General features: G+C 42.5%; 1 long non-coding RNA gene across 1 annotated transcript; it reads right to left on the bottom strand.

The window, feature by feature from the left end:
* Window positions 1-10,847: 10,847 nt before the first annotated feature.
* Window positions 10,848-11,396, bottom strand: LOC139574645 (uncharacterized). The gene is made up of 3 exons (XR_011674808.1): window positions 11,237-11,396; window positions 11,018-11,120; window positions 10,848-10,917 (listed from the first exon to the last, which is right to left on the bottom strand). It is a non-coding gene; the product is annotated as an uncharacterized lncRNA (long non-coding RNA).
* Window positions 11,397-144,179: the final 132,783 nt, after the last annotated feature.

The raw sequence follows: 144,179 nt of genomic DNA, 5'->3' as shown, positions 1-144,179 counted from the left end.
GATTGTTCCTGTTCGTGCATTCATGTGTTTTATGTTCTCTAGTTCAGGACTGTAGCTTCGTTGGTTTTCGTTTGTTTATTGTTTTGCTCGTATTGAAGAAGTATTCTAATAAATATGGATACATACCACGCTGCACTTTGGTCCTCCTCTCCTTCTACCGACGAAAGTCGTTACATGTTGATTATGTTGACCCTACCTTACATAGAAATAGGGAGTGTCAGGTTCTGACCATAGTTCTTGTGTGTTTTGCTTGTTTTAGTGTTGGTCAGGACGTGAGCTGGGTGGGCATTCTATGTTGTGTGTCTAGTTTGTCTGTTTCTATGTTTGGCCTAATATGGTTCTCAATCAGAGGCAGATGTTTTGTGTTGTCTCTGATTGGGAATCATATATAGGTGGCTTGTTTTGTGTTGGGGTTTGTGGGTGGTTGTTTCCTGTCTCTGTGTTTTCTCTGCACCAGATAGGGCTGTTTCGGTTTGCCACGTTTGTTATTTTGTTAGTTGTAAGTGTTCACAGTTTCGTCTTGTTTATTAAAGTCGTGTTGAACACGAGCTACGCTGCGTCTTGGTCCGATCCCTGCTACACCTCTTCAGACGAAGAGGAGGAAGGCTGCCGTTACAGGGAGAGATCTCCATCTCTGAACATCAGATTCAATATTATCTATTAAAGGAAAATAATTGATTTTATACGCCTCCTCCAGATTTCAAGATATCAGTACACCGAGATTTTTAATGTGTCTTTGTTCACTTCCACTTAAATTTACTTTCCATAGAAATTTAAGCTCAATTGACTTTGAATCCTGCTACAGCACCATATGTGTCCAACAGTAGTAAAAATAAGTGACAGAGAATGTTCTGGTTCCGATAAATAAATTAAAATGTCATCTGAATACAATATCAAATGTTGATCTCCACCAAGCTCTATGCCTCGGATTGAGCCATGAGTTATAATTATTGATGCTAGGGTCATCCCTGTCTTGTCCCTTTTGAAAACTTAAATTATTCAGAGATCTGTCCATTGTTCATATAGATGCTTCAGGGGATGTGTATAATAGCTCAATACAGGAAATAAATACTGGACCAAAACCAAACTTTTTTAAGACGGCCACCAAACATGCCCATTTTACCCTATCGAATGCTTTTTCAGCATCTGTTGATACTGCCACTTTGGGAGCGTTCTAGTTCTATGTATGATGGATTATATTGAAAAAACTGAGGAGATTGTCTGTCCTGTTCCGTATAAACCCTGTTTGATCTGAGTGAATCGACTTTTGTATTACTGTTTCTATGCGAAATCTTTGTTTTTAAGTAGGCTGATTATAGCCAAACATAGTGACTGGGGAAGTTCATTTTTCTATAGAGCTGCTGTGAGCATAAGTAACATAGGCTTTAGTAATATTGGGGAAAAAGTGTCTATAAAATTCCGCTGGGAATCCATCATTACCAGGAGATTTCCCATTTTGTAGATTATTGATGGCTTCCAACAATTCACCTGGGGTAATGTTTCTATCCATATTCATTTTCTCTGGTTCACTTCTAAATGGTAAAATGGCCCTACTAATGCTGCAATATGTAACTTTTTAGGTGACCTGACCAAATTCACATGGAAATAGATCTGTCATTCTCATTGAAAGAAAGTTTAAGAATTGGTAGATTTGCTCTATGTGCGCTATTTCCAGTGGCGACCCCTCATTCATGTCAGGTGGGGCAGAGCCCATATAGTACCAGTCAGAAGTTTGAACACGCCTACTCATTCCAGGGTTTTTCTACATTTTTACTATTTTCTACATTGTAGAATAATTGTGAACACATCAAAACTATGAATGAACACATATGGAATCATGTAGTAACTAAAAAAGTGATATAAAATATATTTTCATTTGTTTATTTGAGATTCTTCAAAGTAGTCCCCCTTTGCATTGATGACAACATTGCACACTATTGGCATTCTCTCAACCAGCTTCACCTGGAATGGTTTTCCAACATTCTTGAAGGAGTTCCCACATATGCTGAGCACTTGTTGGCTGCTTTTCCCTCACTCATTCACATGCAACACCATGGGTCAGAAAAGATTGAATACATTTGCCATGTTGTCAAGCCAGCATGATTTCTGCCGCGTTCAAAACTACTGGAAACTTGGAACTGGGAAATCTCAGACTTCAGTGAATTCAAGACAACTTGGAACTAACAAAAAAATAGCTCTGACTGGGAAAATACACTTTGAATGGTCATCCAACTCGGAATTGCAAGTCGGGAATTCAGGCCTATTTCTAGAGCTCCGACCTGAAGATCACTGACGTCATGATCCAACCTTGTTTTTTTGATTTCCCACTTGTCTTGAAAGCACCACAAATCCAGAGAATGCCAGACCTTGATGACAACGTTTCATGACAACATTTCCCGACAAGAAGGACCCTAGCGCCAACTTACTGTTCAAGCGAGCACAGGACAGCTGTGAGTCCAAAACATCTTGTATGCTGTTGCATAGATGATGTAATATGCCAGGGAGATATGTATACTGTAGCTAAGAAAGTAATGCTAAGTGTATGTTGTGTAGTAAGCTGTTAGTAGCCCATGTTCCTCACCCTAATATTTTGGTCCCTATCCACCTCATAACTTAGTCTACTGTTCTGACTTGGTGGTGTACATGTAGCCTATAACCTGTTTTAGAGAAATGTCATCATCAAATATTGTAAGAGCTTTCATTTTCTGCTTATATGCCCCGTTTATTTATCCAACAGTTCCGACTTGGTGTACAGGGAGAATATTGTTAGAACGGCCCATGTTCTAAATTCTACAGCTGTACATTTGAAAAGTGCTGAACAAATAGTTATATTGACTACGTTCGTCTTAGCTCGCTGATTAATGTCTTAATCAAAATTATGGATTGCCTCTTCTCCGCTTATCGTTCCCTTATACCATAGTTTGTACATCTCAATTGTCAGTAGAAACCACATATGTTTAAGCAAGTCAGCCATATCAGCTATGTTTTTTAAAAAGGCAGTAAATGAGGATGAATTATTTTTTTTGCTGCCAGACAAAACTCCATAGCCAGATGTAGCAGTGGTAAGGATTCACTCCATGGTGCTGAAAAGAAAGCTCTGCTGTTGGGACAGCTTTATGTACTCCCTAACAGTTTGTGGACACCGTTTGTCACTGTTAAATGTATTTGACCTTTCTTTAAATAGGCAAGTCAGTTAAGAACAAATTCTTATTTATAATGACAGACTACACCAGGCAAATCCAGACAACACTGGGCCAATTGTGCAGCACCCTATGGGACTCCCATCACAGCCAGGTATGATACAGCCTGGATTCGAACCAGGGTGTCTGTAGTGATACTTCTAGCACTGAGATGCAGTGCCTTAGACCGCTGAGTCACTTGGGAGCCAAATGTATTGTTTAGTGTTTTGTTATGTAGTGGCTTTGCTGGAATGCATCTAAAACAAGTTGGGGGAGTTTGCCCCACCAAGATTTACATGCTAAAATTGCCACTGGCTATTTCTATGCTCCCCGATCTTAAATTTGTTTTTTTTCATCTTTTACTTTCGATTTTGTACACCAGCTTTAACCTCTTGTGGCTGAAGGGGCAGTATTGAGTAGCTTGGATGAAAGGTGCCCAGAGTAAACGGCCTGCTCCTCAATCATAGTTGCTAATATATGCATAGTATTATTCGTATTGGATAGAAAACACTCTGAAGTTTCTAAAACTGTTTGAATTATGTCTGTGAGTATAACAGAACTCATATGGCAGGCAAAAACCTGAGAAAAAATCCAAACAGGAAGTGGAAATTCTGAGGCTGGTCGAGTTTCAACCAAGATCCTATTGAAATCACAGCGAGATATGGATGAGTTTGCACTTCCTGCGGCTTCCACTAGATGTCAACAGTCTGTAGAACTTTGTCTGATGACTCTACTGTGAAGGGGGGCCGAAGGAGACAGGAATGAGTCACCACTGCCATGAGGTGACCATTCTTTGACCATGCGCGTTCACATGAGAGGGAGCTCTGTTCCATCGCTCATCTGAAGTCAATGTAATTCTCCGGTTGGAACGTTATTCAAGATTTATGTTAACAGCATTCTAAAGATTGATTCAATACATCGTTTGACATGTTTCTACTTTCAGGTTTTAGTGAACGCGCTTCGTGACTTTGGAATTGTTTACCAAATGCGCTAACCAAAGTAGCTAATTGGACATAAATAACGGACATTATCGAACAAATCAAGCATTTCTTGTGGACCTGGGATTCCTGGGAGTGCATTCTGATGAAGATCATCAAAGGTAAGGGAATATTTATCATGTCATTTCTGGTTTCTGTTGACTCCAACATGGAGGCTAATTTGACTATTGTTCTGAGCGCCGTCTCAGATTATTGCATGGTTTGCTTTTTCCGTAAAGTTTTATGGAAATCTGACACAGCGGTTGCATTAAGGAGAGGTATATCTATAATTCCATGTGTATAACTTGTATTATCATCTACATTTATGATGAGTATTTCTGTTGAAACGATGTGGCTATGCAAAATCACTGGATGTTTTTGGAACTAGTGAATGTAACGCGCCAATGTAAACTCAGATTTTTTTATATAAATATGAACTTTATCAAACAAAACATACATGTATTGTGTAACATAAAGTCCTATGAGTGTCATCTGATGAAGATTATCAAAGGTTAGTGCTTTCGCTGAAAAGCATATTTGAAATCGGACACTTTGGTGGGATTAACAACAAGATTACCTTTAAAATGGTATAAAACACATGTATGTCTGAGGAATTTTAATGATGAGATTTCTGTTTTTTGAATTTGGCGCCCTGCACTTTCACTGGCTGTTGTCATATCAATCCCGTTAGCGGGATTGCAGCCATAAGAAGTTTTAAACAGCTGAAATACAATATTTTTGGTAATTCCAGAGTAAACGGAACCTTCCGGGTGGCGCAGTGGTCTAGGGCACTGCATCGCAGTGCTAGCTGCGCCACCAGAGCCTCTGGGTTTGCGCCCAGGCTGGGCTGGGTTCGCGCCCAGGCTCTGTCGCAGCCGGCCGCAACCGGGAGGTCCGTGGGGCGACGCACAATTGGCATAGCGTCGTCCGGGTTAGGGAGGGTTTGGCCGGTAGGTATATCCTTGTCTCAGTATGTAAAAATGTATGCACTCTACTGTAAGTCGCTCTGGATAAGAGCAATGACTAAAATGTAAAAATTTAAATGTTAAAGAATGATTTTTAATGGGATATGGTAGTATAGGGTAGTAGGTGCCAGGCGCACCGGTTTATGTCAAAAACTACAACACTGCTGGGTTTTTCACGCTCAACAGTTTCCCATGTGTATCAAGAATGAGTGGTCCACCACCAAAAGGACATTCAGCCAATTTGACATGCTCTATCAACTGAGTCATACAGCTTTAGTAGTGGCATTTCATCTAATATTTGAACCAGTTATAGGCCCAGTTGATAGGCCAAATTTATGGATGGTGTTGGGTTCTAGCTTGAAATATTTGCTATACTAGAAGTTAATGATTGCATGTATAAGGAATGTATATGGTAGGGTCAGTGGAGGTTATCTTCATTTGCTGTACGATTTTTTCCAAAGTGAAAACAGCTCCCCCCTATTGACAATAGGGGGGGCGCTGTTTTCACTTTGGAAAACATCGTGCCCAAATGAAACGGCCTCGTACTCTTTTCTAGATCATACAATATGCATATTATTATTACTATTGGATAGAAAACACTCTCAAGTTTCTAACACTGTTTGAATTATATCTGTGAGTAAAACAGAACTCATTTTGCAGCAAACTTCCATACAGGAAGTGAAAAATCTGAAAACTAGGCTCTGTTTCAGGGCCTGCCTATTCAACTGGCTTTTATTTATCGATATGCATGCACTACATACGCCTTCCACTAGATGTCAACAGGCAGTGGAAGGTGGAATGGGGTGTCTAGCTTGATCTGAGGCCGAACAAGAGCTTTTGGAGTGACAGGTCCGGAATTTTCTTTGTCTTCTCAGGCGTGCGGTGGAGCTCGACATTGTGTTCTGAAAAGCGTTCGGTTTACACGGCGAATATCTCCGGCTCTGATTTTATTTGATACATATGATAATAACATCATAAAGTAGGTTTTTTCAACCGAGTTTTATCAGTTTATTCAACGTTTATTGGGACTTTTAGAGTTTTCCGTTCTTTGCGTCAAGAGAGGATGGGAATGTTAGCAACCTTGGCTAGCATTGTGGCGCGAATTCGACAGAAGAAATGGACATTCTAAAACCAAACAACGATTTATTCTGGACCAAGGACTCCTTGTACAACATTCTGATGGAAAAACATCAAAAGTAAGAAAACATTTATGATGTTATTTCGTATTTCTGTGTAAAATGTTGAGCCCTATTCTCCGCCGTTTTGGTGAGCGCTGTCTCGCAATAACGCAAGCTGTATGTTATGGTAAAGTTATTTTTTTAAAATCTAACACAGCGGTTGCATTAAGAACCAGTGTATCTTTCATTTGCCATACAACAAGTATTTTTATGTGAAGTTTATGATGAGTTCTTTGGTCAGATTAGGTGAGTGTCCAAAATATCTCCGGAGATTCTGGTGAATCGATGCTACGTATTCACAATGTATAATCAGGATTTGTAGCTCTAAATATGCACATTTTCGAACAAAACATAATTGTATTGTATAAGATGATGTTATAAGACTGACTCATCCATATGCTGTTGCTGCTGTTTACTATCTTTCACTTTATTCCTAGTTATATGTACATATCTACCTCAATGACCTTATACCCCTGCACTTCAACTCGGTACTGGTACCCTGTGTATAGCCAAATTATTATTAGTCATTGTGTATTTATTATTACTTTGTTATTACGTGTTATTCATTTTATATTATTTCTCTATTTCGTTTTCTCTCTGCATTGTTGGGAAGGGCCCGTAAGTAAGCATTTCACAGTTGGTCTACACCTGTTATTTAGGAAGCATGTGACACATAGAATGTTATTTGATTTTAACTGGGTTGTTCCACGAAATGTGTGCCCTTTGCATCCCTTTGATATTTCAGTAGAAATTCTGCACAAATATTTAATTTGAAAAGCTTGTTATATGAAATGAAGTGCCATTAAATATACACCATATGGAAAAATAAATACATCAAATTTTTTATATAAATAAAGATTTTCTAAAGTGCTACAAGTCAGAATTTTGACATGTCCCTCTATGCATCATCTGTGACTTCTAGAAAGTTGTTCAGTTGTTCAGTTGTTATCACTTAACGCCAAAGTTTTCACCATCATTGTAAAGCCTTATTTACAGTGCATTCGGAAAGTATTCAGACTGCTTGACTTTTAGCAAATTTTGTTACGTTACAGCCTTATACCAAAATGTATTGAAATGTTTTTTGTTACCTCATCAATCTAAAAACAATACCCCATAATCACAAAGCAAAAACAAAACAACAACAAAAATACACCAAACGGAAATATACCATTGCATAAGTATTCAGACCCTTTACTCAGTACTTTGTTGAATCACCTTAGGCAGCGATTACAGCTTCGAGTCTTCTTGGGTATGACGCATCAAACTTGGCACACCTGTATTTGGGGAGTTTCTCCCATTCTCTGCAGATCATCTCAAGCTCTGTCAGGTTAGATGGGGAGTGTCGCTGCACAGCTATTTTCAGGTCTCTCCAGAGATGTTCGATCAGGTTCAGGTCCGGGCTCTGGCTGTGCCACTCAAGGACATTCAGAGACTTGTCCCGAAGCCACTCCTGCGCTGTCTTGGCTGTGTGCTTAAGGTCGTTGTCCTGTTGGAAGGTGAACCTTCACCCCAGTCTGAGATCCTGAGTGCTCTGGAGCAGGTATTCATCAAGGATCTCTATGTACTTTGCTCCGTCCATCTTTCCGTTGATCCTGACTACTCTCCTAGTCCCTGTCGCTGAAAAACATCCCCACAGCATGCTTCTACCACCACCATGCTTCACTGTAGGGACGCTTGGCAATCAGGCCAAAGAGTTCAATCTTGGTTTCATCAGGCCAGAGAATCTTGTTTCTCATGGTCTGAGAGTCCTTTAGGTGCCTTTTGGCAAACTCCAAGCGGGCTGTCATGTGCCTTTTACTGAGGAGTGGCTTCCATCTGGCCACTCTACCATAATGGCCTGATTGGTGGAGTTCTGCAGAGATGGATGTCTTTCTGGAAGGTTCTCCCATCTCCACAGAGTAACTCTAGAGCTCTGTCAGAGTGACCATCGGGTTCTTGGTCACCTCCCTGACCAAAGCCCTTCTCCCCAGATTGCTCTTGGTCTTGGTGGTTCCAAACTTCTTCCATTTAAGAATGATGGAGGCCACTGTGTTCTTGGGGACCTTCAATTCTGCAGACATTTTTTGGTACCCTTCCCCAGATCTGTGCCTCGACACAATCATGTCTCGGAGCTCTATGGACAATTCCTTCAACCTCATGGCTTGGTTTTTGCTCTGACATGCACTGTCAGCTGTGGGACCTTATATAGACAGGTGTGTGCCTTTCCAAATCATGTCCAATCAATTGAATTTACCACCGGTAGACTCCAATCAAGTTGGAGGAACATCTGAAGGATGATCAATGGAAACAGGACGCACCTGAGCTCAATTTCTAGTCTAATAGCAAAGGGTCTGAATACTTATGTAAATAAGGCACATCTGTTGTTTTTTTGTTTTTGGAAAAATGTCAAAATAACTGTTTTTGCTTTGTCATTATGGGGTATTGTGTGTCGATTGATGAGGATTTTTTTATATATCCATTTTCGAATAAGGCTATAACATAACAAAATGGGGAAAATGTCCAGGGGTAATTTCTGAAGAGTATTATTTATTTAATGTTATTGGTGATTAATTTTAATGGGGGAAAAAAGCCTGTCTCTCATTTTAAGATCAACCCTGTTACGTGATCTGAACTGTCTTTTAAGATGGTGGAATTATTCCTTTTTAAATTTTGCACTATTCCTTTTTAAATATTGCACATCTAATAGTCAAATTAAAGTGTAAAGCAGGTGAGCTGGTTCTACTCTTTTTGGACATTTTCTGGTGTTTTGTTGTCACCAAGTCAAACTTCTCAAAAGCTTTGGTTTTCAGTAGAAACTGGAACCATTTTGCATACAGTGTAAGCTCGTGGTAAGCTTGTGGACTTGTTATATCAAACAAACCCTTGTTTAGTATGACAGATTTAGGAGAAATAAGCGTTTTGATTTAAGTTCATTATAACTCAAGAACCAGTGAAATCAATGTTTTGTACAGCAGAAGACACACAGTATTTTACCACAGTTTAGTTGTTCGTTTTCTGTTGTTTTCCAATGTATATTTTCAAGCAATTAAACAGCTACACATGATCTTACATACTGTAAATTCAATCTTGAATTGCAACACATGTTGGCTGAAATCCAGTCAATGACTTATTCTTCACTAGCCGAACTTCACTGCCATCACGTGGTTATAGAATGAACTGAATCTAATCTCAAGAGGGACCTATAACTGAAGCCTTGACAGACATCAAAACAATCATGTTGGCCCCCTTCAAAGACTGATATGGACTGAAATTAATTCAAACCCTCACTCTGTGTTCTTCCATCTATTCGGAATCGTATAGTTACTTTGAGCACAGTGAGGGTATGATTAGAGGCTAGATAAATATTTTGTCATTTCTTCTGAGATCAATGGACACTAATCAACTAATTAAAATAGTACGATTGGTCCAAAATCCCAAGTAATGTATGCTTGTCATCTAACTACTTAATGTTGAAAAACAATACAGGAGACAGTTATTCAGGTGGCAAATTAGTCATTTTATTTTAAACAGGAGACAGTTATTTAGGTGGCAAGTGAATAATTTTATTTTAAAGAGCCACTTCATATCAATCATCTTAATTAGCCAGCAACAATATCGCCCCCATAGTGCACTGGCCATCCCTGTTCACAAGCAATGACAAGATTCCTGGTGGACGGAGGAGAACCCCTGTATCTACAGTGGGGATGACGATCCCCACCTATGTGGTTACATATGATTACAGGGAAGCTATTGGTGCTATCAACCAGACCTCCGCCCCTAGGTGTGCCACCACCAGTACAAATGGCCCTCAACTCATTTGAACCGGCTTTAATGAAGGTGTTTGTCTCTTTGCAGGTTCTGCCATCAGGCTCGGTCAATCTCAAGTAGCCCATCTGACTCTGACAATTTTGGGTTGTCATATCCCCCTTGACGTGCTGTCTGAGGAATTGTTGATAACGAATCCTAATGTCGGCCGGTTGACCGTGTACCATCACTGTGACACACATCAACACCAGGAACAGGAAAGCCCTCAGGAAACCCATGGCATCAACTAAATGGAGAAACAGGAGGGATGAGTCAGACAATTACTAGTATATTACTATTACTATACAGTATATTACTATATCTTTCACTAAATGAAACAACAGGAGAGCTAAATCAGACTGTTATTAGTATATTACTACTGCTCTACAGTATATTACTATATCTTTCACTAATTGGAGAAACAGGAGGGGTAAATCAGACTATTACTAGTATATTACTATTAATGACTTTACAATATAATACTGTAATTACCATCTTTCACTAAATGCAGTATGGGGAAGATAACACTGCTGTGTGTTTCAAATAATCTATTGATTAATATACCAGAAACAAGACAGGATATTAACATCTTTATATGTCAAAGCTTGTCAAATGTCTGAAAAAAACGTTAGAAAGTAGGGTAGAGTAAGTAGAGTCATCATACTCCAAATAATATAGAAGTTCACAAACATAAACTGCATTACATTATTGAAATCATATTATGGTTATGAAAAATGTGCAATATTTTACTTGAGAGAGAAAACACTTACCTCTGGCAATTGATTTCAATGGCCTTCGATGTGACTGATAAGTTGTTTTCTGTCCTCTCAGATATCTACAGATACAATACAGCATTAACCAGAAACAACAATCTTCAGATACAGAACTATTCCTTAATGCTCTAGTACTGTAATGCTGAGGCAATTACATCTTACCTGTTTGTGTCTCCACTGTGAAGTGAGCAACTCTAACCTGATCCTCAACTTACATATATAAATATATACGCTTCATGAACTTTGATTTGGTGACCCCTGGCACCTGTGTTGCAACATTGTAGTGGGATGAAAGGGTTTGAATTAGCTAACTATTAACAGTCAAATCTATTCAAAATAACTGTCAATCAGGAGAGATCTCACATCAAGTGTGATGCCAACCTTAGCAGTCCTTTTGCAAGTTATATTAATGTTATGGCAGTAGTTACGGGACCCAGTGTATGTGAATTCGGTTGTTGTGATTGAGATTGTAAGTGTGAGTTGAATTTAAGGCCAATATTCATTCATTTTCAGGTATTGGCGTTCCAGACAGCACTGTGTTGGATGGAGAGAGTTGACTGTTCATTTATAAAGTGACAGTTCTGTGGTGTGACTCATGACCCATTCAGCTGTGGTGGCCAACACGCCACCTGATTTAAAACTTCTAAATCAAATGTCAACTCCCTCTGTTGGGGCAGCAGGTAGCCTTGTGGTTAGAGCTTTGGGCCAGTAACCGAAAGGTTGCTGGACTGAATCCCTGAGCTGACAAGATAAAAATCTATCGTTCTGCCCCTGAACAAGGCAGTTAACCCACTGTTCCCCGGTAAGCCGTCATTGTAAATAAGAATTTGTTCTTAACTGACTTGCATGGTTAATTAATAATAATTAAAGACAAGCTGCTGTACCAATCAAACTCAGTTATGAAAATACTATTCAGAAATACTGATATCCATAGTTAATTGAATTCAAGTATTCTCTTCATAAGCCTGCTCTTTGCTTCTAATTTGCCTTAGACAGAGAACTGTGAAACCAAGTAAACCTGGAGATAAACACTAGTTGATGCCAACAGCTGTTGGGAAGTCCAGGATTTCCAAATACATTTTTGGACTTTGGACTTGTTTTTTGGATCCTACAAGCTGATTGATTGATAGCAGGGAGTCATTCACCACAATCCCCTGAGCAATGCCTTTTAACAGCATTATCAATGCACTGTCCCACATCCCAGCCAGGGAATTCATAAATCTCCCCCCCCCCCTTGGAAAAAAGCAGCTAGACATTATTTCCCCATAGTTCTAACCAAGCATTTTGATTGCAACACTTGGTGTTTGTCTATACTTTGCTGCCGCCTTTCCGACCTATCCAACAATGTTGATTGTGTTTTGCGATCTCTGCAGTGCCATAGAGAATGAACGTTTCCGGACAAGACTGACAGCTTCTCTGAGCCAGACAAATTCATTTATCAGGATCATTATAATGGATATATCCAAATAAATGGCAATAGAAACATTTTTTAAACATATGAAAATCTTTTCAGCTACTTGATGTAATTGTGTGTTAGCTAGCAAAGGGGAAGTAGCTAGCCTCCATAGCAACCTTTTTTTGCGTAGAACGAACGTTCAGTCCACTTGGGTGGCAACCATACCAATAGAATCTGTCGATGTGCCCTTGAGCAAGGCACTTAACCCTAATTTAGTCCTGGAAAAATATTGGTCTAGTGATACACATCATAAATATCCCCTGGCAACAATGTTCCTATTCAGCCATATTGACCTGAGAGTTAGAATACTAGAGATGATGTTCCTATTCAGCCATATTGACCTGAGAGTTAGAAAACTAGAGAGGATCCTCCCATTCAGCCATATTGACAAGAGTGTTAGAATACTAGAGAGGATGTTCCTATTAAAATCAAATCAAATCATCAAATCAAATTTTATTTGTCACATACACATGGTTAGCAGATGTTAATGCGAGTGTAGCGAAATGCTTGTGCTTCTAGTTCCGACGATGCAGTAATAACCAACGAGTAATCTAACCTAACAATTCCACAACTACTACCTTATACACACAAGTGTAAAGGGATAAAGAATATGTACATAAAGATATGAATGAGTGATGGTACAGAACGGCATAGGCAAGATGCAGTAGATGGTGTAGAGTACAGTATATACATATGAGATGAGTTATGTAGGGTATATAAACATAAAGTGGCATAGTTTAAAGTGGCTAGTGATACATGTATTACATAAAGATGGCAAGATGCAGTAGATGTTATAGAGTACAGAATATACATATACTGTACATATGAGATGAGTAATGTAGGGTATGTAAACATTATTTTAAGTGGCATTGTTTAAAGTGGCTAGTGATATATTTTTACACAAATTTCCATCAATTCCCATTATTAAAGTGGCTGGAGTTGAGTCAGTATGTTGGCAGCAGCCACTAAATGTTAGTGGTGGCTCTTTAACAGTCTGATGGCCTTGAGATAGAAGCTGTTTTTCAGTCTCTCGGTCCCTGCTTTGATGCACCTGTACTGACCTCGCCTTCTGGATGATAGCGGGGTGAACAGGCAGTGGCTCGGGTGGTTGTTGTCCTTGATGATCTTTATGGCCTTCCTGTGACATCGGGTGGTGTAGGTGTCCTGGAGGGCAGGTCGTTTGCCCCCGGTGATGCGTTGTGCAGACCTCACTACCCTCTGGAGAGCCTTACGGTTGTGGGCGGAGCAGTTGCCGTACCAGGCGGTGATACAGCCCGACAGGATGTTCTTGATTGTGCATCTGTAGAAGTTTGTGAGTGCTTTTGGTGACAAGCCAAATTTCTTCAGCCTCCTGAGGTTGAAGAGGAGCTGCTGCGCTTTCTTCACAACGCTGTCTGTGTGGGTGGACCAATTCAGTTTGTCCATGATGTGTACGCCGAGGAACTTAAAACTTACTACCCTCTCCACTACTGTCCCATCGATGTGGATAGGGGGGTGCTCCCTCTGCTGTTTCCTGAAGTCCACAATCATCTCCTTTGTTTTTTTGACGTTGAGTGTGAGGTTATTTTTCTGACACCACACTCCGAGGGCCCTCACCTCCTCCCTGTAGGCTGTCTCGTCGTTGTTGGTAATCAAGCCTACCACTGTAGTGTCGTCCGCAAACTTGATGATTGAGGCGTGCATGGCCACGCAGTCGTGGGTGAACAGGGAGTACAGGAGCGGGCTCAGAACGCACCCTTGTAGGGCCCCAGTGTTGAGTATCAGCGGGGTGGAGATGTTGTTACCTACCCTCACCACCTGAGGGCGGCCCGTCAGGAATTCCAGTACCCAGTTGCACAGGGCGGGGTCGAGACCCAGGGTCTCAAGCTTGATGACGAGTTTGGAGGGTACTATGGTGTTAAATGCTGAGCTGTAGTCGATGAACAGCATTCTCACATAGGTATTCCTCTTGTCCAGATGGGTTAGGGCAGTGTGGTTGTGATTGCGTCGTCTGTGGACCTATTGGGTTGGTAACCAAATTGGAGTGGGTCTAGGGTGTCAGGTAGGGTGGAGGTGATATGGTCCTTGACTAGTCTCTCAAAGCACTTCATGATGACGGAAGTGAGTGCTACGGGGCGGTAGTCGTTTAGCTCAGTTACCTTAGCTTTCTTGGGAACAGGAACAATGGTGGCCCTCTTGAAGCATGTGGGAACAGCAGACTGGGATAAGGATTGATTGAATATGTCCGTAAACACACCAGCCAGCTGGTCTGCGCATGCTCTGAGGACGCGGCTGTGAATGCCGTCTGGGCCTGCAGCCTTGCGAGGGTTAACACGTTTAAATGTTTTACTCACCTCGGCTGCAGTGAAGGAGAGCCTGCAGGTTTTGGTAGCGGGCCATGTCAGTGGCACTGTATTGTCCTCAAAACGAGCAAAAAAGTTATTTAGTCTGTCTGGGAGCAAGACATCCTGGTCCGCGACGGGGCTGGTTTTCTTTTTGTAATCCGTGATTGACTGTAGACCCTGCCACATACCTCTTGTGTCTGAGCTGTTGAATTGCGACTCTACTTTGTCTCTATACTGGCACTTAGCTTGTTTGATTGCCTTGCGGAGGGAATAGCTACACCGTTTGTATTCGGTCATGTTTCCGGTCACCTTGCCCTGGTTAAAAGCAGTGTTTTGCGCTTTTAGTTTTGCGCGAATGCTGCCATCAATCCACGGTTTCTGGTTTGGGAATGTTTTAATCTTTGCTGTGGGTATTACGTCACTGATGCACTTTCTAATGAACTCGCTCACCGAATCAGCGTATTCGTCAATGTTGTTGTTGGACGCAATGCGGAACATATCCCAATCCACGTGATCGAAGCAGTCTTGAAGAATGGAATCAGATTGGTCGGACCAGCGTTGAACAGACCTTAGCGCGGGAACTTCTTGTTTTAGTTTCTGTTTGTAGGCTGGAAGCAACAAAATGGAGTCGTGGTCAGCTTTTCCGAAAGGAGGGCGGGGGAGGGCCTTATATGTGTCGCGGAAGTTGGAATAACAATGATCTAGGGTTTTACCAGCCCTGGTAGCACAATCGATATGCTGATAGAATTTAGGGAGTTTTGTTTTCAGATTAGCCTTGTTAAAATCCCCAGCTACGATGAATGCATCCTCAGGGTGTGTGGTTTCTAGTTTACATAGAGTCAGATATAGTTTGTTCAGGGCCATCGATGTGTCTGCTTGGAGGGGAATATATACGGCTGTGATTATAATCGAAGAGAATTCCCTTGGTAGATAATGCGGTCGACATTTGATTGTGAGGAATTCTAAGTCAGGTGAACAGAATGACTTGAGTTCCTGTATGTTATTATGATCACACCACGTCTCGTTAATCATAAGGCATACCCCCCGCCCCCCTTCTTACCAGAAATATGTTTGTTTCTGAAAGCGCAATACGTGAAGAAACCAGCTGGCTGCACCGACTCCGTTAGCGTCTCTCGAGTGAGCCATGTTTCCGTGAAGCAAAGAACGTTAGTCTCTGATGTCTCTCTGGAATGCTACCCTTGCTCGGATTTCATCAACCTTGTTGTCAAGAGACTGGACATTGGCGAGTAGTATGCTAGGGAGTGGAGCGCGGTGTGCCCTTCTCCGGAGCCTGACCAGAAGACCGCTTCGTTTGGCCCTTTTACGGCGTCGTTGTTTAGGGTCGCCGGCTGGGATCCGATCCATTGTACTGGGTGGAAGGCAAAACACAGGATCCGCTTCGAGAGAGTCATATTCCTGGTCGTAATGATAGTGAGTTGACGTTGCTCTTATATTCAGTAGTTCCTCCCGACTGTATGTAATGAAACCTAAGATTACCTGGGGTACCAATGTAACAAATAACACGTAAAAAAAACAAAATACTGCATAGTTTCCTAGGAACGCGAAGCGAGGCGGCCATCTCTGCCGGCGCCGGAAGTAGCCATATTGACCTGAGAGTTAGAATACTAGAGATGATGTTCCTGTTCAGCCATATTGACCTGAGAGTTAGAATACTAGAGATGATGTTCCTATTCAGCCATATTGACCTGAGAGTTAGAATACTAGAGAGGATCCTCCTATTCAGCCATATTGACCAGAGAGTTAGAATACTAGAGAGGATGTTCCTATTCAGCCATATTGACCTGAGAGTTAGAATACTAGAGATGATGTTCCTATTCAACCATATTGACCTGAGAGTTAGAATACTAGAGAGGATCCTCCTATTCAGCCAAATTGACCAGAGTTAGAATACTAGACAGGATCCTCCCATTCAGCCATATTGACCAGAGAGTTAGAATACTAGACAGGATCCTCCCATTCAGCCGTATCGACCTGAGAGTTAGAATACTATAGAGGATGTCCCTGTTCAGCCATATTGACCAGAGAGGTAGAACACTAGAGAGTATGTTTCCATTCAGTCAAATTGACCAGAGTTAGAATACTAGAGAGGATGTTCGCATTCAGCCATATTGACCAGAGAGAGAATCCTAGAGGATTGTCCCATTCAGACATATTGAGTGGACCAGTGAGTGTTCAGTTATATGGCTGTGGTCTATAGGGCTTTGTCCCCTGATAGCAATCTTGCTCACTGGTCAACGATTATACAGCTTCATGTAGCAAGAGAAGTTAGGAAGTTATACTGTCATAAATCCAAATGCTGTCAATATTTATCATTATTTTCAAATAAACAACACATCTGTCCATATGCACATCCTCTGAAGACATTTAGTTGTGTATTTTCAAAGCTCAAATTTGTATGATTTATTTTGACCAGGAAGGAGCTTGCCCATACCACTTCTATTATAATTAGATGAGTCAGCTTGGAAAAATCTAAATGACCAATATATAGACTACAGTTCAAAAACAGTTTGGACTACAAGTCCATGCTTTGATTACGAAGCAATTATCTTGTTAGATATAGAAGGATAACACATCTTATTTGTTTCTTCTCAAGTTTTTGTAATTCCAATAATATATTAGAACTGTCAGGACCCGGTTACGAACTCGGGTTTCCGGTGTGAGAATCAGTCACTTAACAAACTGAGCCACTAATAGTCGGCAGAACCCAGAAGATGAGGCAGACACAGCAGTACTTGAGACGGTGTTTTAATAAAGTAAAAAGGAAAGTTCTTCAGTCAAAAATATAAATCCACAACGTCAAAAGTAATTCCAAGAGAAAAAGGTAATCCTCCAAGTCAAAAGGTAAATCCACAAGGTGGTAGGTATAGCAGGGAAAAGCCTCAAAAGATAATCAAAAATAAATAAATGAGAACAAAAACAGAGTACCACAAGAGAGTCCAACTGGAGCAACAAATGTTCACAGCGTCGCTAGGGCTGGGTGCTAACATTCAAACACAGAGCAAAGAACTGAGGAAAACTAAGGGTTTCAATACATTCAAGGGAAACGAGGCACAGGTGCAAATAATAACTGGAAACAAGGTAAAACAAAAGGGTCAAAAAAGCACAATGGGGGCATCTAGTGGCCAAAACCGAAACAATCCTGGCCAAATCCTGACAAGAACACTTACAAATGGAAATGTAATATAATATTTCCAGATGGAGACATTGGGTTGTAGTTTCAAGTTTTATTAGTTGTATGGGACACGCATGGTATACATCGTCCAATGAAATGCTTACTTGCAGGTTCCTTCTGGAACCTGCAACAACAAAAATAAATAATAAAAGATAAGAATATGAACATAAAGTAAATGGCTCAGTAAAATAGAATAAACATTTTAGCATAAGTATAATACATGGGGCAAGTGTTTCAATTGTGCAGTATTTAGCAATCATAATAAGAGTCTGGTAGCAGCATGTGTGTGTGTGTAGCATGAATGTGTGTGTGTGTCTGTGTGTGTGTGTGTAGTAGAAATTTGTGATGCATTTGGAAATTGGTTATGTATATATGTATGTAAAATTGAAAAGTACATTTCCAGCAGGGGTCACGAAGAGATGTAACCTCAATATGTAATAATATCTAGAATGCACATATGTATCTACTATGTAAAGTGCACTGTAAGCTTTATCGCAAATGAGATACTAGTTGAGCTCACATTTACTGGCTAGATGCCAACCAGGAGGAAATGTCAATGTTTGATTCCAAATGGTTCCAGTTAGTCGCACTGATAAAACAAAGAATTGGATGGGTTCATCGGCTTAGATGGCATGTTTGGTTTGCGCCAACCTACGGTATTAATGGCTGGTAAATACCCATGAATCACGCAGTTTTTGTCGACGGTGATTTCTAATACATGAAGGGAAGTAACAACAAAGACAGCACAGACTGGGACTACACTTCCATGCCAATCCATTTTGTTTTTCTCTCCACAGAAGATGTGATTACACACCACTCTGATGTGGTTAATGGATATCCAAGGGTCACATCCAATGGGGTTCATTTCATCCCTGTTCATCCCTCAAAGAACAATTTTTATTTTTCTTTCACACCACTGCAGGATTTATATCTTTTCATGTTTGCGGTTTAGAAATTCTTACACACATAAATCTATAAAAAAGACAAAAAGAAAACAAGACCAATATCTCAGTGTACGGCGGTTAAAAAACAAATTGCATGAATATCTTAAAAGGGGTTTCTATCATGGTGAACTCGAGGTCTCATTAAAACCTTCCTCTATGAAAGGTTTTCAGAGAGAGTGATAGAGAGAGAAAAAAGGAACTCTTTTAAAATGGCATCCATCACCAACCTTGCAGGACTGCAAAAGTCAGTATTATCCCATAGGAGAACTGTCAAGACAGCTCTGTCCGCCCTAATTGCAGAAACCATTAGCGTTCTTGCATTTTCCCATTATGACAACACCACCAGTAATAGCTACATATATGAATTGTACCTTCTTGTGTTCCTGTCTTTGTGGATCTTCTGCCTTGCAGTAGACAGGTAGATAGTGAATTGTAGGCAACATAACAAAGGCTAAGGACAAAGACAGAGATGCAAAAAGATTGGGAGTGAAAGAAGCATAATAAGATACATAATAATAATGTTTTTTATCATTTTGGGTTTAGGCCTTGCACACCATCCCCAGAGGGAGATTGTCATTTCACATTTTAGCTCTAGATGGTGAGCTTCAAAGATTGGATCACATCCTGACATGTTGTTTGCCTTAACTGAATCCATATAATAGTTTCCTTAGGGACCGCCAAGAGAGAGCCAGTCAGAGCAACCTGACGTAGGGTACAGTATGGGGAATATATTTGGGCCCTATTCCTTGTGTCTCCATCAGAATGATCTAACCCACACCAACATTAAGCCAGTTCATTCTTGTGGCAATAGGCCCCACTATAGTATATGCATTGGTTGAAGCTCAATGTTAAATTCTACCATTATATCTAAGGCAATATGAAACCAATATCCATGAAAATTCGCAAATCAGATTTTTATGTCATTCTATCATCAGTAATAACTTTTTAGACGACAACTGATCTGACATCATATTCTTTAAGTACCAACGGATACTTTCAACTGGTTGGATTACCCAAAGATTGTTGTTTTCCCCACACTTTTGATGTTACAATACTCTCCCTATGTTAACAAAAGGGCTTTCCAAGAGTCCAATCTGTAGAGTAGAGAGGGAAAAGGGGGAAGGTATTTTTGGGTGTCATAAACCTCACCAACAGGGCAACGTCATGACAGTGACAATTAGACTTGTTTCAGAGGGAAGCACACCATACCAAAGTGAACCTTGGTGCCCTCTTTTGGACTTGTAAAAGGGGGTCTTTATTATGCAAAACTGTTCCGGCTAGCTGAGCTACAGCTAATACTAGTTTCCAGAGAATGTGCTGTTCATGTATTCCTTGAGACAGGGATAATAGGTTGAGAATCACTAACCTGTATTGACAGAACATAGCCCATTCCTCTGTAGAGACTCTAGTGACATTATTGCAGTACACACACTGACATGAATTATTATTGATTGCCCTTTTCATCCTAAATTAGGTGAGTGCAGCAAAAACAACATAATGTTGGTGGTGACCAGTGAGAAGGGGAGTGAAGATGAGGCTTTAATGAGCTAGCATGAATGAAACTGTCAGCAGAATCTTCTGTAAGTCATCTCTCTGGTGAGGGTTTTTGATGGATAGGGGGTGAGAAAAAGTAGGTATGGGGAGCAAGGGCTTGTGCCAAGTGTAGGATTGGTGTATGCAGACCCTATCTATTCTCCATCACCCCTTGATTCAGAATAAATAATTGTCATCAGTTAGTGAAGCTAATTGAGTTTGTGAATATTCATGAGCATTGCTCAGGCTCATTAGCTGAGTTAGCAAATCAGCTGTGTACTTGTCATGAATAATTATGACGTCAGTGTCAAACGCACACCATTGAGTATTTGTCTACAATAAGCTAGTACTATCATATATGATAAAAGACAACAAATATGATCATCTGTTTTATTATCATCAATAACAACCGTATTATTGTCATGTCACTGTCATTGTGGTTGTTGAGTTGCAGTAATCTTCTCCATATGGAGGAAAACATGCTTCAAGACATTGTTCTTTGTGCTGTGGGAGAGAATTGAACTTCGGGCACACACACGCACCCGCGTCCCCATCTACACACACACAAACGTGGGCGCACAAACATGCGCACACGCACACACAAGCACGCACACACACAAGTAGAGAGGAATCCCTATGCTGCAGGGGACCAGATCCTTTGGGTATTCTTAAGGGGTTTAAGCTCTTTAAGAGGCCAATCCTTTAAATATGCTACCTATCAGTGAAGGGGATGATCCTTCCTCGAGCATAGAAGGCACCCCCCCCCCCCCCCCCCGATTTCTGTAGCCAGTATTCTGGCTAGGTGCAAACTGCCAAGTAGAGTGAACACAATTAGCAGTACAACACTGGTGTACCCCCCCCCCCCCCCTGGAATTAACCCCCATAGAATTATGAATATCAGAATGGACATGAACCTTCTTATGACGGGATAAATGTCAGCCATTTTGGTCAGGGAGTTGGTCCACCATTGTTTGTAAAATAATGAATTTGAAGATTTTATCTGCACTGTATGTTTGTTAGTGTCACGTTCGTCATAGTGAGGAGACCAAGGCGCAGCGTGATAAGAATATATTCTTCTTTAACCAGCATGGCTACCACAGTATTCTGCAGCGATGCGCCATCCCATCTGGTTTGCGTTTAGTTGGACTATCATTTGTTTTTCAACAGGACAATGACCCAACACACATCCAGGCTGTGTAAGGGCTATTTGATCAAGAAGGAGAGTGATGGAGTGCTGCATCAGAAGACCTGGCCTCCACAATCACCTGACATCAATCCAATTGAGATGGTTGGGGATGAGAGGAACTGCAGAGTGAAGGATAAGCAGCCAACAAGTGCTCAGCATATATGGGAACTCCTTCAAGACTGTTGGAAAAGCCTTCCAGGTGAAGCTGGTTGAGAGAATGCCAAGAGTGTGCAAAGCTATCGTCAAGGCAGAAGGTGGCTACTTTTAGGAATCTAAAATTCAAATATTTTTTTATTTGTTTAACACTTGTTTGGGTTACTACATGATTCCATATGTGTTATTTCATAGTTTTGATGTCTTCACTATTATTCTACAATGTAGAAAATCGTAAAAAATATAGAAAAATCATTGAATGATTACGTGTGTCCAAACTTTTGACTGAAACTGTATGTAAATAATGTATTTCTGTTTTTAATAAAACCGTTTTTTGCTTTGTCATTATGGGTTATTGTGTATACATTGAGGATTTTTTTGGTATTTTGTCCATTTTAGAATAAGGCTGTGACGTAACAAAATGTGTAACAATGTAAGGGGTGTAACGGCTGTCGTAGTTGTTCTCCTCCTCAGACGAGGAGGAGCATGGATCGGACCAAGATGCGGATTGGTAAGTATTCATATTTTAATGGGAAAACAACACTACAAAATACAACAACCAACAAACGTGACTAACCTGAAACAGTCCTGTGTGGCCCAAACACTGACACAGGAACAAACACCCACAAAACACAGGTGAAACCCAGGCTGCCTAAGTATGATTCTCAATCAGGGACAACGATTGACAGCTGTCTCTGATTGAGAATCATACCAGGCCGAACACAAAATCCCAACATAGAAAATCAAACCTAGACCAACCCACCCAACTAAAACAAATACAAAACAAAGAAAAACAGGTCAGGAACGTGACAAGGGGTCTCAATATTTTCCAAATGCACTGTATATCACATTTCTTAGTTTTATTTTCCTGCATAAGTAAAATCTGGATTATGCATTTACTGCCATTCATTCTAATTAGTTTGGTTTGGATTTCTCCCTGGCTGCCATTTTTACCCCAATCTGGAACTTCAAGGGATAATCGCAAAGCCCCTCTAGTAATTTAATAGGATCTCTATCGTCATCAAATGTATAGAATTGTATGAAGATTGCGTTACTCCTCAAATCATTTAACTTTTGTAGCACAGAAGTTGTTCCTAATGCTTAGGCTGTAGCTAAACCCTCGCTAATCTGAGATGACTAATTTAACAGTAAATGAACAAATAAAATGTGACCAAGTAGTGAAAAAAGAGGATAAAAACCTAATAAGAACACAAATGTAGCAGAGAACATTGCTGCCCCAACCGGCACTACACATCCACACCTGAGCATGTGCATGTGGGGCATTAGTTCTGCTTGTCAAATGCTGGAAGAGATTGGGTGAATCCCATATTTAGAGAAATGAGCATATTTGCATGTTCTTGATGGCTGCCTTGAAATATCAAAGTGGGATTGAATACTAAGTAGTGGAAAACTACTAGTGGCTGCAGTCTAATCCCCCTTTTTCCATGTCCTGTTGCCCCCTTGACAAATTAAATTGTGCCACTGTGTTGGGTGAGGTTGCTATTGGTATGTCTCATTTAATCAGTGGCTAAAACTGACAGGATGTTGTAATTTCACCAGTATCCTCTGTTGCCCTCTCCTAAACCCCTTCCTCCCAACCATTGTCTGGTAAAACAGATGACCAGAGGTTGATAGTTTGATGCAGCAAAAGCTGGATAACAAGACAGCTGGACAACAAGACAGCTGGACAACAAGACAGCTGGATAACAAGACAGCTGGACAAACAAGACAGCATAGAGTGAATAATGGTGAATGCAGATGTCTGTCACTCCATGCTATGCTCCATTCCTTTTCCACATCACCTATAAGTGTCCAGAAAGGGTTAAATAAATTACATTTCCAATTGTGAAATTTTCTGTAAACTAGTTTCTTGGGGGTGGGGACATTACCAGTATTTCCTTCCGATGCTTAATGCAGAAATGTACCTATCTAAACATCATCCATTGCCTCCAGATTGTGCTAATACACTGTTGTATTAAGAGAATGCATGCGGGATATAATTTATAATTAAACATGACCAGGAGCTTTCACACCGTTTTGTGTCTTACCAACTGTCACCTTTTCACTTCCCAGTTTTTAAAATATTTTAACATCTTTAAGTTATTGCGGTTGAGAGTGTGGTCCCCCGGTAGGATCCGATCAGAGTGAATTGGTCTCGGTCTTGGAGTGGAGGAGAGAAGAGGTTGGCTCCTCTCACTCTTTCTCTTTCTGTCAGCTCACCGTGTGGCGGTAATCAGGATATCGTTTCACCATGCTGTGCCGAGACGGTGACAGGAACGCTCGCCAAGAGTGCGCTCTGGATTTGTAAACTACAGGAGGACACCTAAGTTCCTGTCATTTAAGTTGTTTATGAGGATTGTTGTAAATACGCAGGCTTAATCATGGTAAAGGAGGTGGCGGCATATAATGGATGCCATAACATTCACCATTGAGTATTAGTTGTGCACTCTTTAATAAAAAGAGCTATACCCACACTGTCAGGGTTTTGTGCTGGTATTTGTCTATGAAAGATATGAATAAATACATATTTAAAATAATTTGAGAGGTTATACGCCAAACACAATTGTATGGGTCAGTGGGCTACATTCCCAAATCCTGCAAATAATAACAGGATTGACGATCCACACGGCATCATCTTTCCGTTTATTTAACTTCATAACCAGAACCAGAACAACAACATTCCATGAGGACTATTTGCATGAATAAGTACATGTTTTAGTTTGCAGATAGGTGGCGAACTTTCCTTCAAAATAGGTTCCACTGGGCCACTTATTAAGTTTATTAAGGCTAGCTGTAAAAAGCTACAGTTTTTTTTGTAATATTATGTGAAACCATGGCAACTATTGGGAATGTTGGGCTTGCAGGGCATCTGGCTTTCCTGCATAAGGTTGAACATTGAATACATTTTCAGTACACTCTTAGAAAAAAAGGTACTCTCATAGGAGCAAGGAGGAAGAGGTTTGATGGTGTGGGGGTGCTTTGCTGGTGACACTGTCAGTGATTTATTTAGAATTCAAAGTACACTTAACCAGCATGGCTACCACAGCATTCTGCAGATATACGCCATCCCATCTGGTTTGGGCTTAGTGGGACTATCATTTGTTTTCGAACAGGACAATGACCCAACACACCTCCAGGCTGTGTAAGGGCTATTTTACCAAGAAGGAGAGTGATGGAGTGCTGCATCAGATGACCTGGCCTCCACAATCCCTCGGCCTCAACCAAATTGCGATGGTTTGGCATGAGTCGGACCTCAGAATGAAGGAAAAGCAGCCAACAAGTGCTCAGCACATGAAGAATCTCAAATATTACATATTTTTTGGTTACTATATGATTCCATATCTGTTATTTCATAGTTTTGATGTCTTCACTATTATTCTATAATGTAGAAAATTGTAAAAATAAAGAAAAACCCTTGAATGAGCAGGTGTTCTAATGATTTTGACAGGTAAAAAAATGTAAAATAATAAAATAAGAATATGCTTCTGGATTGTGTCCTGACCGTGTCAGTTTCACTGTAGTACCTATGCAACTAAATGTAACAATATACATTAGGAGTTGTTGAATTACTAGACCACCAATATAAACCATGGAAATGTGGACACACCTTTGACACACTCTCTCTACAGTAGGCCTACATCCGAATCCTCAGAGAAGTCTAATGGTGATCCTTTTGGAGGAAAAAGTAAGAGATAGGTCTCTGCACTGAGCCTCACTCCCAAGCCTCTCCTATTGCTTTCCCCTTAACAAGAAATTCCCTCAGCTGAGCGCAGTAGAGCTGTGCAGATCGATTTGGACGGCGCACCTGGTTCATTCAGTGGTGTCACTGCCCCCAATTCATCTGCATAAGGACTTCTGGCTGGGCATCAGCCCGGCTCACTTAGACATGCAGTGGAGCTCTCCGCCTCTGGTGCCCATGGGCCACCCTGTTGGATAATGGCATAGAATAAATCTCATAGGAGGGCACCTCTCTCTCTCTCTCTCTCTCCCTCTCTCTCTCTCTCTCTGACCTGCTTAATAAGGAGACCTCCAATAAAATATGCAATAAAAATGGCATACTGAAATAAAATGAATAAAAGTATTCACGGCTCATTTGCACTTTGTCTCATTTAGTAATTGAGGTACATGGTAATGAAGCTGTCGGGAAGATTTTGTACTGTAGCTAACAGAACCAACTTGATATGCATGTTATCGCCTGTGCAAGGAAATCTGATTTTAAGACAAGTGGTCTTACAATCTCGCCTGCGACTTGTTCCACGTTGTGCTAATAATTGCCATAATATTGCTATTGCTAATTTACTGAAACAGATTTATTAACATTTCCTAAATTTCAGCCAAACTTCAGTCGTGTTGAAGTGCGAACGCTTTTGAGTGCTCCATGATCTCTGTGCTCGTTACACTGTTGCTGCTGTCTGTTGTTGTGACAGGCTATAATAGTAATTGCTTTGTTATTGCATAGTAACAGAGTTAAGTATTGTTGCAAGTGGAATAAGGAACAGACCCTACTCCTTACTGTGACGGTATCTTAGCCTCCACAAGACTCACTCTGCGGCAATCTCAGTCATATCTACATCAACTCATCTTTGCAATGGAGTATGGGTCATGAACATCTTTAATATGATTAGAAAACTGGCAGAATTCACTCTGCTTAATCCTTTCTAATGGGTATCAGTTGCAACTGTCTCCAGCAGCCAGTGTTAGACACAGACCAATGGCCCAACAGAAAGTGTGGTTTATTGGTTTAATCCCAAACTTTCTATCGCAATTCATTATACAGCTCAGTCCTGAAGGGCCAAGGGTTAACATTTCTGTATAGACAACCAATTAGATATTTTGTCGTAAAGTGCTTTCAAAATGTTGTACAGCAAAGAGCACTTGATAAATTTGTTTGAAAGGAGGGCACTGTTTACTACAGGTAGGAGGTTGTGTCTCATGGTTATTGTATTGGAGCATGAAGCTGTAAGTGCATGTGGATTAGGTTTTAAATTGCCTGCCAATTTCAATTCCCGTTTCCCTTTGGCTATTCCCATATCAATTATTTGAAAGTGCACTATGTCACCTAAAATGTCTTGCAGAAGAGGTCAACACTGGTTAGTTGAAATCAGCGAAGACCTGTTCTACTTATCTGTCAGATGAATTCATATAGCATATTTCCTGATGCCCACATCATCCAATGTTTTCAGAGAAATCACATTGCGAGATTGGTAACATGAGTCTTTTAATGCTCCAAAATGTTGCTATCATTTGTATTTTGTGTAAAATGATGAACTGGTTGAAACCTGGTTGAACACAGTGTACAGGAGCGTAATTGGGCCTTTTAAGCTTTCCACAACAGTCCACGGCAGATACATTTCAGAGGCTCTGAGTGACTTGGCAGAAACATAAAAACAAATAATTCATAAGCTAATGTGCTGCATCCCTTCAACAGAGAAGTTCCACATTAACATCACAACAGGAAATGACAGCGAGAAACCAGAGACCATGTGGTGTAGTGGACAACTCTCACCTCTCTTTCAATACTACTGTAGGTGATTTACTGGCACAAGCGATCATAGCGATGAACAAAGGAAAGACATGTTTGACCATGATCAAACAGATTTGAAAAAGTCCTGCCATATACACCTATATGCACCCCTGCATATAGGTGTACCGGAGTGAAAATATTAGCACGTGAAAGATATAATACCCCTTGAAGATGACTTATATTCACGGTGCATTCATATGCACAGCATTAATACTTTAGCTATAGACATAAAAAATACCACAGCTCTTCAGTTAAAAATAAAGTTGTCTGATGATGGTGGTGGGTGGGTAGTGGGAAAAATACTACTTTGAAAGAATCATAATATGTTGATCTGTTACCAAGCCTCAAGCTTGCTCATGGAAGATAATGTTTTTGCAACGTTTAATTTAGTTGATCATTTAATTTCAAGTTGATAAAAACAAGCTTTTTAACACTTACGAAACATGGAATTCTAAAAGAGCAATTCGTAAAGAGAATATAAATCACTGACACAATATTCTAACCCTTTCCCCAGTATTATTCACAAGGGATCTTCTGTATTGTTCGTGTATTTGCACAGCCCACACATACTAGGGAAACATGATTCATTATGCTTGTGGTGTACTGGTTAGCTTTTACACTCAATGTAAAACTTTAGTATGTCTTAATCGGAGTGGTTCCAATAATCTCCATGTCTCTTAAAACACATTAATTTCTCCATAAACTACAATATGTAAGTCAGATCATGTCTGATGTATGTTTTTATCAGAATTATCAAGACAATTGGTCACCCCTCGATCGGATATGACATGAGTTTTGGTAATTACGATGTGTTCAGTAAACTTGGTAAAACAAAGGTAAAGTATTAAATGAACACATTGAATATTGTCCCCTTACCAGTCGGAAGCAGCAGTGTGCTACATGAAATGTCCCATCCTCCCATTTTTGTTGTGATGCCAATTGAACCCCATTTCTTGGAATCACATGATTAAATTACATGTGTTGTTTGTAGCTGCAGCCACAGTTGCACATTTTAATATACCTCCTACTCTCAGGGACAGTCTACCCAGTCCATGATGCCTTGACCAGGGCCTGGCCTTCTGTTCTACAAGCCTTGAGATGGCTGTGGAGGGTATAAGGGCAAGCTCAGGACTGTTAACACCAAGCGCTGCAGTGTCCCGGCCATTCAAACTCGTTGGTTAATAAATACCTCTAGAGATCACTTGCCAAACTGACTGTCTCTCTGAGCACATGGATAACCTTTAAAGGGCACATCAGATCTGTGCCTTTAAGGTAAGAATGCCCAGGGAGAAGACTTGGAGTGGATATGCCAAGCATGAACTACTGTAAGGCCCACTGAGCTGGTCTGTATTCTTGGCACGCCTCCCAAGCTCTCTCTCTCTCAGCTCGCCTTATTCCCATTCATTTAATGCTGGATGAGGACAAGGACACTGTGTTTCTAGCAGTAACTGATACATTTCAAATGCCTGTCAGTCAAACTACATATGGTAAATGATGATAATTCAGTTCAGGACTGAGTGTTTTTAAATCTCCTCCGTACTGGAAGTTTGGAAGTGCTCTCTTAGGGATTTTTTTTCTCTAAAAGAGTGGGCACCGTCCCACTTCTTGCATTTGTTTTTGTTTTTATTGAACATGTAGGACAGTGGAGGAAATATCGGAGAAGTTTGAATACAGAGGGCAGTAGGCCGAATTCCAAACCCATGCAGCATGCGTGCACGGCATGTGTGTGGCATGGTCAGCAGCACTAACCACTGGACGACACAGGTCACTGATCTTTTGAGGATTCTAATAGATATACTAGTTCAGCTCAACACTCAGAACAACAGAGCAACCAACTTGTTTCGGTTGCTTTGCTAACATTCTGATGTTAGGAATCATTTTGACTGTAGCATACTCACCTGTGTCACATGCTTAGTTAGAGATACTACCTCATTGCTTTTTGTTAAACAGTAAGCAATAATATGGTGTCCATTTTAGGACATTCCTCAGATCCCTCTGCCTCCTCCTATACGTATATCCTGTGTCTCAGACAACGAGTCAGAGTGGGCACCTCACAGCGAATGGCAGAGAGTTTATTATAACTGTAGAGGACAAAACAAAACAAATATCTGTTTTCTTACCCATTATAATCCTTCCATTATAACCGTAGAGGAGAAAACAAAAAAAAAATCTGTTTTCTTAGCCATTATAATCCTTCCATTACACCTTGTCATAATTGTTGAGCTGAGAAAATACAAATTTTCCCTCTTTATCTTCTACCCCAGACCTCACATTTGATTTTCCTTGTTCACTTAAAAGCATTTGTGAATGTAACCCTGTGGTCTGCCAGTTATGTCACCCTGATGAGTCCTGTTTGATCCCAGCTCGGTGCTGTGATGAGGAGTGGCAGCGGTGGGATTTGGACCCGGTGAAACGGTAACGCAGATGGATTGAGACCCATAACACCGAATCCACAGAAGCACACTCAGAGGGGCAGAGATGGAATTCAATCCTGCCTGCTTTCCTTGTTGCCAGCTTGTCCTTCACATTGAATGACATACAGTATGTACATTCAGGGAAAAGACACACTTTGCTTTTCGCTCGTGCACCTCGCAATATCAGAGCTCCTTGATGTGAGAGAAACATCTGTTCCTGCAGATCAACAAAGAAAGAGATTATTTTAGCCCTCATTAATTGACTCTATAGGGACAAACAGGGTATAAAGACCACCCGTTAGCCGTGTTTTACTCACAATATACCACAGCTTCTTATGCCTTACTGCATGACATATTTAACATACACCTTTTGTATCTGGCCTCATGGCTCATATTTAGGCTTTACCCCGGGCGTGGTCCAGAGAGACGAAATGTGAATTGGGTATATTGCCTTGACATCCATATCAGAGTTATATATTTTTTTCAAGACAACTGCAGGCGAAATTAGACAACTATTTCACAACAAATGCTCACATTGTCCGAATTCCAACAGGCTTAGCAACTCTCATATGATTTGAATAACAAAATTTCACTGGCAATTTTAGCATGTAAATCTTGTTGGGGATAAAAAATAATAATGTGGGATACATTAATGAGTGTGCCAGGATAGACGTAGCTAATATAACCATTTTTTCAGCACTTTTGAAATGTACAGCGACAGAATTCAGAACATGGGCCGTTCTTACAGTGTTCTCCCTGTACACCAAGTCAGAAGCATAGGATAAATACAGGGAGCAGACAATGAAAGCTCTTACAATATTTGATGATTACATTTCTCAAAAACAGGTTATAGGCTACATGTGCACCACCAAGTCAGAACAGTAGGCACAATTAAGAGTTGGAAGTAGACCAAATTATTAGTGTGAGGCACATGGGCTATTATCAGCTTACGACACAACATACACTTACTATTACTTTCTTAGCTACAGTACACATATGTCCCTGGCATATTACATAATTTATGCAGCAGCATACAAAACATTTTTGGACTCACCTTGTTGTGCTGTGCTCACTTGAACAGGAAGGTGGCTCGGCCGTCCATCATGGGCAAATTTTGTCATCAAACGTTGTTCGCAAAGTCTTGCATTCTCTGGATTTATGGTTCTTTCTTGACAACTGGGAACTTGAACAAAAAAGGTTGAATCATGGTGACGTCAGTAATCTTCAGGTCGTAGTTCAAAACGCATTTTCCCCGTTGTAGCTCATTTTTCCGAGTTCCCAGATGTCTTGAAATCACTAAAGTCAGATTTTGCAATTCTGAGTTAACAGTTATTTTGAGAGCGACACAAATCATGCTTCATTGTCAGCATGGCCAATGTTTAATGTTTATAGTTTTAAACTAGGAAAAGTGTCCCTTAATCTTAGACTCGGGACCACACAATCACTCCACTGAATTGCAGGCTAACGATTGCTTTGCAATACATGCAGTTAGCCACTGATTCCTTCCAAATCACTAATTGTTGAATTTGCGAATCCAAATGGTTGTGTAATGTTTATGTCCAATGGCCGATGAGCACTGATACGTTTTATCTATAATATCTCTTCATTATTTCTCTCCATATGACAAGGATTAAAAAGGATTTGCCAGTAGATTGTCGAATTGATTCATGACGATGACTACAAGCTAAGATTTTGAAAGTATGATGTTGTATGATGTCCAATTAAAGCTACTGTTGATATAACATGATTTGACGTCCTTTTATCTGTGGCCAATGACCTTGAGCCTTCTTGGATGGGTAATTCTAATGTAACACTATGGCAGCACCCAAGGGGCTAGAATTTTAGAGCTCTACTCTTAGACTTGGTAGTGACGTAGTGTCCCCATTAGTGACAGAACAGTGAGCCAATCACTGCGCAATGCTCCGTATTTTCTGCTGGCTTGCCACACCACCACAGAAAGCACTGAGCTAGGCTGAAACACCTGGATTTTGGAGCTGCCTTATTCAAGAAAACCAAAAAGAGACCATTTTTGTTTGCGGCTTTATTAACTCAATGATATATATTTAACAAATTACATTGTTTGCAAACTGATATGTGACACGTATTAAAACCTTTCTAGGACACACGTTCCGCTAGCGGAACCCCCCCACAACATTCCGCTGAAAAGGCAGCGCGGGAAATTAAAAAATATTTTTGGGAAATATGTAGCTTTCACACATTAACAAGTCCAATACAGCAAATGAAAGATAAACATCTTGTTAATCTACCCATCGTGTCCGATTAAAAAATGCTTTACAGCGAAAACACAACATATGATTATGTTAGATCACCACCAAGTTCAAAAAACACAGTCATTTTCCCAGCCAAAGATAGGAGTCACAAAAACAGAAATAGAGATAAAATTAATCACTAACCTTTGATGATCTTCATCAGATGACACTCATAGGACATCATGTTACACAATAGATGTATTTTTTGTTCGATAATGTGCATATTTATATCCAGAAATCTTAGTTCACATTGGCGCCATGTTCAGAAATGCCTCCAAAATATCCGGAGAAATTGCAGAGAGCCACATCTAATAACAGAAATACTCATCATACACTTTGATGAAAGATACATGTTTTACATAGAATTAAAGATACACTTGTTCTTAATGCAACCGCTGTGTCAGATTTCCAAAAAACTTTACGGAAAAAGCACACCATGCAATAATCTGAGACGGCGCTCAGATAAAAACAACATTTCTCCGCCATGTTGGAGTCAACAGAAATACGAAATTACATCATAAATATTCCCTTACCTTTGATAATCTTCATCAGAATGCACTCCCAGGAATCCTAGTTCGACAATAAATTGTTGTTTTGTTCAATAAGGTCAATTATTTATGTCCAAGTAGCTACTTTTGCTAGCGTGTTTGTACACATATCCAAACGCTTGTGCAAGTCACGCATAACGTCGGACGAAAACTTCAAAAAGTTATATCACAGGTCGAATAAACTTGTCAAACTAAGTAGAGAATCAATCTTCAGGATGTTGTTATCATATATATCCAATAACGTTCCAACCGGAGCATTCCTTTGTGTCTGTAGAAGTTATGGAACACAATGCGACATCATGTGGAATGCGCATGACCAGGAACTGGCAATCTGCCAGACCACTGACTTATTCCCCTCTCATCCGGCCCCACACACAGTATAAACTTCATTCAACGTTCTACCGACTGTTGACATCTAGTGGAAGGCGTAGGAAGTGCAAACAAATCCATATCTTCCTGGGATTTGAATAGGCGATGAGTTGAAAAACCAGCCTCAGAATTTCCACTTCCTGTTTGGAAGTTTGCCTGCCATATGAGTTCTGTTATACTCACAGACATAATTCAAACAGTTTTAGAAACTTCAGAGTGTTTTCTAATATGCATATATTAGCATCTGGGACAGAGTAGGAGGCAGTTCAATTTGGGCACGCTATTCATCCAAAGTGAAAATGCTGCCCCCTATCCCTAAAAAGTTAATGTCAAAATAACAAAAACATTAGGCAACCCACCCCCAAATTATTATTAATTTTTAATTTATTGCTAAAAATCTGGGGCTCAAAGCAGGTGGAGGAGAGATGACCGGTCGCCACTGCCAAACGTCTAATATTTACAATCAAGTAGGCTGTCACGGCCGTCAAAAGGAGGAGACCAAGGCGCAGCGTGGTATGTGTACATTCTTCTTATTTAAAAGAATGAACACTGAACAAAACTAACAAAATAACAAGATGAACCGTGAAGCTATACAAATGAGTGCTGACAGGCAACTACACATAGACAAGAACCCACAAATACCCAAGGGAAAATGGCTACCTAAATATGGTCCCCAGTCAGAGACAACGATAAACAGCTGCCTCTGATTGGGAACCATATCAGGCCACCATAGACATATATATATATATATATACCTAGACCTACAAAAAACTCTAGATATACAAAAACTCTAGACAAGACAAACCAGCATACCCACCCTAGTCACACCCTGACCTAACCAAAATAATAAAGAAAACAAAGATAACTAAGGTCAGGGCGTGAGAGTACCGACCCCCCCCCCCCCCCCCCCCCCAAAGGTGCGGACTCCCCACCGCAAACCTGAACTTATAGGGGAGGGTACGAGTGGGCATCTACCCTCGGTGGCGGCTCTGGTTCTGGACGCCGCCCCCCCTCTTTACACTGATCCCTCCGCCTTTGTAGATCCGGACCGTGGATCATCGCCGGAGGCTCTGGACTGCAGATCATCGCCGGAGGCCCCGGACCGGGGACCCTCGCTGGAGACCCTGGGCTGGGGACAGTCGCTGGAGTACCCAGGCTGGGGACCATCGTTGGAGACCCCGGACTGGGGACCGTCGCTGGAGGCCCCGGACTGGGGATTGTCGCTGGAGGTTCCGGAATGGGGATCGTCGCTGGAGGCTCCGAACTGGTGATCGTTGCTGGAGTTTCCGGACTGTGGCCCGTCATAGGAGGTTTTGAACTGTGGCCCGTCATAGGAGGTTTCGAACAGTGGCCCGTCGTTGGAAGTTCCGGACTGTGGCCCGTCGTTGTAAATTCCGGACTGTGGCCCGTCGTTGGAAGTTCCGGACTGTGGCCCGTTGTTGGAGGTTTCGGACTGTGGCCCATCGTTAGAGATTCCGGACTGTGGCCCGTCGTTGGAGTTTCCGGACTGTGGCCCGTCGTTGGAGGTTCCGGACTGTGGCCCGTCGTTGGAGGTTCCGGACTGTGGCCCGTCGTTGGAGGTTCCGGACTGTGGCCCGTCGTTTGAGGTTCCGGACTGTGGCCTGTCATTGGAGGTTCCGGACTGGGTACTGTCGCCCGTCGTTGGAGGATCCGGACTGGGTACTGTCGCCGGAAGCTCTGGACTATGGAAGCGCACTGGAAGCCTGATGCGTGGTGCCGGAACTGGTGGTACCGGGCCGAGGACACGCACCTCAGGGCGAGTGCGGGGAAGAGGCACAGGCCGTACTGGACTGTGGAAGCGCACTGGAGGCCTGATGCGTGGTGCCGGAACTGGTGGTACCGGGCTGAGGACACACACCTCAGGGCGAGTGCAGGGAAGAGGTACAGGCCGTACTGGACTGTGGAAGCGCACTGGAGGCCTGATGCGTGGTGCCGGAACTGGTGGTACCGGGCTGAGGACACGCACCTCAGGGCGAGTGCGGGGAAGAGGCACAGGCCGTTCTGGACTGTGGAAGCGCACTGGAGGCCTGATGCGTGGTGCCGGAACTGGTTGTACCGGGCTGAGGACACGAACCTCAGGGCGAGTGCGGGAAGGAGGCACAGGATAAACTGGGCCGTGGAGACGCATTGGAGATCTGGAACGTAGAGCTGGCTCAATGCGTCCTGGCTGGATGCCCATTCAAGCCCGGCAAATGCGAGGAGCTGGAATAGAGCGGGCTATGAATGCGACCTGGAGACACCGTGCGCATTTCTGAATAACACAGTGCCTGACCAGTCACATGCTCCCCACGATAAGCACGAGTTGTTGGCTCATGTCTCTAACCTGACTCAGCCAATCTCCTCATGTGCCACCCCCCAAAAAATATTGGGGCTGCCTCTCGTGCTTGCCTTGTTTGTATTTCTCCTCATAATATCGTTGTTCCGCTTTCGCTGCCTCTATTTCTTCCTTCGGACGGCGATACTCCCCCGCCTGCGTCCAGGGTCCTGCTCCATCCAGTATCTCCTCCCAGGTCCATTTCTCCATAAAACGCTGCTCCTCCTTTTCACGCTGCTTGGTCCTTTTGTGGTGGGTTCTTCTGTCACGGCCGTCAAAAGGAGGAGACCAAGGCGCAGCGTGGTATACGTACATTCTTCTTATTTAAAAGAATGAACACTGAACAAAACTATCAAAATAACAAAACAAACCGTGAAGCTATACAAATGAGTGCTGACAGGCAACTACACATAGACAAGAACCCACAAATACCCTAGGGAAAATGGCTACCTAAATATGGTCCCCAATCAGAGACAACGATAAACAGCTGCCTCTGATTGGGAACCATATCAGGCCACCATAGACATATATATACCTAGACCTACAAAAACCCTAGATATACAAAAACCGTAGACAAGACAAAACTAGCATACCCACCCTAGTCACACCCTGACCTAACCAAAATAATAAAGAAAACAAAGATAACTAAGGTCAGGGCGTGACATAGGCTAAGTTAAGTTCAGGCATGCTTGCTTGTGAGTGGTTAAGGGTTAGGGTTTGTGTTAGGGTAATGTTGGAAAACAACATGTTAAAACCAAAAAAGGTGATTAGATTCTAACCACTGCCACTCATGTAATAGAAGTCCTGCTCGTTATAACTATCCGTCCGCAACTCCTCCTAGCAACACCATTTCCTCTTTTGAGCCTTGCAGAAATTCGCCTCACCACCACTTGAGGGCACAGTATCATCAGGCCTACAGATTGGTCGACAATCACCAGAAAACATTCACTCTATTGTCATACCTCTGGTAAGAGAGAACAATATATTGACTTGACATTCTTGTCTTTTTAGTCATGGAAACGTTGATACGAGGTAGGCTAAGTCTATGGTGGATGGCAGTTCTCTTTTTTCCTCTTGAAATATCCATCATAGCAATCAACCACTCCTCCATAGAGACAACCAGTCCTCATAACACAAACACACAATTAACACATAACTTCAAACATACAAGTACACAACAACATTTATAGCCCTCCAATTACAATGCTCTAAATTCCATTAACATTGAACAAAACATAGTAAGTGGTTGTACAGTAAACGTGCAATACATTATATTAGAAGTACCATAGCAACAAGGTAATCAAAGTATACTCTAGAGACAGTGTAGAGATTTAAAAAAGTTTTTTACAGGCAAAGTCAGGAGTAACGACAGCCAATTCATATACACAGTGCCCCCCAATTTTTTTTCCACTCTTTTCATTCTTTCTCCTTTGTTCCTCCTCTGCTTAAATCACAATATTCTTGACACCTGACATTGTCCATGCAACAATTACACATGAGCCACTTTCTCTGCATACAAAACAATGAACAAGGCAGCCAGAATAAAATTATTTATTCCTTCCAGCACTGACAAACCCAAGAGAATTGTGCTTTTGCTATAGTGGGTTCTATAATGCACACACCACAATAAATAATGCAATTTAAATGTTTGTCAAAGGCGTGTTTAGTTCCAAAACACTGACACAGCTGGAGTAATTTGCAAATAAATTGACATTAAAATGCAATGCTCAGGGAGGGTTGGAACCACTTTCCAATTAAAGGTTTTATCCAAGACCAGTCTCTACCCCCACAGTCATTTTGACGTGCCTACAATATATGCAGTAAATCTAAAATAAAAAATGCACAGAGAAAATACTGGGGTCAGAACCATATTTCTGTCACTCAGGATGCCTGCATGCTAATAAGATGTATAAAAGAGACATGCTTCTTTGCAGAGAATCCTAATTTCTAGAGTTTTGGGGTGTATTTTCTGTGGACAGAGCACACTAGTCTTAAGGACAATCATGACGGACAGTTAGAAGCTAATTTACACTTACAGCAGTTTCTAAAGGATTGACTTCCACTTCAAACAGGATTAAAAACATTCTAAAATGTCTGCAAAGCAAGATGACCTTTCAACATACAGTAGTAACTCCCAGTTCACCATCAAAGACATCCACATTGTGTCTGCCGTTTTTATGGCAGTTCTCTTTGTGACACAAGGTGGCAGTATAACGATGTAACTTTGGGTCTCTGAGGACACTGTCTAGCTCAAACACACTGTTCAGCATTATTCTGGGAATCCGTGTTGGGCAGCTATAGATAAAGAGAGTCTCAAAGCCCGAAGAGACGTTACTTCTTGTTTGGCTGTTCCTCGGCCAAGGCACCTAAAGTGGTGCATCTGTTTACAAGCAAGCCACTTTGCAGAGGAGCACAGGGTCTCCAGCTGGAAAATGGGAGAAAAAAAATCTCTCCATTTGGGTCTTATTCACAGGATGTTTTAACATGGAGAGGAGAAACGTCCCCCACCGCCACCACCCAAGCAAAAAATGATTTCCTTTTTAGATGCAAATTGAGTTCTATCTTGCTTATGACATCTGTTTCGTACCCTGTATACATTACAATCCTGATATTTCCGTGCTCTGAGATAATAGCTGATGTCTGAATGCTTTGCCCCCCCTCCTCATTTCAGAGAAGCCGCCTTAAGGCCAGATCATATTGCCTTTGAGCGCTTGGCAGGAAGGGCAGAAAAATGCCAAAGGGAAATGCCAGTCAGTTCTGCCAGAGAGGTGAAACACTCGGGGATCCATGATATTGTGGTATTCTAAAACACCCAAAAGCAGAACTGTCTGTAGATGCAGTCTGGAGGAGGGGATGAACAGGGGAAGGAGGGGATGAACAGGGGAGGGAGGGAGAGAGAGAGAGAGAGAGAGAGAGAGAGAGAGAGAGAGAGAGAGAGAGAGAGAGAGAGAGAGAGAGAGAGAGAGAGAGAGAGAGAGAGAGAGAGAGAGAGAGACCAGTTTCACACACAACCCACAGCTATGGACTTAGGGACACGGAATGTCTTGATATTGTACGTTTCTACTTTCCAATAACACATTATTGAGTTTGGGAGATGGCTTTCAAGTAATCTTTAATTAGCATTGGATCCTCCATTACCACCATCCTCGCATGTTTATGGAAACTGTAGTCTCCATTTTGTCTGTTTTATTCCACTCTCTCCACATATAAACACAGCCATTTGTAAATGTCCTAAATGAGAAATAAATGCTGTAATGCCAAACACACACATGTTGCAGATCAAATGCAGAGATGCTAAATGACTATCATTAAAACCGCTGAGGCTTCATGATGAAAAAGCAGGGGCGCACGGTGGAGAACGCTCTCTCTGCTCTGTACGCTGTTGACATAAAGGGGGAAATGATGATTTACTAGGTGGGCCTTTATTCATTGGCTGTCCCAGATGAATAAAGATCAAATTATGGGTTTATGAGTTTCCTTGGCTATTTTGACATTTATATGAGACTGAGCTAGGCTCAAAGTGATTTATGCTTACAGCAGAAGGGAAAACAAATGAAGTAGACCAGAATTTTATTTTAATGTTACTCGCAATGTAGGGAAAGCGTTTGGGGACTGTTTGAATCCATTCCAACACCCCTTATGTTTTAAGGCTTACTGAGGGGATACTGCTTGGCTTAGGTTAGAGTTTGGGTCAATGTAGGGATAGGAGAAGTTGAGACGAAGGTCAGAAGTAAAATAGATGTATTGGACCAACAACACATCCCCGTCATCCTACATCTATTACTATCACAGTGTGAGAAAGGAATCCGGTGATTATGACAAGTGACATCCACATGGTGGCAGGCAAGCACAACATTTGGAGCAGAACATGGTAGAAAAGAAACAGACCCTGCAGCGTTTGTCATAAATATCTGACAAACACAGAGAGGAAGGAGAGGGTGAGGGACCATAATGTATGTGATCAGTCAGACCTTTAGCATGCTCTCTGCTGAGATAACAGAGTAAAAAGGTACCTATTTGACACCTAAGTTATGATAGTAATAATGATGGGAGGAAAACACAAGGCCAAAGAGCTTTCTTCTTAAGGTGCGAAGATTGTACTTGATATAACTGAACACAGTAGATATGTACAATACCGTAGTATCCATCTCCATTCGTTAGAAATTTACTATGGCCTCTTCTCTCCCAACTAACCCGAATTGTTTCAGGCATCTCGTTTAGCTCCAAATGCTCTCTCTTAAGAGCAACAATGCCTGATCTGGTTTTGCATAATAGATTAATAGGTTTTTTCGTCCACCATTATTCTCTTATTTTCACATTGATGACGTAAAGAACCCTTTAATGTTTTTCCCCCTTCTTCTTTACACACTTTCCGCTACTCAGGACTTCAAAAAGACTGTGGCTTTCCACTACCCAGGAATTTGAAAAGACAGTGACTTTCCATTACCCAGGACTTAAAAAAGACAGTAGCTTTCCATTACCCAGGACTTCAAAAAGACAGTGGGTTTTCACTAACCAGGACTTCAAGAAGACAGTGTGTTTCCACTACCCAGGACTTCGAAAAGACAGTGGCTTTCCATTACCCAGGACTTAAATAAGACAGTGGCTTTCCATTACATAGGACTTAAAAAAGACAGTGGCTTTCCACTACCAAGGACTTTGAAAAGACAGTGGTATTCCATTACCCAGGACTTTAAAAAGACAGCTGCTTTCCGTTACCCAGCACTTTAAAAAGACTGGGTTTTCACTACCCAGGACTTCTAAATTATAGTGGCTGTCCAATACCCAGGACTTCGAAAAGACAGTGGCTTTCCACTACCCAGGACTTCGAAAAGAGAGTGGCTTTCCACTACCCAGGAATTCGAAAAGACAGTGGCTTTCCACTACCCAGGACTTCAAAAAGGCAATGGCTTCCACTACCGAGGACTTCAAAATGACAGTGGCATTCCACTACCCAAGACTTCAAAAAGACAGTGGCTTTCCATTACCCAGGACTTAAAACAGAAAGTGGGTTTTCACTAACCAGGACTTCAAAAAGACAGTGTGTTTCCACTACCCAGGACTTCAAAAAGACAGTGGCTTTCCATTACCCAGGACTTAAATAAGACAGTGGCTTTCCATTACCTAGGACTTAAAAAAGACAGTGGCTTTCCACTGCCAAGGACTTTGAAAAGACAGTGGTATTCCATTACCCAGGACTTTAAAAAGACAGCGGCTTTCCGTTACCCAGAACTTCAAAAAGACTGTGGGTTTTCACTACCCAGGACTTCGAAAAGACAGTGGCTTTCCACTACCCAGGACTTCAAAAAGACAGTGGCTTTCCACTACCCATGACTTCAACAAGGCAATGACTTTCCACTACCGAGGACTTCAAAATGACAGTGGCATTCCACTACCCAGGACTTCAAAAAGACAGTGACTTTCCACTACCCATGACTTCAACAAGGCAATGGCTTTCCACTACTCAGGACTTCAAAAAGGCAGTAGCTTTCCACTACCCAGGATTCCAAAAAGACAGTGGCTTTCCACTACTCAGGACTTCAAAAAGTCAGTGGCTTTCCACTACTCAGGACTTCAAAAAGGCAGTAGCTTTCCACTACCCAGGACTTCAAAAAGACAGTGGCTTTCCACTACTCAGGACTTCAAAAAGTCAGTGGCTTTCCACTACTCAGGACTTCAAAATGGCAGTAGCTTTCCACTACCCAGGACTTCAAAAAGGCAGTAGCTTTCCACTACCCAGGACTTCAAAAAGGCAGTACCTTTCCAATACTCAGGACTTCAAAAAGACAGTGGCTTTCCACTACCCATGACTTCAACACGGCAATGGCTTTCCACTACTCAGGACTTCAAAAAGGCAGTGGCTTTCCACTACTCAGGACTTCAAAAAGGCAGTGGCTTTCCACTACTCAGGACTTCAAAAAGGCAGTGGCTTTCCACTACTCAGGACTTCAAAAAGTCAGTGGCTTTCCACTACTCAGGACTTCAAAAAGGCAATGGCTTTCCACTACTCAGGACTTCAAAAAGGCAGTGGCTTTCCACTACCCAGGACTTCAAAAAGGCAGTACCTTTCCAATACTCAGGACTTCAAAAAGACAGTGGCTTTCCACTACCCATGACTTCAACACGGCAATGGCTTTCCACTACTCAGGACTTCAAAAAGGCAGTGGCTTTCCACTACTCAGGACTTCAAAAAGGCAATGGCTTTCCACTACTCAGGACTTCAAAAAGGCAATGGCTTTCCACTACTCAGGACTTCAAAAAGGCAATGGCTTTCCACTACTCAGGACTTCAAAAAGGCAATGGCTTTCCGCTACTCAGGACTTCAAAAAGACTGTGGCTTTCCACTACCCAGGAATTTGAAAAGACAGTGACTTTCCATTACCCAGGACTTAAAAAAGACAGTAGCTTTCCATTACCCAGGACTTCAAAAAGACAGTGGGTTTTCACTAACCAGGACTTCAAGAAGACAGTGTGTTTCCACTACCCAGGACTTCGAAAAGACAGTGGCTTTCCATTACCCAGGACTTAAATAAGACAGTGGCTTTCCATTACATAGGACTTAAAAAAGACAGTGGCTTTCCACTACCAAGGACTTTGAAAAGACAGTGGTATTCCATTACCCAGGACTTTAAAAAGACAGCTGCTTTCCGTTACCCAGCACTTTAAAAAGACTGGGTTTTCACTACCCAGGACTTCTAAATTATAGTGGCTGTCCAATACCCAGGACTTCGAAAAGACAGTGGCTTTCCACTACCCAGGACTTCGAAAAGAGAGTGGCTTTCCACTACCCAGGAATTCGAAAAGACAGTGGCTTTCCACTACCCAGGACTTCAAAAAGGCAATGGCTTCCACTACCGAGGACTTCAAAATGACAGTGGCATTCCACTACCCAAGACTTCAAAAAGACAGTGGCTTTCCATTACCCAGGACTTAAAACAGAAAGTGGGTTTTCACTAACCAGGACTTCAAAAAGACAGTGTGTTTCCACTACCCAGGACTTCAAAAAGACAGTGGCTTTCCATTACCCAGGACTTAAATAAGACAGTGGCTTTCCATTACCTAGGACTTAAAAAAGACAGTGGCTTTCCACTGCCAAGGACTTTGAAAAGACAGTGGTATTCCATTACCCAGGACTTTAAAAAGACAGCGGCTTTCCGTTACCCAGAACTTCAAAAAGACTGTGGGTTTTCACTACCCAGGACTTCGAAAAGACAGTGGCTTTCCACTACCCAGGACTTCAAAAAGACAGTGGCTTTCCACTACCCATGACTTCAACAAGGCAATGACTTTCCACTACCGAGGACTTCAAAATGACAGTGGCATTCCACTACCCAGGACTTCAAAAAGACAGTGACTTTCCACTACCCATGACTTCAACAAGGCAATGGCTTTCCACTACTCAGGACTTCAAAAAGGCAGTAGCTTTCCACTACCCAGGATTCCAAAAAGACAGTGGCTTTCCACTACTCAGGACTTCAAAAAGTCAGTGGCTTTCCACTACTCAGGACTTCAAAAAGGCAGTAGCTTTCCACTACCCAGGACTTCAAAAAGACAGTGGCTTTCCACTACTCAGGACTTCAAAAAGTCAGTGGCTTTCCACTACTCAGGACTTCAAAAAGGCAGTAGCTTTCCACTACCCAGGACTTCAAAAAGGCAGTAGCTTTCCACTACCCAGGACTTCAAAAAGGCAGTACCTTTCCAATACTCAGGACTTCAAAAAGACAGTGGCTTTCCACTACCCATGACTTCAACACGGCAATGGCTTTCCACTACTCAGGACTTCAAAAAGGCAGTGGCTTTCCACTACTCAGGACTTCAAAAAGGCAGTGGCTTTCCACTACTCAGGACTTCAAAAAGGCAGTGGCTTTCCACTACTCAGGACTTCAAAAAGTCAGTGGCTTTCCACTACTCAGGACTTCAAAAAGGCAATGGCTTTCCACTACTCAGGACTTCAAAAAGGCAGTGGCTTTCCACTACCCAGGACTTCAAAAAGGCAGTACCTTTCCAATACTCAGGACTTCAAAAAGACAGTGGCTTTCCACTACCCATGACTTCAACACGGCAATGGCTTTCCACTACTCAGGACTTCAAAAAGGCAGTGGCTTTCCACTACTCAGGACTTCAAAAAGGCAATGGCTTTCCACTACTCAGGACTTCAAAAAGGCAATGGCTTTCCACTACTCAGGACTTCAAAAAGGCAATGGCTTTCCACTACTCAGGACTTCAAAAAGGCAATGGCTTTCCACTACTCAGGACTTCAAAAAGGCAGTGGCTTTCCACTACTCAGGACTTCAAAAAGGCAGTGGCTTTCCAGTACTCAGGACTTCAAAAAGGCAGTGGCTTTCCACTACTCAGGACTTCAAAAAGGCAATGGCTTTCCACTACCCAGGACTTCAAAAAGGCAGTGGCGTTGCACTCATTTCAGAGAAAGATGAGCTTATCTTACAATGGAGCTTAGTGGGAATATGGATGGGAAGAGTTTAGCATATTTTCCCCTCTTTTTTTCATCACTCTGTTGAGCTGATTTGTAGCACGACGTCTACCTGCTACCCCCATGTCTACGGGAGATTTTCATCCCCTCACTTGGAAGCTGCTTGTAGTTTTACCTTTACCTCAGGGTTGGCATCCTTACACCACAACCCTTAAAGCCTTTACAACTGATTGCTCTCTCTTCTCTACAGCTAGACAAGGGAAACCTGAAATATGACTTACTGTTAAAGGAATCCTTCATTGTAAATCAGAAAAACTATTTCAGCTTGGTCAGTGTATAATATGATCTCATGCACTTCATCTATCCACAATTGTGTTATGTGTTATATTCACTGAGGTATAGTAAGAACTGGAGACTGCGCCCAAGATGTCCGACGGTTGTTTTCAAGGTAATTTACTAATGTTCTCTTATTCATGGACCGTCAATATCTGTGTTGCATCCGGTTTATACAGACCAACATCACATGTGCACTATCACTCAGTGTGCACAGGGAGCGGATGGAGCAGTGACGACGTCATCACGTCTTCCAAAAACATGCAGACATTGGATGAATATAAATATCTGTGGGTGATGGGTGAAAAAACGACCTCAGCAACAAATATTTGAATAACTCAATGGATATTTAGTGCACAAAGGTGATGACTAAAGTGTCTTATTAGAAATGTTCTAATCTGACTTCTTTATGTGGCCATCTATGGAAATTTTATTTCTGGGCCTGGTATCAGATAAACTGCAGTACTGAAGCAAAACTTTAGGAGCAGTCAAAACCGTGCTCTTAGAACGGAACCCTGGCCCCTTAGTTGTAACTTATCTTCATCTATCCACAGTTGTGTTATGTATGCTGTATCTCATCTAATTCACCCACACTGGACTTTCTCTGATGTCTCCCTGCATACCCTCTCACTCTGTCCCCGGCCCTTGAATGAGGTTGTGTGCCCACCCAGTAGGATGGATCCAGTTCACGTAGACATCTGCCGCCGTGCAGAACCCTTCATCTTCTCATTATTCTTCCTTGGAAGTGAGGTCGATTTGGGGGACTGAGCGATAGCTCTCCCGCATCTCTCGCATTGTCTCCGATAGCTCTCTGGTCACAATAATGTGCTGCGGTGGTGGTGGTGGAGAGTGCTACGGTCTCGACGGGAGACAATTGTGGGTGCGTAGGCTTCCAGAAAAAGCACCCAGGCATGGGCTGTGGGATGCTTTGGTTAATTTCACCTCCCTCCACAATCATAAAGAGCAGATAGCTAATTTTAACTGTGGGTATAGTAAATACCCAGCAAAGGATACCTTGGTTTTAACCTGGGCTTCTCTACATAATGTGCTCATATGAACTCAAGTAAAATGTGGGACTAAACAGCTAAATAAATGTGCAGCAAAGAAGTACTGATTAGAGTTCTACATGGATCCACCTGTACCCGAATACCCGAGACACTACCCGGGACCCGAGCGGGAATGCTAAATAATGTGTCTGGGTCTGGGTCGGACATGATATGATTGTCATAGGTCTCGAGATGTTTACTTTTAACTGAATTGTTAATGGCCTCATCTGAAGCAGAGGAAAAGGTGATGACTACAATGGCTTCCTTTGAAGCAGTGGCATGCCATGATGACTACAATGGACTATTCTGAAGCAGAGGCATTCCGTGATGACTACAGTGGCCTCTTCTGAAGCAGGACTGTCGTGATGACTACAATGGCCTTTTCTGAAGCAGAGCCATGACAGGGTGGCTACAATGGCCTCTTCTGAGCAGATGCATGACATAATGACTACAATGGCCTATTCTTAAGCAGAGGGATATCGTGATGACTACAATGGCCTTTTCTGAAGCAGAGCCATGACATAATGACTACAATGGCATTTTCTGAAGCAGAGGCATGCTGTGATGACTACAATGACCTCTTCTGAAGAAGAAACATGCCGTGATGACTACAATGGCCTCTTCTGAAGCAGAGGCATGACGTGATGACTGCAATGGCCTCTACTGAAGCAGAGGTACTGTAAACAGTGAGGACTACATTGGCCAATTCTGAAGCAGAGGTACATAGTGATGACTAAAATGGCATCTTCTGAAGCAAAAACATGTTGTGAAGACTGCAATGTCCTCTTCTGAAGCAGAGGCATGCCGTGATGACTACAATGGCCTCTTCTGATGCAGAGGCATGATGTGATGACTACAATGACCTCTTCTGATGCAGAGGCATGATGTGATGACTACAATGTCCTCTTCTGAAGCAGGGGTATACAGTGATGACAACAATTGCCAATTCTGAAGCAGAGGTACATAGTGATGACTACAATGGCCTCTTCTGAAGCAAAGACATGCCGTGATGACTACAATGTCCTCTTCTGAAGCAAAGACATGCCGTGATGACTACAATGTCCTCTTCTGAAGCAAAGACATGCCGTGATGACTACAATGGCCTCTTCTGAAGCAAAGACATGCCGTGATGACTACAATGGCCTCTTCTGAAGCAAAGACATGCCGTGATGACTACAATGTCCTCTTCTGAAGCAGAAGCACGCCCTGATGACTACAACGGCCTCTTCTGAAGAAGAGGAATGCCGTGATGACTACAATGGCCTTTTCTGAAGCAGAGGCATACTGTGATGACTACAATAGCCCCTTCTGAAGCAGAAGCAACCGTGATGACTACAGTGGCCTCTTCTGAAGCAGAGGCATGATGTGATGACTACAATGGCCTCTTCTGATGCAGAGGCATGATGTGATGACTACAATGTCCTCTTCTGAAGCAGGGGTATACAGTGATGACAACAATTGCCAATTCTGAAGCAGAGGTACATAGTGATGACTACAATGGCCTCTTCTGAAGCAAAGACATGCCGTGATGACTACAATGTCCTCTTCTGAAGCAGAAGCACGCCCTGATGACTACAACGGCCTCTTCTGAAGAAGAGGAATGCCGTGATGACTACAATGGCCTTTTCTGAAGCAGAGGCATACCGTGATGACTACAATAGCCCCTTCTGAAGCAGAAGCAACCGTGATGACTACAGTGGCCTCTTCTGAAGCAGAGGCATGATGTGATGACTACAATGGCCTCTTCTGATGCAAAGGCATGAAGTGATGACTACAGTGGCCTATTCTGAAGGAGAAGCAACCGTGATGACTACAGTGGCCTCTTCGGAAGCAAAAGCGTGCCCAGATGACTACAATGGCCTCTTCTGAAGCAGAGGCATGCTGTGAAAACTACAATGGACTCTTCTGAAGCAGAGAAATTCCGGGATGACTACAATGGCCTCTTCTGAAGCAGAGGCTTGCGCGTGATGACTACAATGTCCTCTTCTGAAACAGAGGTATGCCGCAATGACTGCAATGGCCTCTTCTGAAGCAGAGGCATGCCGTGATGACTACAATAGCCTCTTCTGAAGCAGAGGCATTCCGTGATGACTACAATGGCTCCGTAGAACTCTGATGTTTGTGTTGGCTGGATAATATAAAACCATGAATATCAAACATTTCCTTTGAATATCTATTCATAACATTTGCAATGCATTTTAGTGTGGAAAATATGCGAAGACAACCTATAGATGCTACAAGGTAAAACTGTGTTTCCATATACCGTGTGAGGTGAATGTATTTATTGAGGTCAGTGCTATGTTGTATAGTGCTATGTTGTCTGATGCTGTCCTAATATGGACACCATACATTGAGATTATAAGCATGGAAAGAGTTGTACTAGAGTACAACGCACATGCCAAAGTTTGTCTCAGTCATTACCCACTGGGCACAGATGTCAGTTCAACGTGTAGTTTTGATTGACATTTGGTTGAAACATTTATTGGATTTAGGTTCAAAGTTAGCTGAAAAAGAGACTAAATGGCCTTACGTTGATGATTTTTCTGCAAATCCAATCAGTTTGCCACATTGATTCAATGTCATCACATAGATTTGTTGGTGTTGAAATGATGCAGAAACAGAATTGATTCAACCAGTTTTTGCCCAGTGGGTACTCTGCTTGAAGATTACAAGATGCTAGTAAGTGGTGCTTGCTACTTGTAAAGGATAGCTTACAATATCTGCAAAATGTTCTAATGCTTAATCTCATTCACTAAATCTCCCGTTTTAGAACGTTCATCTTGGAAATGCATATTCATGTACTTATTTGCATAACGGACAGAGATGCAGTTTGGCACGACGCCAGTAAATAATGGTAGCAAAACGGTTCTATAAAAAGTCTCAGTGAATGTCTCAGCAAATACATGATTCATAACCAATTCATGAATGATAAATGTTGTGCAAATCCTTAGTCCAAGACAATTACATTGTAGTTTGCTACATGCTAATAGCATATTAAATGACACACTCTGCCTGCTTTCTGCAGGTATCACTCTGAGGCTGCCTGCTTTCTACAGGTATCACTCCTGAGGCTGCCTGCTTTCCTCGGGTATCACTCCTGAAGCTGCCTGCTTTCTACAGGTATCAATCCTGAGGCTGCCTGCTTTCCTCGGGTATCAATCCTGAGGCTGCCTGCTTTCCTCGGGTATCACTCTTGAGGCTGCCTGCTTTCCTCGGGTATCACTCCTGAAGCTGCCTGCTTTCCTCAGGTATCACTCCTGAGGGTGAACCCTTTCTCAGAGATAAAACAAATTGCAGGGGAATTGTATGAAAGGGTGTTGTGGGGAGTGTGTTCCCAGAGCGCACTCTCTCTCTCTCTCTCATCTCTCTCTCTGAGTGACAGGGGCTGCCTCTTTTGTACAGTGTGTGAGTCTACCCGCCACTCACCTACTGATAACACCAAATAACCCAGTCCATTGTTATCTTTAATTCCTCACTCCTTGTCCAAAGCCATTCAATGCCATCCAGTAATCCTCACTTCTTATTTTCTTCTTCCTCCTAGCCCGTGTCTGATTCCATCCGCTCCTTCCCTCAGCCTCGACCGGGAGGTCAACAATTCTACAGGACCAGAGGGATCAAAGCTTCCATTCTCAATGTACTGGTTCCAGATAAGCCTCTCGTCTTGTGAGAAGTGACAGTGGTCTTGTCGATATTATTCTTTCATCACTGGCTGAAAGCTAGGAAACATGTACTATATTTTGCTCATGTTCTTTATGATCTTAGGTTTAGAAATGCCCAACATGCTGCTTCTGTGCGCATGGAGTTTGTGGGATTTTTTTTATATCCAACGCCATGAATATCTTACAGCCGTTATAATATGATTGGCATGGTGGCACGGCATTGAACATGAAAGATATGCACCGAGGACATATAGGTTACGTATGGGTGTTGTGCACATTTTTGCTTGGCTGCAACCGATTTCAGACTTTTATTTGAATGTTTTATTCTGCACTATTTCAGTCTATTCTTTACCTCTTGGATAAACATCATGTATATCATCCCAACATCACATATTCGTGACAAAGGACATACAAGACTAAACCAACGACCTATCACGCAAGTACATGTTTGTTTACACCAGATACAGTTGGAGATTGCTCTTCTTTGAGATCACTGCGGAATAGGGTAAGGTTTAGGGAATAGGCAGAGAATGAGCTTTGAAGTGTTTTTCCAGTTGGATTGTCTCCCCAAGGAACCAAAATGAATCTGAAGGGAATTTCAACTCACACCTCGATCCCTTTCTCTTTTTCCGCATCGCATCCCCCGTCGCTCATACCTGGCTCACTGGACGACAGTTCACAAAGCTACTGAGTCCCCTGAATCTCCTAAATATTTCAGCGTCATTTTACTTATTTATCCCGCTCCAGATTTGACACTCATAGCTGGGGATTATGGACTGGCATCTTTAGGGACTGTGGCCCCAAATACAGCATGCCTTCAAAAGGAATGAAGGGCACATTTTAGGTAATCAAAATGACATTTGAAGTTGAAAAATATGAATGGCTCACAAAGTATATCACAAACAGTGTATTAAAGTTATGTTACTGTATGCTCACCACTTAAACAATTGTTTGGAACCTGTTAAACACTGATACGTTCAGTAATAATATTCACAGAAAAAATATTAAATTTTATTAGAGAACAGTTAGCATGGTGCTTCGAAGAGAACAATCCCTACCACAAACACCAACCCTTAGATCCGAACCTGCTGATAACACTAAGTTATTGAATAAACACAAACGGCAGTTCTTAACACTCTGAATTCACACTAATTTAATGGAGATGTGAGCAAGGAACCGAAATTGTCAATTTTATTCAAGGAAGCACACAGAGAGATAACTAGCATATAGATTACTTCATTTTCGCTACTCCAGGATCATTTGTGTCCTTTGGAAGTTTAAACCAGTATTGGGCTAGCCAAAAGCAAGCAGAGGAGTGGTGAGCGCCTATATTATGTTTTTGGAGAGTGCACCAATTTTTGTTAATGAGGGGTGAAAAAGAACACACAAGCTCATTAAGTGGGTTATGGCATTGGGAAGTTGTTTCAAACTCACCCAAGGACACTGTGGCACTGTTTTCACTTTGTAGAAAAGTTCCAATTGCAATGCAGTGAGAATCAAACTAATGAGGCTACCATAATGGAACTTATACGTTTGGCATGTACTGTATATATGTTGCAGTGGAGGCTCCTCAAAGGAGGAAGGGGAGGACCTTGCTCCAAAGTGAATTTCATTCCACTAAAAATAGTTAAACATTGACTTCAATACAAAACTTAGGAGGCTCATGGTTCTCACCCCCTTCCATAGACTTACACAGTAATTATGACAACTTCCGGTGGATGTCCTCCAACCTATCAGAGCTCTTGCAGCATGAACTGACATTTTTTCCACCAAATCAAAGGATCAGAGAATTCATCTAGTACTGAACCATAAGTTACAGATAGCTAGCAATGCACAGCATAAAAAGTGGTGAGTTGTTGACTCAGAGAGAGAAAGACAATGGTTGAGCAGTTTTGAACAAATACATTTCTTAAACTGCACTGCATGATTGTAGCTGATTTACTAACACATTAGTTCTAGTAGCTATGTTGACTATGACAGTAGCTAATATGGTGACAATGATGTAGGCTGTGTGTAGCAGTTAGCAGTAATGATATGAAGGTTTGGCTTGGAAAGGTTTTTTCGTCTGGTCACTGTCGTCTTTTGCATGCTTTTTACAAAATAATAAAATGCAATGCGACAGGATATTTATAAAACGTAGCTCTTCATTAGCTAGCTATAACTGGCATGTTCATGTGTCTCCGGCCATGATCAACTGAAATGATCTCACGACCTGGGTGGTCTTAACCAATCATAGCGCAATATGATATGACGGTAGAATGCAACCAATTACAATTCAGTATGCTGACATATGAATATTACAGTCACAGACAGCCAGCTGATTGGTTGTGCATTGAAGTGAAGGGAAATGGTAAGAAGAGGAGAGAGCATAGATGCGAGAAGGAATTATACAACGAGCAAAGCGATTAAGCTGTTTGTATGTGGATGCTATGAAAATGAACTGTGTTTGTGTGTGATCAGGGGTGTATTCATTCTGCCGATTCTGTTGAAAAAAGTTTATTGAATGAAAGCAAACGGAATGAAACTGGGATAAATATACCTGAATTTGTCCAATAGAAACTCTAGTTTTCAACAATCGAACAAATAATTACACCCTAGAATAGCTAGATTCAGGCAAGAGTGTGCCAGGCAGTATTGAATGTGTCACTGTCTATCACCTTGATTACTCAAATATTTATCTCGACAAGTGCACCTACGTTGTAAACTTTCATTCATAGGCTAGGTTATAGTAACCTCATGATGGCTATAGGGAAATGTTTAGTATCATGTAGTAGCCTAAACCAATCGATGTTACATTAAACTGGGTGAATGGAATATGAATGACAGCCGTCCAATATGTTGTAATAGAAATAAGGCCATGCTCATAAAAAAATTAATCATCCTCCCTTATCTTAAACGGCACCGACTGCCACTGAGATGTTGAGATGTGTTTATGTATCACCAATGTACGAAATTGTGTGTGGAGATTCCTAAAAAATTACAAATGACATTAATCTGCTAGGTGAGTAAAAGTGTGTTTGCTTGTCTAGCAGAAGATATGACATACACTTAGTTATTATTACTTCTGACCATTTAGCTACATTTCTTTATATCTTATTGCTTTTGTTTTCTTTAACATAAATAGTTTTTCTACCGCTTGAGGAGTAACTCAAGTTTAAGCCTCATTAAAAGTTACCCCTGTAAAGTTTAGAGCCTGGCTGCTGGTGGATGAATGTGGAATGTGTGGCTTTCAGTTGAAAGGCCTCTTAATGAGATTGTACACTTTCATAGATGGACAGTTATCTGGGAATGTATTAAAACATCACACCTCACAGCCTCCTTTTAAAACCTCTTTAATACCTTATTTTTTAATCTGTGTGGCACCAGCCATACACATTCATCCGTCTCCAATGGAATTTCAAGTGTAAAATATTAAAAACCTGAACCAAGCAAGAAGACTAATGTATGTTTAAATCTTAAAACCATGGACTTTTTGTTATTATGTCAGCAGAAAACTTCTACCTGGTACAGTAGTGGTGGTTCTTACCTGCTATAGTGGATGTGGTTCTTACATGGCATTGTGGTGTTGGATCCTACCTGGTATAGTGGTGGTGGATCGTATCTCTTATAGTGGTGGTGGATCCTACCTGGTATAGTGGTGGTGGATCGTATCTCTTATAGTGGTGGTGGATCCTACCTGGTATAGTGGTGGTGGATCGTATCTCTTATAGTGGTGGTGGATCCTACCTGGTATAGTGGTGGTGGATCGTATCTCTTATAGTGGTGGTGGATCCTACCTGGTATAGTGGTGGTGGATCGTATCTCTTATAGTGGTGGTGGATCCTACCTGGTATAGTGGTGGTGGATCGTATCTCTTATAGTGGTGGTGGATCCTACCTGGTATAGTGGTGGTTGATCGTATCTCTTATAGTGGTGGTGGATCCTACCTGGTATAGTGGTGGTGGATCGTATCTCTTATAGTGGTGGTGGATCCTACCTGGTATAGTGGTGGTGGATCGTATCTCTTATAGTGGTGGTGGATCCTACCTGGTATAGTGGTGGTGGATCGTATCTCTTATAGTGGTGGTGGATCCTACCTGGTATAGTGGTGGTGGATCGTATCTCTTATAGTGGTGGTGGATCCTACCTGGTATAGTGGTGGTGGATCGTATCTCTTATAGTGGTGGTGGATCCTACCTGGTATAGTGTATGTGGTTCTTACCTGGTATTGTGGTGGTGGTTCCTACCTGGTATAGTGGAGTTGGTTTCAATTAATTGCTAAGAAACCAAAATGACAACGCAACCTGTCAGGGAAATTCCGTACTGAGAAAAACTTGGGAATTTCTTCAAATAATCATCTTTATTTAATATTGATTAATTATTGCAATAATGAAGCCGTCAATCCAACAGTCTTGACTGTCGGACCGAGTGCTTAACCTTTACAGAAATGCAGAGTTTTATATATAGTAGACCTAAAAATGCTGTTATGGCTGGCTCCACCCATCCCATGCAGACTAAGGGCCATCGTAAGCCACTCTGGGTTCATCTCCTGGTTTTCTGCCTCTGGTGTTATTTTTAACCCCACCTTGTTTTAGTTTCGCAGATTCCAGGATAATTAGGAATACTGAGGCCTTTGTCCTGCTCCTCCAGGCTATCTCTATCCCGGCTAAACATGCAGGCTCAATCAGACCGGAGACATACAATTGAAGTCAGGAGGTTTACATACACCTTAGCCAAATAGATTTAAACTCTGTTTTTCACAATTCCTGACATTTAATCCTAGTAAAAATTCCCTGTTTTCGGTCAGTTAGGATCAACACTTTATTTTAAGAATGTGAAACGTCAGAATAATAGTAGAGAGAATGACTTGAACTAGATCTGACCCCACCCTGGTTGGTATGTCCTAGAATTGAGGTTTTCTATCATATAACCAAGGATGAACTAGACTGAAAAAGAGATGAGAAAATCCGGTGAATACCGCTTTCCTAACAACTACACACTGAACAAACTAAACCAAAACAATGTTATAAATATGCCATCAATTGTTGCATGAAGCTGCACTGAGAAACTGTTCTTCCACATTACCATCTGAGTTCCTGCACACTCATCCTGCACAATCCCACTCATAAATAGAGAAAGCCTTATTTGAATTATTAATGCAGATTTTTGCACACAATCTTCAGGGCCTATTATCAACATCCTGGCAGGATTCTATTTCATTTAGACAGATTAGATGGATCCAGGCAGCTGGTTCTATTGAAACACTGCACAAATGTTTAAGGGTTAAGGTGATTTCGAAAGATAATCTCGGACCAGGCTGATTTGATAAAGCAAAGGTTGTATTCGTGTCTTTTTGCATATGAATGAATTTCAGCACGGGTTATGACAATGTATTGTTTTCTGAATTCTGTGTCCATCTCAGAAGTGTGGAGTATGGACCATGAATAAAATGTCAGGTCTCCTGATGTATAATCTCTATGGACATTGAAAAGTCCAGCATTGCTTAAGAATGAGGCTGAGGATGAGGCTGGGGTACGATACAATGACTACACCATCATCCATTTGTGTAAGGTCAAGTCACAGACATCCAGTCTTGTGAGGACTCAAATAACCACTTATCTTTTGGAAAGCCATAAACTAGGTAATCCTCTTATTTGACAGCCATACCAGACACTCATTACCTCTGCTTCTTCCTACATAATGAATCATGGTATAGGAACAGCATTTCGTGTCAAGATAAGTTCATCCATTTCATAAGACATTCAGTAGGAATTTCCTCAGTGAAAGCTTCAGCTACACAACAACCTACACCTGACCAATCCCAGATTATCTCTCCACCCTTCTTAAGGACATAAAGCCCAACAGATGACACCAGCGTGCCCTTATAGAGAGGAATGAAGCCTTCTTCAGAGGGATGGTGTTAACCTTCCATTCACCCCATTATTGTATTCTGTATTTGTCTTATCTTAAATTGTTTCCTTCTGATCACATCCCGTGTTCAACTCTTACGACAAATTACAAATTACAAATAGAGAGATTCCTAGGAGGGCAGAGAGAAGGGAAGAGAGGACGAGAGAGAGGGAAAGAGAGGACAAGGGAGAGGGGAAGAGAGGACGAGAGAGAGGGGGAGACAGGGCGAGAGAGAGGGGAAGAGAGGACAAGAGAGAGGACGAGAGAGAGAGGAAGATTGAGAACGGGGTCTGATTAAAATGTCAGATGAGCAGTATATTTGCCTTAAAGATTGAAAAGATTGAAGACAGTTTATTGTACACTGCCACAACCCATAACCGCTGCTCGCAATCCAACATGTAAATTAGTTATTGGCATCAAGTATCAAAAGCTAAAAACATATAGCATCCACCACAATATTAATTCAAGTGTGCCTCTTACTTCCATATATTCAATACAGTATGAACATGCCTACACAAACACCTACATTCCGCTCTCTAGGCACATTTAGACATTTTATTAAAGATCCATTTTCAGCTCTGATTTGTTTTGGAGGTACATGTGAAGTGAACCTCCGTTTTTAAAATGTGTCATTGTGTGTGTATGTGCGTGCGTGCGTAAACATTAAATATGTAAAGATGTAATTATGCGTTTTGCAGTATAGTAAGCAAATATTTGTTTACCATTAAAAGGATATTAGAAAGCTACTCTGAAGTTTATTGCCCGTAATGTAAGTTGATTTTCGAAAAATTCATTTAAAAACTTTATCTTAGTGTAATGAGTTTTTATTTGTGAGGAAATGGATTGTATGTTGAAATCAAATTATGTTAAATGAACACAAAATTAGCAGCAGGAATAAAAATGTAACAGTTTTCGATGATGGCAACTTTTAACGAGACACAAATGTACAATGTCATCTGTCCTCAAATGGTCACACGTTCATCATTTTTGTTTACCTTCATACACTTCCATTGCTACCTTACCATAACCTCCCTCTCCTCACAGTGTTTCTCTCCCTTTGCTCTCTCTATTAAATTCTAATAGGTTTGACAGGTTTATTTTCACTGCTGTAGATAAAAATCATTATTGCCATATTCCTCTGTCACAGCTGTCAGTGTCCCCACTATGCCCCGTTATTTGTGAAGGGCCCTTAAGTGTCATTTTGGGGATTGATGGTCACTCTGCGGCAGCGTGGTTACACTTCTCCTTCAAGCCAAAGTATGACAGCAGATGCACATCCCTTCCTATGAGCTAGCAGGAAGGTCCATGCCAAAGTGGAATGGAGACAAATTTACAGCCTCTGAAGAGGTGGTGGGGTTTTATGCTACCTTAGGGTATAGATGGCTGATAGATCTACACATGATCAGTTACTGTTCATTCTTCTCCATATCGCTGTATGTGTTTTATCTTAACTTGATCTCACAACAAATGCTCACATTGGCAAACAATCCAACAGACTGAGATATGCTCATATTCTCTGAATCGCAAAATGGCTGATACAGTGTCAAAAGCAGAGTTCTAAAATCACATGGCAAACAACCACAGAGGCAGGCCAAAGTACAATCAAAGGTTCTTTATTATCAACTCAGCTTTTACAAAAATGACAATACACAGTACCACTACGGCCCGATTAGAAACATATTAAAAGCCTGCGATTTAGGGCTATAGTCTAACTATGATCACCGGGGCAAAGTAAATATTTTATTTTATTATGTTTATTTGTCCTTTATTTAACTTGGCAACAGTTGATTCCCTCACGGAGCTGTGGTCAATGTAAGTTTGTTCGGCTCTTTCCGAGCAGCGTTCGTTTATTTGTCTCTTCCTGATAAGGGTTCAGATCTTCCTCCCGAGCAGGGGTCTTTAGTCGATGGCTGGTCCGGTAGTCAATCGCTAGTTTGGTTGTCAATGGCAGGTAGTGCTATAGAGAGTGTTGTATTTGTGTCTTTTTCCCACAGTAGGCGAACAGCGAGCAGCAGCATTGAGGTAGACGTCCATCGGTTGAGAGGTCCCCGATCCGAATGGCGTCTGAATTTTCAGTTCCTTTTAACTCTAGTCCTGGGGAGTGTTTAGCAATTAGTTTGGGGAGGGAGGAGGTGATACGGAATTGGCAACAGCTGTCTCAATGTCACTTTATCCATGCCAATCTGTGGAACCACAGCACACAATGAAAGCAAGCTAAATAGTCCATGCGATGAAATTCGATTTCACACGTGAGAATGTAAAGAAATAAGTGGAAGACAATCAATGTAAACACAGAGCACACATGATTAAAAGGTACATATATTCATGATATCAGATAATAAGATACTGATATGTAATATAAAGAGAATGTCAGTCTGTAGTTTAGTAGGAGTAATTGTCACTTGTGACATTAGTACTTGATCATGACTCTCAGTTGGGCGAAGGCATTGGACGAATGCATCTTCTGTACAAGGACGTTTTGTTTAAGAGCGCTCAATCTGAACATTAACACGTGTCGCTTGCAGTATGTTTGTGGAAGTATAAAGACCTTATCTTTCATAAAATAATAATTTTTTAAATGACAACACACCTTCATATGGTTAGGGTTAGTGTTTTCCTGGGGCCATATCTCCATGTTACACCGCTTGTTTACAGAAGACAAGACGCGGGGCCACCTGTAGTAATTAGTTATCTAGTGTGCTCCTAACACCTGTGTGTAAGCGTAACTCAGGAAGTGTAGGGGAAGTGTAGTTTCGTCAAATGGAGGCACCAATAGCTGTACAAAACTGCTACAGTAAGTGTATATTGTTATTTTAAAGATTCTTTCTCATTGATGAAAGATAAGGGTCATACTGTATGTTTTGAAAGCTGTATCGCAAGCGATGATTGACATTTCTAAACGTTAAAACACAGCGTTGGGATTGTAGTTCACATGAGGTAGTTGTGGGCAAAGTGAATGGTTGAAAACGTTAGGGAGAAGGCAGAATGTGACACGTTAGCAGGTCGTCAGGGTTAGAGTAAGGTTTAAGCATGCACATGAGATTTAAGGTTATTAAGTCAAATGATTTGTATTTAACCCTTATTTTACCAGGTAAGTTGACTGAGAACACATTCTCATTTACAGCAACGACCTAGGTAATACTTACAGGAGAGAGGAGGGGGCAGAATAAGCCAATTGTAAACTGGGGATGATTAGGTGACTGTGATGGTATGAGGGCCAGATTGGGAATTTAGCCAGGACACCGGTGTTAGCACCCGTACTCTTACGATAAGTGCCATGGGATCTTTAGTGACCACAGAGAATCAGGACACCTGTTTAACATCTCATCCGAAAGACGACACCCTAGACAGTGCGAAAGACGACACCCTACACAGGGCAATGTCCCCAATCACTGCCCTCGTGCATTGGGATATTTGTTTTAGACCAGAGAAAACGGTGCATCCTACTGGCCCTCCAACCCTGCTTAACTTCAGAAGCAAGCCAGTAGTGGGATGCAGGGTGGTATGCTGCTAATGTAGGGTAGGGTTAAGGTTAAGGTTAAGTCTAAAGAAGGGGAAGGTTAAGGTTAAGTCTAATGTAGGGTAGGGTTAAGGCTAAGTCTAACGTAGGGTAAGATTAAGGTTAAGGTTAAGTCTAATGTAGGGTAAGGTTAAGGTTAAGTCTAATGTAGGGTAAGGTTAATTAAAGTTAAAGGGGAATGGAAACACTAGGATTTAGAACGCCATCTAACTGAAACTGTAAATCACCGTATTGGAATTCTTGAGTCACTGGCAGGAGAGAAATATTTGGAACTCCCCAAAAAAGCTGAATTTACCGAATAGTTCCGAGTCTGAGAGTGAGTTTATTTCCGAGACTGTTAGTTAGGAAGCCAATAAACCCACTGAAGCCGTTCATGTTTGAGCTGATCGTTTGAGCCGATCGTTGCCCCGATCAAGGAGTTCATTCTCATAGCAGTAACAACACAGACATGCCGCCTGAAACACCTAAACTAGAGGGTCGGCGTAGACAAACACAAACTGGTGTGAGTGTGGATGCTGCCAGATAATGGCTAGAGTATGACTGTGTGTGTTGTAGAGAGATGGTGGCGATAGAGCACAAAATCCTGGCGGATGGTGGGTGTATTACATCCAGTCAGAGGTTCCTGTCAATCTGTCTGGATGGCGATGTATTTATTGGACGTGTCACTAATCCTTATGAAGGACATCCTGGCAGAAGAGGTTACTCTACCAGTCAACAGCCGATATGCGAGTTAAATAATTGATTAAATGTTGCATGATTATGAATTGTTTAATATCAGTAGTGGGTAGATGCTCAATAAATATAATCAGTATCCTACAACGATGTTTATGGATCATGGTGCCGGAGGAGATGGCTGCCGTTTAACGAGCTCTGAACCAATTGTGCTATTGTGTGTATTTGTTTGCGTTATTTGTAATTCATTTTGTACGTTGTAACGGCTGTCGTCTTCCTCCTCCTCGGACGAGGAGAGGCGAGAAGGATCAGACCAATATGCGGAGTGATTTGCGTTCATGATGATTTATTATAACGAAACAATCCAGAACACTTACAAATACAAAAACAACAAACGTGACAAAACCGAAAACAGTCCCGTGTGGCACGAACACTAACACGAGATACAACCACCCACAAACACACACGTGAACCCCGGCTGCCTAAGTATGATTCTCAATCAGGGACAACGATTTACAGCTGCCTCTGATTGAGAATCATACCCGGCCGAACACAAACAACCCGACATAGAAAAATAACACATAGACAACCCACCCCAACTCACGCCCTGACCAACTAAATACATACAAGAAAAAGGAAAAACAGGTCAGGAACGTGACATACGTAATGTTTTTGCACCGTCTCTTATGACCGAAAATAGCTTCTGGATATCAGGACAGTAATTACTCACCTCGTACTGGATGAAGACTTTTTTCTTTAACCAGTCGGACGTGAAGGATTTACTTCAGACACCAGACAAGACCCAAATCCCTGTCATTAGCATGAAGAAGAGACAGAGATATCGGGGACGTAGGTCGGGGTGCCTTGTAAGGATCCAACGGCGAGTGGCTAATCGGCCACTACCATCAGTCCTATTAGCCAACGTACAATCTGCCGTATCTTTACTATGGATTCAATTATATATGACATGCTATTTTATCAAATCAATTCTGTGTAATTAATATTTCCTGATTAAACTAATCATGTAAATGTAATTAACTAGAAAGTTGGGGCACCACGGAAGAATGTTTATAGAGCTGTTGTCTTCCAAGTAAACTCTTAAAGATCTGGTAATCTTTTATATCAATAGCAGTCCATTTTTTATCGTCACCTTATTCAGTGTAACGATTCTCGTCTGGTGAAGGAGAAGAGGACCAAAATGCAGCGTGGTAAGTGTTCGTCATAATTTATTTGAAAACTGAACACTACACAAAATAACAACGAGGAGAAAACGAAATGGTTATTCAAGGTGAACAGACACTACACAGAAAACAGGCTACCTAAGTATGATTCTCAATCAGAGACAACGATCGACAGCTGCCTCTGATTGAGAACAATACCAGGCCAAACACAGAAATATAACAACATAGAAAAAAGAACATAGACTACCCACCCCAACTCACGCCCTGACCAACCTAACACAAAGACATAAAAAAGGAACTAAGGTCAAAACGTGACATTCAGTCTCATCTGAACGTTGTAAAATTCTTCGTTATCTTCACGGACCCTGGCTAACAAGTTGAATCAGCAATACAAAATTTGGTTGAATTTTTTATTGACTAAATACCTAAATAATCACACAGAATTACATATACACAGGATGGATCATACATTGATTCCTAATTATGTCCGGAAAAAAATGTCCCCAGCAGACAAAACCGATATGACGGCTGGTTACACAAAGAAAGGGGGTTGGGTTTGAATGAAAGAGCGGGAAGACAGAGGAACAAAAGGATTGGGTCTCTATCGGACCTCATGAAGCTATGCTATCATAAAAATAGAATCTTATACATTCTAAATAACCACACATTTGGAAAAGGAAAATGCAAGAAATATATTTAGTCTGAGCTGTGCTTCGATAGATTGGTCGAAGATGGGTGGCTGGGTTGCCCAGCAGAGATCTCCCTTGTCCTTTGAAGAATATTTCCGGGCGGATACTTTGTAGTCTGTCGTCGTGTGGTAGAACGGATACGTTGTAGTACCCTGTCGTTCTGAAGAGATTGTCCGTCCTTACCTAGGCCACGCACGTTTACAGCTGCTGCTGATAACTCGACGTCTAGGATGTACCACTTCTTTAGTGAAAAAAAGTTCAAAGTTTATACCAAGTTTCCATACTCAGCTCGTGCTATTTTCTGGCTGGTGTAGTCGAAATTCATCCTTCCAGCGTGGCGATCGTCACCTCCACATTGAAATTATCTCTTTTAAACGTATGGACATCAGTCCTCACGTCATCCGGAACACAAGGTTGACTTTTGTCAACAGGCTTAAGTAGTGGGGGAGAGGAGGGCGTGTTTCATATTTCTCAACCAATGTCTGTTCACTTGGGCGTGGCCACTGAGTGAACATAGTTTACTTTATGAAAACAATTCTCTCATTTAGAAGCTAAAATTACATTTAATATTTTCACAAATAGTTTCATATTTAAACATTTACTTCTCACAACCATTCCATATGAATCTGATAACTAGAATGTGTAGACTTTCCAAGATATAGTTAATGTCGTCCTATCATCAGATATAATGTCCTAGACAACAACTGATCTGACATCGTATTCTTTAAGCACCAACGGACATTTTCAACTGGTTTGATTACAGAAAGATTGTTCTTTTCCCCAACCTTTTGATGTCACCATACTCTCTCTATTTTAACAACGGGATTTCCAAGAGTCCATTCTGTAGAGTGGAGAGAAAAAAGGGGGAAAGGTTTTTATGGGGGGTCATAAACCTCTCCCAACAGGGCAACGTTATGACAAATCATTGGATAACAAAATGGACGGGCTACGATCATGAATATCCTACCAACCGGACATTAAAAACTGTAATATCTGATGTTTCATCAGGTCGTGGCTGAACGAGGACATGGATAACATACAGCTGGAGTTTTTGTCCGCTGCATCAGCAAGATAGAACAGCTGCCTCCCGTAAGACAAAGTGTGGCGGTCTGCGTATATTTGTAAATAACAGCTGGTGCATGAAATCTAATTTGAACAAAGTCTCAAGGTTTTGCTCACCTGATTTAGATTATCTCATGATAAGCTGTAGACTACACTATTTACCAAGAAAGTTTTCATCTATATTTTTCGTAGCTGTATATTTACCACCACAAACCAATGCTCGCACTAAGACCAAACTCAATGATAGGGGCATAAACAAACAGGAAAACGCTCATCCAGAGCCGGCAACTTTTATGCAGGGAAACTTAAATCCGTTTTACCTCATTTCTACCAACATGTTACATGTGCAACCAGAAGAAAAATAACTCTAGACCACCTTTACACCACATACAGAGACACGTACAAAGCTCTTCCTCGCCATCCATTAGGCAAATCTGAGCATAATTATATCCTCCTGATTCCTACTTACAAGCAAAATCTAAAACAGGAAGCACCAGTGACTCGCTCAATACAGAAGTGGTCAGATAACACAGATGCTAAGCTACAGGACTGTTTTGCTAGCACAGACTGGAATAGGTTCCGGGATTCTTTCCGATGGAATTGAGGAGTACACCACATCAGTCACTGGCTTCCTCAATAAGTGCATCAATGACATCGTCCCCACAGTGAAGTACATATATACCCCAACCAGAAGCCATGGATTACAGGCAACATCCGCACTAAGCTAAAGGGTAGAGCTGCCGCTTTCAACGAGCATGGACGCTAACCTTGACGCTGATAAGAAATCCCACTATGCCCTCCGACAAACCATCAAACAGGCAAAGCATCAATACAGGACTAAGATTGAATCGCACTACACCGGATCAGACGCTCCTCGGATGTGGCAGGGCTTGCAAACTATTACAGACTACAAAGGGAAGCACAGCCGCGAGCTGCCCAGTGACACAAGCCTACCAGTCGAGCTAAATTACTTCTATGCTCGCTTTGAGGCAAGCAACACTGAAGCATGCATGAGAGCACCAGCTGTTCTGGACGACTGTTTGATCACACTCTCCGTAGCCAATGTGAGTAAGACCTATAAACAGGTCAACATTCACAAGGCCGCAGTGCCAGACCGATAACTAGGACGTGTACTCCGAGCATGTGCTGACCAACTGGCAAGTGTCTTCACTGACATTTTCAACCTGTCGCTAACTGAGTCTAAAATACCAACATGCTTCAAGCAGACCACCATAATCCCTGTGCCCAAGAACACTAAGGTAACCTGCCAAAATGACTACCGACCTGTAGCACTCACATCTGTAGTCGTGAAGTGCTTTGAAAGGCTGGTCATGGCACACATCAAAACCATTATCCCAGCAACCCTAGACCCACCTTAATTTGCATATCACCCCAACAGCTCCACAGATGATACGTGAGAATGTTATTAATTAATTACAGCTTAGCGTTCAACACCATCTTGCCCTCAAAGCTCATCACTAAGCTAAGGACCCTGGGACTAAACACCTCCCTATGCAACTGGATCCTGGACTTCCTGACGGGCTGCCCGGAGGTGGTAAGGGTAGGAAACAACATATCTGCCACACTGATTGTCAACACAGGGGCCCGTCAGGGGTGCGTGCTCACTCCCCTCCTGTACTCCCTGTTCACCAATTACTGCATGGACAGGAACAACTCCAATACCATCATTATGTTTGCCAACAGTGGTAGGCCTGATCACCGACAACGACGAGACAGCCTATAGGGAGGAGGTCAGAGACCTGGCCATGTGGTGCCAGGATAACAGCCTCTCCCTCAATGAGATCGAGACAAAGGAGATGATTGTGGACTACAGGAAAAGGAGGACTGAGCACGCCCCCATTCTCATCGACGAGGCTGTAGTGGAGCAGGTTGAGCGCTTCAAGTTCTTTGGTGTCCACATCACCAACAAACTATCATGGTCCAAATACACCAAGACAGTCATGAAGAGGACATGGCTGCTGCTACTCTCTGTTTATTATCTCTCTGTTTATTATCTATGCGTAGTCACTTTACTTCTACCTACATGTACACATGACCTGTAACGGGGTGAGTGACTGGTTGCCGGGAAGTCAGGCGCAGGAGAGCAGAGATGGGTGATAACAGGAGAACTTTAATATACACCCTGGCCCAAAGGCACAGGCAAGGCAGCACAAAGCACCACGGTAACATGAACCGGATTAAACAAAACAAACAAACCTAGGTTTGAAACAAACCTAGCGCAAGCCAGCCTGTAGCGTAACACCCTACACAAAGAACAATTTCACACACAGACATGGGGGAAACAGAGGGTAATATACATTTAGTCTGATGAGGGAATGTGAACCAGGTGTGTGGGAAAACAAGACAAAACAAATGGAAAATGAAAGGTGGAGCGGCGATGGCTAGAAGACCGGTGACGTCGACCGCCGAACGCCGCCCGAACAAGGAAAGGGACCGACTTCGGCGGAAGTCGTGACATTACCTCAATTACCTTGACTAACCTGTGCCCCCGCACATTGACTCTGTACCGGTACCCCCTGTATATAGCCTCGCTACTGTTATTTTACTGCTGCTCTTTAATTATTTGTTATTTTTCCATTATAATTGATTTTTTATATTTTTGCATGTGACAAATAACATTTGATTTGATCACGAGTGCTGTTTGGTGCGATGGTAACACATTTACCTTTTGATTAGACAACTTGAGTTCGAATCGCAGACAGCATCATGATTCATGAAATCTCATTCTAATCAGTAATGGGGTGTGCTCATTATAAATGCATTGTGATTTAGTTTCGGTGTCAGACTAACTTTTGTTATGATTTTGTTTGCAGAGCATACAGGCTGTCAGCTTATCGCCAGTTCACCCTATGGGCACAAGCAAGAATTGGACGAGGTGTACGGCGTCTCTTCCCTGCGTGTGTAGTTTCTTCCATAAAGTGTGCATACCCATATGCAAAGGCATTTACATAGGTTTGAATAAAACCAGTTCATTTAGAAAATATAGCCTGCTGTATTTTTTTTAAGACATAGACTTAATGCCTGCGCCTTATGTAAAAATAGTATTAATTAGCTTGTCCACTATAACAACAGGTTCAAGCGTAACCAGATAAACTTGCTTTGAAGATAAAACTACTTTCAACGTGCACTAATCCCGTGTCCCTGTCGCTAGAGTAGTGACTTCAACTATCTTTGGCTGCAATCTATTGGAAAGGAATGGTACCTACACTGGGCAGCTAGCTGGCAGAGTCAAAGTAGACTTGAATAATAAATGCCATTTAGCAGACACCTTTATCCAAAGTGAACTGGGTGCATGGTAGTGGAAACAGGTCATAGAAACAGTATTACAATGTTAATATCATGGATGATCAGTCCTTGCATCTATAGCTCTGTCTATGAATTTGAGAGTGGTTACATTTCCCTAGCCCCATCCCTTAGCTTTTTACCGAAAGAGGAGCAGGGAGACATTTTGTTATTGTTTCTACTGCTGATTACCACTTTAATAAGTTAAGATGCAGATTAAATACACACCAAAATATGTTACAGATACTATAAAAATGTCCCATCACTCAGACAGTAAGTGATTACACAGTATCCAGCACAGCAAACAATCAATCCATCAAATATATTTTACAAAAGCCCATTTTACATCAAAATAATAATCACAGTGGTTATAGAGGGTGCAACACCTCAGGAGCAAATGTCAGTTGGCTTTTCATAGCTGAGCATTCATAGGTTGAGAGAGAGAGTCGAAACAGCAGGACCAGGACAAGGTAGGGCATCCGTTGAAACGGGTAAACAAATCTGTGTAAAAACAATTCCACTCCGATTCCCTTTGTGGATGGGTGTATCTTTGAATTGGCTGTTGAATGGCCTGCTCCTTCCCATATTTGGAACACCAGCCCGCTCCCCCAAATTGATCGATAGTACATCTTGGTTCGCACTGTGATGATTGTGATTCTGAGCTCTCACGTTCACACAGTGAGTTATGGTCTTCACTGATCTCACTCTGTCAGTTCCATCTGTGGCGTATAGGGCCAGGACTCGGTTGTATACTGATGGTCGTGAGCGCAATCTATCTGGGCCCCGAGGTCTTTAGTGATGGTCCCGGTGGACCTCTCCTCTACTGCAGCACAGGAACACTCTGGCACCCAGGAGTCAGTTTAGCATGCTGTACTAACCGTTCTTTCCTGTTGGTGGAAAACAATTATGTCATCTATTAGGCTATACTTATATTCAAGAATCACCTGCATGTACTTGAAATAAACAATAGCCTTAGAAATAACATGTATTTGCATGTACCTCCTCTGCCCCCTGCACAGTCTCCTCCAGGATGAAAACATTTTCAGGGATGAAGATATCAACCTGAAAACAAACAAATGTTTTGTTAAGACAACTGAGCCCAAATATATCAGTTGGCATAAACAGGCTACCTGTCTTGTATCCTTTGTCAACACACACACACACACACACACACACACACACACACACACACACACACACACACACACACACACACACACACACACACACACACACACACACACACACACACACACACACACACACACACACACACACACACACACACACACACACACACACACACACACACACACACTTTAGTTGCAGTTGAGATGCTTGCTAATGTTACTTGCTTGGGGGTGTTACACAAAACACTTCAAAGGCAATTAGCTAGTTACCTTCAACTAGAGTTGCAACAAAGTTGTGTCTAAGGCTAGCCTAGTCAACAACAGTCATGACCGGTTAACGTTACCTCAGGCTCCATTGCATTGACTCACGTCGCCTCCTCCATTCAGTCGCTTTTGTTTGACTGCGAAGTCAGCGATGTTGATGATGATCGGTTGGTAACCCCTACACCATAACCCTCGAAATGTAAAATGCATGTGCAAGCTGAGGGCTTCATTGTAGGCCTATGACTCCTTTTCATTCGGAAACTCCCAGATGTCGCATCGAAAGTGCACCTTCATCGTGAAGTCTGCAGACCCTGCTGGCTCGAACTGGCACGTCCTTCCTCTTCAGGACATGAAGCCACTTCTTCAAAAGTTGTGGGTCCTTGGGCAGCCGATGGTAGTTTACCGAGGGATTTTTTTGGAGCCAATTCATTCAGCCTGGCGCCATACAGTTCATGTTGAATTACTACTTGTTGCCATCTTCAAAAAACTCACTCTTTTCGATTCTCCGCAAGAAAGCTCTATCCCATAGACAATTTGCTGCTTCCTGTCAGTGATGCAGTGGTGTCAGTCATTACTAATTCAATTTAAAATGGCACTGACCATAGCTCTAACAAACCTTGTCGATGATCAAAATACTAAATATAGAGCTGTTTCTATGTTAAATGCACATGTTTAGTATTAGTGGATTGAATACATCTCTTAATTTAGATTGAATTCCTAAAGTCTTTCCATTCACCTTTAAGGTTAAGTCTAATGTAGGGTAAGGTTAAGGTTAAGTCTAATCTAGGGTAAGGTTATGGTTAAGTCTAAAGTAGGGTAAGGTTTGAAAACAAAATTGGATTCCAACCTGCACATTAAGCCCAACCAGCTATCAAGCACAACATTTCCATAATCTTCTGCTTGGGAGCACATCTTCACCAGACGTACATATTGGTTGAACATTACACCTTTAGTGTTTGGGAATGACTCCAATAATGGAATGTAACAGAAAGGATTCCAATAATGGAATGTAATAGACAAGACTCCAATAATGGAATGTAACCGACAAGACTCCAGTAATGGAATGTAACAGACAAGACTCCAGTAATGGAATGTAACAGACAAGACTCCAGTAATGGAATGTAACAGACAAGACTCCAGTAATGGAATGTAACAGACAAGACTCCAATAATGGAATGTAACCGACAAGACCCCAGTAATGGAATGTAACAGACAAGACTCCAGTAATGGAATGTAACAGACAAGACTCCAATAATGGAATGTAACAGAAAGGATTCCAATAATGGAATGTAACCGACTAGACTCCAATAATGGAATGTAACAGACAAGACTCCAATAATGGAATGTAACAGGTTAGACTCCAATAATGGAATGTAACAGAAAGGATTCCAATAATGGCATGTAACAGAAAAGACTCCAGTAATGGAATGTAAGAGACTAGACTCCAATAATGGAATGTAACCGACTAGACTCCAGTAATGGAATGTAACAGGTTAGACTCCAATAATGGAATGTAACAGACAAGACTCCAGTAATGGAATGTAACAGAAAGGATTCCAATAATGGAATGTAACAGAAAGGATTCCAATAATGGAATGTAACAGACAAGACTCCAGTAATGGAATGTAACAGACAAGACTCCAGTAATGGAATGTAACAGAAAAGACTCCAGTAATGGAATGTAACAGACTAGACTCCAATAATGGAATGTAACCGACTAGACTCCAGTAATGGAATGTAACAGACAAGACTCCAGTAATGGAATGTAACAGACAAGACTCCAGTAATGGAAGGTAACAGAAAAGACTCCAGTAATGGAATGTAACAGATAGACTCCAATAATGGAATGTAACCGACTAGACTCCAGTAATGGATTGTAACAGACTAAACTCCAGTAATGGAATGTAACAGACTAAACTCCAATAATGGAATGTAACAGACAAGACTCCAGTAATGGATTGTAACAGAAAGGATTCCAATAATGGAATGTAACAGACAAGACTCCAATAATGGAATGTAACAGAAAGGATTCCAATAATGGAATGTAAAAGACAAGACTCCAATAATGGAATGTAACAGACAAGACTCCAATAATGGAATGTAACAGAAAGGATTCCAATAATGGAATGTAACAGACAAGACTCCAGTAATGGAATGTAACAGAAAGGATTCCAATAATGGAATGTAACCGACTAGACTCCAGTAATGGAATGTAACAGACTAAACTCCAATAATGGAATGTAACAGACAAGACTCCAATAATGGAATGTAACAGAAAGGATTCCAATAATGGAATGTAACAGACAAGACTCCAGTAATGGAATCTAACCGACTAGACTCCAGTAATGGATTGTAACAGACTAAACTCCAGTAATGGAATGTAACAGACTAAACTCCAATAATGGAATGTTACAGACTAAACTCCAATAATGGAATGTAACAGAAAAGACTCCAGTAATGGAATGTAACAGACAAGACTCCGGTAATGGAATGTAACAGACATGACTCCAGTAATGGAATGTAACAGACAAGACTCCAGTAATTGGATGTAACAGACTAGACTCCAGTAATGTATTGTAACAGACTAAACTCCAGTAATGGAATGTAACAGACTAAACTCCAATAATGGAATGTAACAGAAAAGACTCCAGTAATGGAATGTAACAGAAAAGACTCCAGTAATGGAATGTAACAGACAAGAGTCCAGTAATGGAATGTAACAGACAAAACTCCAGTAATGGAATGTAACAGACAATACTCCAGTAATGGAATGTAACAGACAAGACTCCAGTAATGGAATGTAACAGACAAGACTCCAATAATGGAATGTAACAGAAAGGATTCCAATAATGGAATGTAACAGACAAGACTCCAATAATGGAAAGTAACAGACAAGACTCCAATAATGGAATGTAACAGAAAGGATTCCAATAATGGAATGTAACAGACAAGACTCCAGTAATGGAATGTAACCGACTAGACTCCAGTAATGGATTGTAACAGACTAAACTCCAGTAATGGAATGTAACAGACTAAACTCCAGTAATGGAATGTAACAGACTAAACTCCAGTAATGGAATGTAACAGACAAGACTCCAGTAATGGAATGTAACAGACAAGACTCCAATAATGGAATGCAACCGACTAGACTCCAGTAATGGAATGTAACAGAAAGGATTCCAATAATGGAATGTAAAAGACAAGACTCCAATAATGGAATGTAACAGACAAGACTCCAATAATGGAATGTAACAGAAAGGATTCCAATAATGGAATGTAACAGACAAGACTCCAGTAATGGAATGTAACAGAAAGGATTCCAATAATGGAATGTAACCGACTAGACTCCAGTAATGGAATGTAACAGACTAAACTCCAATAATGGAATGTAACAGACAAGACTCCAATAATGGAATGTAACAGAAAGGATTCCAATAATGGAATGTAACAGACAAGACTCCAGTAATGGAATCTAACCGACTAGACTCCAGTAATGGATTGTAACAGACTAAACTCCAGTAATGGAATGTAACAGACTAAACTCCAATAATGGAATGTTACAGACTAAACTCCAATAATGGAATGTAACAGAAAAGACTCCAGTAATGGAATGTAACAGACAAGACTCCGGTAATGGAATGTAACAGACAAGACTCCAGTAATGGAATGTAACAGACAAGACTCCAGTAATTGGATGTAACAGACTAGACTCCAGTAATGTATTGTAACAGACTAAACTCCAGTAATGGAATGTAACAGACTAAACTCCAATAATGGAATGTAACAGAAAAGACTCCAGTAATGGAATGTAACAGAAAAGACTCCAGTAATGGAATGTAACAGACAAGAGTCCAGTAATGGAATGTAACAGACAAAACTGCAGTAATGGAATGTAACAGACAATACTCCAGTAATGGAATGTAACAGACAAGACTCCAGTAATGGAATGTAACAGACAAGACTCCAATAATGGAATGTAACAGACAAGACTCCAATAATGGAATGTAACAGAAAGGATTCCAATAATGGAATGTAACAGACAAGACTCCAGTAATGGAATGTAACCGACTAGACTCCAGTAATAGATTGTAACAGACTAAACTCCAGTAATGGAATGTAACAGACTAAACTCCAGTAATGGAATGTAACAGACTAAACTCCAGTAATGGAATGTAACAGACAAGACTCCAGTAATGGAATGTAACAGACAAGACTCCAGTAATGGAATGTAACAGACAAGACTCCAGTAATTGGATGTAACAGACTAGACTCCAGTAATGGATTGTAACAGATTAAACTCCAGTAATGGAATGTAACAGACAAGACTCCAGTAATGGAATGTAACAGACTAGACTCCAGTAATGGAATGTAACAGATTAAACTCCAGTAATGGAATGTAACAGACAAGACTCCAGTAATGGAATGTAACAGACAAGACTCCAGTAATGGAATGTAACAGACACGAGTCCAGTAATGGAATGTAACAGACAAAACTCCAGTAATGGAATGTAACAGACAATACTCCAGTAATGGAATGTAACAGACAAGACTCCAGTAATGGAATGTAACAGACAAGACTCCAATAATGGAATGTAACAGAAAGGATTCCAATAATGGAATGTAACAGACAAGACTCCAGTAATGGAATGTAACCGACTAGACTCCAGTAATGGATTGTAACAGACTAAACTCCAGTAATGGAATGTAACAGACTAAACTCCAGTAATGGAATGTAACAGACAAGACTCCAGCAATGGAATGTAACAGACAAGACTCCAGTAATGGAATGTAATAGACAAGACTCCAGTAATTGGATGTAACAGACTAGACTCCAGTAATGGATTGTAACAGATTAAACTCCAGTAATGGAATGTAACAGACAAGACTCCAGTAATGGAATGTAACAGACAAGACTCCAGTAATGGGATGTAACAGACTAAACTCCAGTAAGGGAATGTAACAGGTTAGACTCCAGTAATGGAATGTAACAGAAAGGATTCCAATAATGGAATGTAACAGACAAGACTCCAATAATGGAATGTAACAGACAAGACTCCAATAATGGAATGTAACAGGTTAGACTCCAATAATGGAATGTAACAGAAAGGATTCCAATAATGGAATGTAACAGAAAAGACTCCAGTAATGGAATGTAAGAGACTAGACTCCAATAATGGAATGTAACCGACTAGACTCCAGTAATGGAATGTAACAGGTTAGACTCCAATAATGGAATGTAACAGACAAGACTCCAGTAATGGAATGTAACAGAAAGGATTCCAATAATGGAATGTAACAGAAAGGATTCCAATAATGGAATGTAACAGACAAGACTCCAGTAATGGAATGTAACAGACAAGACTCCAGTAATGGAATGTAACAGAAAAGACTCCAGTAATGGAATGTAACAGACTAGACTCCAATAATGGAATGTAACCGACTAGACTCCAGTAATGGAATGTAACAGACAAGACTCCAGTAATGGAATGTAACAGACAAGACTCCAGTAATGGAATGTAACAGAAAAGACTCCAGTAATGGATTGTAACAGAAAGGATTCCAATAATGGAATGTAACAGACAAGACTCCAATAATGGAATGTAACAGACAAGACTCCAGTAATGGAATGTAACAGACAAGACTCCAGTAATGGAATGTAACAGACAAGACTCCAGTAATGGAATGTAACAGAAAGGATTCCAATAATGGAATGTAACAGACAAGACTCCAATAATGGAATGTAACAGACAAGACTCCAATAATGGAATGCAACCGACTAGACTCCAGTAATGGAATGTAACAGAAAGGATTCCAATAATGGAATGTAAAAGACAAGACTCCAATAATGGAATGTAACAGACAAGACTCCAATAATGGAATGTAACAGAAAGGATTCCAATAATGGAATGTAACAGACAAGACTCCAGTAATGGAATGTAACAGAAAGGATTCCAATAATGGAATGTAACCGACTAGACTCCAGTAATGGAATGTAACAGACTAAACTCCAATAATGGAATGTAACAGACAAGACTCCAATAATGGAATGTAACAGAAAGGATTCCAATAATGGAATGTAACAGACAAGACTCCAGTAATGGAATCTAACCGACTAGACTCCAGTAATGGATTGTAACAGACTAAACTCCAGTAATGGAATGTAACAGACTAAACTCCAATAATGGAATGTTACAGACTAAACTCCAATAATGGAATGTAACAGAAAAGACTCCAGTAATGGAATGTAACAGACAAGACTCCGGTAATGGAATGTAACAGACAAGACTCCAGTAATGGAATGTAACAGACAAGACTCCAGTAATTGGATGTAACAGACTAGACTCCAGTAATGTATTGTAACAGACTAAACTCCAGTAATGGAATGTAACAGACTAAACTCCAATAATGGAATGTAACAGAAAAGACTCCAGTAATGGAATGTAACAGAAAAGACTCCAGTAATGGAATGTAACAGACAAGAGTCCAGTAATGGAATGTAACAGACAAAACTCCAGTAATGGAATGTACCAGACAATACTCCAGTAATGGAATGTAACAGACAAGACTCCAGTAATGGAATGTAACAGACAAGACTCCAATAATGGAATGTAACAGACAAGACTCCAATAATGGAATGTAACAGAAAGGATTCCAATAATGGAATGTAACAGACAAGACTCCAGTAATGGAATGTAACCGACTAGACTCCAGTAATGGATTGTAACAGACTAAACTCCAGTAATGGAATGTAACAGACTAAACTCCAGTAATGGAATGTAACAGACTAAACTCCAGTAATGGAATGTAACAGACAAGACTCCAGTAATGGAATGTAACAGACAAGACTCCAGTAATGGAATGTAACAGACAAGACTCCAGTAATTGGATGTAACAGACTAGACTCCAGTAATGGATTGTAACAGATTAAACTCCAGTAATGGAATGTAACAGACAAGACTCCAGTAATGGAATGTAACAGACTAGACTCCAGTAATGGAATGTAACAGATTAAACTCCAGTAATGGAATGTAACAGACAAGACTCCAGTAATGGAATGTAACAGACAAGACTCCAGTAATGGAATGTAACAGACACGAGTCCAGTAATGGAATGTAACAGACAAAACTCCAGTAATGGAATGTAACAGACAATACTCCAGTAATGGAATGAAACAAACAAGACTCCAGTAATGGAATGTAACAGACAAGACTCCAATAATGGAATGTAACAGAAAGGATTCCAATAATGGAATGTAACAGACAGGACTCCAGTAATGGAATGTAACCGACTAGACTCCAGTAATGGATTGTAACAGACTAAACTCCAGTAATGGAATGTAACAGACTAAACTCCAGTAATGGAATGTAACAGACAAGACTCCAGCAATGGAATGTAACAGACAAGACTCCAGTAATGGAATGTAACAGACAAGACTCCAGTAATTGGATGTAACAGACTAGACTCCAGTAATGGATTGTAACAGATTAAACTCCAGTAATGGAATGTAACAGACAAGACTCCAGTAATGGAATGTAACAGACAAGACTCCAGTAATGGGATGTAACAGACTAAACTCCAGTAAGGGAATGTAACAGGTTAGACTCCAGTAATGGAATGTAACAGAAAGGATTCCAATAATGGAATGTAACAGACAAGACTCCAATAATGGAATGTAACAGACAAGACTCCAATAATGGAATGTAACAGGTTAGACTCCAATAATGGAATGTAACAGAAAGGATTCCAATAATGGAATGTAACAGAAAAGACTCCAGTAATGGAATGTAAGAGACTAGACTCCAATAATGGAATGTAACCGACTAGACTCCAGTAATGGAATGTAACAGGTTAGACTCCAATAATGGAATGTAACAGACAAGACTCCAGTAATGGAATGTAACAGAAAGGATTCCAATAATGGAATGTAACAGAAAGGATTCCAATAATGGAATGTAACAGACAAGACTCCAGTAATGGAATGTAACAGACAAGACTCCAGTAATGGAATGTAACAGAAAAGACTCCAGTAATGGAATGTAACAGACTAGACTCCAATAATGGAATGTAACCGACTAGACTCCAGTAATGGAATGTAACAGACAAGACTCCAGTAATGGAATGTAACAGACAAGACTACAGTAATGGAATGTAACAGAAAAGACTCCAGTAATGGATTGTAACAGAAAGGATTCCAATAATGGAATGTAACAGACAAGACTCCAATAATGGAATGTAACAGACAAGACTCCAGTAATGGAATGTAACAGACAAGACTCCAGTAATGGAATGTAACAGACAAGACTCCAGTAATGGAATGTAACAGAAAGGATTCCAATAATGGAATGTAACAGACAAGACTCCAATAATGGAATGTAACAGACAAGACTCCAATAATGGAATGCAACCGACTAGACTCCAGTAATGGAATGTAACAGAAAGGATTCCAATAATGGAATGTAAAAGACAAGACTCCAATAATGGAATGTAACAGACAAGACTTCAATAATGGAATGTAACAGAAAGGATTCCAATAATGGAATGTAACAGACAAGACTCCAGTAATGGAATGTAACAGAAAGGATTCCAATAATGGAATGTAACCGACTAGACTCCAGTAATGGAATGTAACAGACTAAACTCCAATAATGGAATGTAACAGACAAGACTCCAATAATGGAATGTAACAGAAAGGATTCCAATAATGGAATGTAACAGACAAGACTCCAGTAATGGAATCTAACCGACTAGACTCCAGTAATGGATTGTAACAGACTAAACTCCAGTAATGGAATGTAACAGACTAAACTCCAATAATGGAATGTTACAGACTAAACTCCAATAATGGAATGTAACAGAAAAGACTCCAGTAATGGAATGTAACAGACAAGACTCCGGTAATGGAATGTAACAGACAAGACTCCAGTAATGGAATGTAACAGACAAGACTCCAGTAATTGGATGTAACAGACTAGACTCCAGTAATGTATTGTAACAGACTAAACTCCAGTAATGGAATGTAACAGACTAAACTCCAATAATGGAATGTAACAGAAAAGACTCCAGTAATGGAATGTAACAGAAAAGACTCCAGTAATGGAATGTAACAGACAAGAGTCCAGTAATGGAATGTAACAGACAAAACTCCAGTAATGGAATGTAACAGACAATACTCCAGTAATGGAATGTAACAGACAAGACTCCAGTAATGGAATGTAACAGACAAGACTCCAATAATGGAATGTAACAGACAAGACTCCAATAATGGAATGTAACAGAAAGGATTCCAATAATGGAATGTAACAGACAAGACTCCAGTAATGGAATGTAACCGACTAGACTCCAGTAATGGATTGTAACAGACTAAACTCCAGTAATGGAATGTAACAGACTAAACTCCAGTAATGGAATGTAACAGACTAAACTCCAGTAATGGAATGTAACAGACAAGACTCCAGTAATGGAATGTAACAGACAAGACTCCAGTAATGGAATGTAACAGACAAGACTCCAGTAATTGGATGTAACAGACTAGACTCCAGTAATGGATTGTAACAGATTAAACTCCAGTAATGGAATGTAACAGACAAGACTCCAGTAATGGAATGTAACAGACTAGACTCCAGTAATGGAATGTAACAGATTAAACTCCAGTAATGGAATGTAACAGACAAGACTCTAGTAATGGAATGTAACAGACAAGACTCCAGTAATGGAATGTAACAGACACGAGTCCAGTAATGGAATGTAACAGACAAAACTCCAGTAATGGAATGTAACAGACAATACTCCAGTAATGGAATGTAACAGACAAGACTCCAGTAATGGAATGTAACAGACAAGACTCCAATAATGGAATGTAACAGAAAGGATTCCAATAATGGAATGTAACAGACAAGACTCCAGTAATGGAATGTAACCGACTAGACTCCAGTAATGGATTGTAACAGACTAAACTCCAGTAATGGAATGTAACAGACTAAACTCCAGTAATGGAATGTAACAGACAAGACTCCAGTAATGGAATGTAACAGACAAGACTCCAGTAATGGAATGTAACAGACAAGACTCCAGTAATTGGATGTAACAGACTAGACTCCAGTAATGGATTGTAACAGATTAAACTCCAGTAATGGAATGTAACAGACAAGACTCCAGTAATGGAATGTAACAGACAAGACTCCAGTAATGGGATGTAACAGACTAAACTCCAGTAAGGGAATGTAACAGGTTAGACTCCAGTAATGGAATGTAACAGGTTAGACTCCAGTAATGGAATGTAACAGACTAGACTCCAGTAATGGAATGTAACAGACTAGACTCCAGTAATGGATTGTAACAGACGAGACTCCAGTAAGGGATTGTAACAGACTAGACTCCAGTAATGGATTGTAACAGACGAGACTCCAGTAATCCATTTGAATCTGAGGGATGGTTAAATACTGCACCAAGCAGAGCAGAGCACATTTTGCTCAAATGATGGTGATATGTTATATGTAATTAGAATTCCTTAATTGTATTATACTTAAGTATAAACAAAATAAACATATGGTGGTTTAAAGAGGAATCATTTCTGCAGTACACAGATTGGCAATGGTTCATGTTAATGGAGTCTTAATGTACTCTGGAAGGCTCTCATGTGGGCTCTCATGCAGCCTGTATGTGTTATCCCTTGAATTAGTCAGTAAGTAAAGGCACAAGATCTGCACATCTTTTCTCCAGGCCCCCGACGGTGTTGATCTACACCCCTAACACATTGCCACACACTGCCCTGCGTTAAGGGTTCCTGAAAGTTTGATTTAATAGGCCAAGCAGGGAATTTCAAGGAGCATTGTGTAAGCCTTTATTCTCAATTATGCATATGGAATGATTCTTATTTAGTACAGCCAGAGATAATAAATTAGAATTACATCCCTCTCCCTTTTCTTTAAGGTCCTTTTATAGATCTCTATCCCGCCTGGACCCTGAGTCGTGTTTAATCAGATTCATAAATAAAACATGCTGAGGCCCCTGGGCTATGGGGTCACTGTATTCTCCTCAACCAATAAGGAGTCAGTAAGACAAAACTAGGAGGTGGAGAGAGTAAATTCCATATTTAACAATAACAATATAACCCCCAGTGGATTAATTCACGCACCCTCCCACCTGAGGAAGCCACATCGCACCATTCTGACCTTTGACCTTATTAATATATGCACGCTAAACTGCAGCTCTCTCAGCTCGCAAAATCCAGGGAGTGGGAAGGAGGTCACAACATCCCGCTAAGTAGCAAATTAGCATGAGCATAATCTCTCTGCAGATGCAGCTAATTCTGTGTGTTTTTAAAGATAACTGTGAGGATGAGCAGACCAAATGTATCTGCAGTTCCAGTAAGGGCTGGGACCTATGTTAAAAACACAGAGTCTACAAAACATTTAGAACACCTGTTCTTTCCATGACAGGTGACTGACCAGGTGAAACCAGGTGAAAGCTATGATCCTTTATTGATATCACTTTTTAAATCCACTTCAATCAGTGTAGATGAAGGGGAGGAGACAGATAAACATTTATAAGCCTTGAGAAAGTTGAGACATGGAATGTGTATGTGTGCCATTCAGAGGGTGAATTGGCAAGATAAAAGACGGTAGTTGGTGCCAGGTGCACCGGTTTGAGTGTGTCAAAAACTGCAACACTGCTGGGATTTTCATGCTCAACAGTTTCCCATGTGTATCAAGAATGGTCCACCACCCAAAGGACATCCGGCCAAGGACATCCAGCCAACTGTGGGAAGCTTTGGAGTTAACATGGGTCAGCATCCCTGTGGAATGCTTTCAACACCTTGTAGAGTCCATACCCCGACAAATTGAGGCTGTTCTGAGGACAAAAGGGGTGGGGGTGCAACTCAATATTAGGAAGTGGTTCTTAATGTTTTGTACACTGAGTGCAATGCAGCTGAATTTTTGATGGTAGATGCTTGATGTACTACATTTCAGTTTAGATACAATTAAGGGCTTTTTGTCATTAGGATCACAATTGATAATGCCAATAAAATGCAATAAAGATAATGTCACTGTTATATTTAGACATCAATATTTAGAGGAGTTCAATTATCACAAGGTAAACGAGCCAAACAATAGCCCAAACAGCCATTCTTCAATATAGGAAGAATGGCTGTTTTATGGAAATGAAAAGTGCACTCTCCTCACCTTGTGCACGTCTGTGCTAATCCTCCCTCCCTCACCTTACATTACACAATTGAATTTTACTCCCCAGGAAACCTGCAATTAGGAGCCTCTCTTGCTCAGACAACCATACATTATATAAAAAGGCACCTACGATGACAATGGTAGGCCTGGTGATTTTGATAACAATGTGTCTAGGTACATATATTATTATCTGACCTGGTATTAACTTGCCTTCGACTAATGTGACCTTATGCTTAAAGGGATAGTTCACACAAATTACAAAATTACATATTGGTATCCTTACCTTTTAAGCAGTCTATGGACAAGGTAAGACAGTAATCCATGCTTTGGCTTTGTTTACCTGGCCACTGTATCCAAATGCTAACTAATAGTAATTTTGTAATTTGGGTGAACTATCCCTTTAATTCCACGTAGAGCCTGGTATTTACAGTTGAAGTCAGAAGTTTACATACACTTATGTTGGAGTCATTAAAACTCATTTTTCAACCACTCCACAAATTTATTGTTTATAAACTATAGTTTTGGCAAGTTGGTTCGGACATCTACTTTGTGCATGTGCAACAATTGTTCAACAATTGTTTACAGACAGATTATTTAACTTATAATTCACTATATCACAATTCCAGTGGGTCAGAAGTTTACATACACTAAGTTGACTGTGCCTTTAAACAGCTTGGAAGGGAAGCACAGCCGCGAGCTGCCCAGTGACACGAGCCTACCAGACGAGCTAAATCACTTCTATGCTCGATTCAAGGCAAGCAACACTGAGGCATGCATGAGAGCATCAGCTGTTCCGGACGACTGTGTGATCATGTTCTCTGTAGCCGACGTGAGTAAGACCTTTGACAAAGTCAACATTCACAAGGCTGCGGGGCTAGACGGATTACAAGGACGTGTGATCTGGGCATATGCTGACCAACTGGCAGGTGTCTTCAGTGACATTTTCAACATGTCCCTGATTGAGTCTGTAATACCAACATGTTTCAAGCAGACCACCATAGTCCCTGTGCCCAAGAACACAAAGGTAACCTGCCTAAATGACTACAGACCCGTAGCACTCCATTATCCCAGAAACCCTAGACCCACTCCAATTTGCATACCGCAGAAACAGATCCACAGATGATGCAATCTCTATTGCACTCCACACCGCCCTTTCCCACCTGGACAAAAGAAACAGTTTTGTGAGAATGCTATTCATTGACTACAGCTCAGCGTTCAACACCATAGTACCCTCAAAGCTCATCACTAAGCTAAGGATCCTGGGAGTAAACACCTCCGTCTGCAACTGGATCCTGGACTTCCTGACGGGCTGCCCCCAGGTGGTGAGGGTAGGTAGCAACACATCTGCCACACTGATCCTCAAGACTGGAGCTCCCCAGGGGTGCGTGCTCAGTCCCATCCTGTACTCCCTTTTCACCCACGACTGCATGGCAAAGGCATGACTCCAACACGATCATTAAGTTTGCAGACAGCACAACAGTGGTAGGCCTGATCATCGACAATGATGAGACAGCCTATAGGGAGGAGGTCAGAGACCTGGCCGGGTGGTGCCAAAATAACAACCTATCCCACAACGTAACCAAGACGAAGGAGATGATTGTGGACTACAGGAAAAGGAGGACCGAGCAGGCCCCGTTCTCATCGACGGGGCTGTAGTGGAGCAGGTTGAAAGCTTCAAGTTCCTTGGTGTCCACATCAACAACAAACTAGAATGGTCCAAACACACCAAGACAGTCGTGAAGAGGGCACGACAAAGCCTATTCCCCCTCAGGAAACAAAAAAGATTTGGCATTGGTCCTGAGATCCTCAAAAGGTTCTACAGTTGCAACATCGACAGCATCCTGACTGGTTGCATCACTGCCTGGTACGGCAATTGCTCGGCCTCTGACCGCAAGGCACTACAGAGGGTAGTGCGTACGGCCCAGTATATCACTGGGGCTAAGCTGCCTGCCATCCAGGACCTCTACACCAGGCGGTGTCAGAGGAAGGCCCTAAAAATTGTCAAAGACCCCAGCCACCCCAGTTATAGACTGTTCTCTCTACTACCGCATGGCAAGCGGTACCGGAGTGCCAAGTCTAGGACAAAAAGGCTTCTCAACAGTTTTACCCCCAAGCCATAAGACTCCTGAACAGGTAATCAAATGGCTACCTGGACTCTATGCATTGTGTGCCCCCCCCAACCCCTCTTTTTAAGCTGCTGCTACTCTCTGTTTATCATATATGCATAGTCACTTTAACTATACATTCATGTACATATTACCTCAATTGGGCCGACCAACCAGTGCTCCCGCACATTGGCTAACCGGGCTATCTGCATTGTGTCCCACACACCACCCGCCAACCCCTCTTTTACGCTACTGCTACTCTCTGTTCATCATATATGCTAGTAACTTTAACCTTATCTACATGTACACACTAAATCAATCAGCCTGACTAACCGGTGTCTGTATGTATCCTCGCTACTTTTAAAGCCTCGCTACTGTATATAGCCTGTCTTTTTACTGTTGTTTTATTTCTTTACCTACCTATTGTTCACCTAATACCTTTTTTGCACTATTGGTTAGAGCCTGTAAGTAAGCATTTCACTGTAAGGTCTACACCTGTTGTATTCGGCGCACGTGACAAATAAACTTTGATTTGATTTGGTTTGAACAAGTCCTATATTGACATAAACTGAAAGGCCGCTCAGCAAGGAAGAAGCCACTGTTCCAAAACCACCATAAAAAACTGCAAATGCAAATGGGGACAAAGATCATACTTTTGGGAGAAATGTCCTCTGGTCTGATGAAACAAAAATAGAACTGTTTGGCCATAATGACCATTGTTATGTTTGGAGGAGGAAGGGGGAGGCTTGCAAGCCGAAGAAAACCATCCCAACCGTGAAGCACGGGGGTGGCAGCATCATGTTGTGGGGGTGCTTTGCTGCAAGAGGGACTGGTGCCCTTCACAAAATCGATGGCTTTATGAGGAAGGAAAATTATGTGGCTATATTGAGGCAACATCTCAAGACATCAGTCAGGAAGATAACGCTTGGTCGCAAATGGGTCTTCCAAATGGACAATGACCCCAAGCATACTTCCAAAGTTGTGGCAAAATGGCTTAAGGACAGCAAAGTCAAGGTATTGGAGTGGACATCACAAAGCCCTGACCTCAATCCTATAGAACATTTTTGGGCAGAACTGAAAAAGCGTGTGTGAGCAAGCAGGCCTATAAACCTGACTCAGTTACACCAGCTCTGTCAGGAGGAATGGGCCAAAATTCACCCAACTTATTGTGGGAAGCTTGTGGAAGGCTACCCGAAAAGATTAACCAAAGTTAAACTATTTAAAAGCAATCCTAACAAATACTAATTGAGTGTATGTAAACTTCTGACCCACAGGGAATTTGATGAAAGAAATAAAAGCTGAAATAAATCATTCCCTCTACTATTATTCTGACATGTCACATTCTTAAAATATAGTGGTGATCCTAACTGACCTAAGACAGGGATTTTTTACTTAGATGAAATGTCAGGAATTGTGAAAACTGAGTTTAAATGTATTTGGCTAAGGTGTATGTAAACTTCCGACTTCAAATCTATATATACAGTGGGGCAAAAAAGTATTTAGTCAGCCACCAATTGTGCAAGTTCTCCCACTTAAAAAGATGAGAGAGGCCTGTAATTTTCATCATAGGTACACTTCAACTATGACAGACAAAATGAGAAGAAAAAAAATCCAGAAAATCACATTGTAGGATTTTTAATGAATTTATTTGCAAATTATGGTGGAAAATAAGTATTTGGTCAATAACAAAAGTTTATCTCAATACTTTGTTATATACCCTTTGTTGGCAATGACAGAGATCAAACGTTTTCTGTAAGTCTTCACAAGGTTTTCACACACTGTTGCTGGTATTTTGGCCCATTCCTCCATGCAGATCTCCTCTAGAGCAGTGATGTTTTGGGGCTGTTGCTGGGCAACACAGACTTTCAACTCCCTCCAAAGATTTTCTATGGGGTTGAGATCTGGAGACTGGCTAGGCCACTCCAGGACCTTGAAATGCTTCTTACGAAGCCACTCCTTCGTTGCCCGGGCGGTGTGTTTGGGATCATTGTCATGCTGAAAGACCCAGCCACGTTTCATCTTCAATGCCCTTGCTGATGGAAGGAGGTTTTCACTCAAAATCTCACGATACATGGCCCCATTCATTCTTTCCTTTACACGGATCAGTCGTCCTGGTCCCTTTGCAGAAAAACAGCCCCTTAGAAATGTCCTTGATTTTTAAAGAACAACAGTTTTCAGCTGTGCTAACATAATTGCAAAAGGTTTTCCAAATGATCAATTAGCCTTTTAAAATTATAAACTTGGATTAGCTAACACACTGTGTCATTGGAACACAGGAGTGATGGTTGCTGATAATGGGCATCTGTATGCCTATGTAGAAATTCCATAAGAAATCTTCCTTTTCCAGCTACAATAGTCATTTACAACATTTACAATGTCTACACTGTTTTTCTGATCAACTTGATGTTATTTTAATGGACAAAAAAATGTGCTTTTCTTTCAAAAACAAGGACATTTCTAAGTGGCCCCAAACTTTTGAGCGGTGGTGTATATATGTAAATATACATAAAAGTATGTGTAAAGACAGTATGGATAATATATCAATAGAAAAGGTGTACAGCAGTAGTTATATAGCATGAGTCTTGACTAGAATACAGTATATACATACAGTATATAGTCGGTGAAACAGTATGTAAACATTATTAAAGTGACCAGTGTTCAATGACTGTACATGTACATAGGACAGCAGTCTGTAAGGTGCAGGGTAGAGTACCGAGTGGTACCGGGTAGTAACAATGACTAAGGTTCAGGGCATGGTCCTAGGCGGAGGCCAGCTAGTGGTGACTGTCTAACTAAATGTTTCTCAGTCTCTCGGTCCCAGCTTTGATGCACATGTACTGTCTCTACCTTAGATGGTAGCAGGGTGAACAGGCCGTGGCTCGGGGGGCCAAGCCAAATTTCTTAAGCCACCTAAAAACCCATTAATGAAATAGTTATGCTTTATTATTAAATACTTTAGCAAACCTTAACACCGTTGGACTCAAAAGCGGGTTTTCCAGCCCACATTCGGCTGTTCCCATAGGAGAACCCTTTGGAGAACCATTTTTTGTTTCCAGATAGAACCCTTTTGGGGTTCATGTATAACCCTTTTCACAGAGGGTTCTGCATAGAACACAAAAGGGTTTTAACCAAATTGGTGTAAACTAATGCTTCAGCAGCCCAAAGCCCCTCCCTGGCCCTCCCAGCCCCTCTATAATTCATCATTCATCCATTGTAATATATCAACATATTTTCCTGAAGATTATTTGAGACACAAAAGTAAATGAAAGGGCTCTCCCCATGAGAGGTTCTCAAATTTGTAGTTTGTGGTGTGTAATTCTAAATCTGTTTGTCACTTGACTGACTAGCATTGGAACGATTTTCCCTTTTCATTTAGATATAAAGAACATTTAATTAATGACTGACCAGTGATACATTATAAAACCTTAGCAGCTGAATCCCAAAAAGCTCAATGGGCAAAGGCAAAATAGTAAAGCTCTATTCAATCTGTAACGCTGAAGCATTACAGATTACGCAATAGAAATGTTAAGTTAATTTCCGATTGAGCTGACATATGCAGCGTTTACTGTGAATGCAGTCACTACTAAAGCGGGAACACTGCCTTTAAATTTCAATCACGGTGTAAAGCTGAACCTCCACGATGTGGATTGAACAGAGCCCTAAATCTGCTTATACTAGAATCTGCAGAGAATTAAACCATCCACCTCATATCTGGGACCAAGTCATTTCCCCCGCTGCTCTGCTTCATTTCCTTGATCTCTCATCCGTTAATGAGGCCTCTGTCTGTTTGTTCAGGTTACTTCTGACTGACTGGCCAATCCGGGCTTCATTTACATGGGGCGCTATGCTCGACCAACAGTAATACAAATTCCCTAAATGTCTTTTACATCGGCAAATATTCAAATCGCAAAATGGCTTTCATTATACAACGGTGCAATGTGCTCAGGTGCAGCCCCTCTGTGTTTTGAAAGACACGGTTTGTCATGTGTACATGACTGAAGAAAACACACACAAAGATGATGTTGTTTAGATACGTGTTGCTCCCGTTAAGCGATCATTCCTTTGAGACGTGACGACCACATAGAATTAAAGGCATGAAATAATTGTGTGTGATGCTGGAATGTGCAGTCATGTGAATTGAATTAATGTTTGGTGATATGATGCACTTTGTGTGTTAATGTGGGAGTATTAGCTGGAACATATGCTAAGGAGGTGTTCATTTGGAACACAGAGATGAAAGTGTAAGGGAAAACAATATTTTTTTGAAAAATAGATTTCCAGTACCTCACTTCTTCTCGACCCAGTCTCCATACAGAATTATTAATATGGTTCCTATTCCCTGACCCTTTCCCTCTTTCCTGGGTCCCCGTGCATTTAGTCTACCTGGCATTCTCCCTCACTCTCTTTTGCTCTTTTGTTTAATTTCTTCTGTAAGCACATGAAGATGAATTGGACCCCTCTTTCAACGTTCAGAGCTCCTTTTCCTTTCTGTCTTTCCCTCTCGCAGGAATGCCTCTCATCATCTTTTCATTAAAGGTACCTCTGCCCTTATGCATTATTCAGCTTAAGAGTCTCTGAACAGAGCTCGTCCTTTATTAGATTGTCGCCAGAGTGCATTCCACAAACTCATTAAAAAACTATTAAAGCCAGATGATTTTGCAGATAACCCAGCACACCTTGGAGCAGGCCTCTCTTTCTCTGTATTACCTTGACATAGGGATGGGTCTAGTGCGAGTGCAAGGCTAGCCAGCTTGTGTGGTAAATGTTGTCCCTTGAGTTTTGTGTCCCGGTTGTTGTGTCCTGCATTCTCTCGTTTACTGGTGCGTGGGTGTGCGAGTGTATGTGCACGTGATCCCGTGTGTGTGTGTGTGTGTGTGTGTGTGTGTGTGCCCCCGATCGTGTATGTGTTATCATTATGTGTGTGTATCTGCGCCCTTGCCCCAAGTCCCAGGTCCCAGCTGTGGTTCCCCCACCGCGACTGTGTTGCCACCAGAAATCTCTTTCTGCAAAAGCTGCAGAAATGTGAAAGCAATAAAGCACTGGGCTGCGCCAGGCAGAGCTGCAAATACATCAAGGGTTCATTCTTCTCTATTTGCTATTATTCATGCATGGCATCCACGGAATGTCACACCTGAGCTATGTGCCTCCCACTCCCAGGATATATGGCCAGAGTATTTCATATTTGAAGTTATTTACCTCGTCGTTTGTTTTCATTTTTACTGATGTGGGTCATTTGACAGTTTGGAGTAGTTTCAAATCTCCCCCAAACAAACAGCCATACATTATTGTGACAGGGGTATTTCAACTCAGAGACAGATGGAGACCTTTTGCTTTCTCCTTAAAGGCTGCCTCTGGATTTTTTAAAAATGATAGAATATGTTTTTCTTCACATACTGATTTATTTTTTCTGTTTTCTTTCTTACATGTTTGCTATGGAGCTTTTCACAAACATTCAGATGACTGTGTTACAAGATTGTATCAAAGTACAGTAGTTATAATGTTGAAAACACAATGTGAAATAATACACCTTTGTTATTTTGTGGAAGGGCAACTCTCCAAAAAGTGGTTATAAAACTGTGCAGAAGTAATTGCATCAATTGTAATGTCATATTTTATCATTATTTTATTATACAAAAATAATGGAGTCGGTTGACACATCCGTGCGTCACACAGTGACATAATTTTGAATATTGAATCGCTCCCTGTGTGTTTATTCTAGAGACGTACCTTTTCTTATAGCGGCGGTTGATCAATCCACTCTTTCCGCCGATATAAAACATGCGCCTATTCCATAACATGGGGCTTGTGAAAGCGGCTATTTTCTACACATGAGAGGATCCGGACAAGAAAATCGTCACACAATCGTCTGTAAAACCAGAACAGTGTGATCAACAAACGATTATGTCACCAATATCAAAAGGGGAGACTTGTTCTGCACACAGGTGTCAGATGTTCCTCACACAAGCTTCAGGGGAGTCATCTAAAAGGTAATACCCAATACCAGGCTGTAAAAATGGCAAAACGTGACCAAACAAGGGTCTAAAAAATGATGTTTTTCCTACAATTTCTTACTGTATATCTCTCTTGTAGGACAGATACTTTAAAACCTTGTCAATGATGATAATTTTTTTTGTCTTTTTGTTTTGTAATTTATGAATGTGTTATTCAATGCGTTTCTATGGGCTATAGCAGTAAAAGCCAATTACATATTTTTTTTATATATCTACAAGGGTCCTAAAATTCTAAATAAAATGGCTAAATGATACATTATAGGACCATCTTAAAATAATTCCATATGTTAGCTTAGTAGACATTGCAATCTAAGGGCTTAAAAAATATAATTTGCAGACCACCTACAGTACATTCTCTGAACAATTTGGAACCATGACTGCTGTTGAGTGAACTAAATTCTTGGCTAGCATTATTGACTCCCCCCCAACACTACAAGAAAGATCTCTCACCTGAGAGACATTACTATATCACCAGCCCAATTAAATGGACATTAAAGATTACATCATACTTTTGACACTGGCCATAGCTCTTTATTAATGAAACACATAGTGGTGCACTGTGAAGACCTGCATGCCATAATGATTTAATCCCTATCTTGCCCGGTGGTCGACTGTGATCCTACATGTATAACACGTTAGGGGGCATTCTCTCTATAGCCACTGACCCCTCACGGCCACACAGTAGCATGAAATGTTAGTAGTACAAAACATGTATTTTGATTGAAGGGCATAGACACATCTCAAGGGCATCTCTCTCATGCCAATTATGTTTTAAAGAGGCAAACATTATGGTATGTGAATTACAGTAATTTAATGTCAGATCTATATGAAGGTAAATGTAATCTTCCCTCCCATGCACACATGCATTTCCTTTCTTCATGGCTATACTTTGATATACCTTAGGTAACTATTTGACAAGCATTGGATGACGACCATTAAATACAGTATGGATAGACTTGTTTGAAAATGTTTAAAATATTTTGTGGTTAAATTCCAACTCGCCCAAGGACTTAATAAACATATATAATCTCTCTCTCTCTCTCTATATATATATACATATATATATATATTATAATATATATATAAAATATATATTTTGTTGTTGAAATTATATTAGAAATATAATTTCTAAATAAATATAAATATTAGAAATTTCCTTCATTTTACTGAAAATGTCTGTATAATTTGTCAAGAGTGTTACGTCCGTTGTCGGAATGAGACCAAAGCGCAGCGTGGAAAGTGTTCATCATACTTTATTAGAATGAACACCAAAAACAACAAAGGAAAAAAAACTAGCGTAAAGTTCTGCAGGGCTATACAGCTACTGTGCAAAAACAACATCCCACAAACTAGGGTGGAAAAACAGGCTGCCTAAGTATGATTCCCAATCAGAGATAACGATAGACAGCTGCCTCTGATTGGGAACCATACCCGGCCAACAAAGAAATAGAAAACTAGAATGCCCATCCAAATCACACCCTGACCTAACCAAATAGAGAAATAAAAAAGGCTCTCTAAGGTCAGGGCGTGACAAAGAGCCAGGTCATTAACCTTTTATTGCATGCTACCGGAGTATATATATTTTTAAATCAATGAATTTCAATGAGTCTGCCACATAAAATAAACAGACCTACACAAATGATGTGTAATTTTGTTTATGTGTGTGAGCGAAAGACAATATGATATATAATGGTGCATAACATATTTTTGATGTCCCTCCATGAGAACTTTTTTGATCCTACAAGATCATATGGAACTTAAAAAGAAATGTGCTTTTTTATTGATCAACCATTCTGTCTGAAAGAAATATCGCTGTTTGTAATAGCTTACAAACTATTAGGATCTGACTACAGCACAAAAAGGTACTCATGGAGGGGCATAAAAAATGTTTTTTATACAATGACCCTCGATTTAAGCAAAGCTGTGCTATTTGATCTTCTGTGTGAGGCTTCCTTCTCAAACTCTTGAAAGAGCAAACTCATCATGCTATATTCTAAAGCAAAGTGATGCGAATGGTACCATCTTGTATGTCAACGACAGATGGGTGTTCCTGGCTCTCACAAAAAAATGACCCAAGATACAGTGCCTTCAAAAAGTATTCATAAATGGATTAAATGGATTACATTGATTACATGCAATACCCCCTAAATGACAAGTGGTTTGGAAGTGGTTTGGATGAATCAGTGGCAAACTACAAGCATTGCAAAGCAATCACTAGCCTGCTATTCAGTGAAGTGGGTGTGTGGTCCAAGTCTGGGTTTAAGGGTCTCTTTTCTAAGCTTAAAATGATAAACATGCAACATTGGCCATGCTGTCAATCCAGCATAACTACTGCCACATTCAAAATATCTAGAAACTCCGAACTGGGAAATCTCAGACTTCAGTGAGTTCAAGACAACCCGTAACTTGGAAAAAAACAAGCTCCGACTGGGAAAATATGTTTTGAACGGTCATCCAACTTGGAATTCCAAGTCGGGAACTCGAGCCTCTTTCTAGAGCTCCGACCTGACGATCACTGACTTCATGATTCAACCTTGTTTTTTTCCGAGTTCCCAGTTGTCTTGAAAGCACCATAAATCGAGAGAATGCCAGACTTTGATGACAAAATTTGCCCACGATGGACCGGCGCGCCACCTTCCTGTTCAAATGAGCACAGCACAACAAGGTGAGTCCAAAAATGTATTGTATGCTGCTACATAAATTATGTAATATGCCAGGGACATATGTATACTGTAGCTAAGAAAGTAATAGTAAGTGTATGTTGTGTAGTAAGCTGTTAGTAACCCATGTTTTTCACCTTAAAAATTTGGTCCCTTTTCCCCTCATAACATAGCCTACTGTTCTGACTTGGTGGTGCACATGTAGCCTATAGCCTGTTTAACCTTTCTAGGACACACGTTCCGCTAGCGGAACCCCTCGACAACATTCTGCTGAAAAGGCAGCGCGGGAAATTCAAAAATATTTTTTAGAAATATGTAACTTTCACACATTAACAAGTCCAATAAAGCAAACGAAAGATAAACATCTTGTTAATCTACGCATTGTGTCCGATTTAAAAAATGCTTTACAGCGAAAACACAACATATGATTATGTTAGATCACCGCCAAGTCCAAAAAACACACAGCCATTTTCCCAGCCAAAGATAGGAGTCACAACGGCCTCCCGGGTGGCGCAGTGGTCTAGGGCACTGCATCGCAGTCTCATCACGTTCTAGCGGCTCCTGTGGCGGGCCGGGCGCTGTGCACGCTAACCAGGTCGCCAGGTGCACGGTGTTTCCTCCGACACATTGGTGCGGCTGGCTTCTGGGTTGGATGCGCGCTGTGTTAAGAAGCAGTGCGGCTTGGTTGGGTTGTGTTTCTGAGGACGCATGGCTTTCGACCTTCGTCTCTCCCGAGCCCGTACAGGAGTTGTAGCGATGAGACAAGATAGTAACTACTAACAATTGGATACCATGAAATTGGGGAGAAAAAGGGGCAAAAAAAAATAAAAAATAAAAAATAATTAAAATTAAAGATAGGAGTCACAAAAAGCAGAAATAGAGATACAATTAACCTTTTGTCAATAGGGGGGCGCTATTTTCACTTAAATAAGGGAAAATAAGGTCAGGAACGTGACAGAACCCCCCCTTAAGGTGCAAACTCCGGGCGCACCACCTAAAACTCTAGGGGAGGGTCTGGGTGGGCGTCAGTTCGCGGTGGCGGCTCTGGCGCGGGACGTGGACCCCACTTCAACAATGTTTTTGTCCGCCTCCTTAATCGCCCCCGTGGCCTTTTATGAGCGGCGATCCTCGCCGCCGACCTTGGCCTGGGGACCCTAGCCATGGGTCCCGAATGCACGGGGAATTCCGGCAGCGCCGGACAGGCGGGAGACTCCGGCAGCGCTGGAGTGAAGGACGCCTCCGGCAGCTCCAGAGTGAAGAGCAATTTTGGCATCGCCTGGCTGACTGCAGGCTCTGGCGGATCCTGGCTGGCTGGCTCTGGCAGCTCCTGTCTGGCTGGCTCTGGCAGCTCCTGGCTGGCTGGCTCTGGCTGGTTATGGCTGGCTGACGGCTCTGGCTGGTCATGGCTGGCTGACGGCTCTGGCTGGTCATGGCTGGCTGACGGCTCTGGCTGGTCATGGCTGGCTGACGGCTCTGGCTGGTCATGGCTGGCTGACGGCACTGGCATGTCATGGCTGGCGGGCGGCTCTGGCTGCTCCTGTCTGGCTGACGGCTCTGGCTGCTCCTGTCTGGCGGACGGCTCTGGCTGCTCCTGTCTGGCGGACGGCTCTAGCGGCTCGGGACAGACGGGCAGCTCTGACGGCTCGGGACAGACGGGCAGCTCTGACGGCTCGGGACAGACGGGCGGCTCAGATGACGCTGGGCAGGCAGGCAGCTCAGACAGCGCTGGGCAGGCAGGCAGCTCAGACGGCGCTGGGCAGGCAGGCAGCTCAGACGGTGCTGGGCAGGCAAGCAGCTCAGACAGCGCTGGGCAGGCAGGCAGCTCAGACGGCGCTGGGCAGGCAGGCAGCTCAGACAGCGCTGGGCAGATGAGAGACTCTGGCTGCGCTGGAGAAGAGGAAGGCTCTGACAGCGCTGGACAGGTGGGAGCAACTGGAGAGAGAACCCTGAGAGACAGCCTGGTGCGGGGGGCTGCCACCGGAGGACTGGTACATGGAGGTGGCACCGGATATACCGGACCGTGAAGGAGTACAACAGCTCTTGAGCACCGAGCCTGTCCAACCTTACCCGGTTGAATGTTCCCCGTAGCCCTGCCAGTGCGGCGAGGTGGAATAGCCCGCACTGGGCTATGCTGGTGAACCGGGGACACCATTTGTAAGGCTGGTGCCATGTACGCCGGCCCGAGGATACGCACTGGAGACCAGATGCGTTGGGCCGGCTTCATGGCACCCGGCTCGATGCCCAACCTAGCCCGGCCAGTGCGGCGAGGTGTAATAGCCCGCACTGGACTAAGCACGCGTACTGGGGACACCGTGCGCTCCACCGCATAACCCGGTGCCTGACCAGTACGACGCCCTCTCACTCCACGGTAACCACGGGGAGTTGACTCAGGTCTCCTACCCGGCTTAGCCACACTCCGCGTGTGCCTCCCCCCAAGAAATTTTTGGGTCTGAATCTCGGGATTCCAACCGCGTCGCCGCGCTGCCTCCTCATACCAGCGCCTCTCTGCCTTCGCTGCCTCCAACTCCGCCTTGGGACGGCGATATTCCCCTGGCTGAGCCCAGGGTCCCTTGCCGTCCAGGATCTCCTCCCAAGTCCAGGAGTCCTGTGTCTGTTTCTGCTGCTGCCCTTTCCCACTCTGCTTGGTCCTTTGGTGGTGGGTGTTTCTGTAACGATTGTCTATTTCGTCCTCCTCATCGGACGAGGAGAGGCGAGGAAGGATCGGACCAATATGCAGAGTGGTAAGTGTTCATGATGATTTATTAAAACCGAACTGAACACTGAAATACAAAAACAATAAACGATGTGCAGAAAACCGAAACAGTACCGTGTGGTGAAAAAGCACTAACACGGCAACAAACACCCACAAACCACACGTGAAACCCCGGCTGCCTAAGTATGATTCTCAATCAGGGACAACGATTGACAGCTGCCTCTGATTGAGAATCATACCAGGCCGAACAAAAAAAAAAAAACATAGAAAACACACATAGACAACCCACCCCAACTCACGCCCTGACCATACCAAATAAATACATAATAAGGGAAAATAAGGTCAGGAACGTGACACTGCAACTGTTTTAAAGTCACCATTTGCCTCATGGTGAAATATCAGAGGGGTTTCCATCCTCCAGCAACTGAGTTAAAACCTTTTCTCAATAGGGGGGCGCCATTTCGACTTTGTAAAAATTCGTTCCCAAATTAAACTGCCTCGTACTCAATTCTTGCTCGTACAATATGCATATTATTATTACTATTGGATAGAAAACACTCTTTAGTTTCTAAAACCGTTTGAATTATATCTGTGAGTAAAACAGAACTCATTTTGCAGCAAACTTCCTGTCAGGAACTGAAAAATCTCAAATCGGGGGCTCTGTTCCAGGGTCAGTTTATAAATTTGCATGTAATCTATGGGTCGACATGCACTGCATACGCCTTCCCCTAGATGTCAGTAAGCAGTGAGAATTGGAATGGGGTGTCTGGGTAGTTCTGAGGCCGTATAAAAGCTCTTGGAACCGGGTGTGCAGTCTTTTCAACGTTCGTCATGACGCAAGACAGACCTCAGGATTGCATTCTGAAAAGCTCTCGTTATAGGCTTTAGATATATCCGGCTCTGATTTTATTCGATATAGGTGTTAAAAACATCATAATGTAGTTATTTTAAACCGAGTTATATCAGTTTATATCAGTATATTGCGATTTTCGGTATTTCATTTGTGCTGCGTTATAGTGAGTTGGACACGTCTTCGCCACATGGCTAATGTTTACTGCTAATTCCAAAGTTGAAGACGACAATCTACAACCGAGCAACGATTCTTCTGGACAAAGGACAACTTGCACAAGATTCTGATGGAAGCTCATCAAATAGTAAGAACTATTTATGATGTTAATTCGTTGTTCTGTTGAAAAATGTTAAACTACTATTCCGCCATTAATTTCGGTACGGTCTCGCTTTAACGCACGCTGTATGTCGTAGTAACGTTAATTTTAAAAAGTCTAACACAGCGGTTGCATTAAGAACTAATGTATCTTTCATTTGCTGTCCAACCTGTATTTTTTAGTCAAGTTTATGATTAGTTATTGCTTAGATTAGGTGCCTCTCCCAAGATTTCTCCCGACATTTTGTTTGCAGCTTGGCTACTATTCTCATTGTATAACCACGATTTGTGCCGCTAAATATGCACATTTTCGAACAAACAATATATGTATTGTGTAATATGATGTTATAGGACTGTCATCTGATGAAGTTTTGAGAAGGTTAGTGAAAAATGTTATATCTTTTGCTGGTTTATTCGCTATCGCTAACGTGCATGAATCAATGCTGCTGTGTGGTAGGCTATTGTAGTAAGCTAATATAATGCTAAATTGTGTTTTCGCTGTAAAACACTTAAAAAATCTGAAATATTGGCTGGATTCACAAGATCTTTGTCTTTCATTTGCTGTACGCTGTGTATTTTTCATAAATGTTTTATGATGAGTATTTAGGTAATTCACGTTGCTCTCTGTAGTTATTCTAGTTGCTTTGGTGAGAGTTGTGATGGTGGCTGCAATGTAAAACTATGATTTATACCTGAAATATGCACATTTTTCGAACAAAACATATGCTATACAATAAGTATGTTATCAGACTGTCATCTGATGAAGTTGTTTCTTGGTTAGTGACTATTTATATCTTTATTTGGTCGAATTTGTGATAGCTACCTATGCAGTAAAAAAATGGTGGGAAAAAAAAGTTGTGTCTTTTGCTATCGTGGTTAGCTAATAGAAATACATATTGTGTCTTCCCTGTAAAACATTTTAAAAATCAGAAATGATGGCTGGATTCACAAGATGTGTATCTTTCATCTGGTGTCTTGGACTTGTGATTTCATGATATTTAGATGCTAGTATTTACTTGTGGCGCTATGCTAGGCTATGCTAGTCAGCTTTTTTACTGATGAGGGTGCTCCCGGATCCGGGATTGGGACCAACTAGAAGTTAAGAAGGACACCTGTATCTTTGTAGTGACTGGGTGTATTGATACACCATCCAAAGTGTAATTCATAACTTCACCATGTTTAAATGGATATTCAATGTCCACTTTGAATAATTATTGACTCAAGACATTTTCAATGAATTTGTAAACATGTCTAAAAACATAATGTCACTCTGGCATTATAGGGTATTGTGTGTAGGCCAGTGACACAAAATCTATATTTAATCAATTTTAAAATCAGGCTGTAACAACAAAATGTGGAAAAAGTCAAGGGCTTTGGAGTACTTTCTGAAAAAAAATGGCATGGGACTATATTTCACTTTTTATACAATCCTTTCAAATACTTGTATTACTTATAACACCAACATGGATTACCCATCCACATTCTGTCTACATCTCAGCCCATCGAATAATTTCAGTTTGGTAGTCTACTGTATGCTGTTGGATATGTTTTCTGGTCAGGGTTTTTCATACAGTGGTTACAATGTATGACTGATAAAACATTGTCTAAAAAGGTCTGTGGCAAAGCCGCAAGAGCAACCGTGTTTAAAAACAGGGTGAGACATTTTGTGTTACATGCAAATCTGATTGGGTACAGTTTTTGATTACTGAAATATCAGCCTTAATTTAACTTTCGTTGCTTTTTTCTTTCTGAGGGCTAATCTCGGCCGGGAACAAAACAAGCATATCTTTTTTTCGTTCTGATGGGGTACGACAATCTAATTAACTTATGTGGTATTTATTAGTTATATTTTTACGTCCAAAAATGGATGTAGCAGCTGAGGATTCCAGCTTTAGGTAATCATCCATATCGAAAAAGTGTAACCAAGAAACATAGTTGAAAGTGGTACTGCACCATAAAGCCAAGTGGCAGTTCCTTTAATTATAAAGTATTTCTCATTTTCTCAGCTGAAGGCAACAAAGCAGTCACCCTACAAGGCTTCATATCTGCAACCATCTGGTCTCAAGTCCAGCTCCCAACAGCCTATTCCCTCCAGATACTTAATATTAAAGTTTAATTAATCCGCAAACTGTTTAAGCGAGGAGCCTCTGAAACAGTGGCCTCGGCTGTATGGCCTTCCTGACAACAACCTTCCAGTGGAACCTGACAGAGAGAAACTGAAGAGGGGAACTAATTACATTCCACTCGCAGCTTGCTGTATGTCACAACAAAAAGTTGGGAGGTGAGGAGATAAGGAGGCAGGGGGAGAATTCAACACATGCCGTCGCCACCACTTTGCCCGCCATGCCTTAAATATCATGCTCTGGTTAATTTCTGAAATGCATAGCCCTATTTTACATATGGTTCCTTTAATTACACATGCAAGTTGATTTTAATAATGTCATGACATCGGGAAAAGCAATTGCATGGATCCTTTTTCCATGCTGTTCAACCCTTAGTTTGAGTTTACATGATCTCAGGTGGCGTGCGTTCACACTTGGATGTAGTGTAAATATAGGCTTTCTTAGCTTAGCGACAGCACCTGTTTTTCAGGTGTTTTTTTATAGTGTTGCATTAGAGGTAAATATGCTGAGACATTGTGTTGTGGTTTTTATAATAAAGCTACCACAGTGTTGTAAAATGACCATGGCCTACATTTAACTAATCACACAGACAACGGCATGTCAAGTCGACATAACATGTTGTTCTCAAACTGATACACAACCTATGGGAACGAGTAATCAACAGCTGTGTTTTTCAAACGGTTAGGAAATTCTTGTGAGAGATGCCAAGTAAATGAATGGCAGAGAAAAAGGTATCGCCTGATCATGGGTTCCCCTACTCCCCTCTACTCTCGGTGAAGTGAAGCGCAAACAATGGAGTTCCTACCCATATCACACACACGACTGCTCTCCTCATATGGGACCCCCCACTTCAGGGTTCAAACAGAGAAAGAAACGTGTGTGTCTTTCATTGTGTGCTTGTTTGTGTGTGCATAGGAGGGTTCATCCCAAGAGATGTCATCAGTGTTAGTAGTTGTGTATGTGACATGAAAGCTTGAAGTGAGCCGCTCTGCTGACTAGCCAGACTCTGTTAGAAAGGCCCAGTCCAGAAGCAGTCAGCTGGTATAGGCCTAAATCTCCTGAAATCAGCAGATCTGACAAAATCATGCTTTCCAAGGCCAAAACACATGTGAAATACATATTTATTTATATCCACTAACCAACCGTGGAGCACGTCTTGGATTGGGTCTGAGATTAATGTGTAACTAAACAAACAATTAATCCAGAAAATAAAGAGAGTATAATGTGTCCTACATGGCACCCAATTACCTACGTAGTGGACTACTTTTGACCAGGGCCCGCAAGAAATAGGCTGCATCGCAAATAGCACCCTATGTGTGCATTGTGCACCTTGGGTGGCGTGGGGATTCTCCATACAAAGGTTACAGATTTATTTCTCCTACAACAACCCTTACGAGAATATTACTGGAATCAATGGGATGGGAGGTGATGAGATGGGAGTAAAGACGTTTGTCTTTGATCGATGTGGACAGAGATCCCATCCCTCTAGTCATTACTGAGCCTTTGTTGGTGTCCTACATGTACAACAAACATACATTGCTTTACGAGGACTACTGTTAACCTGACAGTAATGATCAAATCTAATCAAATTGTATTTATCACATGAGCCGAATACAACAGGTGTAGACCTTACGGTGAAATGCTTACTTTACAAGCCCTTAACCAACAATGCAGTTCAAGACATAGAGTTAAGAAAATATTTAGTAAATTAACTAAGGTAAAAATAAAATAAAAAGTAAGACAATAAAATAACAATTCCGAAGCTATATACAGGGGGTACCGGTACCGAGTCAATATGCGTGGGTACAGGTAAGTCAAGATCAGTTGTACATGGAGGAAGGGTAAAGTGACTATGCATAGATAATAAACATTGAGTATCAGCAGTGGGGGGTCAATGTAAATAGTCCGAGTGGCCATTTGATTAATAGTAGTGGTAATGGTAGTGATAGTGGTAATAACAACAATTCCATGGTTGCATCCCTAATGGCTATTCTTTATATAGTGCACTACTTTTGACAAGAGCCCATAGAGCTCTGGTAAAAGTGGTGCACTTTATATTGAATAGGGTGCTATTTGGGATGCATGCCAGATCCAACAAATGCATTGCTGCGCCAGAAAATAGTCCCTCTCTCTTATAACCAAATGATGCATGTTGGAAAGAGGAGGTAAGTCATCATGGCTGCCATACAAAGTTGGTTCCCAAACTATGTTTATTGCTGTGTCTGCTTCCTAAGTTGATAACACTTTAAAAGGATATTACAAAGGACTGGGTAATTGGTTGGTAAGTGGACATTTACCAATGACACATTTCTCTCAGTCAACCAGATGAGGTAATATCATAAACGCTGCAAAGTAAGTATTTACATTTAAATGAACTGAAACATTTAGCTAATAACTAGAACAAACATTATAAAATAATAATAATATTCATCATTTTGTTGTACAAAAATGTATCTTTTGCACATCCCAACACTCCCTGAGACACCCCTAGATTAAAATAGGATTGAAATAAGTCCAGCAGGATAAGGTCCATGTAAATGAATATTGTTAATAATATCGCTGCTGTCAACAGAACGCAGAAATATGCAAAAAGGCCCCAACAGAGAGGGAGGGGGAGAGAAAACATAAATTGATCCAAATGAATGGAGGCATGTTTAGAGCTGTGTTCATGACAACCCAGGACTATCAAAGCAATTACACTGCAAGCTGTTCATAAATATATTAAACATGTAGCTAAGTATACTATTATTGCACATTTATATTTTATGAGGTCTTGACGACTGAAAAAAACTATATTTCCCCATATGCTCATAAGGGTTTGTGTTTTGGAACATGAGGGAGGCTTTTTATGTTGTGCTGTAGCTAGCACAAATTTAAGGTAGATGACTGAATATTTTCTCCACAAATTTGGTTGGAAAATCATGATAAAATCATAGTCAACACAGGCTCTCTTCAATATGAACATTATTCAGCCAATGGCAGAATTTGGTGATGATTGACTTCAAATGACAGAGGTGCAATTTTTTCCTCATGACTAAAATTACCCTCTATTTTAAGTACAGGTGGGAGGAAACTTTGAACATGAACCCTTTAATGTTAGTGCAGTTGACCTAGGGAGAGCAGGAACAACTGTAACAACAACAATGCTAAAGTTAGCATTTGGTGGCCAAGTCAAGTAAACAAAACCGAAGCATGGATTGACCTTTGGATCTGTTCTTGTCCAAAGAATGCTTAACAGAGCTCTTCATCTCTGGTCATGGAGGGCCAAAACACTTTCTGGTATTTAATTTTACTCACCTGGTGTCCCAAGTTTGAATTAGTCCTTATTAGAAGCAGAGGATGAAAACCTGGAGTTTTTTGGCTCTCCAGGACCGACATTGAACAGCCATGAGGGTCAGGAAATGAACATGCAATTGTATCTGAAAGATTAGTGGAATCTGTGTGGGTAGCTGGACAGGTAGGATGACTGACAGTGAAGGTGAACAGGTGGTCACGTGTCAGGTGACAGAAGAATGGATGAGACTGAGGCAGGAATTCCTTTAACCATAAAGTGGTATATTTACTGAGTAGTCTGTGGTAGATTCATGGACGCACAGAACTTCTCAAGCAGACGGAGTTAAGGAAGAGAAAGCAGCGAGCTCAGGCGATGGCGTTTTCCTCCTTTTATGTGGATGAGATCTGTCGGTCATTGCCACCTGACCTAATTAAAGCGCTCTGGCCCAGCTGAGTAAGTGGCCATGAATTAAAGGATTATTCCACCAACTCCATGGGCCTTTTCTACAGCCACCCCGGAAATTAGTTAAATTCCACACTCCTCAAAAAGGCTCATTGCTCCCGTCCTCCGTCATCTCAGGGAGAGGAATTAGTCGAGCAACTGGCCTAATATATGTCCGGTTCTTTACCTGGATCTCCACTGATCTAACGCGACCATCGATCCCAGGCATGGTCTTAGTGATACGTCCCACCGGCCAGGAGGCTCGAGGCAGCTGAGGGTCCACCACCATTACTACTTGGCCAGTTTCCAGGCTGGCCATTTCTCTAGACCATTTCCCTCTGTGCTGTAGGCTTGGTAGGTAATCCCGAATGAATCGGGCCCAGAAATGGTCAGCCAAGATCTGGCTGTGTCGCCACCGGCGTCTGCCAACGAGGTTGGTATCAGCATACATGGCTTGAGGAAGTGACGCATCTCGGCGTCCCATCAAGAGCATATTCGGTGTAACCGGATCGGGGTCAGCGATATCTGCAGAGAGATATTCCAAGGGTTTGGAGTTCAATATCCCTTCCACCTCTATCAGGACGGTCCGCAAGACAGTTTCAGTGACAGTTTGGTCCCCCAGGATGACTCGTAAGGCCGTCTTTACAGATTTGATCTCTCGCTCCCATGTTCCTCCAAAATGAGGAGCTCCTGGAGGGTTAAATTTGAATAAGATTTGTTGGTCCATCAGCTGATCCTGGAGGCTGGGTTCCATGGCTTGGAAGGCTTCCTCCAACCTGGCTTCTCTTGCCTTGAAGTTTGTGCCTCGGTCAGCCAGGATCTCGTAGGGTTTCCCTCGTCGGGAGATAAACCACCGTAGGGCCATGAGGAAGGCTTCAGTATCCAAACTCTCCAGTAGGTCCAGGTGGACACACCTAGTCGTCAAACACTTGAATAGAATGCCCCAGCGCTTTTCCACTCGACGACCTAGCTTGATCGTCAAGGGGCCAAAGCAATCTGCTCCTGTTGACCAGAAGGGTGGTTTGAGAAGGCGCAAGCGAGCAGGGGGTAAATCTGCCATTTTGGGCACAGTGGCTCCGGACCGCCATCTCTGACATTCTACGCAGGCGTATTGGTGCTTACGAATGGCTCCTCGTCCTCCAAGTATCCAGTACTTCCGCCTCATCTCCCCATAGACCCTCTCTGGCCCTGGGTGGAGAAGCTTTTCATCATAACTCTTGATGAGGAGCCTGGTAAGAGGGTGTTTGGAGTCAAGGATAATTGGATGGATAGCGTCGGGGTCCAAAACTTCTGCTCGGCGCAGCCTCCCTCCGACTCTGATCACTCCAAGGATTTGATCATATTCTGGGGCGAGAGAGAGAAGACGGCTCTCCTTAGCAACTTCCCTACCAGCTTTCAGAGCTTTTAGCTCCTCAGGGAAGCTAACTGCTTGTGCATGCTGGAGGAGTAGTGTCTCTGCCGCGAGGGAGGTGGGTATAGAAGCCACCCCATCTGAGGTCTGGTTTGTGGCGGCGATCAGATCCGGCAGTGTTTGGGATTGTGCTAGGTCAGGGAGAGCTGTTGTTGGTTCCGTAGAGATGCTGTAACTTTGGGCGGACTTCCTTAACTCATGAGCTTCAATTGGTTGCGGAGGAGGATGGTTGGGCACCCGTAGCAGTGGGGTCGCGTTCCTCTGAACGCCATCCAGTTCAGTGGTGGTGGTGCGCTTCTCCAGGAGGTCTAATGCATAGGAGTCATGTTTCGAGCGGGTGACCTCCTGTAGCTTCCGGTTGGAGAAGGTGTCCATCTTCCAGAGCATCTCTACATTCCGAAGGAGGTCAGTGGCTGCACAGGGGGATGGAGCTGGATTGCTTCTGGTGAAGAGGACTTGCTGTGACTGTACAGCTTGGGTGGAGAGAAGTAGATGGACTGGACCTTGCACAGCCCAACCCAAGGATGTATGGACAGCAATGGGCCCTCCTTCTGGTCCAGCTCATATAGGCTCAGTCGGGGTGACGAGATGTGGGTGGTCTGACCCAATCAGGATAAGTGGCGCTACTCTGGCCAGGTTAGGAAGAGGCAATCCTCGTAGACGAGGATATTGTTTCTGTAGAACACTTACCGGGCAGGAGTGCTCCGCAAGATTCAAGCCATCTGCCGCGAAGGCATTGGTGATGTTATAGGTCACGTCCCTGTTTCCTGAAGGTGAAATGCTAAAGGTCACAGCAGAGCCTTTCATTTGGATGACATCATGTCGCACCATTCTGAGATTAAGGGTCTCGGGGGTCCCCTCCAGTTTTAGCTGACGGGTGGCCGCCGTGAGAATGATCGTTCTTTCTGACCCATCATCTAGAACGGCGAATGTATCAATGCTTCTCCCTTCACTTTGCAGAGTGATCTTGACCACCTTCAACATAACCCTTGGAGACCGGTTCTGCTGGTCGAGGTACAGCTCCTTTGCAGCTCCTACCATGAGCATACTCTGCTCCTTCTGTGCTTGGGGAATTACATCATGCAACACTGTGAGATGGATTTCCTTACAGCGATTGCAGGGTTTCCTCAAAGTGCAGGTCTCCGCCTTATGGCTACGGGCACACTTGTAGCATCGCTCGCCTGAAGTGATCCAGGCCTTCAATTGAGTTTGAGTGAGCTTTTTTACCCTGGGGCATGAGCCAAGGAAGTGCCCCTTACTATTGCAATATGGGCAGTAAGGCTGGAATTTGATGTTCTTGCTCTTGAGAGGGGTCTTCTTCCCGGGTTCCTCCCCGGCTTCACTATTTAAGTACATGGTAGTGGGATTTGGCCTTTTCTGTCCCCCCTGGCGTTCAAACTCCTTCCTTCCCCCGTTGGCTATGGCTGAGATTGTGGCCTGGTGAGCGATACTCTTCGCCTTTGCCTTCACCTCCAACCATGCGGCCAGGTCTCTGAGAGCATAGGTGCTTCTCGAGCCCTCTTTCAGGATGCCCTTGTTCAAACAATGTTCAATGAAACTGTCTTTGAGGTATACTGGAAGCTTGCTAAGAAGCCTGTCCACGTGGGAGCCACATTTCAGCTCGTTCCCATCTTCTCCTTCAACAGATTGGAGCATTGAGGTCAGGGATTGGACAGCCAGGGAGAACTCTTGGAAGGCAGCATGGTCTCCCATTTTAATTGGAGACGTGTTCAGGATGTTGTAAGGTTCATTCTGGACTAGCTGGCGTGGCTCACCATATCTCGCCTTCAGGGCCTGGAGAGCGGCAGTGTATGGTGTTGCGGAGTGCATAAAAGATTGTGCCAATCTGTATGCACTAGGAAACCGCAAATGATCCATTAGTACTTGGTATTTGTAGCGTTCTGACAGATGACTGTGAATACCCAGTAGGCTCTCCAATGCCATTTCCAAAAGGACAAATTCACTCTCCTTTCCGCTCTCAAAGTATGGCAGTTTGGGTCTGGGAATTCCATAGGCTGAGGCTACTAGAAGTTTCATAATATTGGCTCCCTCTTCTGGTTGCGTGAAGGATAAACCCGGGACTTCTGATGAGCCCACTGTGGCCTCATTGGGCCGGTCCCCTACTGTCCCAGACCCTCCATTGGTGGCAGACGGAATTGGGTGAGAGCCCTCCCACCTGATGTTTGAGGACTGGCCTGGTCCTGGACGAGAGGAACGATTTGCCGTGGTTGGTAATTGGCGGAAAGGCGAAGGAGTGATGCTTTGTCCACATGGAGGAATGCTAACTTGTGTCACTGGCATAGAGGGCGTTGGTGGAGCGGCCTGTCCCCCGTGCTCCATGTTGGCTGTTGACCCCGGAGCCTCCGGGGATTGTGTGCCATGCTGTACCAGAGGGGCAGATTGGGAAAGAAAGGCAGACAGGTCAGGTCCATGTGGAGGGGTGGTCAGGTCAACTCCCTGTTCGTTCCTCTCCAGGAAGGATGAGACCATCCGTGCCTCCTCCAATTCCCTTCTGGCTTGACGGTGCCGTCGCTGCTGTGCCAGGTCCTTGGCAATGAATTCCCGTTCCTGTAGAGCACTACGGGCCTGCACATCCAATAGGTGACATCGTTCATCAGCCTGTCGTTCCTCCTCAATCTGACGCTCAATTTCCTCCAAAGCTAATAGTTTCATCCTCTCTTGTAGGACAGCGGTCTGTGAATCGCTGAGGGCTAGTGAATGGCGGCTGCCATGGCCACTTCCAAAGGGGTATCCACTGGTCGAACTCCCACTCCGTCTAGAGTGCCTCGGCGATTTCCCTTTAGTTAAGGAGTCACCTCCATGGGTTCTTCCTGTAGACCACTTTCCTGCTCCAACGCAGTTTCCGGTGCTTGGCTCAGAGGAGATGGTTGATGGCTGAAACGTACAGTTGATCCATCACCACCTTGAGCTCTAGTGGGCTTGCCCTTTGATGTCGAAATCTCGACCACATAATCCTTAAGATAACCAGGTGCTTGCCTGGTTCTTCTGGTGCTGCTGGTGGTTGAGGATGAAGCCTTGTTGCTTTAGGCTTAGCTCCTGGATATTTCCTTTGTTCCAAGACCTTTCCCTCAGCTGCTCTCTCCTTCTCTCTTCTTCCTTCCAGTGGAGACAATTCTTCCCTCTCCTCCTCCATTTCACCTGTCTTTGGTTCAGTCATCATCCGGCTCGAAGGACCATTGAAAGATTAGTGGAATCTGTGTGGGTAGCTGGACAGGTAGGATGACTGACAGTGAAGGTGAACAGGTGGTCACGTGTCAGGTGACAGAAGAATGGATGAGACTGAGGCAGGAATTCCTTTAACCATAAAGTGGTATATTTACTGAGTAGTCTGTGGTGGATTCATGGACGCACAGAACTTCTCAAGCAGACGGAGTTAAGGAAGAGAAAGCAGCGAGCTCAGGCGATGGCGTTTTCCTCCTTTTATGTGGATGAGATCTGTCGGTCATTGCCACCTGACCTAATTAAAGCGCTCTGGCCCAGCTGAGTAAGTGGCCATGAATTAAAGGATTATTCCACCAACTCCATGGGCCTTTTCTACAGTATCACTATTCAAGTTATGGTAAATAATTATTTCGTTAACGTCCTCTTGAACTACAGTCGCCGTTTCTAAAAGTTGAACATGACCCTGGCCTATCATTAGGCCCCACCTATCCAAGAGCTCAAAGCTAACAAATAAGAGAACATGCCAACTGTTACAAATGTAGCTCATTACTATCAGCAGCACTTGACACCTTCACCAGACACATTCAATGTTCTAAAATGTGATGTAATTTTTTCTAATATACACTGCTCAGAAAAATAAAGGGAACACTTAAACAACACAATGTAACTCCAAGTCAATCACACTTCTGTGAAATCAAACTGTCCACTTAGGAAGCAACACTGATTGACAATAAATTTCACATGCTGTTGTGCAAATGGAATAGACAAAAGGTGGAAATTATAGGCAATTAGCAAGACACCCCCAAAAAAGGAATGATTCTGCAGGTGGTGACCACAGACCACTTCTCAGTTCCTATGCTTCCTGGCTGATGTTTTGGTCACTTTTGAATGCTGGCGGTGCTCTCACTCTAGTGGTAGCAGGAGACGGAGTCTACAACCCACACAAGTGGCTCAGGTAGTGCAGTTCATCCAGGATGGCACATCAATGCGAGCTGTGGCAAAAAGGTTTGCTGTGTCTGTCAGCGTAGTGTCCAGAGCATGGAGGCGCTACCAGGAGACAGGCCAGTACATCAGGAGACGTGGAGGAGGCCGTAGGAGGGCAACAACCCAGCAGCAGGACCGCTACCTCCGCCTTTGTGCAAGGAGGTGCACTGCCAGCGCCCTTCAAAATGACCTCCAGCAGGCCACAAATGTGCATGTGTCTGCTCAAACGGTCAGAAACAGACTCCACGAGGGTGGTATGAGGGCCCGACGTCCACAGGTGGGGGTTGTGCTTACAGCCCAACACCGTGCAGGACGTTTGGCATTTGCCAGAGAACACCAAGATTGGCAAATTCGCCACTGGCGCCCTGTGCTCTTCACAGATGAAAGCAGGTTCACACTGAGCACATGAGCACATGTGACAGACGTGACAGAGTCTGGAGATGCCGTGGAGAACGTTCTGCTGCCTGCAACATCCTCCAGCATGACCGGTTTGGCGATGGGTCAGTCATGGTGTGGGGTGGCATTTCTTTGTGGGGCCGCACAGCCCTCCATGTGCTCGCCAGAGGTAGCCTGACTGCCATTATGTACCGAGATGAGATCCTCAGACCCCTTGTGAGACCATATGCTGACACATGCACATTTGTGGCCTGCTGGAGGTCATTTTGCAGGGCTCTGGCAGTGCACCTCCTTGCACAAAGGCGGAGGTAGCGGTCCTGCTGCTGGGTTGTTGCCCTCCTACGGCCTCCTCCACGTCTCCTGATGTACTGGCCTGTCTCCTGGTAGCGCCTCCATGCTCTGGACACTACGCTGACAGACACAGCAAACCTTTTTGCCACAGCTCGCATTGATGTGCCATCCTGGATGAACTGCACTACCTGAGCCACTTGTGTGGGTTGTAGACTCCGTCTCATGCTACCACTAGAGTGAGAGCACCGCCAGCATTCAAAAGTGACCAAAACATCAGCCAGGAAGCATAGGAACTGAGAAGTGGTCTGTGGTCACCACCTGCAGAATCACTCCTTTTTTGGGGGTGTCTTGCTAATTGCCTATAATTTCCACCTTTTGTCTATTCCATTTGCACAACAGCATGTGAAATTTATTGTCAATCAGTGTTGCTTCCTAAGTGGACAGTTTGATTTCACAGAAGTGTGATTGACTTGGAGTTACATTGTGTTGTTTAAGTGTTCCCTTTATTTTTTTGAGCAGTGTATATTATTTTCAACATGAAAGTCCTTTCATTGAGTGGATGCTAACAGTAAGAAAGTGAAAATGTACTGTGTCATATGGCACCAAGGGCAGAACATTCAAAACAAAATGGCACACGAAAGATTGTCTTTGTTTAGTTAGCTCAGGCTCAGATAGAAGGCACTGCTATTGTGCTGAAACAAGTTGAGATTTTCCAAGTAGTTGCTCAGCTGACATTTCCAAGTGCTCAGTGAGAACAGAGACAAGCATCTCTCAGAGACCTAAGGCAAACATTGACTAAATTGAGAGCTTAGCTACACATTTGTATCTGTAGATTTAGAGCTGGCAAAACTAAAAAAGTATGGAGAGTAATTTTCTAAATAGTAATCGTATGTCTTTATTAATTAATGTTATGTCTGTGTATTGTTGTGTTCTTCTTATGAGTCTATTAACATGAAACAGACAAACTGGATAGGCCTGGAGGTTGGGTTATTGTTTCTAGCATAGATGCTCAAAAGTGATTGTTGTTATTTGATGTTGTGAGAATGCTATGGAGCCATTTCATGGAATTACATCATGTTTTTTATAAAATAAGTATGCATTGTCTTTTCTTTGTGTCTTCATTTTGAATGTGCCTCGAATTGCCCTAGTTCCACAATTAGGTCATCCTGGCATTTCCTTGGTCTGAGTACTGTACCAAGGCATATTCCTATTGTTATTTCAGAGGCATTCCATTTGCATTGGAATCAAGCTATTACACACTTTAGCTGGTTTAAAATAAAATGGCAGTAACCTGTTTGTCGGAAATGCAAGTTTGTTTACACTGCAAGAGCAAGAAATTATTTGCTAACTTACCTCCAAACACTTTTGAATGTGCACCGACACTGAAAAACAGAAGTGGAAATTATTCCAACCCTGTGACCTTCAAGCAAAACAGACCTTTGAAGCAAGTGATTCAACATTTTCAGAGAATTTTTATTTAATTTTCACTTCATGTTGTCTCTAGTGTTATTTTGCCTTGAGAATAAAACATGCTCACAGTCATGTTCGAATGGGAGAACTGGAGAAAGTTGAGAATCTCACAAGATCAAGCCTGAACCCTTTTTCATACAGAGCCATACCAGAAACATTGTCCTTGGTGCACAAATTGGACTTTCTGAGATTCTTGCATCAATTTATATTAGGGGTATGACTTAACCTCTAACGAGTCACAACCCCGGATCCGGGATCCCCCCCATCAAAAGAGCTGACTAGCATAGCCTAGCCTAAAGCCACAGGGATATCATATAATCAAATGTTCATGAAATCACAAGTCCAAGACACCAAATGAAAGATACAGATCTTGTGAATCCAGCCAACATTTCCGATTTTTTAAATGTTTTACAGGGAAGACAAAATATGTATTTCTATTAGCTAACCACCATAGCAAAAGACACAACTTTTTTTTGTCCACCATTTTTTTACTCCATCAGTAGCTATCACTAATTCGACTAAATAAAGATATATATAGCCACTAACCAAGAAACAACTTCATAAGATGACAGTCTGATAACATATTTATGGTATAGCATATGTTTTTTTAGAAAAATGTATATATTTCAGGTATAAATCACAGTTCTACATTGCAGCTGCAATCTGAAATAGCGTTGGAAGCAGCCGGAATAATTACAGAGACCGACGTCAATTACCAAAATACTCATCCTAAAACATTTCTGAAAAATACACAGCATACAGCAAATGAAAGCCCAACATCTTGTGAATCCAGCCATCATTTCTGATTTTTAAAATGTTTTACAGGGAAGACAAAATATGTATTTCTATTAGCTAACCACCATAGCAAAAGACACAACTTTTTTTTGTCAACCATTTTTTTACTCCATCAGTAGCTATCACTAATTCGACTAAATAAAGATATATATAGCCACTAACCAAGAAACAACTTCATAAGATGACAGTCTGATAACATATTTATGGTATAGCATATGTTTTTTTTGAAAAATGTGCATTTTTCAGGTATAAATCACAGTTTACCATTGCAGCCACTATCACAAAACTCACCCAAAGCGACTAGAATAACTACAGAGAGCAACGTGTATTACCCAATTACTCATCTTAAAACATTTCTGAAAAATACACAGCGTACAGCAAATGAAAGCCCAACATCTTGTGAATCCAGACAATATTTCAGATTTTCTAAGTGTTTTACAGCGAAAACACAATATATCGTTATATTAGCATACCACATGAGCTAACATCACCCCAGCATTGATTCGAGGCAAAAAGCGCGATAACGTTATCACCACCAAAATATATTAATTTTTTCACTAACCTTCTCAGAATTCTTCAGATGACAGTCCTGTAACATCATATTACACAATGCATATAGAGTTTGTTCGAAAATGTGCATATTTAGCATCACAAATCGTGGTTATGCTATGTAATCAGTCAAAACATGGCATGCATTCTGGCCGGCGCCATCTTGGAAGGGCACCTAAGTTTACGATTATTTATCGATTAGATTGACTAAAAAAATACAGGTTGGACAGCTAATGAAAGATGCATTGGTTATTAATGCAACCGCTGATTTAGATTTTTTAAATTAACCTTACTTGACATACAGTGTGCGTTACAGCCAGACTAGTGCCGCAATATTGGCCGAAAAATGCGTTTACATTTTTCCACATAAATACGGAATAAAATCATAAATAGTTCTTACTTTTGGACAAGCTTCCATCAGAATCTTGGGCAAGGTGTCCTTTTGTCCAAAATAATCGTTGCTTTGTTGTAAAACGTCCACTTTAACGTCGGAACTAGCAGCTAACAGTAGCTACCTGGCACACACATGTCCAAATCCTCAAACGCAATACTACGAAAATTCCGAAAATAGCAATATACTCGCATAAACTGATATAAATCGGTTTCAAATAACTTCGTTATGATGTTTCTAACACCTATTTCGAATTAAATCACAGACGGATATATCTTAGCCCGATAACAAGAGCTATTCAACATGCCATTCTGATGTCCCCTCTTGCGCCTTGGCGAGCGTCCAAAAGAAAGTACATGTCACTCCATTGCCTTTTATAAACTCTGAGAAATAAGTAGAGATTCCATTCCACTTCTCATTGGTTACTGACATCCAGGGGAAGGCGGGTGCAGTTCATTTCGATCCATAGGGCACACACAGAGTTTTAAACTGATCCGAGATCAGAGCCTAGTTTTCAGACCTTCGCATGTCCTGTCATGATTTTCGCTGTAGAAAGAGTTCTGGTTCACCCACAGACATAATTCAAACGGTTTTAGAATCTAGAGATTGTTTTCTATCCAATAGTAATAATAATATGCATATTGTACGAGCAAGAATTGAGTACGAGGCAGTTTAATTTGGAGACGCAAAATGTCGAAGTTGAAACAGCACCCCCTGTAGTGACAAGAAATGACTGGTTTGCAGGAAAGTGAGTATCATAGTAGTTAACCTCTCTTGGGTAAGTGAAACGTTAGCGTCCCACCTCTTCAACAGCCAGTGAAACTGCTGGGCGCCAAATTCAAATACAGAAATACTCATTATAAAAATTCAGAAAACATAACATATTTTACATAGGTTTAAAGATGAACTTCTTGTGAATCCAACCACGGTGTCAGATTTTAAAAATGCTTTACGGCGAAAGCATACCTTACGATTATTTGAGAACATAGCCCAGCAGACAAATCATTACAAACAGTACAGTACAGTTAAAGCTGGAAGTTTACATACACCTTAGCCAAATACATTTAAACTCAGTTTTTCACAATTCCTGACATTTATTCCAAGTAAAAATTCCCTGTTTTAGGTCAGTTTATTTTAAGAATGTGAAATTTCAGAATAATAATAGAGGGAATTATTTATTTCAGCATTCCACAGGGAATGTGATTTCTTTCATCACATTCCCTGTGGGTCAGAAGTTGTCACATCCTGACCATAGAAAGCCTATATTTTCAATGGTAGAGTAGGTCAGGGCGTGACTAGGGTTTTTTAGTCTAGTTTATTATTTCTATGCGGGGTTCTAGGTTTTATTTTCTATGTTGGTGTTTGTGTATGACTGATGATCAGTTTACCTTTGATAATCTTCGGATGTTTGCACTCACGAGACTCCCAGTTACACAACAAATGTTCTTTTTGTTCGATAAATATTACTTTTATAACAAAAAAAACGCCATTTGGGTTGCGCGTTATGTTCAGAAAACCAAAGCCTCGTTCCGTTCGACGAAAATTCCAAAAAGTATCCGTAATGTTCGTAGAAACATGTCAAATCTTTTTTATAATCAATCCTCAGGTTGTTTTTAATAACAAACATAATCGATAATATTTCAACCGGACCGTAACCTATTCAATAAAAGAGAGAAAGAAAATGGAGAGCTACCCCTCTCGAGCGCAGGAACTAATCAGAGGACACCTGACTAGTTTTGAAAAATCTCGCTCATTTTTCAAAATAAAAGCCTGAAACTATGTCTAAAGCCTGGTCACAGCCTGAGGACGCCATTGGAAAAGGAATCTGGTTGTCACCCCTTTAAATGGAAGAAAGACGGGCCAGGAAACACAGATCAAAAATGTAAAAAATACATTCCGGGTTAGATTTCCTCAGGTTTTTGCCTGCAGAATCAGTTTAGTTAATACTCACAGACAATATTTTGACAGTTTTGGAAACTTTGGAGTGTTCTCTATCCTAATCTGTAAATTATATGCATATTCTACGATCTGGACATGAGAAATAGTCTGTTTACCTTGGGAACGTTATCTATTTATCTATCTGACCCTGTCACGTTCCTGACCTTATTTCCTTTGTTCAGTCTTTGTTTAGTAGGTCAGGACGTGAGCTGGGTGGGCATTCTATGTTATGTGTTTCTATGTTTGGTTTAGGGTTGTCTAACTAGCCTGATATGGTTCTCAATCAGAGGCAGGTGTTTTACGTTGTCTCTGATTGGGAACCATATTTAGGTAGGCTGTTCTCACTGTTTGTTTGTGGGTGATTGTTCCTGTTCGTGCATTCATGTTTTTATGTTCTCAAGTTCAGGACTGTAGCGTCGTTGGTTTCTTTCTGTTTATTGTTTTTGTTCGTGTTTAAAAGTATTCAAATAAATATGGATACATACCACGCTGCGTTTTGGTCCGATCCTTGCTCCTCCTCAGACGGATTACGACGTTCGTTACAGAATCACCCACCAACCAAGGACCAAGCAGCGTGGTAACAGGCAGCGGCAGCAGGAGCAGCGCAAGAGGGAGGAAATAGAGCACTGGTCGATCGATCCAGAGAGAGTGCAGGAGCCCGCCTGGGATTCGTTGGAACAGTGCGAGGAGGGATACAGGAGAATGGAGGAATGGAGAAGTTATCAAGGTACGCGGCTAGCACGGAAGCCTGAGAAGCAGCCCCAAAAATGTATTGGGGGGGCCTAAAAGGGAGTGTGGCGAAGTCAGGTAGGAGACCTGCGCCAACTCCTCGTGCTTACCGTGGAGAGCGAGAGTACGGGCAGACACCGTGTTATGCAGAAAAGCGCACGGTGTCTCCTGTACGTGTGCTTAGCCCGGTGCGGTACATTCCAGCTCCACGTATCGGCCGGGCTAGAGTGGGCATCGAGCCAGGTGCCATGAAGCCGGCTCAACGTATCTGGCCTCCAGTACGTCTCCTCGGGCCGGTATACATGGCACCAGCCTTACGCATGGTGTCCCCGGTTCGCCAACACAGCCCAGTGCGAGCTATTCCACCTCGCCGCACTGGCCTGGCCACGGGGAGCATTAAACCAGGTAAGGTTGGGCAGGCTCGGTGCTTAAGAGCTCCTGTACGCCTTCACGGTCCGATATATCCGGCGCCACCTCCTCGCCCCAGCCCAGTACCACCAGTGCCAACACCACGTACCAGGCTTCCTGTGCGTCTCCAGAGCCCTGTTCCTCCTCCACGCACTCGCCCTGTGGTGCGTGTCTCCAGCCTGGTACCACCAGTTCCGGCACCACGCACCAAGCCTCCTGTGCGTCTCCAGAGCCCTGTGCGCCCTGTTGCTGCTCCCCGCACTAGCCTTTAAGGTGCGTGTCCTTAGCCCGGTACCACCAGTTCCGGCACCACGCAGCAGGCCTACTGTGCGCCTCAGCCGGCCAGAGTCTGCCGTCTGCCCAGCGCCGCCTGCGCTGTCCGTCTGCCCAGCACCGCCTGCGCTGCCCGTCTGCCCAGCGCCGCCTGCGCTGCCCGTCTGCCCAGCGCCGCCTGCACTGCCCAGCGCCGTCTGAGCTGTCCGTCTCCCCAGCGCCGCCGGCGCTGCCCGTCTGCCCAGCGCCGTCTGAGCCGCCCGTCTGTCTTGAGCCTTCAACGCCGACCGTCTGTCCTGAGCCTTCAGAGCCGTCCGTCAGTCAGGAGCCGCTAGAGCCGTCCGTCAGTCAGGAGCCGCTAGAGCCGTCCGTCAGTCAGGAGCCGCCAGAGCCGCCCGCCAGACAGGAGCTGCCAGAGCCGCCCGCCAGACAGGAGCTGCCAGAGCCGCCCGCCAGACAGGAGCTGCCAGAGCCGCCCGCCAGACAGGAGCTGCCAGAGCCGCCCGCCAGACAGGAGCTGCCAGAGCCGCCCGCCAGACAGGAGATGCCAGAGCCGTCAGCCAGACAGGGGCTGCCAGAGCCGTCAGCCAGACAGGGGCTGCCAGAGCCGTCAGCCAGACAGGAGCTGCCAGAGCCGTCAGCCAGCCAGGAGCTGCCAGAGCCGTCAATCAGCCAGGACCGGTCAGAGCCGCCAGCCAGCCAGGAGCTGCCAGAGCCGCCAGCCAGCCAGGAGCTGCCAGAGCCGCCAGCCAGCCAGCCAGGAGCTGCCAGAGCCGCCAGCCAGCCAGAAGCTGCCAGAGCCGTCAGTCAGCCAGGATCTGCCAGAGCCTTTCAGTTAGCCAGGATCTGACAGAGCCGTCAGTCAGCCAGGAGCTGACAGAGCCGTCAGTCAGCCAGGATCTGCCAGAGTCGTCAGTCAGCCAGGAGCTGCCAGAGCTACCTGTCACGCCGGCGATGCCGGAATTCCCCCTCAGTCCGGAGCTGCCCCTCAGTCCGGAGCTGCCCCTCAGTCCGGAGCTGCCCCTCAGTCCGGAGCTGCCCCTCAGTCCGGAGCTGCCCCTCCGTCCAGAGGCACCCATCAGCCCAGTGGGGTTAATTTGGAGGGTTGCAGTTAAAAGGAGGCCACGAAAGCGGGTAGTGACTATGGTGGGGTGGGGGCCACGTCCAGCGCCAGAGCCGCCACCGTGGACAGATGCATGCCCACCCAGACCCTCCCCTATAGGTTCAGGTTTTGCGGCCGGAGTCCGCACCTTGGGGGGGGGGGGGGTACTGTCACGTTCCTGGCCTTATTTCCTTTGTTCAGTCTTTGTTTAGTTGGTCAGGACGTGAGCTGGGTGGGCATTCTATGTTACGTGTTTTTATGTTTGGTTTAGGGTTGTCTAACTAGCCTGATATGGTTCTCAATCAGAGGCAGGTGTTTTACGTTGTCTCTGATTGGGAACCATATTTAGGTAGGCTGTTCTCACTGTTTGTTTGTGGGTGATTGTTCCTGTTCGTGCGTTCATGTTTTTATGTTCTCAAGTTCAGGACTGTAGCGTCGTTGGTTTCTTTCTGTTTATTGTTTTTGTTCGTGTTTAAAAGTATTCAAATAAATATGGAAACATACCACGCTGCGTTTTGTTCCGATCCTTGCTCCTCCTCAGACGAGGAGGATTACGACGTTCGTTACAGACCCCTAGCGTCAAGAGGTTTAACATACATAATCGATAATATTTCAACCGGACAGTAACCTATTCAATACTACAGAGAAAGAAAATGTCGAGCTACATCTCTCGCGCGCAGGAACTAATCAAAGGACACCTGACGCGTTTTGAAATATCTCGCTCATTTTTCTAAATAAAAGCTTGAAACTATGTCTAAAGCCTGGTCACAGCCTGAGGAAAAGGAATCTGGAAAAGGAATCTGGGTGATACCCCTTAAATGGAGGAGGGGCAGGCAACGGAACAGGGATTTTTCCAAATACGTAAAAGGCACTTCCGGGTTGGATTTCCTCAGGTTTTCGCTTGCAAAATCAGTTCTGTTATACTCACAGACAATATTTTGACAGTTTTGGAAACTTTAGAGTGTTTTCTATCCTAATCTGTCAATTATATGCATATTCTAGCATCTGGACCTGAGAAATAGTCAGTTTACCTTGGGAACGTTATTTTTCCAAACATAAAATTCTGCCCCCTAGCTGAAAGAAGTTAACAAGAACTTTGTGGAGTGGTTGAAAAACGGGTTTTAATGACTCCAACCTAAGTGTATGTAAACTTCCGACTTCAACTATAGCTACAATACAATCAATACATTCTCTATTTGACCATAATATTAGTAAACATAAGAGTGACGTTCTCCTTCCTATTCTGTTTTTTAAATCCAGATGTTATGCGTCGATAGTGAATTGATATTAAACCGTGTGTCACGATCGTCTAAGTGGGAAAGAGAGGAGGACCAAAACGCAGCGTGATGTGAATCCATTCTTCTATTTATTAAACGAAGAACACTTAAACTAACTATACAAACTAAACAAAATAACAAACGACCGTGACGCTAATGAAACCGAGTGCAGACATGCAACATCAACTAACATAGACAATCACCCACAACCCACAATGACAAAGCAGAGTACCTAAATATGGTTCCCAATCAGAGACAATGACAAACACCTGCCTCTGGTTGAGAACCATATCAGGCCAAACGACAAACCCAACATAGAAACACAAAACATAGATAACCCACCCAACTCACGCCCTGACCATACTAAAACAAAGAAAATACAAAAGAACTATGGTCAGAACGTGACACCGTGATAGCAAGTGCATCAACATATTGCTCACTCCTAGTCAAACCAAAAGTAATAGAAAGAAAATCAAAATAGAATATCCTATGAAACTTTATACATTTTTACATTCCTCAACCCAGGAACCCATACGTAAGGATGGATATGCAAATTCTTCCACATGTATATGTGAAGAATGACTTGTCTATCAGTTTGGCAGTAAATCTGATTAATATTGCATCTCTTCCCCTCCCACAAGGAGAGCGAGAGAGAGAAACTGCTAAGCCTGTTGAACTGGGTAGAGATAGACGGCAGATTTATAGGCACTCAAGTGGTAAGAATATGACCTGAACTGCTGACGGTGGTATGTCTGTGTGATTATTGATCTGCTGGCGTACACTGGAGCCCAGCGTGGTGCAAACCAACGACTGCAGAACTCAAAACAAAGAGGCCCAGGAGTAGAGGAATGTCTACGGGAGAGTAATGGAGCCCACATTTAGGGGGGGAACAACATCCACTCATACAGTGGGGAGAACAAGTATTTGATACACTGCCGATTTTGCAGGTTTTCCTACTTACAAAGCATGTCGAGGTCTGTAATTTTTACCATAGTTACACTTCAACTGTGAGAGACGGAATCTAAAACAAAAATCCAGAAAATCACATTGTATGATTTTTAAGTAATTAATTTGCATTTTATTGCATGACATAAGTATTTGATACATCAGAAAAGCAGAACTTAATATTTGGTACAGAAACCTTTGTTTGCAATTACAGAGATCATACGTTTCCTGTAGTTCTTGACCAGGTTTGCACACACTGCAGCAGGGATTTTGGCCCACTCCTCCATACAGACTTTCTCCAGGTCCTTCAGGTTTCGGGGCTGTCGCTGGGCAATACGGACTTTCAGCTCCCTCCAAAGATTTTCTATTGGGTTCAGGTCTGGAGACTGGCTAGGCCACTCCAGGACCTTGAGATGCTTCTTACGGAGCCACTCCTTAGTTGCCCTGGCTGTGTGTTTCGGGTCGTTGTCATGCTGGAAGACCCAGCCACGACCCATCTTCAATGCTCTTACTGAGGGAAGGAGGTTGTTGGCCAAGATCTCGCGATACATGGCCCCATCCATCCTCCCCTCAATACGGTGCAGTCGTCCTGTCCCCTTTGCAGAAAAGCATCCCCAAAGAATGATGTTTCCACCGCCATGCTTCACGGTTGGGATGGTGTTCTTGGGGTTGTACTCATCCTTCTTCTTCCTCCAAACACGGCGAGTGGAGTTTAGACCAAAAAGCTCTATTTTTGTCTCATCAGACCACGTGACCTTCTCCCATTCCTCCTCTGGATCATCCAGATGGTCATTGGCAAACTTCAGACGGGCCTGGACATGCGCTGGCTTGATCAGGGGGACATTGCGTGCGCTGCAGGATTTTAATCCATGACGGCGTAGTGTGTTACTAATGGTTTTCTTTGAGACTGTGGTCCCAGCTCTCTTCAGGTCATTGACCAGGTCCTGCCGTGTAGTTCTGGACTGATCCCTCACCTTCCTCATGATCATTGATGTCCCACGAGGTGAGATCTTGCATGGAGCCCCAGACCGAGGGTGATTGACCGTCATCTTGAACTTCTTCCATTTTCTAATAATTGCGCCAACAGTTGTTGCCTTCTCACCAAGCTGATTGCCTATTGTCCTGTAGCCCATCCCAGCCTTGTGCAGGTCTACAATTTTATCCCTGATGTCCTTACACAGCTCTCTTGTCTTGGCCATTGTGGAGAGGTTGGAGTCTGTTTGATTGAGTGTGTGGACAGATGTCTTTTATACAGGTAACGAGTTCAAACAGGTGCAGTTAATACAGGTAATGAGTGGAGAACAGGAGGGCTTCTTAAAGAAAAACGAACAGGTCTGTGAGAGCCGGAATTCTTACTGGTTGGTAGGTGATCAAATACTTATGTCATGCAATAAAATGCAAATTAATTACTTAAAAATCATACAATGTGATTTTCTGAATTTTTGTTTTAGATTCCGTCTCTCACAGTTGAAGTGTACCTATGATACAAATTACAGACCTCTACATGCTTTATAAGTAGGAAAACCTGCAAAATCGGCAGTGTATCAAATACTTGTTCTCCCCACTGTATGTCTTTCTCCACTTGGCTACCAAACCCAACTGAATTGTGAAAGCTCATATTTATAAAGCTTTGTGGTGCTTCTGCACATCTTCTGGGTTTTCATCTAATAACATTGTGCCCAAGTGAGGTTGACACACCTGGGTTTAAATACTATATGAAATCTATCAAAATGTGTGATCATTTGCTCTAGCCTGCCTGTGGGTGAGGTTTTCCCTTTTGTGACTTTTCTATTGGTTCTATCGCAACAAGCAATCTCAATTATGCACAGCGAATATATGTGACATAATTAAAAATAGCTAGTATTTGAACCCAGGTCTGGTGGTTTGTGAAGTCATAGAAAGCTGTCTGTCTGTGGGTCATATTGTTGGGCTGGGGCAGTGTGGACTTCAGAGCATGGGAGTGGAATGATGATTACCGGTGATCTGAAGTCAGTGTGTGTCTCACTGCAGAGTTGGTATTTTTTGGGGGAGATGTGAGAAGCAGGGTTAGGTGCTCACAGGCTGATTGGCTCTCTCTCCACACCCCTGGGGATCAGCAGCTTGATCTGATCTTTCTAAGCCAGGCTACCAGCTTTGAATATAATTTAACACGGACCACACTGAAACACAAATGCCCATTGTGTATATGCTGGCAACACTACACCTGTCTCTTAGTGAAAGCAAGGTATAACCAATGATGAAGACGCCAGGATTTAGTGCTTCTACTTTCTTAGGCCTTCTCCATTCAGATTCCCATTTATCTGGCTAAAGGACACCTGTTTAGGAGTTTCCGTTTTAATTTAATTATTTTCCACATTGCTTTCCCCTTTCTGAGAATAGTGAGACACCCTTAGAAAGACGGCAGGTAGCCTAGTGGGAGGCAGGTAGCCTAGTGGGAGGCAGGTAGCCTAGTGGGGAGGCAGATAGCCTAGTGGGAGGCAGGTAACCTAGTGGGAGGCAGGTAACCTAGTGGGAGGCAGGTAACCTAGTGGGAGGCAGGTAGCCTAGTGGGAGGCAGGTAGCCTAGTGGGAGGCAGGTAACCTAGTGGGAGGCAGGTAACCTAGTGGGAGGCAGGTAGCCTAGTGGGGAGGCAGGTAGCCTAGTGGGAGGCAGGTAACCTAGTGGGAGGCAGGTAGCCTAGTGGGAGGCAGGTAACCTAGTGGGAGGCAGGTAGCCTAGTGGGGAGGCAGGTAGCCTAGTGGGAGGCAGGTAACCTAGTGGGAGGCAGGTAGCCTAGTGGGAGGCAGGTAGCCTAGTGGGGAGGCAGATAGCCTAGTGGGAGGCAGGTAACCTAGTGGGAGGCAGGTAACCTAGTGGGAGGCAGGTAACCTAGTGGGAGGCAGGTAGCCTAGTGGGAGGCAGGTAGCCTAGTGGGAGGCAGGTAACCTAGTGGGAGGCAGGTAACCTAGTGGGAGGCAGGTAGCCTAGTGGGAGGCAGGTAACCTAGTGGGAGGCAGGTAGCCTAGTGGGAGGCAGGTAACCTAGTGGGAGGCAGGTAGCCTAGTGGGGAGGCAGGTAGCCTAGTGGGAGGCAGGTAACCTAGTGGGAGGCAGGTAACCTAGTGGGAGGCAGGTAGCCTAGTGGGGAGGCAGGTAACCTAGTGGGAGGCAGGTAACCTAGTGGGAGGCAGGTAGCCTAGTGGGAGGCAGGTAACCTAGTGGGAGGCAGGTAACCTAGTGGGAGGCAGGTAGCCTAGTGGGGAGGCAGGTAACCTAGTGGGAGGCAGGTAACCTAGTGGGAGGCAGGTAGCCTAGTGGGAGGCAGGTAGCCTAGTGGGGAGGCAGGTAGCCTAGTGGGAGGCAGGTAGCCTAGTGGGGAGGCAGGTAGCCTAGTGGGGAGGCAGGTAACCTAGTGGGAGGCAGGTAGCCTAGTGGGAGGCAGGTAACCTAGTGGGAGGCAGGTAACCTAGTGGGGAGGCAGGTAGCCTAGTGGGAGGCAGGTAGCCTAGTGGGAGGCAGGTAGCCTAGTGGGAGGCAGGTAGCCTAGTGGGGAGGCAGGTAACCTAGTGGGGAGGCAGGTAACCTAGTGGGAGGCAGGTAACCTAGTGGGAGGCAGGTAACCTAGTGGGAGGCAGGTAGCCTAGTGGGAGGCAGGTAGCCTAGTGGGAGGCAGGTAACCTAGTGGGGAGGCAGGTAGCCTAGTGGGAGGCAGGTAACCTAGTGGGAGGCAGGTAACCTAGTGGGGAGGCAGGTAGCCTAGTGGGAGGCAGGTAGCCTAGTGGGAGGCAGGTAGCCTAGTGGGGAGGCAGGTAGCCTAGTGGGGAGGCAGGTAGCCTAGTGGGGAGGCAGGTAACCTAGTGGGAGGCAGGTAACCTAGTGGTTAGAGCATTGGACTAATAACTGGAAGGTTGCAAGATCAAATCCCTGTCTTGACAAGGTAAACATCTGCTGTTCTGGCAGTTAACCCACTGTTCCTAGGCTGTCATTGAAAATAAGAATTTGTTCTTAACTGACTTGCTTGGTCAAATAAAAAAATACATTTTATGCTTCCTATACTGTCAGGCATTCAACAGAATGTTTGGATTAGGCACTTCACATAATCTTCAGCTATATATATACTGTATATGTATGTTTCATTGCATTCTTACTTTTATGGTGAAGCGTGTTACAGTGCACAAGAAAAAATGTTGTTCTTTAGAAGCGACATTCAGGGAAGCACACCTTTCTCCTGCAATCAGCTCAGCTCAGGGTGCAGCAAATCAACAGTAATTACTATGATCAAATTGAACTCAGTGTGTGGACTGATGCTATCTGCTGGACTTTTATGATACACCTTTGCTATATTATTATTATTAGTATTTCACAGAGAAAAATGGGATCAAACGACGTCGTTAGGTTAGCGCCTGCTCAATGTCCTTGGTACAGCAGATGCAAATACCCAGTGGCAGTTTTAAAGGCCAATTACTATATAATTTAGAGACTGATTAATGATTATAAAGGCTTTGAAGACTTTCATTATGATATTTAAAACAAGACCAATACCTCTTCTATGCAGACTGCAGCGTATATGATTTCATAAACCAACACGTCTACACTGCTAGCGTTTCAATTTGGTGTACCGTTGTGAAATAACTGTAGAGAGCTGAACTCCTCGTGCGTTAGATGGTGAGAGGCACTGGTAGATGCTTTATTCTCTTTTTCCCTTCTGTCTTGCTGTGGTTTTCAAAGGAATATCTGGTAAGCTTTCTCAACTTCACACCTTCATCTTTCATTTTGGAACATGTTGCCTTGGGCATGTGCTTGCCTCACTATTTCCTTTTCTGGAAGTAGAATGAAAGAAACAACACTTTTGACAACATGTGGGAACGGGAACGCTAAAATCAACTTCAGACTCACCTACTTACCTTTCATGTTTGTTTTAGAACCTCCCTATATCGACCACTCAGCTTGCCCCATCATCAGAGAGGGGTGCTAGCTGATCGATCATGACACATGCAACATCAGCTGAACATAATCAGTCATTCTTGAAGCATTGAACCTCAACGTGCATTCACAAACGCACACACGTGCACACACACAAACACACACACACACACACTGTGAAAGAGATCACAGAGCTTGTTCCCTGTAAAATGAATTGGAACATTTAATGCATTCTTCTGGCATGTGTGGAACTACTGCATACATTGACATAGCCATAGTGGATGAACACTCTGTCATCATGTAAGAAGTACTACAAAACAACTACAGAAATTAATTAATAACTCACAAACTATTGCATGAGGATACCATGAAACCCACTAGACTGTCATGTGGGTGTTGTGTATTTTCCTTTCATGTCTATTTCTCTGGGCCTGTGACCGTGAACTGCAGAATGTTGACTCCCTTGTCAATCCCATGTCTTAGAAAGTTTGGGTAATTGAACCTTTCGGTTAATATATCCTTAATAATTTTTAAATGGAGAATGTCTATTTTTTCCCCTGGCTAAAACCCAGACGGGAATGTTGGAGCTGGCAATTGTGTCTCATGATGTGCTGTGTGAAAGGTTGAGAAGACTAGAGAAAACCTGTCTGGTGTGTGGCTTTTTTGGACACATTTAGTGACACTTTGCACCAAATGGCTGCATTTTATGTGCTTTTATCGCTACAACGAGGGCATCGAGGCCTCTATTCTCAGGATGAAGAGGCTAAGTGAGTCAGACAGACTGCCAGACAGATTGATCACAGTGTTACTGACTAAGTGAAGGCATTTCTCAAGACCCTTCCTGTTCAGCTCCTAACCTAGCATGGCATTCAGGACAACATAGTAGCCTCGGATCATTGTAAAGTTTAAATTACAGCTCAGTCTGAAGAAAATGGAAAGTTGATCGGAACTGAAATAAGTGTTTTCACCTTTTGACCTCTTCATTAAGTGTTTACCCATAGTATGTTACATTTTTACAATCGAACAACAATAACTGACCTCTTTGCATTTCCGTGTGTTACACAAGTATATAGATATTTAATTTAATTGAAATTAATTTGTAATACACATTGCTAGTATGTCTGCAAACCTGAAATATGACCTATGCTATTTCATTAATCTATTTCCATATGAAGGCTTGATCATTCTTCATGAATCAGACATCCCTGTTTAAAATGAAAACTAATTTGCATGTCCCACTAAATCAGGGTCAGTGCTATCTGGGATCCTTGGGACATTCCTACCCTAAACGCTAACCTTAACCGTTACCCTAACCTTAACAATAACCATAACCCTTACCATTTTTATAGATTTTTTATTTCACCTTTATTTAACCAGGTAGGCCAGTTGAGAACAAGTTCTCATTTACAACTGCGACCTGGCCAAGATAAAGCAAAGCCGTGCGACCAAAAAAACAACACAGAGTTACACATAAACAAATGTACAGTCAATAACACAAAAGAAAAGAAAAATAGAAAATTTGCCAAAACGAAGCAAGGTAGCTAACGTTAGGGTAACTAACACTAACGCTAACCCTAATGTTAGCTACCTTGCCTCGTTTTGGCTGATTGTCTACTTGGCTTGTTATCAAAATGACATTTCTTAACTTAATATTGTTGTCCTGATCTCAATGACCTAGCTGTTAAAGTTGTGAGAACCCTTTTGAAATCCAGTAGCGGAAAGGCGCATTCACTTTCAGTCTCCATGCCAAAACTCACAATTTGCTCACTCCTACCAATGACACATTGGCGTCAGTTGTTACTTTGTCGCTACCCATAACTCTAATAAACGTTGTTCAAGATCAAAATAATTAAAATTGAGATGCTTCTATGTTACAAACGCATTTGTGGATTGATCACATCCCTTTGCTCAGCTTTCTGAAATGTTTCCATTCCCCTTTAATTTGAAGAGCATTTGTCATTAGGTGTGAGCTAGACCTAGCTAAAACTAACTAGCTGACGTTAGTGATTAAATATGAAGCTAGTTAGCTAGCCAGCCATGCAGAAGAGAGAGCTGCTGCAGGATTGTTATTTTACCAGTAAAATGTATGATCCCCATATATACAGTAATTATTAGCTTAATATCTGGAAATATTAGGTTTCTTTTGATCTGTGATAGCTATAATTCCCCCAAAAATAGTAGGCCAGCTGGCGGTTGATTGCAATAGTTAATGTAGCATAAGCCTGAAGCCTAACCCTGATAACTTGTACAATTCCCTTCCATACATGATTACCTTTTTATGTGCTGAAGGGTAATCACTACTTGGGGAAGATGAGAATGAAGAGGATGAGATTGAAATGGAGGAGCCGGAGGAAGTTGGAGCCACCACGTGATGATTCCATTTCTCAGCCTAGCTTTTTGACTGGCAGGTAACTGTCAATTATATATTATTGTTATGTAATATTAGGCCTATACATAATTTAGGTATATGTATTTTAAAATACTTTTTCTCTTGCTCGTTAGTTCGCGCTCTCTCTTCTATCTCTCTTTTTATGTATCTCTCTCTAGGACACTGTGGTGGACTGTCAGCTCTCAGACCACCGTGAGCAGGATGACACTATAGACATGTCAGCTATGCTCCACTGTGACAAGGATAGACAGGGTTCGGAGAGACTGGACAACATGCTGCTGAGGCTGCAAACAGGACTCAGAGACAATCACACCCTCACCCTCACAGGACACATATATACGTAGAAATACAGTGCCTTCGGAAAGTATTTAGACCACTTGACTATTTCCAAATTTTGTTACGTTAAAACCTTATTCTAAAATCTATTAAATAAATAAAACATGATTGGTATTCTACACACTATAGCCCATAATGACAACTTGAAAACAGGTTTTTGGAAATTTTAGAAATGTATTCCAAAGAGAAAACAGAAATACCTTGCTATGAGACTCAAAATTGAGCTCGGGTGCTTCCAGTTTCCATTGATCATCCTTAAGATGTTTCTACAACTTGATTGGAGTCCACCTGGGGTAGATTCAATTGATTGGACCTGATTTGTAAAGGAACACACCTGTCTATATAAGGTCAGAGTTGACAGTGCATGTCAGAGCAAAATCCAAGCCATGAGGTCAAAGGAATTGTCCGTAGAGCTCCGAGACAGGATTGTGTCTATGCAAAGATCTGGGGAAAGGTACCCACAATTGTCTGCAGCATTGAATGTCCCCAAGAACAAAGTGGCCTCCATCATTCTCAAATGGAACAAGTTTGGAACCACCAAGACTCTTCCAAGAGCTGGCCGCCCGGACAAACTGAGCAATCGGGGGAGAAGGGCCTTGGTCAGGGAGGTGACCAAGCACCCGATGGTCACTCTGACAGAGCTCTAGAGTTCCTCTGTGGAGATGGGAGAACATCCAGAAGGACAAAGAAAGTGCAAAGCAGTCATCAAGGCAAAGGGTGGCTACTTTGAAGAATCTAAAATATTTTTTGATTTGTTTAACAATTTTTGGTTAATACATGATTCCATATGTTATTTTTTTTTTTTGATGTCTTCACTATTATTCTAAAATGTAGGAAATAGTAAAAATAAAGAAACACCCTTGAATGACTAGGTGTGTCCAAACTTTTGACTGATACTGTACATTCCATAGAATTTTAGAAAAATACCACTAAACGACTGTAACTAATTCACAGTAAAAGGAATTATTACTGTTTTCCTCTACCTTCATGAGGAGGTTGTGTAAATGACATCAATCATGATTACCATTAGATTGCTGTGGTGCTATTGCATGTTGTACCATTTGAAAGGGCTGCTTCTCATCTTTCAAAACATGCATCATGTTTTCATATATGGTTTGACACCAGCAAAGAATGCTCATTAAACGCAGATGTCATGGTCTCAGTAAATTCAGGAATTCCAAAACGCTGATGCAACAATGCTAAAATAGCAATCTACAGTTACAGTTAGCTGGTGTTCTAAACCCTAGTGTTTCCATTCCCCTTTAACCCTTTCCTTAACCATTTTAAATGTAGACTTCAATAGGGTAGGGATGTCCCAAGGATCCCTGATAGCAAGGACCTGTCTAAATCCCTAACCCCGTGGTATATCATAATATCATATGCTAAAATTTCACCTCACTGATGCTAGACTTGATTATTTTCAAAACAATTTTCAATTAATAATGACCTTTAGAACACTGTGATACACCAAACTGATTTTAAGATGTTGACACCTTTGAGCTACAGAGATTTTCATGCATAGCACAATTATTTATTTGTAGAAAGCAGGTTGACATTTAATGTCATGAGTCTCGTCCTGGAGGCAGAACTGATATGTTTTCCCTTAGATAGGCCAGCTGTGAATTCAAATTTGGCTATATTGTAAAAATGTATGAAAAGAAAAATTTGCTTTTTGGAATGTTACTCAACATTAGGGTTAGCAGTGTGGTTAAGGTTGGGGTTAAGGTTAGGGTTAGGTTTAACATCAGATTTTATGACTTTGTGGCTGTGCCAGCTAGTGACCACTCTGCGAAGCTGCCTCCGGAACAGGATCAATGACGAAAAACACTAAGCTGCTTGTAGAAAAGTTCTTGAAGCAACCTAAACACATATGAGGCAATCAGCTTCATGAGGTAGGAGCTAAACTTCTTCTATGCTCGTTTCGAGGCAAATAACACTGAAACATGCATGAGCGCACCAGCTGTTCCGTAAGACTGTGTGTTCACGCTCTCCGCAGCCATTGTGAGTAAGACCTTTAAACAGGTCAACAATCACAAGGCCGCTGGGCCAGATGGATTACCAGGACGTGTACTGTGAGCATGCGCTGACCAACTGGCAAGTGTCTTCAAAGACATGTTCAACCTCTCCCTGTCCGAGTCTGTAATACCAACATGTTTTAAGCAGACCACCATGGTCCCTGTGCCCAAGAACACTAAGGTAACCTGCCTAAATGACTACCGAACCGTAGCACTCATGTCTGTAGCCATGAAGTGCTTTGAAAGGCTGGTCATGACACACATCAACACCATCATCCCAGAAACCCTAGACCCACTCCAATTTGCATACCACCCTAACAGAACCACAGATGATGCAATCGCTATTGCACTCCACACTGCACTTTCCCACCTGGACAAAAGGAACACCTATGTGAGAATGCTGTTCATTGACTACAGTTCAGCGTTCAACACCATAGTGCCCTCAAAGCTCATCACTACGCTAAGGACCCTGGGACTAATCCATATTGGGCTTTACAATCATTTACAAAAAATACTTATAAATCTATTTCAAATTACAAACAATAAAATGACAGTAAGGATCTTTAAACAGAACTTGCAGTGTTTTGTGTTGGCGGTTTGTCCTATCTGTCTGTGGTTCTAGACTTTAGGGAGGTTCTTCGAATAGATCTCGGATCAGCTTCCCCAAGTCCAAACCTGAACTAAATAATTACTCCCTCTGCAACTGGATCCTGGACTTCCTGACGGGCCACCCACTGCTGGTAAGGGTACGTAACAACAGATTCGCCACACTGATCCTCAACACAGGGCCCCTCGGGGGTGCGTGCTCATTCCCCTCCTGTACTTCATGTTCACTTATGACTGCACGGCCAGGCACGACTCTAACACCATCATTAAATTTGCAGATGATACAACAGTGGTTAGCCTGATCACCGACATCGACAAGACCCTCTCCCTCAAAGTAATAGACAAAGGAGATGATTGTGGACGACAGGAAAAGGAGGACCAAGCACGCCCCCATTGTCACCAACAAACTAACATGGTCCAAGCACACCAAGACAGTCGTGAAGAAGGCACGACAAAACCTGTTCCCCCTCAGGAGACTGAAAAGATTTGGCATGGGTCCTCAGATCCTCAAAATGTTCTACAGCTAAACATCGAGAGCATCCTGACTGGTTGCATCACTGTTTGGTATGACAACTGCTCGGCCTCCGACCACAAGGCACTACAGAGGGTCGTGCGAACAGCCCAGTAAATTACTGGGGCCAAGCTTTCTGCCTGCCAGGATCTCTATACCAGGTGGTGTCCGAGGAAAACCCTAAAAATGGTCAAAAACTCCAGCCACCCTAGTCATAATATGTTCTCTCTGCTACCGCATGGCAAGCGCCAAGTCGAGGTCCAAGAGGCTTCTAAACAGCTTCTACCCTCAAGCCATAAGACTCCTGAACATCTAGTCAAATGGCTACCCAGACTATTTGCAGTGCCCTCCCACCCCCTTTTTACACCACTGCTACTCTAGTCACTTTAATAACTCTACCTATATGTACATACTACCTCAACTAAACGGTGCACATTGACTCTGTATCGGTACCCCCCTGTATATAGTCTCACTATTGTTATTTTACTGCTGCTCTTTAATTACTTGTTACTTTTATCTCTTATCCTTATTTTTTTTTTAACTGCATTGTTTGTTAGGCGCTCGTAAGTAAGCATTTCACTGTAAGGTCTACTACACCTGTTGTATTCGGCGCATGTGACAACATTTTTTTAAATTTGATTTGAAAAATCACTGCTATGTAATTGAACATAATGCTAGCTAACTTAATGAGCATAATGCAAGCTAGCGTAATGCTATCTATCTTAATGAGCATAATGAGCATAATGCTCAAATCAAATCAAATCAAATCAAATTTTATTAGTCACATACACATGGTTAGCAGATGTTAATGCGAGTGTAGCGAAATGCTTGTGCTTCTAGTTCCGACAATGCAGTAATAACCAACAGTAATCTAACCTAACAATTCCACACTACTACCTTACACACACACACAAGTGTAAAGGGATAAAGAATATGTACATAAAGATATATGAATGAGTGGTGGTACAGAACGGCATGGCAGATGCAGTAGATGGTATAGAGTACGGTATATACATATGAGATGAGTACTGTAGGGTATGTAAACATAAAGTGGCATAGTTTAAAGTGGCTAGTGGTACATGTATTGCATAAAGATGGCAAGATGCAGTAGATGATATAGAGTACAGTATATATACATATGAGATGGGTAATGTAGGGTATGTAAACATTGTATTAAGTGGCATTGCTTAAAGTGGCTAGTGGTACATTTTTACATAATTTCCATCAATTCCCATTTTTAAAGTGGCTGGAGTTGGGTCAGTATGTTGGCAGCGGCCGCTAAATGTTAGTGGTGGCTGTTTAACAGTCTGATGGCCTTGAGATAGAAGCTGTTTTTCAGTCTCTCGGTCCCTGCTTTGATGCACCTGTACTGACCTCGCCTTCTGGATGATAGCGGGGTGAACAGGCAGTGGCTTGGGTGGTTGTTGTCCTTGATGATCTTTATGGCCTTCCTGTGACATCGGGTGGTGTAGGTGTCCTGGAGGGCAGGTAGTTTGCCCCTGGTGATGCGTTCTGCAGACCTCACTACCCTCTGGAGAGCCTTACGGTTGTGGGCGGAGCAGTTGCCGTACCAGGCGGTGATACAGCCCGACAGGATGCTCTCGATTGTGCATCTGTAGAAGTTTGTGAGTGCTTTTAGTGACAAGCCGAATTTCTTCAGCCTCCTGAGGTTGAAGAGGCGCTGCTGCGCCTTCTTCACAACGCTGTCTGTGTGGGTGGACCAGTTCAGTTTGTCCGTGATGTGTACACCGAGGAACTTAAAACTTTCCACCTTCTCCACTACTGACCCGTCGATGTGGATAGGGGGGTGCTCCCTCTGCTGTTTCCTGAAGTCCACAATCATCTCCTTTGTTTTGTTGACGTTGAGTATGAGGTTATTTTCCTGACACCACACTCCGAGGGCCCTCACCTCCTCCCTGTAGGCCGTCTCGTCGTTGTTGGTGATCAAGCCTACCACTGTAGTGTCATCCGCAAACTTGATGATTGAGTTGGAGGCGTGCATGGCCACGCAGTCGTGGGTGAACAGGGAGTACAGGAGAGGGCTCAGAACGCACCCTTGTGGGGCCCCAGTGTTGAGGATCAGCGGGGTGGAGATGTTGTTACCTACCCTCACCACCTGGGGGCGGCCCGTCAGGAAGTCCAGGACCCAGTTGCACAGGGCGGGGTCGAGACCCAGGGTCTCGAGCTTGATGACGAGTTTGGAGGGTACTATGGTGTTAAATGCTGAGCTGTAATCGATGAACAGCATTCTCACATGGGTATTCCTCTTGTCCAGATGGGTTAGGGCAGTGTGCAGTGTGGTTGCGATTGCGTCGTCTGTGGACCTATTGGGTCGGTAAGCAAATTGGAGTGGGTCTAGGGTGTCCGGTAGGGTGGAGGTGATATGGTCCTTGACTAGTCTCTCAAAGCACTTCATGATGACGGAAGTGAGTGCTACGGGGCGGTAGTCGTTTAGCTCAGTTACCTTAGCTTTCTTGGGAACAGGAACAATGGTGGCCCTCTTGAAGCATGTGGGAACAGCAGACTGGGATAAGGATTGATTGAATATGTCCGTAAACACACCAGCCAGCTGGTCTGCGCATGCTCTGAGGACGCGGCTGGGAATGCCGTCTGGGCCTGCAGCCTTGCGAGGGTTAACACGTTTAAATGTTTTACTCACCTCGGCTGCAGTGAAGGAGAGCCCGCAGGTTTTGGTAGGGGGCCGTGTCAGTGGCACTGTATTGTCCTCAAAGCGGGCAAAAAAGTTGTTTAGCCTGTCTGGGAGCAAGACATCCTGGTCCTCGACGGGGCTGGTTTTCTTTTTGTAGTCCGTGATTGACTGTAGACCCTGCCACATACCTCTTGTGTCTGAGCTGTTGAATTTCGACTCGATTTTGTCTCTGTACTGAGACTTAGCCTGTTTGATTGCCTTGCGGAGAGAATAGCTACACTGTTTGTATTCGGTCATGCTTCCGGTCACCTTGCCCTGGTTAAAAGCAGTGGTTCGCGCTTTCAGTTTCACGCGAATGCTGCCGTCAATCCACGGTTTCTGGTTTGGGAATGTTTTTATCGTTGCTGTGGGTACGACATCGTCAATGCACTTCCTAATGAACTCGCTCACCGAATCAGCATATTCGTCAATATTGTTGTTGGACGCGATGCGGAACATATTCCAATCCGCGTGATCGAAGCAGTCTTGAAGCGTGGATTCAGATTGGTCGGACCAGCGTTGAACAGACCTGAGCGCGGGAGCTTGTTGTTTGAGTTTTTGTTTGTAGGCTGGAATCAACAAAATGGAGTCGTGGTCAGCTTTTCCGAAAGGGGGGCGGGGGAGGGCCTTATAAGCGTCGCGGAAATTAGTATAACAATGGTCTAGTGTTTTTCCAGCCCTGGTAGCACAATCGATATGCTGATAGAATTTAGGGAGTTTTGTTTTTAGATTAGCCTTGTTAAAATCCCCAGCTACGATGAATGCAGCCTCAGGGTGTGTGGTTTCCAGTTTACAAAGAGTCAGATAAAGTTCGTTCAGGGCCATCGATGTGTCTGCTTGGGGGGGAATGTATATGGCTGTGATTATGATTGACGAGAATTCCCTTGGTAGATAATGCGGTCGACATTTGATTGTGAGGAGTTCTAGATCAGGTGAACAGAACGACTTGAGTTCTTGTGTGTTGTTATGATGATCACACCACTTCTCGTTAATCATAAGGCATACCCCCCCGCCCCTCTTCTTACCGGAAAGATGTTTGTTTCTGTCGGCGCGATGCATGAAGAAACCAGCTGGCTGCACCGACTCCGTTAGCGTCCCTTGAGTTAGCCATGTTTCCGTGAAGCAGAGCACGTTGCAATCCCTGATGTCTCTCTGGAATGCTACCCGTGCTCGGATTTCATCAACCTTATTGTCAAGAGACTGGACATTGGCGAGTAGTATGCTAGGGAGTGGAGCGCGATGTGCCCGTCTCCGAAGCCTGACCACGAGACCGCCACGTTTTCCCCTTTTTCGGCGTCGCACAGGGTCGCCGGCTGGGATCAGATCCATTGTATTGTGTGGAAGGCAAAACACTGGATCCGTTTCGGGAAAGTCATATTCCTGGTAGGAACGATGATGAGTTGACGTTAATCGTATATTCAGTAGTTCCTCCCGACTGTATGTAATGAAACCTAAGATTACCCGGGGTACCGATGTAAGAAATAACACGTAAAAAAACAAAATACTGCATATTTTCCAAGGAACACGAAGCGAGGCAGCCATCTCTTTTCGGCGCCGGATTTTTTCTTTTAGTTGCTAGCTAGCGTAATGAGCATAAAGCTAGCTAGCTTAATGACCATAATTGTAGCTAGCGTAATGGGCATAACGCTAGCTAGCTTAATGAGCCTAATTATAGCTAGCGTAATGAGCATAATTATAGCTAGCGTAATGAGCATAATGCTAGCTATCTTAATGAGCATAATGCTAGCTAGAGAATATACAATGTTATGTAGACTTGCGCATTCTGCTTCAACGCCAGTATCACAGGTCTAGGACTGCAGGTCTTGGACTGTCACTTACAGATATGCCTGGAATTACCATTGCTCAGTGGTAGTCTTCAGTGTGCCTCTCCACATCAAAGGGATTGGAAAGGTGCACCACTGTAGGGGGCACTGGGCTCCTCAGTAGAGTGTTGGTGTAAAAAGCAGGGACAGACATAACTCTGCCGCTGGGTAACTTTTCGAGTGACGTTTTTTCTCAGCATGCTCATCACCAGCCCCCCGGCAGGCCTGTGCTCCACACCTGTCGCGGTAATGGGCCGACTCTGCCGTCTGTACTGCCACTCTGCCGCACGCTAGAGAGCCAAGGAGCTTTGATTAGGTCTATGGAGCGTGCTGGGAGTTTTGGCATTTATGTCAGCATCGGCACTTTCCTTCGGGGCAAAATGGAGAAACAACAGCATGTAGAGAGATACTCTGAAATTTGAGACAGCTCACCCACCTTTTGTGCTGTGGTCGTCTAATTTCTTTTTTTGGAAGGAAAAACGAAACTGAAGAAATGCTGTGAAATTTCATGGCAGTCATGCCTCTTGTGACTGTATGATATCTGATAATCTGTCATGGTATCGTGGGATTCACGTGACTAAATCACCCTGTGTATTGGCCCTGTATTAGGTTTGTATTAGCTCTGACCCGCACACAGTTGAGGCAGGCAGGTAGAGAGGAAGGGAGGGCTCTCTCCACCGAAGTCATAATAAATTAGACCAAGCCTTGGCAACAAACAGCAGCCTGTAGAAGAGTGAGCGGCTGAGGATTACTAATGGGCTGCAGCTAAAGATTTGCGGCTTGGGTGGTCGGTTGAAAAAACATGTAATGATGCCACTGACGGCCTGATGCCTGATGTGACTGAAACACAATACATAACCCATTTACATTGAAGCAGTCATAATGATTAACTTCACGACAGGGTCTCACATTCGGCTGTTTTGATACATTATGTTCCCCTATGATGAATTTAGTATTTATGTGAACTATCTCAAAAGTGCTCTTACCAAATAGGCTAAACCCCATGAGTTTGAAACTGTGCAAGGATTGGTTTTAAATCCAGGATCCTGAGCTTTTAATATGTGTACAGTATAAAACACTGCAGGGACATTTCTCTACAATGGCACCACTAAAGCCATATGCTCTTCCCGAAACCATCCAAAATCCAGCAATATCCATGCATAATTCTGCTGGGGAATTTGGGCAAAGGCCCTTGGAGAAAGTGGGAGCTGTGAAGCGGAGTGTAGCATCTGCACCGTTTTCTCATCAAATTCAATGAGGAATCAAAACTCAATAAAGCTCCTTTAAACAGCAACCATTCGTTTTTCATCAAATCCCTCTTATTCCTGGGATTCTAGAAGCCAAATGGAACCACATTATGGGAGCAGATTCCCATGGTGGTAGAGCCAAATGGAATGCTTTGCCACATCCAATCATGGGACCGCCGGTTAATTTGGCCCAGTGACAGCTGTTTGAATAGATCAATGAGTCCCTGCCTGTGAAAGCTGATTGGTGTTGATACACAGAGGCTATGTTTGTGTGACCATTCACACTCTTCAGCATTGTGGCAGAGTGTCTATACATGCCATCAATGCTTTCAAATCCTAGGCAGGTCACCTGTGATACAAGTCAGTAGTCCATCCATGTCTGAGGATGTTGGGAAATGTCGTGGAAACCGTCCACTAGGGGCAACAGTGAGTGTTACTTTCAAGTAGGTTTGATTTTGCTAGGGCATTGTGGGCAAGTATGGCGGATGGGCGTAAGCATATGCCTCTGATTCCAAAGGTTGCATGTTCAAAATAAAGTGTTTTTTATATCTTTGTTTTAAGCTTATCCCAAACCTGTACCATTACCTTAACGATTCTGAGGCAATGCCTAACCTTACATTTAAACACTTTGAAGCAACTGACGTTTGAGAAACATCGATGCAAGTCTAATTCTGACGTGAGAGCTTGTAGCAAATCCATGGAATATTTGTCATGATTTCAGTTACTTAATAAAAAGGTATATACAGCAAACTTGGCCATGTGATCGGCAGGCGGCAGCTCATGCCAGAGGGTCCTTGAGTCACTGTGGAGTCACCTCACGTCTGCACACACATAACCATGCTGACACTGTTGTGTTTTTTATAGCCCTGTCTGCATTACTTTCCTTGATGTGTCAGATGCACACACACTGGTGATTTCTGACGGTATTCCAGATCACAGGCAACATCTATGGGAAAAAAGTGAGAAGAGAGAAGATTTGTGTCACTAGTCCGATGTGACAGAGCACAGAGAGCGAGAGAGACTGAGAGAGAGACAGGGTGGAAGCCCTGGAAATGGGAATAATGTCTTACTGCTGTCTTTATCAAAGCAAACAGCGGGTGGGAGAGGAGCTAGTCTTTTTCCATGTCTCAGTTCAATGTTTTTCATTCTCTGGGATATGAGGCTAACTCCCTCTCTAAACCTTTACTATTGTTCATGAGCTTAGTGATGCTGCCACTGTTTGGTTTTCCTTTCCTCAACTGACACACTCTTTCCCTCACACATAAGTCTAAGGATGTTTGTGTGAGTGTCACAGTTCACTCAGTTCCATACACATTTGGATACAGTTGAATGGGGTACCAAAGCTCATTGTTCTCAAATGGCAGTGGGAAGAAAATGTCTGTGGTAGTTTGTTGATGTTTTTAAGTCTTGATATGTTCCTCAGAATGTTTGTTGTACTTGTATCACTGGAAACTGAATAAAAGCAATTTGCCCTGAGGGGTTAATTAAGACCTCAAAGAAGCAATAACCTCTAGAGTTAAAGTGAGGTTAAGGTAAAGGTAAAGATCATGGGAGAGGTTAAAACAGGAAACCAAGAACAAAACCGAAAGTAAATTGCCCCACATGGGAGTCAAACCATAACAGGGAGGGTCGGAGGTGTAAGTCAATGCTAAAGCCCATCCACCAAACCCAAAACTGCCACTCTATCATAATGTCACAGAAGGCAGTATAACACCCTCAGCTGTCCTATTGTGGAACTCTATCTTCCACAAACATCTAAAAAAGATGCCAAATGCTGGCGACCAGGCTGCTCTGTGGATGCTCTTGTGCTTTTGTGGACTCTAATGTTGTTCTAGTGAGGATTTGGGCCTGCAGATTGATGAGGGTGTGAGAGTGGAGGAAATTGTGTATGTGTGCAGAGCATGTTGTCAGGATCCAGCTCTTCCAGTCGACAGCCCTCTGGAGGGCCTCTGACGGGCCATGATGGGCCATTAATTGGACTTCTTTAATTAGTTTTGGGGATCTCTGAGAAATCGCCTGCTCTCCCCTTCCCAACTGTCCTCTCCACTGATGCACTAAGCTGTTCTCTGTCCTGCCTGGAAATACCCTGGGACCTGCTGAGCGGCCTCTCAGCAAAAGTGAGGGGAAAAGTGAAGCAAGTTGGCCATTTTGTTTTACCTGGAATGGCAAAATGTTGAGTTGATAAAAGACTTCAGCAAGCCTACTGTCCTCACTGTTACCAGGTAACAGAGTTCTATGTCTGAGACTATCAGAAAGTGCAGGGTGATTTTATAATTACTGTGTACTTTTGTGACCCCTGTCTCTTGTTTAGGTTTTCTTGTCTGTGCTGTTTGCTAGCAGATTTTGTAGGTGTAACGTCGGCTCTGTGATGACCCTATTTAAAATAAACCCATTACCAATTATTTACAGGCAGGGTTATTACAATATTATACTACCATTGTGGATTGTGTCCCATGTATCCTCTAGTAATCCAGGATTGATCCTCTTTTCTTTTTACTTGTGTAAATTTGGCACAAATGTTCATATTCTGCTCTAAAGCAAAAAAAGCTCTGTTGAGCAGGCTACACTAATTTCCTTCCCTGGGGATGTAACTATTACTATCTAACAATACCAAGCTTGTATATCCTAATTTATAATGAAACCACAACTATACTCTTCCTACCACTTCTTTTCAGCCAAGCTCTGTTCCATGTGCTCAAAAATAACACTTTCGCACTAAACACTACATTCCAGGACAAGAAACACGTTATGCGGAACTATAAACAATCTCGAGATATCCAACTAAAAGTGGTTGATTTGCCTGGATATCCTCTTTAAGACATGACTTTGAGTAAGTGGTGGACATGAAGAGGTCTCTAAACATTCTGTCCATCCTTGTCTCCAGCCCAGCACCTGCTTTGCATTTCTTTGACTTTGTATCATTGGGTCCCATCTGCTACGTATCAGTTAAGCTAGACAAGCATAATTTTGCCAGGACCAGGGACGTCTGCTTCCTACCCCTCATTGGCTCTCAACCTCCCCTTCAGTGACTCCAAAATCACTGTAGTGTGTATTATGAAGAGGAGGAAAACACGGAGATCTAATGAATAATGAACTAACAGGATTTGGCATGTCACAAATGTCAGTCTCTAGGTTTAGAGGAAGGGATGGTAAAACAGGCTTAAACAGCTACAACCCGTTTCTAATTAAACGTTTAGTTGTCATGAATTAAACATGAGCGAGACCTGTACAATATTAATGCACTTGGGACACATTGGCTGTAGTGGGGAAAGCAGAAGGATGGAGGTGGCTGGCTGCCATCGCAATGGTCACTCCCCTCCCAAAAAACCTCTGCCAAAAACCAAAAAGACAGAGATGAATCAAATATTTAATGTTAGATGCTTCCTTACCCTGAAAGTAGTCTATGAGCCAGGAGAAACTGTAATCCATAGTTCGGATTTCTTAGCACTGGCACTATAATTTTCAGCTAGCCTAACCTTAGCCGCTAGCTAAAAATCAGTGGGTGACAGGTGCAACCGCAAAACAAAGTTTTTGGCCAATTCACCTTAAAGTAACTTCAACCAAGCCATTGAGTTGATTGGCCTTGACATTTAGAAAATTGCCCAGTTGCCCCTATCAAAAATCTGAAGATTGTAAGAACTCCGAACCATGGATTCCAATTTCTCCAGGCTCATAGACTACTTCCAGGGTAGGGAACCATTAAACATTACATTGTAAAATAGTAAACCTATCCTTTATAGGCAACTACTTATACAAATCTAGCAAGGACGTTGATGCAGTGTGCTAGATTTAGCCTAACAGATACTATCATTTACATATCTCCAGGCCCCGATCCTTGATTGTTGGTCTTAGTGCATGTTGCCATCTGTCAATGAAATCACGTCTCACATTCTGCCAGTTTAAGAAGCAAACAAAGAAATGTATTTTGGTTTTTCATTTCTTAATCTTTATCTGAATGAGCAGATAGTTGTATCTTAATTTATTCTTTAACCTTCACATGGCGCTCCCTAACTGATGGCATCATGGCTGCACATTGTTTTAATTGCCGCAATGTATCGGTGCAGATGTTCTCAGTAATGAATTTGAGGGAACAATAACCAAAGAGACACTCTCCTCACAACAGCTTCCAAATTCTGTCTCCATTAAAGCTGTATATTCTAAATTGAAATGTTTCAATCATACACTGCCTACACCATTATCACATGTTTTTTCATCATTATCAGTCTCTGTGCAGGTTTATGACTGGATATCTTGAAAATTATATTTACATTTAAGTCATTTTATATCATACTTAAACTTTAAATGTAAACTAAATTCTTACTTAAAGCTATATTAATTTAACACTTGTACTTTCGGTGTTATGCAATTTTTTTTATTTCAAACTACATACATTTCATCCAGGATAATGTCAAAAGGAACAAAATGCTTTGCCTAAAGAGAACACATTACCTTTCAATTTCTAAATATAAAAACAAAAATCTGACAGGGAAGGACTGAGTGGTCTCGATGCTAAAATAGATAAAATGGAGGAGGCGTTGCAATGGCAACATGCCTTCACAAGGCATCTCTTTTCTACACACAAAGACAGGCTCTGGATATCAGAGACACACACCTGTACTGGGAATGAAAGAGCAGTGTTGAGAAGCCCGTGGCTAGGACTCAGTGAGAGTAGAGAAAGACAGAGTGGGAGTACAGAGACCGAGGGAGAGGGAGTGGAAGTGAAAGGGAACCGAGAGAACACCAGAGAGAGTAAAGTGGTAATGGGAGATTGCCAGGCCCCTTCAATTAATTTTAGTTTAGCCTGACACACATATGCTCACTTCTTTCAAAGCAGGGATGGTACCAACAGCACTCTGACCTGTGGTACTAACAGTGCTCTTACCTGTGGTACCAACAGCGCTCTTAACTGTGTGCCAATTGGGAGTGACTGGGAGGGCTTTTTGAAGGGCTCTACAGCATTACATTCCCTTCCAGAGAGTAGTCCTGGTAACCATAACTGCACACTGTGCATATTGACTTTTGATGAGATTTAAAAATATATATTTGTAAACAAGGATTATTATAATAGTATTTATGTTTTTTGATTACCAGTTAACATGCAATATTATTACATTTAGTAGTTTCACAGTCATACAATGAGTTCTAGATACCAACAACTAATACACTTCTGTGTAACATTCCGACTTTAGCCACAGGTTCCATAAGGACATATCTACTACACAAGAGGAGATGGATGGTAGGGAGGGGTAGAGTGAAAAGGAAGGGTGGGGGGACCCTTTGGGCATGAACCGAGCCTGGCAGCTCTTAATGCAGCTGTCAGTGTCGCCGGTCCAGCGATGCATTGCACCACGCACACACCATTCGCCATCCCGCCACCAACGTCGAGATTATACAGCATTTTAAATGAGCCGCAGCCATGGGGAACGCGTCCCAGGGAACGACTGTCGCTACGGCGACATGAGCCATGATTCGCCATGCCATTAATCTCGCAGGGGAAATCTCAGCCGATTTGTCCTACTCCGGATGAAGCTATAAACTTCTCCCACTGTCTCTTTGGATCCTGTCGCTGAACTGTTTGACAGAAGCAGGATGCAGTTTGGCCTTGTACACTGAATACATTCACTCTTTAGGTGAAGGCTGACACCCCGTGACTGTTTCAATCCAAGGAGCTGTTCCACTGATTTCAGTATGGATCACATCTGTCTTTCGGCATTTTCAAAGGAGGGGTTCTTAAGAGGCAAAATAACGTGAAATAACCATGGGGATCAGTGGATCTTAAGCTTCACTTTTTCAAGCAACCAATGGGAGCTTTGTCAATGGTGGACAGTTTCCTTAAGAACATATATTATTAAAGAAGTGCCAAGGTATGTGGATACTTTCTGAATCGTTCCCGTGCATATGAATGCACTTGAGGTTGAATACGGGAGAGACCACTGAGGAATAATATTAACTGGAGACTGCATCTAAGATGTCTGACTGTTGTTTTTAAGGTAATCTACTCACGTTCGCACACACCGATTCATGGACCGTCTACGGTTGAAGTCGGAAGTTGACATACACCTTAGCCAAATACATTTAAACTCAGTTTTCACAATTCCTAACATTTAATCCAAGGAAAAATCCCCTGACTTAGGTCAGTTAGGGTCAACACTTTATTTTAAGAATGTGAAATGTCAGAATAATAGTAGAGAGAAAAATGTATTTCAGCTTTTATTTCTTTCATCACATTCCCAGTGGGTCAGAAGTTTACATACTCAATTAGTACTTGGTACCATTGCCTTTAAACTGTTTAACTTGGGTCAAAGTTTCGGGTAGCCTTCCACAAGCTTCCCACAATAAGTTGGGTGAACTTTGGCCCATTCCTCCTGACAGAGCTGGTGTATCTGAGTCAGGTTTGTAGGCCTCCTTGCTCGCACACGCTTTTTCAGTTCTGCCCACAAATTTTCTATAGGATTGAGGTCAGGGCTTTATGATGGCCACTCCAATACCTTGACTTTGTTGTCCTTAAGCCATTTTGCCACAACTTTGGAAGTATGCTTGGGGTCATTGTTCACTTGTAAGACCCATTTGTGACCAAGCTTTAAATTCCTGGCTGATGTCTTGAGATGTTGCTTCAATATATCCACATCATTTTCCACCCTCAATGTCATCTATTTTCTGAAGTGCACCAGTCCCTCCTGCAGCAAAGCACCCCCACAACATGATGATGCCACCCCGTTCTTCACGGTTGGGATGGTGTTCTTCGGCTTGCAAGCGCCCCCCCTTTTTCCTCCAAACATAACGATGGTCATTATGGCCAAACAGTTCTATTTTTGTTACATTTCTCCAAAAAGTACGATCTTTGTCCCCATGTGCAGTGGCAAACCGTATTTTATGGAGGTTTTGGAGCCATGGCTTCTTCCTTGCTGAGCGGCCTTTCAGGTTATGTCGATATAGGACTCGTTTACTGTGGATAAAGATACTTTTGTACCTGTTTCCTCCAGCATCTTCACAAGGTCCCTTGCTGTTGTTCTGGGTTTGATTAGCACTTTATGCACCAAAGTACGTTCATCTCTAGGAGACAGAACGCATCTCCTTCCTGAGCGGTGTGACGGCTGTGTGGGTCCATGGTGTTCATACTTGCATACTATTGTTTGTACAGATTAATTTGATGCCTTCAGGCATTTAGACATTTCTCCTAGGGATGAACCAGACTTGTGGACGTCTACATTTTTTTTTTCTGAGGACTTGACTGATTTCTCTAGATTTTCCCATGATGTCAAGCAAAGAGGCACTACGTTTCAAGGAAGGCCTTTAAATACATCCACAGGTACACCTCCAATTAACCCAAATTATGTTAATCAGCCTATCAGAAGCTTCTAAAGCCATGACATCATGTTCTGGAATTTTCAAACTTCTGACCCACTGGAATTGTGATGCAGTGAATTATACATGAAATAATCTGTCTGTAAACAATTGTTGGAAAAATGACTTGTGTCATGCCCAAAGTAGATGTCCTAACTGACTTGCCAAAACTATAGTTTATTAACAAGATGTTTGTGGAGTGGTTGAAAAACGAGTTTTAATGACACCACCATAAGTGTATGTAAACTTCCGACTTCAACTGTATATCCGGGTTGCCTCTGGTATATACGGACCAACATCACATGTACACTAGCACCCAGCAATGTCATCACGTCATCCAAAAACATGGCACACATTTGATGAATATAAAACGTTAATATCTTCGGCTGTGAGTGATGGAAAACCAATGGGCCTCAGCGACAATTATTTGATTACCTGAATGGATATTTTGCGCACAAAGGTGATGACTAAAGTGCCTTTTTAGGAATTTTCAAATCTGACATCTCATTGTCAACGTGTATGGAAATGGTTTTTCCGGGCTGGGTGTCAGTTAAACTGCAGTACCAATGGAAAACTGTAGGAGCAGTCAAAACTGTGCTCTTAGACTGGAACACTGGCCCCTTGGGAGACACTCATCTCCTGACAATATTTGAGTGAATGGCACTTTTGTAGCTGAGCAAACGGAGGTACAATCCATCTGAAATGATCTTCCTCGAAACTGAATCAGTGGAACAAAATCAAGAGCTTATTGACCATTTCTGTACTCGAGCACAGAGGTAATGTAGAGATTATTCTCTTTCATTTGAATTTTTCTCGAAGCACTTTGCAAATAGCATTGTGTCACGCTAAACTGCAGTGGTGTAGTGGAGAGTATACACAGGTATACAACGTGTACCCACTTTTTTTATTGGGCATTGCATATACTCACTTCTTAATCCACATGATGCATATCAAAGTAGGGTAGTGGAGGTATTCGCCACATCAATTAATAAGGCTGATGGAACAGATCAGAATGTTTAGCTTAAAATGTTGATAAACTATGATTTATTCACATTTTAAGTGCAGCAATCTGCACACTGTGGTAGGCCTACATGTGAATGTGTCAAAATGCAATTGGCGGAAAACACTGATCTAAAATGCACACAGCACATGCTAGTGGTTTAGTGGACAGAGATAGACATATCCATAGAAATGTTAAAAGGACCTAAAGATTCAACAACTATCATGGGTTAATAATATGACTAAGATAATGCCTTTGGCTGCTAGATAATGAATTGCCTCCAGGTTTCTATGGTTGGATTTTGTCTAGGCTATTTTGAAGCAAAGTAAGACATGTCTCATAATATAAAGTCAAACATCCAGGTTTCAAACAATTAAGGAACAGGAAAAATATAGCGATGCTAATGATAGGCCCAACCGTCTTCCTAAAATCCTTCTCAATTAAATGTAGCCTATCATGATTATTTGCATCAATCCACTGGCCATTTGTTTTGCAAACTCCATCTCATGTGCGTTACAAACCACTAACCAAACAACATTGCTATGTGCCTGTGCATTTAATTAAACGGTAACTACACAAAAGAATCTACATTTCTTAGATATTTTGCAGACCTCAAAAATAGTCTCCTGATGTGGTTCAAGCATTGTTGTGGACTTCCAATGATTCGGATGTTCTAAGAAAACCAGAAAAAATATAATCTGAAACCTGTGAATATCTGACTCAGTTGACAGCCTCATTTATCTGTTTCAATAGTAGGCCTACTATTAACCTACTTGCACAGTACAGCTTGGGATGGCCTGACTTTGACAGACCAATATGGTATTGATCATTTTAGGTCATTCAGAGTATACAGTATATCACTGTTTATCATAAAAATGTTCAGCCAGGGTGCTGGGTGGGCTGTTTGGGAAATTATTGGCAAAATTTGATTATACCCACTTCTCCAGACACCACTAAACCACTGCTCAACCAGGGGACTTCAATATCACACAGTAGATACAGTGTCTTGGTTATTGTCACAGACTTTTTGGGAGCCATATAGTGCATGCAGGCTGTGCCTCTGAGAGGCCTCATTAAGCTCTTTGCTGTTGGAGGTTGCTCTTTGTGCTAAATGGTTATGCGTAGCACCACAATGAGTTCCCATAGAAACAGAGTGCATTCTCCCAAAGACAAACTAAGGAAACAACACTACCTGTTCTGTAAAAAGAAGCAAATTGCCACAATAAAAGCAGTAGCTGTGTGTGGGTAAAATCACTGGGGGAGTCAAGCCCCAAACAGTTACATGACTTACAGCATGGTCAAGCAAGTTAATGTTTTCGATATTTCCGGACTACTAAACAACTATTGATTTAGAACCATGGAGAGTTACCACAAGTCGCAAAGAAAACAGGAGCTGGCTCCAATTTTCCAGCACCATTTCAGCACAATTTCAGCTTAGTCTAATACAGTGACAACTAAAAGATAGGAGAATCAAGTTAGCCCAATCAATGTAAGCTAAATATGATGTGGTTGTCCATGGTTCTGATTTCTGTGTGTGTGTGTGTGTGTGTGTGTGTGTGTGTGTGTGTGTGTGTGTGTGTGTGTGTGTGTGTGTGTGTGTGTGTGTGTGTGTGTGTGTGTGTGTGTGTGTGTGTGTGTGTGAGATTGTGTGCGTGCTTGTAGAGAAATGCCAATGCCGTCCTCTCTTTCATGTTGACAAAACGGTCTATGACTCTGTCATACACTACACTAAGTTTTTAGTTTTTTTTAGACCTAGGCTACCTGGCTAAATTGCCTAACTTCCTTTCATGGGCAATGATGAGCCAGTTAATTAACATTAGCCTATTGCATCTAGCTGCATATTGAACTTCCATTCTTTCAGGCCTGGGGCAAAATGTAGGAATTTTTTGTTATATTCATTGGCCTGTACAGAGAATTAAGTAAAAACCATGGCTAATTTAGGAAAGTGACCATTTTTACTAGCTAGCTAGTGACCTGAGGACAACGATACAACGAGATGCAACAATTCAAGTTTTTTCTGTCAATGACGTTGTTGTGATTGGAGTGAAGCCATATCCAAACAGGCTTCCCTTAGTACTTTTTTTTGGTGCACCAGGACCATTCACAGTTAAGCTCACTCACTTTAGCTCAACAGGGATTGAGCTCAACAGTGCTCACTGGTTTCCTTTGCATTCAATCCTGTGGGCGGCAACAGTGTCATAATCTTTTTGACCAGACAGCATCATATTGAAGGGCTACACATACAGAGACAGAGGTGCGCTGTTTTGCTCGCTCGAATGCTTTCTCTGGTGAGATACATTCAACCTCTTGCAAATTGAAGGACAATTATGAAACACAGAGAGACTAAAGATACATTATTTTTATTTTATTTTTTGGGGGGGAAACCTGGCTTCCCTTGGCATCCATGAATACAGACCACTGGACAAAAGCTTATGAATGTGGAGTAGTTTGTTCTCAAGGCTATTCCATGAAGTTCATCAACTTCTCATTGAACATTGATTAACCACAATAATTGAATTCTGTAGAATGAAATGATCAAACTTAATTTGGGTTAATGTTTTAGGGCATAACACATAAGGAAACGTCCAACTCAAAACATGCACAGAATAAACAGGCTTCCTATCAAATATGATGATGCTCAGAAAAAGTTAGGTACCTATGTCTTCCCGTTCCTTTCACGACTGCTTTAATTCTGACATAAGCAAGTCAACAAACCCAACATGCCTGCATAATGTTCCTTTCCCGATATGCCTCCCATTAGGCATTAATCAATCCTGATCTGGAAGTAATGTTTGCTGGAGGCAAGCTAGGCACTAACGAACTGCCCCCTGGGTGGTTTATGCCACATTAGAGCACAAGGCCACACTAACGTCTATGACAGGATATGCTTGGGGATGCCAGGACACTCCAGAGCCCCCCCCCCCCCCCCCATCACCCTGAATAATTTACTTCAGATAGAGAGGGTGGGGTGATGAGAGGGGTAGCTGGGGGAAATGCAAGGCTCTGATGCCATACCTCCAGATGGGACACGTTTGCCTTTGCCAATGCTGCTGTGTGCCCAGAGTAGAGACAAACCCATTAATACCACTCACCATCCACGAAATGACATAAATAATCTCTGGGACACTGAGCAGCCTGTTTCTACTCAAAGAGGAGCGACGCAAAGAAACACGTGAGAAAAAAGAAAAGGAAAAGGAGAGGCTTTTACAGTGGCCTGCCACATGGATTCATCCTGTCTCCTCATTTCGCCACCATTGTCACACGGCTCTCTTTCTCTTTGTACTGCCAAATCTGCCTACTGGATTAGATGAGTCTTGCGCCTGCTCTTCAAAGTCAGCTCTGCTGCACAAATCATTCTTTTTTCCCCCTCTATAACTTTGTGAAGCAGAAGATACTTTATCTGCTAGTTTCTTCCCACTGTATAATTTAACAAAGCTGCCGACTATGGAGAGAATAAGGATAACACACAACGAGAGGCTGGTGCCACTCCACAACAGAGACATTTCTCATGGTGACAGTGACATGCAGTAGATGGACCTTTCCAGCAGAGAAAACTCCATATTATTTAAGGTGCCTTTAAAAAAATGATCAAATGACACATGAACACTATGTGTAGGTTAAAGCATGAACATTGTCAAATGTTTAATTTTAGTTTGTTCTTCTCACTGAGCGCTGAAACATTAAAGCACATAATCTATGTTTGAGAAATATCCTTTATTCAATGATTACTAAATAAATAACGCATTGTTAAATTAATGGGTTGGCACTATTATATTTGGTGTCATAGGAAACCTAAATAAAAAAATATGTTTTTGGAACACACTGGACCAGATGATACCACACTGTGTTATGATAGTACACTTTATGGACACGTTTGATCGGAATGGGGAGGGCAGAAATGAACAATCCACAAAAAAATGTAAATAAAAATCATCCTGACTGATGAACAGAATATCCTAGACTCAGAAGGGACCCAAATTAAACTGTTTGTAGATATTCGACGTGACAGTCAAATTATGTCTATTCCTTGTGCAAATATTAATATTATACACAGCAAAATGGCACTTTTAATCAACCCTCATAGGGCATCCTAAATATATATTGCCTTCATGTTAAATAGACTTGATTAGTATCAATCCAGAGTCCCTCACATTTTCTATTCATGTCAACAGGGGCACAACTTTCACTGGGGACGGGGCCCCACATTCTGAAATAGCA

Source organism: Salvelinus alpinus, chromosome 4 (genome assembly GCF_045679555.1).
Source record: "Salvelinus alpinus chromosome 4, SLU_Salpinus.1, whole genome shotgun sequence".
NCBI classification, from domain to species: domain Eukaryota; kingdom Metazoa; phylum Chordata; class Actinopteri; order Salmoniformes; family Salmonidae; genus Salvelinus; species Salvelinus alpinus.
The sequence above is the reverse complement of the archived record's forward strand: the minus strand, read 5'-3'. Positions and strand labels throughout refer to the sequence as shown.